At 39.6% G+C, this 138645-nt stretch overlaps 1 protein-coding gene, 1 long non-coding RNA gene and 1 pseudogene across 18 annotated transcripts; 2 read left to right on the top strand and 1 right to left on the bottom strand.

The window, feature by feature from the left end:
- Positions 1-46921: 46921 nt before the first annotated feature.
- Positions 46922-138142, top strand: LOC100337001 (ankyrin repeat domain-containing protein 26). 17 transcript variants are annotated; one of them, XR_009496885.1, is made up of 27 exons: positions 46922-47290; positions 52920-52989; positions 57841-57970; positions 58273-58334; positions 59508-59604; positions 65210-65238; positions 65334-65406; positions 72676-72758; positions 76232-76383; positions 76664-76723; positions 77817-77984; positions 79807-79840; positions 80126-80261; positions 81958-82171; positions 82904-83087; positions 86897-87853; positions 89733-89888; positions 92831-93000; positions 94412-94637; positions 97309-97354; positions 106504-106575; positions 119513-119636; positions 120252-120363; positions 122405-122498; positions 126998-127125; positions 130152-130259; positions 136186-138142. XR_009496885.1 is itself a non-coding variant. In XM_059892932.1 (23 exons), the coding sequence occupies exons 1-22, from the start codon at positions 47283-47285 to the stop codon at positions 119623-119625; spliced, it is 3240 nt and encodes a 1079-aa protein (XP_059748915.1). In that variant the 5' UTR covers positions 46922-47282; the 3' UTR covers positions 119626-119636; positions 120252-120447. The 17 variants fall into 17 exon arrangements, 12 of the variants coding, with proteins under 12 accessions (XP_059748915.1, XP_059748912.1, XP_059748913.1 ...); XR_009496882.1 differs by having other exon boundaries at positions 126998-127171; XR_009496883.1 differs by having other exon boundaries at positions 122387-122498; positions 126998-127171.
- LOC132346898 (patched domain-containing protein 3-like) lies at positions 119813-120943 on the top strand (annotated as a pseudogene).
- LOC132346899 (uncharacterized) lies at positions 128727-133175 on the bottom strand. The gene is made up of 3 exons (XR_009496887.1): positions 131771-133175; positions 130117-130238; positions 128727-130007 (listed from the first exon to the last, which is right to left on the bottom strand). It is a non-coding gene; the product is annotated as an uncharacterized lncRNA (long non-coding RNA).
- Positions 138143-138645: the final 503 nt, after the last annotated feature.

Below are 138645 nucleotides of genomic sequence, written 5' to 3'. Positions count from 1 at the left end.
GATCCTCTACATAGAAAACCCTAAAGATTCTACCAGAAAATTACTAGAAATAATCAATGACTATAGTAAAGTTGCAGGATGTAAAATCAACACACAGAAATCCCTTGCATTCCTATACACTAATAATGAGAAAACAGAAAGAGAAATTAAGGAAACAATTCCATTCACCATTGCAACGGAAAGAATAAAATACTTAGGAATATATCTACCTAAAGAAACTAAAGACCTCTATATAGAAAACTATAAAACACTGGTGAAAGAAATCAAAGAGGACACTAATAGATGGAGAAATATACCATGTTCATGGATTGGAAGAATCAATATAGTGAAAATGAGTATACTACCCAAAGCAATTTATAGATTCAACGCAATCCCTATCAAGCTACCAACAGTATTCTTCACAGAGCTAGAACAAATAATTTCACAATTTGTATGGAAATACAAAAAACCTCGAATAGCCAAAGTGATCTTGAGAAAGAAGAATGGAACTGGAGGAATCAACCTACCTGACTTCAGGCTCTACTACAAAGCCACAGTTATCAAGACAGTATGGTACTGGCACAAAGACAGAAATATTGATCAATGGAATAAAATAGAAAGCCCAGAGATAAATCCACGCACATATGGACACCTTATCTTTGACAAAGGAGGCAAGAATATACAATGGATTAAAGACAATCTCTTTAACAAGTGGTGCTGGGAAATCTGGTCAACCACTTGTAAAAGAATGAAACTGGACCACTTTCTAACACCATACACAAAATAAACTCAAAATGGATTAAAGATCTAAATGTAAGACCAGAAACTATAAAACTCCTAGAGGAGAACATAGGCAAAACACTCTCCAACATACATCACAGCAGGATCCTCTATGACCCACCTCCCAGAATATTGGAAATAAAAGCAAAAATAAACAAATGGGACCTAATTAACCTTAAAAGCTTCTGCACATCAAAGGAAACTATTAGCAAGGTGAAAAGACAGCCTTCAGAATGGGAGAAAATAATAGCAAATGAAGCAACCGACAAACAACTAATCTCAAAAATATACAAGCAACTCCTACAGCTCAACTCCAGAAAAATAAACGACCCAATCAAAAAATGGGCCAAAGAACTAAATAGACATTTCTCCAAAGAAGACATACAGATGGCTAACAAACACATGAAAAGATGCTCAACATCACTCAGTATCAGAGAAATGCAAATCAAAACCACTATGAGGTACCATTTCACACCAGTCAGAATGGCTGCAATCCAAAAGTCTACAAATAATAAATGCTGGAGAGGGTGTGGAGAAAAGGGAACCCTCTTACACTGTTGGTGGGAATGCAAACTAGTACAGCCACTATGGAGAACAGTGTGGAGATTCCTTAAAAAACTGGAAATAGAACTGCCTTATGATCCAGCAACCCCACTGCTGGGCATACACACTGAGGAAACCAGAAGGGAAAGAGACACGTGTACCCCAATGTTCATCGCAGCACTGTTTATAATAGCCAAGATATGGAAGCAACCTAGATGTCCATCAGCAGATGAATGGATAAGAAAGCCGTGGTACATATACACAATGGAGTATTACTCAGCCATTAAAAAGAATAGATTTGAATCAGTTCTAATGAGGTGGATGAAACTGGAGCCTATTATACAGAGTGAAGTAAGCCAGAAGGAAAAACATAAATACAGTATACTAACGCATATATATGGAATTTAGAAAGATGGTAACAATAACCCTGTGTACGAGACAGCAAAAGAGACACTGATGTATAGAACAGTCTTATGGACTCTGTGGGAGAGGGAGAGGGTGGGAAGATTTGGGAGAATGGCAATGAAACATGTAAAATATCATGTAGGAAACAAGTTGCCAGTCCAGGTTCGATGCACGATGCTGGATGCTTGGGGCTGGTGCACTGGGAAGGCCCAGAGGGATGGTATGGGGAGGGAGGAGGGAGGAGGGTTCGGGATGGGGAACACATGTATACCTGTGGCGGATTCATTTTGATATTTGGCAAAACTAATACAAGTATGTAAAGTTTAAAAATAAAATAAAATTAGAAAAAAAAAAGAAGCATCACTACGAACAAAGCTAGTGGAGGTGATGGAATTCCAGTTGAGTTATTTCAAATCCTAAAAGATGATGCTGTGAAAGTGCTGCACTCAATATGGCAGCAAATTTGGAAAACTCAGCAGTGGCCACAGGACTGGAAAAGGTCAGTTTTCATTCCAATCCCAAAGAAAGGCAATGCCAAAGAATGCTCAAACTACCGCACAATTGCACTCATCTCACACGCTAGTCAAGTAATGCTCAAAATTCTCCAAGCCAGGCTTCAGCTATACATGAACTATGAACTTCCAGATATTCAAGCTGGTTTTAGAAAAGGCAGAGTAACCAGAGATCAAATTGCCAACATCCGCTGGATCATCGAAAAAGCAAGAGAGTTCTAGAAAAACATCTATTTCTGCTTCATTGACTACTCCAAAGCCTTTGACTGTGTGGATCACAATAAACTGTGGAAAATTATGAAAGAGATGGGAATACCAGACCACTTGACCTGCCTCTTGAGAAATCTGTATGCAGGTTAGGAACCAACAGTTAGAACTGGACATGAAACAACAGACTGGTTTCAAATAGGAAAAGAAGTATGTCAAGGCTGTATATTGTCACCTTGCTTATTTAACTTATATGCAAAGTACATCATGAGAAGCTCTGGACTGGATAAAGCACAAGCTGGAATCAAGATTGCTGGGAGAAATATCAATAACCTCAGATATGCAGATGACACCACCCTTATGGCAGAAAGTGAAGAAGAACTAAAAAGCCCCTTGATGAAAGTAAAAGAGGAGAGTGAAAAAGTTGGCTTAAAACTCAACATTCAGAAAACTAAGATCATGGCATCTGGTCCCATCATTTCATGGCAAATACATGGGGAAACAGTGGAAACAGTGAGAGACTTTATTTTTTTTTGACTCAAAAATCACTGCAGATGGTGACTGCAGCCATAAAGTTAAAAGATGCTTGCTCCTTGGAAGAAAAAGAAAAATTAATTTGTCTTACATTAAAATATCTTTACTAAATTAGGAAGTGTTGTCATCTTTATTATGGTCTATACAATCAAGCATAACTTTCCAATTATTTGCCCTTTCATTTCATCAATAGTAGTTTATGCCTGGAATTCAAATATTTTATGTATTGTACTCAAAATAGAATATTATTTTCATTGTACTTCTCATATGCACTATTATGTAAAAGAGCAACTGACTATTGTTTATTCTCCTAGTCTGGGGCTTTTCTATGCATTATGTTAATGGTGTATTTTGACAAACAGAAGTTTTTAAAGTTTTGGAATCAAATTTATCTTTTTTTTTTTTTTTTTTTACGGTTAGTACTTCCTGAGAAATTTTTGCCTAATCCAAGATTACAAAACATCATCTCTATTTTCTTCTCAAAGCTAATAGTTTTATTGTTAGGTGGCTCAGATGGTAAAGCACCTGTCTGCAATGCAGGAGACCTGGGTTCAATCCCTGGGTCAGGAAGATCCCCTGGAGAAGGAAATGGCAGCCCACTCCAGTGGTCTTGACTGGAAAATCCCATGGACAGAGGACCTTGGTAGGCTACAGTCCATGGGGTCGCAAAGAGTGGGACACCACTGAGCGACTCCACTTTCTTATATCTGTGATTCATAGACCTATGTTTGTTGGGAAGTATGGATAGAGGTTTGTTTTCTTCTCATTATAGTTACCCAGTTGTCCCAGCATTTTTAGTGAAAAGACTGTCCTTTCACCAGATGGGCTAACTTGACACCTCTGTCAGAGAACCAACTGACAGTTTATGTGTGGCTCTATTTTTGTGCATTAATCTGTTTTTCTGTAATACAGTGGATACCATACTGTGCTGATTCCTGAAGCTTTATATTAACTATGGAAATTAGGTTAGGTAAGTTATCCAGCATTTTCCCTCTTTCCCAAATTATTTTGGCTGTTATAGGTTCTTTGCATTTAGATACTAATTTTAGAATCACTTGTCCATTTATCAAAAAAAAAAAAAAAAGGCTTCTGGGATCAGAATTGGGTTATAGTCAGTCTACAGATCAATTTGGGGAAAACAGATGTATTAGCAATATGGAATCTTCCAATCTGTTAACATGGTTTATCTCTTACTTATTATCTTATTTAATGTGTCTCAGAAGTATCTTATAGATATACATGGATTTACTTCAATATTAATTTTTTAGCATTGTAAATATTTTAAACCCCTTTTTAATTTTTTTTCACTAGCATATAAAAATTCAATTGGTTTTGGTATACCTACCTTATACTGTGTAATCTTTTTAGGTTCATTTATTAGTTCATGTGGATTTTTGTATTTTTTTTAGTAGTTTTTATTTATGCAATTATGTAAAGATCACATAAAGACCATTTTATTTCTCCCTACATAAACTTTATCTATTACTTAAGCACTGGCTTAAAACATCCAGGAAAATGTAGGAAAACATAGAGACACCATTGCCTTGTCGACTTTGTAAGGAACAGAATCAATATTTCATCAAATATAATGATTACCTGGAAGTTTTTCACAGCCATTTTCTGTCAGATTGTGAAAGCTCCTTTCTACTTCTAGTTTTCTGGGATGTTTTAAAATGAATGAGTATTAAATTTTGTCAAATTTCTGTCTGTCAACCGAAATTATCGTGTCTATTTTTCTATTTTAGTCTGTGGAATGTGACAACTTATACTGAATGATTTTTTAAATCAAATCAGCTTACATGGCATCACTTTATACTAACCTTGCATTCCTAGAATAATTCACATTGTTATTTTCACATATTGCTGTTTTTGTTAATATTTTATCAGTGATGTTCATGAGGCATATTGGTTACAATTCCCTTTTTTTTTGTAATGCTTTTCTCAGGTCTTGATATCAGGGTTACGCTGCCCTCAGGAAACAAACCAATAAATATTCCTCTTCTTCAGTTTTCTGAAATATATGATCTATGGTTGGCATCATTTTTCATTTCTTATCAAATGTTTGGTAGAGTTCACCAGTAAAGTCTTCGGGCATGGAGTTTTTCTGAGAAGAATTTTTATGTCAGATCCCCTCTCTTTAACAAATAGAAGGCCATTAAGATGTTCTTTTTCTTCTTGGGCCAATTTTGGTATGTTTGTTTTATATGGAATTTGCCCATTCTGCTAATTGGCTAATCGATTATTTTCTTGTTGTTTAGTCATGTCAGACTCTTTGTGACCCCATGGACTGTAGCCCACCAGGCTCCTCTGCCCATGGGATTTCCCAGGCAAGAATTCTGGAGTGGGTTGCTGTTTCCTTCTCCAGAGTATCTTCCTGACCCTGGGATTGAATCTGAGTCTCTCTTTGGCAGGCCAATTCTTTACTGATTCGTCACCAGGGAAGCCCTGGTGACTTAAATGTCTTATCATTTTTAAGTGTCTTGTCATTTAAATGTCTCTAAGGAAGTCCCCAATGCAATTCTTGATACTGGTAATTTGTATTATATACCTTTTATTTCCTAAGGAATTATCAATTTTATTAAATTTCTTCAAGAACCAACTTTTGGCTCTATTTTCTCTTTCGTTTCTCTATTTGCTAATTGTTTGATTTCTACTCTTCAGTCTTTCCAGTTTTCTTTGAGTTTAACTTTCTCTACATTTTCTATTTTTTTAAGGTGGTAGGATAAGTCACATTTATTCTCTTCTAAGAAAACTTTTAATGCTATCAATTTCCTTCTAGCTACTGTTTTAACGGTATCCACAATTTTTTTATGAGGGATGTTCATTATCATTTATTCCAAAATAAGCTCCTATTTCCCTTGTGATTTCGTCTTTGACCATGAATTAAACAATATCTTTATTTTCTCTTCATTTTTGAAGAATAGTTTAAACAGATATAGAACTCTAGGTTGAGAAGAATTTTTTCCTTCAACACTTTAAAAATGTCATTGCACTGTCTTCTTGATGCAATGCTGATTAAAATTCAGTCTTCACTTTCATATTGATCTTTTCTATGGTATATGCCTTTTTTCCCTCTATATTCATTTAACGTTTTTTTAGTACTGGCCTTCAGCAATTTGACTATGATGAGATTATATGTGGTGTTTTTTTTCTATTCAATCTTCTTAGATATCTTTAAGCACTTAGGACCTGTGGCTTGATATTTTCCATCATATTTGGAAATATTTTAGCCTTTATTGCTTCAAATGTTTTTCTGCCATGTTGTCTTTCCCCTTTCATTCAGTGACCTTAATTACAAATATGCTGTCATTATTTTCAGTTGCCATAAAATTGTAATAGTCCCCAAGATTGCATTTTATCATTAATAAATTGAAATTTATTGACACTTTCAAAAAGCTCTTCTCTGTAGCCCATATTTTGTTGAAAAAAATAATTCTTTCTACATATGTTGAGATTCCTGGTAAGCTCAGTAAAATTCTCAGTGAAGGTACATAATTATGTTTTTATGTATGGAAATGTTTAAATACTTTAGTCCAAATATTTTCACCATATTATCATTTTTATTTCATTAAAACTCATTCTTAGACAAATATTTTATAACACAAAACTCCACAACAGTGTTGTCTCTGTTTCTAATTATCTTGAATACTTTGCCAAACAAAATAGAGATGTCACAAAAATAGTGCTTTTCAATTTCATTCTATTCATTATAGAATGTAAATTCACCCTACAAATGGAAGCTCGTTCAAAAATTCTTCTCACAATTTATGCAATTACAAACCACAGTTATAAAAGTTCAGTCAGGTACACTGAACTCCTCTTATTTGATTTTGTCATTTTGTCCCTCACTTTTGAATTGACAAATTCAATTATTTCCTGTTTATGTACCATGTTTTCAAGAATTCCATTTTGCTAAAGTCGTCAAAACTTTATGTTTCTATGGTGTTTCCTTCATTGAACATTTTGATTAAAGAATCACAACTGATTTTGAACAAATTGCAACAAAAAAGAGTAGAGGACTCTATTTAGAAACTGGTCAGTTTTACAAATTAGCTCAATAAGTTTGCAGGGCAGCAGCTTGATTTTCAAAGTAGTTGCACAAAGAATCAGGTATTTGTAAACTCTGCCTAATACTGGGCAGCTAAGAGGAACAACTGTGTGCTATCATGCTTGAATATTTTTAATTCAACCTCAACTTAATTGCTACATATTTGTTGTTCAGTAACTTTAGGTATTTTATTAGCTCATCTCCTCCTTTCATGTATTCCTCCAGATGTAATCTTGGGTTATCCTTTCATATTTACAGATGAAGCCTATTTTGCTTAATAGAGGTAATTGATAAATTTCCAAGCCAAAATTGTTTCCTACTGTCATCCTGGTATACCACCTATTTTAAGTTTGTACTGGATGCCTTGTTTTAAATGAACTATTGGGATGAACCAGAGGGATGGTACAGGGAGGGAGGTGGGCGGAGGTTCAGGATAGGGAACACGTGTACACCTGTGGTGGATTCATGTTGATGTATGGCAAAACCAATACAATATTGTAAAGTAATTAGCCTCCAATTAAAATAAATAAATTTATATTTAAAAAATAAATAAATAAATGCAATGTTATTTTAAAAAAAGAGAGAGATAAATGAAAATAAGCCTGGATTGGTTTGATGTACCTCTGGTTTTTACGTTCAGATTTTTCCACGGTCTAGTTTAGTGATGTGGATGACACAGGTGCACTGAATAGAATTTTCACTTTAACATGTAGTTAATTGTGAAAGTCACCCACTGATAAACCACCCCACCCCTTTCCCAGATCCTTTACAAATATTATGTAACTAACATTTCCTGTTCATTGACAGTGGGCAGAGTGCTCACTGGACACAATGAGGTGTGCTCAGACACAAGTGCTCAGGAAATGTTAGCTCTCTGGATTCTGTATTGGTGAAGCCATACTGGCCAGTTCAATAAATAAACCCCAATTTTGTAGTGGCTCACCACAATGAGAGTCTAATTCTCACTTGTGTAACAGTCACTGTTGATGTTCCTGGTCAGTGAGTGGCTATCTTGACCCAGGTAATTCAGGCACCCAGGTTCCTGTCAAACTTCTGGTGTCAGAATCCAATTGCCTCTTCCATTGCCTGTGTTTAGATGGCAAATGGGACAGCGAACTTCTTAAAAGTCTTGGCCTACAGGTGACACACATCACTCTCGTGTACATCTTCTAGTGACTACTGGTCACATGGCCACACATGTAAGTTAAAGGACTTAGAAGATGAGGTCCTTGACTGGGCAGCCATATTTCAATTAAATTCCATATTATGAAAAGGGGGCACAATTTTTGTTTGAAGCAAGCATTCAATATCATTGATTCTCAACCTCTTTACATTACTTTAAAATAAGTTTCCAGATGGCTCAATATTTAAGTGTAAAAAAGTAGATAATTATAATCTCAGAAAGAAAAAAGTATGTCTACTGTGACACAAAATCCCAAACTCATTAAGAAAAAAAAAAAAAACAGTTGATTCAATTACAAACTTATCCATAACAATCAGAAAAAAGAGGTTAAGGAAGGGAGTCCTCATGACTCAAAACAAAAGAAAAAGTCAAGAAGAAAATTCTAACTGTCCAAAAAGGAAGCCAGGAAAATATGTAGGACGGTAGTTCACCCAACGAGATGTATGGTTAGTCTAAGCAACAAGTTAAAAAAATAAAATCAGAATGAAGTGCCGATGGCATGAATCACTTCAGAAAGACCTGAACGCAGCAAAATATACTGGATGAAAGAAAACAAAGGTGACCCAAGTGCAGAGACATACCATGTTCGTGGACTGGAAGAATCAGTGTTGTGGAAATGACTACACCACCCAAAGCAATATACCAAATCCAGAAATACATCAAACAAAATGAGAGAAGACTAAACTAGGAAAGCAAGGACGTTTCAGTATAAAAAGGTCTGTCAGCCATCAGTCAGTGCCAAAAAGCACACGAAAAAAAAAAAAAAAATCACAACCTTTCCTAATAAAGCCTCTAAGTAGAATGGAAAAAAAAGAAACTATATATGATGAACACCATTTGCCATTATTCTAATTAAAGAAATGTCAGAACCATACTTATAGCTTTACTCCATTTAAAATGTTTACCTGAATGAAATTATATGAAATAGAATAGTTCTATTTTTCTTTTAGGTTATCTCACATTTCCAGGTATTTTAACAAGGTTATGTTATGGCATTAAACAGGATGTATTAGCTGCTTTCGATTTTCATTAAGTTATCTTTCTATTATGTAAGCCCAAATGATAAAGCAACATATGGATGGAGGAGATCTTGTATCTTCCCTTAGAAGCCAAAATTGGTATCTTTAAAAACTTACTCAGGGAGTGATAAGAATCATTGACCTAAGTCCACCAACAACAACCAAAATTTGTCTAACTTAAGCTGAAATGCATCAACCCCCCCCCAAAATACTTCTGCATTTGTAACAATTATGTCTTGCAAATTAAGAAATAGCTTGTGAACCTGTCTTAAGTAGAGAACCAGTTCTAAATTTTCTCTTTATTTGTAAAGTTTTACTTAAAGCACTCTTTTTGCATTCAAAGGTTTCTTTAGAAAGAGTAAACTTAAAAAAACACAAACAGAATACATGAAGAAAATTTTGGCTATTTACTCAGACTAGATCTAATATCCATGCTCAAATTCAACCAACTGTATCTAATGCAGCTGATTAAATACTTCAGTAAAGACGTGATTAGCATCACCTTATGGCCTGGCTATGGAAAAAAGAAAAACCTAATTTTTTCCCCCCAAAACACTCCCATGTTACAAACAAAAACATGGTCAAAATATTCTTACAGTTTTGTCTGTGTGTGTGTTTATTTTTATGTCAGAAATGTTACCTTGTATTATGTCATTGAATATTGGCTGTTTCATTATGTTTCTTCTTTAAGATGAAAACAGACTATATAACAATCTTCTTTTGTGATTCCCATGTTTTCTCACTCTAATTTAACATTCTTATTCATTTGGGTAAATTCTACCACTCATCCATTTCTAGCTTATTGTTCTTTACTGTGTTTTCCACAGTCTCTACTGTCCCTTGTGAGCCCTCCAATTTCATCTTCACTTCAGCCATAGTTTTATTTTATCTTATTTTTCTTTCCACTCAGTCAGCTTACACTGTACTTTCTCATGTGGTCACATTGTCTCTTCCCTGACCTCATACCACTGTTTTGTGTTCTCACTGATAAATATTTCCCTTAAGGGTCTTAAATTCATGGCAAGATGTTGGGTCATTATTTTTATCTTCTTTACAGCAATATTTTCCTCTGATGAATATTCTTCACCTGTCCTTTGTTTTTCCATTCCTTTCTCCTTTTTCAATTCTTGAATGGCAGTAGCGGCCTTGAGCTGGATTCTTTCTGCCAAGTCATCACTGAAAGTGGTGACGTTTTCCTGGACAAGCTGTCCACAGGAAGCTAATGCAGAAGGCCATAGTGGGATGAGTTCTGCACCAGCAAAATTCTGTTTTGATTCAGGGTTTTACATGAGAATCAGTTAGCTATTTACTTCTCAGCATCCAGAGGAGACAGAAGGTATTGACATTTGTCAAAGGCATCTCCTTCCCTTGGTGGTGTGACTCCCTGTTTGGTTTCACTTCCCAACTTCTCAAAATCCAACCAGAGGCAGGGAAAGTCCTGCCATTGGCTTGAGAAGCCATCCTGCTTTTACAAACAAAGGCTAACAGGTTTTGCACCTCAAGGTGGGCCTCTCAACTTCATTAAGCATCGCCTGCTGGCTCCCAGCTCTGCAGCCATGGCATCGTCCACTTTCTCCCGCAGGCGGCCTGCCTGGTCTCCACTGCTTCAGGCAGCCATTCCTCTGTTTTGTGGCCTAGTAGACTATGGGGTTTGTATTTTAGTTTTTCTCTGTCTTCGTCATTATTAGCCAATTGCCAGAAAGCAGAATAAAATGCCAACTTAATAGTACCATCTTCAAACCCAAAATCCAATAATTAACCTTAATACAGTATTTTACATACGATTGAAACTTGAATGTCTCATTGTACTACTGAAAGACAAAGGTGTGCTTTACTTACCATCACACTGTGAGGTAAAACACTAATTTTCCATAAAATACTAATTTTCATATGGCCATTAACAATTGAGATAATTATTTTTATTTCAAAACCTCTTGTGTGTATTGGTTATAACCTAGGGCAGAAAATTATCTGATGCTAAAATGTAAAAGGTTCTTTTCAAGACCCAGGGTTGACTGGGGGAACAAATTATGAATGTTCTTTCAGTATGCTACAATCTTAGTATTTGTTTTTAAAGCAGAACCTTTTTAGTAATAAAGACAACAAGTCATCTGTCAATCTGCAATATCCCAATGACATTTGCATTTGAAATGAAGACAGTTTGTATTATGAGCTTCCCTGTTGGCTCAGCAGTAAAGAATCTGCCTGCCAATGCAGGAGACAAGGGTTGATCCCTGGGTCAGGAAGATCCCCTGGAGAAGGAACGGCAACATACTCCAGTATTCTTGCCTGGGGAATTCCATGCATAGAGGAGCATGACGGGCTACATCCATGGGGTCTCAAAGAGTAAGACACAACTTAGAGACTAAGCAACAAGTTTATATTATATGTAGGATCATTCCCTTAGTAAAAATTTAACTCTAAGCAAGTTTGTTTACCTGATACTTACTATTTGCTACTCTTTACTTATCCAACACCAGGGATGTTCTGAGTAAAATCAAGTTTTACTAATAGTTCATTTTTTAAAGAAGCAAATAATATACCAAAACCAAATCAAACAGATTTTGAACTAGTAGTGTTTTAAATGATTCCATTTTCATACGTAACAGTATATCTGTCAATGCTAACATGTCATACAAAAGAGAAGTAATGCCTGATATAATGTATTAAATTCAGAGGCACCATGAGATCATGTTGATAGAAACGAAGAAGAGCCTTTCCTCTGTTGTTGTTGTTTAGTCCCTAAGTCCTGTCCGATTCTTTGTGACCTCGAGGACTGTAGCCCGTCAGGCTTCACTGTCCTCCACCATCTCTCGGAGTTTGCTCAGACTCACGTCCAAAGCTCTTCCTTACAGAATTCTAAGTAAGAAATGGAAATGGAAAGATGGGATTTGAAAAACCACAGTTCAACAACCACCGGAGCTGGAATGACAGTGGACATGAAGAGACATGGTGCACTTCATCCAAGTAACGGAGGCCAGTCACCACTAAGGGCACCAATACTCACCACGCTCTGAGAAGCACCGCTGAGAATCTGCCCAAATGCACAACCTGAAGCTAACCATGAGGACACATGGACAGCTGCAGTGGAAGGATAGTCTACAGAACGACTGGCCTGCACACGCTCTTCAAAAATGCCAAGGCCACAAAGAGACAGAGAAAGAATGAAGAACTGCTCAGATTAAAAGAGACTAAGGAAAAATGACAGCAAAGTTCAATGTAGGATCCTGGACTGGACTCTGGACCAGAAACAATTCTTTCCTTTGGTATATACGATATTAGCGGGACAACTGATAAAAATCTATCTGTATACAGGAGAACCGTATCCATGCTCATCAAGGAAATATACGTTAAAGTACTTAGAGTTAAAGACACTGAAGATACTGAATGCAATTTTCTCTCAATTCGAAAAGAGCAAGAATACTGTGCATGTGTATGTGGAGAGAATGCTAAAGCATATGTGATAAATGTGAACATTTTGGGAATCTGATTAAGATGCTTTCCCTAATTGTAATACAAGATCAGATCTTTACTATATTCTCCTCATCAGATCATGAAATTTTAGAGCTGGAAGAAAAACATATTCTGACACAAATTACTCCCAACTTACAGATGAAGGAAGTTAATGACTTGCTCAAAGTGACAACATTCAAGGCAGAGCTGAGATGCTTATACTGCTCTGACTCAGCTCTTTCTACTACTGCAAGTTGTCTCTTGTACCTTTACATTGTCATCTACTCCCTAAACATGTGATACCAAATTATCTAGCTCTATCTTCTCATATATTCTAGTAAGCTGCTGTGGCAAACCACTTTCAGGCAATCTAAACTTCAATTTTTTTTTTTTTTTTTTTCTGTTCCTACCAGTTGGCAGGAGATCTCCCTGGAAGATGTTCATATGAAGTTCAGCTTCTTAGCACGTTTGGCTGACGACTTGGGCCATGCAGTGCCTAACTCCAGGCTTCACCAGATGTGCAGGGTTAGAGATGCTCTTGATTTCTATACTGTGCCTGTTCAGGATAGATCTAAATTTGATGAACTTATTGCCAGTAATCTGCCTCCCAATTTAAAAATCACCAGGGGTTACTGAACAGTTCAAAGGAAGAACACATTGACATCTTTTTTTTTCCCTTAAAAGGGGGCTCTTTATCAGACTTTTTGATACTTTACCATGTGAAATGCTGTAAGAACTGGTTTCTACACTCACTTTTCTCTGTGGAAGAATATGATTAATTTTTTTTTTTTTTTTGTCATGAATTGACAAGATTTTTTCACATTTGCAGAATCAGGTCATTCATAATTTATGAAAATATATATTACATATACAGATAAAATGACATTTGTAAAAGAAATAAAAATCTGTGTAGTATATTAAAAAATTTTTAAACTTTTAAAAGGCATTTATGTGCACAGTCTTTAATAACTAATATCAAAAAATACATTGCCAGAATACATGTCAGATACTATACAAAATGCTAAAACTATAAAACCAACACACTCTACTGTGGGTGACACTGCTAGGTCCATTATGACAGACACCAAGTTTGTATTATTGATCACCATAACCGACCTCTTAGGACAGTGCCCCACTGCTTCCACATCTGTCAAAATCTTACTTGTCTTTCAAGTGTTACCTTTGGTAGTTATTCAGTTTCCGAAGACTTTGTAGATCTCACCAAGCAAAAATATACCTTCCTTTGCTGTTGTCTCATGGTCCTATGTTAACACTGAAGATGTTATGATTATCTGTCATGATTATCTGTATACACATTCCTGCGCTGTGGGATGTCTTTTATTTGGCAGCATGCAAAGACTTTGGAAACTGAATGACTACCAAAGGTAACCCTTGAAAGACAAGTAAGATTTTGACAGACATGGAAGCAGTGGGGTAGTGAGAGGATGGGTAGGGGGAGTTAGATAAAACAGCCTGAAGGCAAGAAAGTATTTGGCATTTCTACTAAATGTTTAAACACAGGCTTACCTATTGTTGCTACAAGTTCTGGATCAAAAGTATCATCTGTGAACTCAAGAGCAGGCTAAAAGAGATGTCAAGAAGGCAGATTAGTAATTTTGACTTTTCTTTCTAAACATTTGGTAAATCTTCCTGATTGTTGTATTTTGTCACAAGTTAGACACAACTTAAGAAGAGCTAATGTAGTCAGCTTCTAGAAATATGGCCTCATTGCAGGTATATTCCGAGGAATGAAGTTATTGGAAAGGCAATTAAAGAATCCCCAAAGGAAAGTAGTTTACTAGCAAATATATTTCCCATGCTCCATTTCCCAAGTGTGAAACGCTTTTTTTTTTTTTTTTAATATAACTGAACTGGTATGCCCTTCTGAGAAAATGGTATTAGCAAACATGTAATGCTTTAACTGACATGGACAAAAGGGGGAAAGGAAGTCTCTTGGAATGCAACAAATTAATTTTTTAAGAAATCTACTGTGTCATCCACTCAGAATTCAGGTAAAAACAGAAAGGTGTGAAGTTGAGCATTTTGAAACAAGTAATCTGACTATTACTGAAGTGCAAAGAAGGGATACAATAAAAAGTGAAGGCTGAAGGTCACACGCTGGCCAGAGTAGGTATCCTGTGCCAATGCTGGGTAAGGTCCATGAAATCTAGTCGGCAATATGCAGCTACCAAAGGCTGCCAAAGAAAGGAATGGGAAGAACTGCTCTATATATTGAAAAGTTAATGCCAGAAAAAAAAAAAATCTAAGAAAATCAACAGAAGACAACTGCCATGATTATAATAAGGGATAATGAAGGACTACACTAAGAAATGGTAAAGAAAGGAAGGCATGAAATGAAAGGAAAAGATAATCACAAAGTATTATAAGATTTTGTCTTCCAGAATTATTTTATTTAATATAAGGCATAAATGTCAGTTATTAGAAGCTCTTCAAAAAGCTTTCATTAAAGCTCTTTAGATTTATGAAATTAATAAATCTCCCCTCACATTATCTCCTAAGTAGGATGAGACCATTCTATTGACTTACTTGCATTGATAAAATCAAAGCAATAACTATTTCATGTCTGAATTGCAGGGGACAAAAAATATATGACTATTTCTATAGACTGTAATTATTGCTGCTAAAGATATTTTTGGTCCACAGGGCATATTGCAAAACATAATGGCCTCTTGGTACTTTCCAAACCCAGTGTCATTAATTCTGTTGAAGTCTAACTCTCCCTTTCCCAGTTTTGCTTTCTGGTGATCATAAAACCAGCATGACAAAAGCAAAGTAAAACAAAAGAATCAAATTGGAGATTTTTCTGCTTAACATTGAACTATAACTAATTTTATTTAATTCCAACATGAATTAGGTGACAGCACTAATAAGAATCTTAAAAGACTACTCATAAAAATTTTCTTCTCTCTGCAACATTAAGCTTCAAATTAGGGAAGCCCAAAATTTCAATTACTCTTAAGAATAGAAAAGTTGTATATTTATACTCAAGTCACCAAAGACAATATTACAAAAATGTAGACCCTTACTGAGCAGTAGTAGTAATGATACCACAACAATAACATAAATGATAACAACAGTATGGGCTATTATTTATTGAACTTTGAAAACAAGCCAGATACTAAGCCAGAGGGTTTTCTTACATAATTACTAATCCTTAAAATATCACTTGTCATTAATGGTATTTTGTCAGGAAAGGCAAGAATGTAAAACAACAAATTTTAATACAGGCACTGAGGATAAGGCAGCAGATTTTAGCTATGGGTACACTGTCAGATTAAAATGTATTCTAAATTCTACGTGTGCATTTTTCTAGGTAGGGAGTCTAAACTTCTCTATTAGATTTTGAAAGGAATTCACAACCCCAAAATGATTAAGCAATACTGTTCTAAAGGACGTATGGTTAAGCCTTCGTTTTCAATGTTTAAGGAGTAAAATACTGAGCTGTAGATGGAAGGAGTAACTCCTGCCATTCCGCTTGGAAGAGACCAAATGTATATTTAATCAGTGCAGTTATAACTAAGGTGCATTTCTCAGTTTACAGATGAAACTGGTCAAAAAAAAAACAGGGATGTAAGAGGCACAGGAGGGACAGCAAATTAAATAATAGCAGGTCTCTATAATACCTTCCAGTTCTGGAATACCTTGCTACTTCTTTACTTCACCACAGTTAGCCATGATTTCAAAGAATATTACACATCCAACACAAGATAGGTTTGAGAGATTTCTACTCCAACCTCACTTCTGAAACAAAGAGATGAAGGCCTAGAGTGTCTGAGTGTCACACACAAGGTCACACAAGTGGCAGCACCAGTCTCATCATTCTGGTCTCCCGGCTGCTCTCATACATGTTCATTAACTCCAAGTATAAAATAAACTGGAAAAATAACCCACTAGTTTGAATGAGTTAAGATCTCCTTTGTTGTGCAATGATTTCTCAACAACATATGTGATGCCTCACTTTCATTAATTCTAGATTTACAGAGAAATAGAAACTATTGGTTAGAACAATCTTGTAAAATTATATCCCTGTCAAATGTTTTTGTACTAACTCACCTTAAAAAGCATGCTACATGCCAAATCGCTTCAGTCATGTCCAACTCTTTTGCAACACATGGGCTGTAGCCCACCAGGCTCCTCTGTCCATGGAATTCCTCAGGCAAGAATACTAGAGTGGGTTGCCATTTCCTACTCCAGGGGATCTTCCCAACCAAGGGATTGAACCCAAGTCTCCTGCATGTCCTGTATTGGCAGGCAGATTCTTCACCACTCTGCCACCTAGGAAGTTCATTTAAATCGATAAATGTCTCTGAAATTTTCTATTTTCTTTTCCTCTAAAGGTTTTATATATTCTTAGTCAGATTTATTCATGGATGATTGACTTTGTTTGATGCTATTGTAAATCATAATTTTAAGAATTTGCTACTTTGCAGAAATATAATTGGAGTTTGTGTACTGATTTTATGTAGAGCTACCTGGCTAAACTCTCTTAATTACATTGTTTCATGTACAAACACAACCATCTGTACAAACACAACCATCATATGTGAATTATGCCAGTTTTATTTCTTCCTTTCCAGTCATCAAACTTTTGTGCCTTTCTCTTGCTTTAATCCTCTGCCTAGGAACACTACTAAAATGCTGAACTGAAAAAGTAGTAATGAACATTCCATTTATTGGTTTTCTAATGTTAAATCTGCATGTTTGGGCTTCCCTGGTGGCTCAGTGGGAAAGAAACTGCTTGCCAATGCAGAAGGCATGGGTTTGATCCCTAGTCTGGGAAGATTCCACATACTGTGGAGCAACCAAGCCCATGTGCCACAACTATTGAGCCTGTGCTCTAGAGCCCGGGAAATACAACAACTAAGCCCAGGAGCCACAGCTACTGAAACCCATGCATCCTACAGTCCATGCTCTGCAACAAGAGGAGCCACAGCAATGAGAAGCCCATGCACTGCCAGAAGAGTAGCCCCTGCTCGCCGCAACTAGAGAAAGCCTGCATGCAGCAATGAAGACCCAGTATAGCCAAAAATAAATACATAAATAACTCTAAGACATATCTTCATCTTTTATATAAACCCTTCTTGGTGATGATGGATGATCCTTTTTACATGTTACTCACTTTGATTTGCATGTGAGTGTCCTTTCTTGTGTTACCCGTGTCAGACTTTAGTATCAAAGTTAAGCTACTCTCAGAAAGTAAGTCTTCCCTCTTCTTACTCCATTATCTCCTATTATCTGGAAGAGTCTGTGCAGTATTTTCTTGAAGGCGACTTTAGTTGTATCCCATTATATTAATGCATCACATGGGTTATCATGACGGCTTAGAATCCCAAGAAGCCTTATCCATAGATCAAGTCTTCACAGTCCTGTCAACTCTATCCCATGGGCTTTCACTGAATACACACTGGTTCTGAGCCAAGGCCTGGGAGCAGGCAAGGAGAGCTGAGAGAAACTTCTGAAGGTTTCATTCAGTGCAAGGCACTGGCTGCCAGCTTCCTATGGCTAAGGGATGTCAGAGTACTAAGACCAGTCCCTCACTGAGAGCACTGCATAGGCTTCCAAAGCCTGAGGGTAGGCTGCAGAGAGACCTCCTGAGGCCCTGATTGGGAATCATAGATGAAAAGCAAAGAGAACTTCCCATGGACCCCAAGCAGCTAGCCTATAGAGCAGAGAGAGATCTCCCATGATTTAGCAAGCTGGGTAACTTGGCTACAGAACAAGAGAACTGTAGGGTCCCATGCCCTGCTGAAGGGAAAGTGCTAGTTCTTCTCTCTAAACATTTAAAACTAGTAACCTGAATCTAGCAAACCTGAAACAAAGTCCATACTCAGCTCAACTACAGATTAGACAGTAGTGCAGACGGTAAAGAATCTGCCTGCAACGCAAGAGACCCAGGTTCAATCCCTGAGTCAGGAAGATCCCCTGGAGAAGTGAATGGCAACCCACACAAGTATTCTTGCCTGGAGAATTCCATGGATAGAAGAGCCTGGCAGCTTATAGTCCATGGGGTCACAAAGAGTCAGACACTCCTGAGCGACTAACTCACACACAGGTTAGAAGAATTCAGGCCTCTAACCTTAGAGCCATGTTGAATAATTGAAATGCACTTTTCTGGAAACAAATATTATTAACTTCCCTTTTCATTTATCTTTTATGTACAATGTCTTGTCTAATATCGAAAGTTAAGACACATTCAAAGAAGTAAGAAAATATGAGCTAGGGTTGAAAAAAGAAACAGTCAATAACAGCAAACCCAGAGATGGCCTAGATGCTGGGCTTATCAGACAGGGACTTTACATAACTATAATAAATAATGAATGTTAAGGGCTCTAGTGGGTAGAAAATGAACATTGCACAAGTAGATGGGCAAAATCCACAGAAAACTGGAGGTTTTAGAAATGTTAAAATATATATTACAGATATGAGAATCATTCGTGAAGCCTGTAGACAAGTCAATTGAAATGATTGAAAATTAAATAAAGGGAGGGAAGGAGGTTTAAAAGCCATGGAATCTGAATTCTGCAAAGCAGTAGCAACAGTAGTCGAACACTGTACGTGTAATTAAAATCCAAGGAGGGGACAGTGGAGCACAGGAAAAATTTGAAGAAATAATGGTTGAGAAATCTCTTCAGTTGATTAGTGATACCATCCCACAAAGTCAAGAATCTCAGTGGACTCCAAGCAGGATAAACACAAAGAAAACAGCTGGGGTGGGACTGTTGGACAGTCATGTGCAACTCTTTGTGGCCTCATGGACTGTAGCCCACCAGGCTCCTCTGTCCATGGAGGTTTCCAGGCAAGAATCCTTAAATAGGTTGCCATTTCCTACTCCAGGGGATCTTCCTGACCCAGGGATTGAACCTGAATCCCTTGCATCTCCTGCAGGCAGATTCTTCACTGCTGATGTCACCTGGGAAACCCTGACATTTGAGAGTCAAAATGTGCTAAAAAGCAAAGACCAAGAACAGATCTTAAGAGCACCCAGATAGTGAAAAATCTTTACTTTCAGGGAAACAATGTTAAGAATGAAGGCTAAATTCTCTCAGAAATCATGAAGGCCAGAAAACACTAGAACCATATCTTTAGTCTTGAAAGGACAATTAGGGGGTAAAAAGCTGTCAAGATAAACTATTATATCCATTGAAAACCTCCTTTAAAAATGAAGGTAAAGACATTACAGAGTACCACTGGGAGAACTCTTTGCCAACAGATAGTAACTGCAAAAATAAAATAAAATAAAAAAGTAACAGGTTTTAGGTTGAAGGGAAATGATACCAAGTGAAAGCAAGACTCTTAAGACAAAATGAAGGGATCATAAGGATAATAAATATGTAGCTTTAGACTTGTTTGGCATAAAATCTTGGATTTAAAACCCAAGCCATGATTACCAATCCTTTGCCCTAAGGGAACCAGAGCCTTTTCCTCTCAGAGTGCAGGCTCTCCAGCTGCAACAAAGAGTTGGCCCCTGTCTGCAGCTCTTTGGTGACCTTGGGAAGGTGGCACAGTGGTAAAGAATCTGCCAGAAGCAGGAAATGCGGGTTCAATTCCTGGGTTAGGAAGATCCTTTGGAATCGAAAATGGCAACCTACTCCAGTATCCTTGCCTGGAAAATTCCATGGACAGAGGAGCCTGGCCGGCTACAGTCCATGGGGGTCACAAAGAATCAAGGCTGTGTCAACTGAGCACACCCCCTACAGATGTTATCCTTGGGACTCTTTCTTTCTTTCTTCTTGACTATATTCTTTAAAAAATCATTTTACATTGAAACAGATTACTACCTGCCTGCACTGTGGCAGAAGTTTTACCTTCTAGGTAAATATGGAAAGAAAGGAGCAGTTGGTGGGGCTGGGAGTGGGTCAGTGGGAAAGCTCTGTCCAGCTCCCAACAGAGCTCATATGCAGAAGTCAATGGCTGAATGCTTCTTTGGTGTTTTAGTCCAAGAGAGTTCCTTGTTCTGGGCAGGCAGATGAGGTGAATCGATGCCTTTTGCTTTATTGCTGTTACTGCTGCTCTTTAGTTTAAAATTCACAGCACGCAGAGCCCCAGAGTGTGTCGCTCAGCCCACCCCCAGGGACACAACAGTGCACTTGTCTTTCAATGCTGCAAACAGCCTTTTCTTTCCCCTGAGGTTCCAGCACTGTTTCCAGTTGTTGGTCTTTTGTGTATCTTCTCAGGTATTTTAATGAAAAAGTTAGAGAGGTTACATAAGGTAAGTCTAGTTTTTTGACAACTTTTTACTACTTAAATTCATATATATAGGAAAGTTGAAAGAATTTTACAGGAAATATCCATACACCTTCCACCTAGATTCAAAAGTGTTGATTTTGCTTATTAATGACAAATTTTAAGATGCACAAAAAATAGTTTAATTTAAGCAGATTGTTATTATACACACTCTTAGGACTTATGAGCATTAAATATGCTTTATAATGTTAATAATAAAAATATTTAGCCAGACAAAAACTGGAGTATAAATAATTTTTCTATAAATGATATGTCAGCATTACATTAATAAATGGAGAACTGAAGTAATCATTTTAACAATTCATGTTTTATAAAATTTTAATGAGACTTACTTGGATAATTTTTTACAATGATCCACCTCATTTTATAGATTAAAATTGGTTAAATGATGGGAAAGGAGAAATAAATGACCTTGATATCAATTTGGGCCTATGCTGTCTCAAGTAAAAATTTACCTAAACTATAAATCAATTTCGGCTTTCCAGGTGGCTCAGACAGTAAGGAATCCTCTTGCAGCGTGGGAGACCTGGGTTCAGTCTTTGGATTGGCACTATCTCCTGGAGGAGGGCATGGCAACCTCTCCAATATTCTTGCCTGGAGAATCCTCATGGATAGAGGAGTCTGGTGGGCTACAGTCTATGGGATCGAAGTCGGACATGACTAAGAGACTAAGCACAGCATATAAATAAATTTAGAGCTCAAGACATGTCCTTTTATACCTAATTTCTTTTAAAGGATATTATTTATATTATTATATTATATTATATAATGATATGGGCTTCTCTGATGACTCAGATGGTAAAGAGTCTGCCTGCAATAGTTTCTCACCAGAGGATGAGAACAAGAATGAGAAGATTCTTCTTGGCTTTATAATTCATCACCCTCCAACAAGCTCACGATTTGGGAGAAACTAACATCAACCATCCTCAGTGATCAATGCAAAGAAATAGACGAAAACAACAGAATGGGAAAGACTAGAGACCTCTTCAAGAAAATTAGAGATACCAAGGGAATATTTCATGCAAAGACGAGCTCGATAAAGGACAGAAATGGTATGGACCTAACAGAAGCAGAAGATATTAAGAAGACGTGGCAAGAATACACAGAAGAACTGTACAAAAAAGATCTTCATGACCCAGATAATCACGATGGTGTGATCACTGACTTAGAGCCAGACATCCTGAAATGTGAGGTCAAGTGGGCCTTCGGAAGCATCACTACGAACAAAGCTCATGGAGGTGATGGAATTCCAGTTGAGCTTTTTCAAATCCTGAAAGATGATGCTGTGAAAGTACTGCACTCAATATGCCAGCAAATTTGGAAAACTCAGCAGTGGCCACAGGACTGGAAAAGGTCAGTTTTCATTCCAATCCCAAAGAAAGGCAATACCAAAGAATGCTCAAACTACCGCACAATTGCACTCATCTCACATGCTAGTAAAGTAATGCTCAAAATTCTCCAAGCCAGGCTTCAGCAATATGTGAACCATGAACTTCCAGATGTTCAAGCTGGTTTTAGAAAAGGCAGAGGAACCAGAGATCAAATTACCAACATCCGCTGGATCATGGAAAAAGCAAAAGAGTTCCAGAAAAGCATCTATTTCTGCTTTATTGATTATGCCAAAGCCTTTGACTGTATGGATCACAATAAACTGTGGAAAATTCTGAAAGAGATGGAAATACCAGACCACCTGATCTGCCTCTTGAGAAATCTGTATGCAGGTCAGGGAGCAACAGTTAGAACTGGACATGGGACAACAGACTGATTCCAAATAGGAAAAGGAGTACATCAAGGCTGTATATTGTCACGCTGCTTATTTAACTTATATGCAGAGTACATCATGAAAAACGCTGGACTGGAAGAAACACAAGCTGGAATTAAGATTGCCGGGAGAAGTATCAATAACTTCAGATATGCAGAGGACACCACCCTTATGGCAGAAAGTGAAGAGGAACTCAAAAGCCTCTTGATGAAAGTGAAAGTGGAGAGTGAAAAAGTTGGCTTAAAGCTCAACATTCAGAAAATGAAGATCATGGCCCAGATCATGAAGATCTGGTCCCATCAGTTCATGGGAAATAGATGGGGAAACAGTGGAAACAGTGTCAGACTTTCTTTTTCTGGGCTCCAAAATCACTGCAGATGGTGACTGCAGCCATGAAATTAAAAGACGCTTACTCCTTGGAAGGAAAGTTATGACCAATCTAGATAGCATATTCAAAAGCAGAGACATTACTTTGCCAACAAAGGTTTGTCTAGTCAAGGCTATGGTTTTTCCTGTGGTCATGTATGGATGTGAGAGTTGGACTGTGATGAAGGCTGAGCGCCAAAGAATTGGTGCTTTTGAACTGTGGTGTTGGAGAAGACTCTTGAGAGTCCCTTGGACTGCAAGGAGATCCAACCAGTCCATTCTGAAGATCAGCCCTGGGATTTCTTTGGAAGGAATGATGCTAAAGCTGAAACTCCAGTACTCTGGCCACCTCATGCGAAGAGTTGACTCATTGGAAAAGATTCTGATGCTGGGAGGGATTGGGGGCAAGAGGAGAAGGGGACGACAGAAGATGAGATGGCTGGATGGCATCACCGACTCGATGGACGTGAGTCTGAGTGAACTCCGGGAGTTGGTGATGGACAGGGAAGCCTGGCGTGCTTCGATTCATGGGGTTGCAAAGAGTCAGACACGACTGAGTGACTGATCTCTGATCTGAACGTCAGCCATTGGGCTGAATTCTTGAGAAGCTGAAGGATGATGGCCTCAAAGTCATTCACAAGGAGCACTTCAACTCCAACTTCCTTTAAAAGGTTATGTTTTTATACCAAAACTTAGTTGTAATATTCCTCCACTTTACATTTTTCTTCTCACAATATAGCATTTTAAACAGCCGAGCCAAGGGACCCTAAAGCAGTCTTAGGTCTTATGTAACAATTCCCTGCATATTATTACTATTATTTAAATTGCTTTTCCCTGGCACACATTACAAAGTTTTCCTGCAGATCAAAACCAAAGGCTTGGACTGAGCCCATGTTTGTTTCAACTTGAATCACCACCCACCTGGGTCTGAGTCAGGCTGGCAGTCCAAAGGGAAAATACTGCCTAAGTGTATTACTGCCTCTGGATCTGTCCCCCTGCTCAGGAGCACAGAAGCAGATCAACTGGGAGAGGCCACAAGGCAAATTTGCATGGAGATGAATTCTGGGAGGCAGCAGGGTTGAGAGTAGCCCAGCCATTTGGCAGAGAGTAAACAGAAATGACTTTTGAGTGGAACCATTTGAGAAAGAGCAAGGTTGCTCATGATTCCTAAGTAAGGGCTTGCTGAAGCATTGTTTTAAGCTAGAAACGCTTTCAAGGCAAGCCTTTTCCTTTTGGACAAGTTTAAGACCTGAAAACCAGCCACCTTTGGTTATTATAAAACTTCAAAATGTATATAACATTTTAAAACAAATACTGACGTTCAAGAATTCACTTAAAATAAAAAGTAACTAGAATTGATCTGTTCTTTGCTTCTAGAGGTCCTTTTCGATTCTAGATTTTACATATTCTAAAAGTAGAATCCTTTTGCAATATAACTTTCAGGAAAAGGAAAGGTGGTTTTTATTCACTAATTGTGGCTCTTTCCTTTTTCCCATTGACCAGATTCTGCCAGGTGAGCAAACTGCCAGTTGGCTGAGTCCAGCTGTCAAGTATCTTTAACTCTCTAAGCCTCTAGGACATTGCTCATCAAGGACAGGCATTAATTCCTCTCTGTCAGAGTCTAGCAATATGCTAGGTCTCCTGAGAAGCTGGTGAGGAGGAGGTATTCTATGCCTTATTTTGGGTTAGCTAAGATGGCTTCCCTGGTGGCTCAGAGGTTAAAGCGTCTGCCCACAATGCAGGAGATCTGGGTTCGATCCCTGGGTCGGGAAGATACTCTGGAGAGGGAAATGGCAACCCACTCCAGTATTCTTGCCTGGAGAATCCCATGGACAGAGGAGCCTGGTGGGCTACAGTCCACGGGGTCGCAAAGAGTCGGACACTACTGAGCGACTTCACTTTCACTTTCAAGAACCTGGAAGTCTGGGAGACCATACCGGCTGCTCTAGGAGGTTTTATGGCTGTGACTGGAGAGCATCATTTCCAGCTGCCCCACTGAGTGGCTCGATAGATGCTGGATAAATTGGGACACATTCAGTTCAGTTCAGTCGCTCAGTCATGTCCGACTCTTTGCGACCCCATGAATAGCAGCACACCAGGCCTTCCTGTCCATCACCAGCTCCCGGAGTTCACTCAAACTCACGTCCATCGAGTCGGTGATGCCATCCAGCCATCTCATCTTCTGTCATCCAGCCATCTCATCTTCTGTCGTCCCCTTTTCCTCCTGCCCCCAATCCCTCCCAGAATCAGTCTTTTCCAATGAGTCAACTCTTCTCATGAGGTGGCCAAAGTACTGGAGTTTCAGCTTTAGCATCATTCCTTCCAAAGAAATCCCAGGGCTGATCTCCTTCAGAATGGACTGGTTGGATCTCCTTGCAGTCCAAGGGACTCTCAAGAGTCTTCTCCAACACCACAGTTCAAAAGCCTCAGTTCTTCAGCACTCAGCTTTCTTCACAGTCCAACTCTCACATCCATACATGACCACAGGAAAAACCATAGCCTTGACTAGACAAACCTTTGTTGGCAAAGTAATGTCTCTGCTTTTGAATATGCTATCTAGGTTGGTCATAACTTTTCTTCCAAGGAGTAAGCGTCTTTTAATTTCATGGCTGCAGTCACCATCTGCAGTGATTTTGGAGCCCAGAAAAAGAAAGTCTGACACTGTTTCCACTGTTTCCCCATCTATTTCCCATAAAGTGATGGGATCAGATGCCATGATCTTCATTTTCTGAATGTTGAGCTTTAAGCCAACTTTTTCACTCTCCTCTTTCACTCTCATCAAGAGGCTCTTTAGTTCCTCTTCACTTTCTGCCATAAGGGTGGTGTCATCTGCATATCTGAGGTTATTGATACTTCTCCCGGCAATCTTGATTCCAGCTTGTGCTTCTTCCAGCCCAGCATTTCTCACGCTGTACTCTGCATATAAGTTTAATAAGCAGGGTGACAATATACAGCCTTGACGTACTCCTTTTCCTATTTTAAACCAGTCTATGGTTTAAAATGGTTCCATGTCCAGTTCTAACTGTTGCTTCCTGACCTCAAAAAACAAACAAAAGAAAAATCACCAGAGTTGCAGAATTTCTTTTGCAAAAAAGAGGATTAAAAAAAATCAAGAGGCAAAGTAGAAATAACAGCTTGCAATCAACATGAATAAGCCATTTAAATTCTGTGCAAATGCATCAGTTTGGTGTAAAATACAAGGTGTGGACCAGATAACTGCCTGCCTCATTACTAGCTCTAAAATTCTTTAGTTCTGATGTTAAAAACATCAAAGGTAATTTATAACATTTTTAAAATCCTCAAACAATGACAAAGATTAAAAATGGAGGTCTTAGCTAACTTAGTACCGATGATAGAATTGGACCAACTGGTCCAGAATCTGCTTTATCAACTAGTTATCAAGTTTGCATTGATGAAAAATTGTCACTAGTTCTCAGATTTGTGAAGTGATTTGTGAAGTATCAGATTTGGCCCAGGCTGTGTAGATGCTAAAAATACATAGAAATGTTGTATAAGGACACAAGAAAGCAAAATTCAATCTGTATCACTTTTATTTCTCATGGTTTTTAATTTGAAATTACTACTCAAGATCCAGCTCATATTTATTTTCCTTTTAAAGTCTAGTTTATTTTTCCTTTCACATCAGTGGTCCACTTTATCATGAATATTTTCTCTATTGTGATTTAGTACAATAAGTATATATAGAGTAATGATTACAAAATATTTTTGACAAGTATGGAAAATAGTAGTTAATGTTTTCCATCTGTTTGCTGCATGCTATGTCATGAAAAGAACCATTGATCCTATAGAATCAGGAAACACCTATGCAAGGACATGACAGAAATACAAATACTTAATGAATTAATTTTAATCAGTTACACATTTTTGTAAATGTTACCACATGTTGTTTAAATTACCCATTATCAAAACTAGTATCCAAATGCTATCACTTCCCAGAGCTTCACTCTGGAAAGTTTTAAACCTTGTAATTTAAATTTATTTGTGGAAAATGAGATGTCATTTCTTTCTCAATATCTGATTTCTAAAGCTGAAGTTCAAGTTCTGAAATCTTTCTTCTAAGAGCTTTCATGGAGCTGTCACAAAGGATTTTGTTTGATAGACTTAAATTCTGCAAAAAGTCAAAACTAAGAACTCTATCTAACGATTTCAAATTCAAACTACAGATTGCAAAGGGGAATGCAGAATGTGTCACAATTTCGATCTGCAGGCTTGGAAGGCACTCCAGACAGTCCATGTTCTAGGAAGTCAGGTGATGCTAGTGGTGAAGAATCCTGTCAATGCAGGAGACGCAGTACATGCAAGTTTGATCCCTGGGTTAGAGAGATTCCCCTGGAGAAAGAAATGGCAACCCACTCCAGTATTCTTGCCTGGGAAATGCCATGGACAGAGAAGCATGGTGGGCTACTCTTCTCTTTCACCCTCATCAAGAGGCTCTAGTTTCTACTCACTTTCTGCCATTAGAGTGGTATCATTTTCTACATTCACCTTTATGGCAGAATGTGAAGCAGAACTAAAGAGCCTCTTGATGAAAGTGAAGGAGGAGAGTGAAAAAGCTAGCTTAAAACTCAACATTAAAAAAACTAACATCATGGCATCTGGTCCCATCACTTCATGGCAAATAGATAGTGAAACAATGGAGACAGTGAGAGACTTTATTTTCTTGGGCTCCCAAAATCACTGCAGATGGAGACTGTAGCCATGAAATTAAAAGACACTTGCTCCTTGGAAGAAAGTTATGATCAACCTAGACAACATTTTAAGAAACAGAGATATTACTTTTCTGACAAAGGTTCATCTAAGGTGAATCTAATGAATCTGAAGGTTCATCTGTCAAAGCTATGGTTTTTCCAGTAGTCATGTATGAATGTGACACTTGGACCATAAAGAAAGCTGACCACCAGAGAACTGATGGTTTTGAACTGCAGTGTTGGAGAAGACTCTTCAGAGTCCCTTGGATTGCAACGAGATCAAACCTGTCAATCTTAAAGGAAATCAGTCCTGAATATTCATTGGAAGGACTGCTGCTGAAGCCGCAGCTCCAACACTTTAGCCACTTGATGGGAAGTACTGGGTCATTAAAAAAAACCCTGATGCTGGGAAAGGTTGAAGGCAAGAGGAGAAGGGGCAACAGAGGGTGAGATGGTTGGAAGGCATTACTGACTCCATGGACATGAGTTTGAGTAAGCTCCGGGAGATGGTGAAGGACAGGGAAGCCTGGAGTGCTGCAGTCGCAGAGTCAGATACAACTGAGTGACTAAACAACAACACATCTGCATATCTGAGGTTGTTGATATTTCTTGCGGAAATCTTGATTCCAGCTTGTGATTCATCCAGCCTGGCATTTCAAATGACATACTCTGCACATAAGTTAAATCAACAAGTTGACCATATGTAGCCTTGTCATACTCCTTTCCCAATTTTCAATCAGTCTGTTGTTGCATGTTTGATTCTAACTGTTGCTTCTTGACCCAGATACAGGTTTCTCAGGAGATGGAGAATTTATAATAATTTTATGATAAATATAATAATTTGCTAATTATTTAGTTCAGTTCAGTTGCTCAGTCATATCCAACTCTTTGCAACCCCATGGACTTGCAGCATGCCAGTCCATCCCCAACTCCCAGAGTTTACCCAGACTCATGTCCATTGAGTCAGTGATACCATCCAACAATCTCATCCTTCATTATTGCCTTCTCCTCCTGCCCTCAATCTTTCCCAGCATCAGGGTCTTTTCAAATGAGTCAGCTCTTTGCATCAGGTGGCCAAAGTATTGGAGTTTCAGCTTCAACATCAGTCCTTCCAATGAACACCCAGGACTGATCTCTTTTAGGATGGACTGGTTGGATGTCCTTGCAGTCCAAGGGACTCTCAAGAGTCTTCTCCAACACCACAGTTCAAAAGCATCAATTCTTGGGTGCTCAGCTTTCTTTATAGTCCAACTCTCACATCTATACATGACTACTGGAAAAACTATAGCCTTAACTAATCAGACCTTTGTTGACAAAGTAATGTCTCTGCTTTTTAATATGCTGTCTAAGTTGGTCATAACTTTCCTTTCAAGGAGTAAGCTTCTTTTAATTTCATGGATGCAGTCACCATCTGCAGTGATTCTGGAGCCCAAAAAAACAAAGTTAGCCATTGTTTCCACTGTTTCCCCATCTATTTCCCATGAAGTGATGGGACTGGATGCCATGATCTTCATTTTCTGAATGTTGAGCTTTAAGCCAACTTTTTCACTCTCTTCTTTCACTTTCATCAAGAGGTTCTTTTGTTCTTCACTTTCTGCCATAAGGGTGGTGTCATCTGCATATCTGAAGTTATTGATTTTTCTCCCAGCAATCTTGATTCCAGCTTGTGCTTCATCCAGCTAATTATTAGAAAAATGCAAATCAAAACTATAATGAGATATCACCTCACACTGGTCAGAATGGCCATCATCAAAAAATCTACAAACAATACATTATGGAGAGGATGTAGAGATCAGGCAACCGTCCTGCACAGTTGGTGGGAATGCAAAATTATACAGCCACCATGTAGAATAGTATGGAGATTCCTTAACAAACTAGGCATAAAACTACCATATGACTCAGCAATCCCAGTACTGTGCATATACCCTGAGAAAAACAACAATTCAAAGACACATGTACCCCAATGTTCACTGCAGTACTATTTACAATAGCCAGGACATGGAAACAACCTTGATGTTCATGGACAGATGAATGGATAAAGAAGTTGTAGTATGTATATACAATGGAATATTATTACTCAGCCATAAAAGGGAATGGATTTAAGTCAGTTGTAGTGAGGGGGATGAACCTAGAGCCTGTTACACAGAGCCAAGTTAGTCCAAAAGAGAAAAATATTGTATATTAACACATATGTTCAATCTAGAAAATTGTACTGATAATGCTATCTGTAGGGAAGGAATGGAGATGCAGACATAGAGGACTTATGAACACAGTGGGGGAAGAAGAGGGTGGGATAAATTGAGAAAGTAACATTGACCTATAAACAGTACCATGTATGAAATAGATAGCTAGTGGGAAGCTGCTATATAACACAGGGAAACCAGCTTGATGCTCTACAATGACCTAGAGGGGTAGGTTGGGTGAGGTGGGAGAGAGGCTCAAGATGGAGGGATATATATATATATATATATATATATATATATATAGTTATGCTTGATTCACATTGCTATAAGCAGAAAGTGTTGTGGAATCTGGAGTTGCAAAACATACCTCAGAGGACACTCAAGACAGTGGAGTAGAGTTTATTACACCAGCAGGGTACAAGGGGAATCAGTTCCCAACAAGGAACCCTGATGTTTCTTAGAGGCCCAGTTTTATACCCCCTGTTGTTGCAGGAAGGGAGACCCCTTCCAGGGCCCGAAACTGAGCTCTTGTCTAACACTCAGAAATGAATTGTCCGAGGAGACACGTGTGCTGACAAAGCAAGAGATTTAATGGGAAAGGGCACCCAGGTGGAGAGCAGTAAGGGAAGGGAAGCCAGGAGAACAGCTCTGCCAGGCTCACAGTTTCAGGTTCTTATGGTGACGGGATTAGCTTCAGGGTTGTCTTTAGCCAATCACTCTGACTCAGATTCCTTCCTGGTGGTGCACACCTTGTTCAGCCAAGATGGATGCTAGAGATTCTGGGAGGTAGTCAGACATGTGGTGTCTCCTTTTGATCTTTCCTAAACTCTTCCAGCTGGTGGTGGCTTATTAGTTCTGTGTTCCTTACCAGAACCTCCTGTCTTAAAACAACTCATGCAAATGGTTACTATGGCGCCTGGCCAGGGTGGGTGGTTTCAGTCAGTGTGCTTCCCCTAAAACTGCTATGTGACTGGTTATGTGTTAGCAATTTCTTTGTTGTATATGACTGAGTTTTACAACAAGTAGGTGCTAGGAGAACAATTAAGGTGAAAGCGGGTAAACACTGATTATACATCACAGGGGGATGTCTCCATGGTTAATGTAACAGGGGCAGCCTGACCTCAACTACAGTCTTGTTTGCCATCTGTAGGGAGTGTCCAGGAGACCTGGTTTTCATTAGCAATGGTTTCCTCACTCTTGGGCAGGGTTTAGGCCCAGTTTATATCCTGTCTTTAAGTTGGATAACAGGCTTCAAGATGGAGTCTCTCCTGCTTTCCTCACACTGACCCCAACAAAAGTAATACAACATTGTAAAGCAATTATCCTCCAAGTAAACAAATAAATAGAAACCTTCTGAAAGGTTGTTGCTGAGCTGTGAAAGATGCCAGGATTCTTGGCTTCCAGAGGAGTAGAATTGAATCCAGGACCAGTGACAAGGCTTGATCACTCGGAGCTTTTGTGTGATAAAGTGTTATTAAAGTATAAAAGAGATAGACAAAGCTTCTGACATAGACATCAGAACGGGGCAGAAAGAGTGTCCTCCTGCTAGCCTTCAGCAGTATGTATATTCCTATCAGCAGGCTACTAATTAGAAAAAGGAAGTGTCTCAAAACTTGGAGTAGCACCAGGCCCCTCACCCACAACATGCATTTTGAGATAACATTGGCACAAGGTGAGTTGTCCTGGGCCATAAAACGATTGACATGAATCTTGAAGAAAGGCAGGTTTCCAAGCAAACACATAGTCTCATTAACATAGCTTAAGAGAGCATTTGCATGAGTAAAACATACTGGCTTGTCAAGTTCGTTCTAGGTCTTAGGCAGAACAGACTTGAAGAAAGACAGTTCAGTTCAGTTCAGTCACTCAGTAGGGTCTGACTCTGCAACCGCATGAATTGCAGCACGCCAGGCCTCCCTGTCCATCACCAACTCCCAGAGTTCACTCAGACTCATGTCCATCGAGTCGGTGATGCCATCCAGCCATCTTATCTTCTGTCGTCCCCTTCTCCTCCTGCCCTCAACCCCTCCTAGCATCAGAGTCTTTTCCAATGAGTCAACTCTTCACATGAGGTGCCCAAAGTACTGGAGTTTCAGCTTTAGCATCATTCCTTCCAAGGAACACCCAGGGCTGATCTCCTTCAGAATGGACTGGTTGGATCTCCTTGCAGTCCATGGGACTCTCAAGAGTCCTCTCCAACACCACAGTTCAAAAGCATCAATTCTTCTGTGTTCAGCTTTCTTCACAGTCCAACTCTCACATCCATACATGACCACTGGAAAAACCATAGCCTTGACTAGACAGACCTTTGTTGGCAAAGTAATGTCTCTGCTTTTCAATATGCTATCTAGGTTGGTCATAACTTTTCTTCCAAGGAGTAAGCGTCTTTTAATTTCATGGCTGCAGTCACCATCTGCAGTGATTTTGGAGCCCCCCAAAATAAAGTCTGACACTGTTTCCACTGTTTCCCCATCTATTTCCCATAAAGTGATGGGACCAGATGCCATGATCTTAGTTTTCAGAATGTTGAGCTTTAAGCCAACTTTTTCACTCTTCTCTTTCACTTTCATCAAGAGGCTTTTTAGTTCCTCTTCACTTTCTGCCATAAGGGTGGTGTCACCTGCATATCTGAGGTTACTGATATTTCTCCCGGCAATTTTGATTCCAGCTTGTGCTTCCTCCAGCCCAGTGTTTCTCATGATGTACTCTGCATAGAAGTTAAATAAGCAGCGCGACAATATACAGCCTTGACGTACTCCTTTTCCTATTTGGAACCAGTCTGTTGTTGCATGTCCAGTTCTAACTGTTGCTTCCTGACCTGCATACAGATTTCTCAAGAGGCAGGTCAGGTGGTCTGGTATTCCTATCTCTTTCAGAATTTTCCACAGTTTATTGTGATCCACAAAGGCTTTGGCATAGTCAATAAAACAGAAATAGATGCTTTTCTGGAACTTTCTTGCTTTTTCCATGATCCAGTGGATGTTGGCAATTTGATCTCTGGTTCCTCTGCCTTTTCTAAAACCAGCTTGAACATCTGGAAGTTCATGGTTCACATATTGCTGAAGCCTGGCTTGGAGAATTTTGAACATTACTTTACTAGCATGTGAGATGAGTGCAATTCTGTGGTAGTTCGAGCATTCTTTGGCATTGCCTTTCTTTGGGATTGGAATGAAAACTGACCTTTTCCAGTCCTGTGGCCACTGCTGAGTTTTCCAAATTTGCTGGCATATTGAGTGCAGCACTTTCACAGCATCATCTTTCAGGATTTGGAATAGCTCAACTGGAATTCCATCACCTCCTCGAGCTTTGTTCGTAGTGATGCTTTCTAAGGCCCACTTGACTTCACATTCCAGGATGTCTGGCTCTAGGTGAGTAATCATACCATTGTGATTATCTTGGTCGTGAAGCTCTTTTTTGTACAGTTCTTCTGTGTATTCTTTCCACCTCTTCTTAATATCTTTTGCTTCTGTTAGGTCCATACCATTTCTGTCCTTTATCGAGCCCATCTTTGCATGAAATGTTCCCTTGGTATCTCTAATTTTCTTGAAAAGATCTCTAGTCTTTCCTATTCTGTTGTTTCCTCTATTTCTTTGCATTGATTGCTGAGGAAAGCTTTCTTATCTCTTCTTGCTATTCCTTGAAACTCTGCATTCAGATGCTTATATCTTTCCTTTTCTCCTTTGCTTTTTGCTTCTCTTCTTTTGTAAGGCCTCCCCAGATAGCCATTTTGCTGTCTGAGGAGAACTTAGATAGATAATATTTATTTATCTGGCTGTGCTGGCCTTAGTTTCAGCATGCAGGATCTAGTTTCCTGACCAGGGGTCGAAGCCAGGCCCCTTTACTGAAACCACTGAGACCCAGCCACTGAACCACCATGGAAGTCTCGAGGTTTTAGGTTTTGCTTTTTATTCCCTTCAGTTTAACTGAAAACCTTTGCTTTCAGTAAAGGGGGCCTGGCTTCGACCCCTGGTCAGGAGACTAGATCCTGCATGCTGAAACTAAGGCCAGCACAGCCAGATAAATAAATATTAAAATAAATAAATCCTCTTCTTGGCATTTCTCAACTGCCATAATTCCAACTTGACTTGCATTTTTCACTTGTTCGCTCCTTTTCCTTTTACCCTTTTAAGAATTGGGCAATGAGAGAGAAATCTTGTTTATATAAATCATTTTTCATAAAATGAAAATGGGAATTTGTGAACAGCAGCAAGATTTATATTATGTTGTAAAATGCTTTTGTTATGTTTGAATTTTAAGACAAAGTCTACTTCCGAGGCAAATTTTGCTTTCCTGTGTTATTTTAGATTGGTTAGGAAAATAAAAGAAACTTAAGTGGGGGAAAATATTTGGAAAATGTTTTACCTTTAACAAGTGCAGCATTATTACAAATATCTTCTATGAACACATACAGGAACGTTTTACTCTCTAACGCTTGAGAAAAATCATGATTTAAAGTGAAATCTTAGACAATTTGGTACTTTCACTCAGGAAAGACTGGAGCTTCCAAATATGGAAAACTGAGCCCACCTGTGAGAATGGAGGGAGTTCCTGGCGGGGCTGCAGAGGTAGGACTTCATGTGCTTCCTGAAGAAAGAGCAGGAAAGGCAGCTTTGCCATCACCAGCTCCCCAGGTACAGCTGCAACCCTGACGAGCAGCTCCCCGGGGATGAGCGTGGAAGACCCCGAAGTGTACCTGGTGAACCAAGTGGTCACCAGCACAAGTGAATGCCCTTGCTGGGTGTCAAACATGACCTGACTCACCTAGCTGGATCTCAGAACCTGGGGTCCTGGAGGGCTCAGGGCTCCAGGCCTGCTGCCTCCCAGGCTCACTTGCACTCACCTAGCTCTCCGTGCTGAGCACTGGGTCTCCTTCCTCCTCTGCCCACTCCCAGTGGGGTACATTCCCTGAGCCCCTGTAAACAACCAGCCCACACATCACTTCACTCCCCGCAGGTCTTTATTTTTTGTGGGCTCTGAGCCGACTGCCCACTCCCAGGCATGTTCTAATGGGAAAATCTACCTTCTGGGGTAGAAGGGTGGCTGGGAGACAGAGCTTTGCTCTTTCTGTGGGTATCAACTTTTTTTACCCCACCCCCAGCCCCCGACTTGGGTTTGGAGTTGTTTCCATGGTAACAGGGCCTGATGGACACTATTCGGTTTACCTGTTTACATACTATTATAAATAAAACACTTGTAGGTTAAAAAAAATGTTTTGCAAATATTTTGTAAATAAAGTTAGTTGACTGATACCTTGTTCCTGGCTTCTATATTAGCATCATAGGAAAGGAGCTTTGCTGTGAGTGATAAATTCTGGCAAAAGACAGCATAGTGGAGAGCGATGTTGCCACTGACATCCATGACATTTGGGTCTGCACCATGCTCCAGCAGAAGAGTCGCACACTCCTCCTCTTGGCATTCTACAGCCTGTCAGAGATGTGCCAAGAAACAGAGTGTGAATTCTAGAAATTTAAAGTAAACAGTCCACAAGCTTCACCAGTTTGCTATATGTCAATGAGATAAATTCACTTTTAGTCTCAGGAATTAAATCACACCCATCTCATGTGGATATGGTTCGCTGTCCCATACCTTCATCAGCGCTGTCCTCTTTTCATTGTCACAGAGGTTAAGCAGGCATTTTCTCTCCAGGAGCAGAGTTACCACCACTGAATGGCCATTGGCACAGGCCAAGTGGAAGGCAGCCCTACAAAAGCAAGACCAGTTTTTGGGAAACTGTAGTGTTACTGTTTCAAAACAAACAATTGTTCATATGATTGAAAACATTCAATAGCATGCTATTCCTATCACTCTAAAACAAATATTTTGTTTTCTTCTGGAGAAATAACAGTATATATTAGCTTTAGCTCTTCTTACCACGGTAATGAAAGAACAGTTTACTTCAATAGAAGGACCTTGATATTTAGCTCATCTTGGGTTTGTATTTGACATTCACTCTGTCACTTATTGGCTGTTGCTCAGCCAGTCTGTGCCTCAATTTCCTCATCAACAAAATGGAGAGGGAGTAGTAGTTATCTCACAGGACACCACTATGATGCTTAAATGAGACCCATGCAAAGGATGGATCCAAGCAAACCATTCCTGGCACAGGTTAGCAGCTCAGTAATTGTTAGGTAATATGATCGTATTTATTACTATTCTACTATTTTACAAGGACAACATCTCAGTGAAGTCAAAGGATATGACACCTCTTTTGCAGATATATTTTGAGGATTAGAGACAACATTGTACTTCGATGATGCTAATATCCTCACTTTCTCACATTTTAATATCTCTGACATTGGAATGTAATTTATAATTCACAACATCTGTACAACTATAATTGGTATCAATTTTGTTTGTTCCTTGCTCATTTTTCCTATTGGTCTGAGTACCATAAGGTCTTTTTTGTCTAAGGTTGCTTTTTTCAAAGTATAGATGATGCATATTATATATTACAGGCACACAACATAGTGATTCTCAATTTTTACAGATTATACTCCATTTAAAGTTATTATAAGATATTGGCTATATTCTCCATTGTGTACAATATATCCTGGTAGCTTGCAGGATTTTAGTTCCGCCACCAGGGATTGAACTCTGGGCCCAGAGCAGTGAGTCTTAACCATTGGACAGCCAAGCAATTCCCAATATTCCCTTGACTTCTGAAAAGGCTGAAAGAAGTCAGAAGATATCAATCCTCAAAAAAAATTCTAAAAAAATTGTGAGTGACAAATTATTTTTATCTGTGCCTCATTCCTATTGGTGCCAAAAAGACAAGCCCTGTCTGCTAATCTGACTTGCCTATAGACAGCTTGATCTACAGAGAGTTTTAAATTTTATGTGTTGTTAAAATGTTAATTCAACCTCCATATTTCTTTTCCTTTTTTGTGCTGAAATCCAGGAAATTCCAGAATTCTTGCCTTTGAAACCATTCTTAGAAAGGTCTTTGGGGTGTTAGGGAGGCTCACAAGGAAGGGGATATATGTATACTTAGAACTGATCTATGATGTTATACGGAGAAGGCAATGGCACCCAACTCCAGCACTCTTGCCTGGAAAATTCCATGGACGGAGGAGCCTGGTGGGCTGCAGTCCATGGGGTTGCACAGAATCAGACATGACTGAAGCGACTTAGCAGCAGCAGCAGCAGCAGCATGATGTTATACAGCAGAAAACAACACAACATTGTAAAGCAATTATTCTCCAATTAAAAAAAATAATTAAGGTTAAGAAAGGGTAGAAAGAGAAAAAAGAGAAGGTCTCAGTCAGCAGAAAAAAAAATGTATAAATAGGAATTTGAATTTTCTTCTGGCACTTTTCTCACTGTGCATATTTAAAATGTTTGATCCATATTCCATCTGAAATTTTTGGTGAAATAAAAATTCAGTTACTTTTCATTTTACAAGGTTATTTATACACTGTCTACACATAATTTATCTTTTCTAACAGAAAATATCATCAGTATCAAGTTCTAAAGTATTACATACATTTGGGTGTTTGGGCATTTTCTATTCTGTTCCATTCATTTATCAATTCCCTTTTCTGTTGTCAGTAAATGAATACTTTGTGGCCACTTAAGGCATATTTTGACATCAAGAGGGCAAGTCTTAGTCTACTATGTACAATTTTAATTTCATCACAACAATTAAAGACAGCGTATGTAACCCAAAACGTTTTAAACTATGATATGTTGATTTTGTTTAAATATAGAAAGACCATGCATCCTAAGAAAATGTCTTCCTATTCAAGGACATAGCCAGCTTCCCTACTTCAAAGCTGTCTTCTAAGGTCCTTCAGCAAAGAACATATATACCTAAGTGTACACTAATATAAAATGGATATTGAATTGTATCTGAGGAATTTTTAATCCAGAAGTTGACCTCTCATGGGAATTATTTTGCTCACTATGCAGTTTTCTGTAACATATAACCTTATGGTATAAAAACGTGTACATTAAAAATAAGATGCTGACACCATCAGAAATCTGTCCACTGCCATGATCCATGGATTGGCGATCCATGAAGAAGTGTTTTCATAAATCACATGAGAAAAAATGTGAGAGCCAGGAGGTTCCAGAAGATTTCTTGAAGCCTATAGAACTTGGGAGCTCTTACTCATGAGTACATCATGCTAACCCATGCAAATAAAAAGTAGGAGGAAGACAGAAAAAACAGATGCTATTCATGTTTCATTTTATTTCTGTGATTACTGACATTCAGTTAAATGACTTCAAAACCATCAGCAAAGTGCCCTATAAGGGGAATTACAAGTGGGTCTGAAACCAGCTAAGGCTTTCTGCCGACCATAAATTCTGTGGGGTGCTGGATCCCAGGAAGGTGTCGAAGAGCCTTGGAGGGGAAACTCACAGGAGGGACCCCTGCCAGCCCCTTCCACCTTGCTTACCTGTTCATCTTCTCCCTGTCATTCAGGCCATTCTTCCCGAGCAACAGAACCTGCTGCACTTTGACTACGTTGCCTGCACTGGCAGCTTTGTGGATCTCTCCGAGGTCCTTGTCTTGGATGCCGTACCCGGGCTGGAAGTTGATTCTATAACTGCTGTCTCTCACCTGGTTGATGGAGGAGCCAAAGGGCAAGATGCCCTTCTTACTCCTGAAGCCAAAATTCTTCATCCCAGAGCGTACAAGCTCCAAACACACCTCACCTCCCCTCAACTCTACACAGTCTCCTAAACCCAACATGAGCACTAGAGTTAAGCCAGAGCAGTCCCACCACAACCTCCCAGCTGGGAAGCTCAATGGTTTGGAATCTTTCATCCCAGAATGATCGTTGCTAAGCGACACCTAGAAACACATTGCCCATGTGCACAGAGGCTTGGCATGCCATACTGCCCAACGTGCATGTGTAAGAACTGGAAGTTCATTTTCTGAAAGGAACAAACGATATCAATAAACCCTTACCTAAACTAAGAAGGAAAGACAGGAAACTGAAATAAACACAGAAATCAAAGCAACATTATAACTATGTAACTGTCAAAATAACCAGACTACCCAAAGCAATCTACAAATTCAGTGCAACTTCTATCAAATTACCAATGGCATTTTTCACAGAACTAGAACAAAAAAATTGTACAGTGTATATGGAAACAAAAGGCCCCAAATAGCCAAAGCAATCTTGAGAAAGAAAAGCAACAGCTGACAGAATCAGGTACCCTGACTTCAGCCTACTCTGCAAGCTTCAGTAATTAAAACATTGGTCCTATCACAAAAACAGAAATGATCAATGGAATAAGACAGAAAGTCCAGAGAGAAACCTATGCACCTATGGTCAATTAATCTATGATAAAGGAGGCAAAACTATACAAAGGAGAATATAGCCTCTTCAATAGGTGGTGCTGAGAAAACTCAACAGCTACATGTGTAAGAAGGATATTAGAACACTCCTTTACATCATACACAAAAATAAACTCATGATGGACTAAAGACCTAAATATAAGGAAAAGCCCTATAATACTCTAGGAGGAGAATATAGGCAGAACACTCTCTGGCATAAATTACACAGTATCTTCTTTCATCCACCTCTTAGAATAATGAAAATAAAAATGGAAATCAGCAAATGGGATCTAATTAAACTTAAAAGCTTTGGCACAATGCAGGAAATCATAAACAAGATAGACTACAACCCACACAATGGACAACAATATTTGCAAATGATGCAGCTGACAAGGGATTAATCTCCAACATATTCAAACACCTCAAAGAGCTCAATATTAAAAACCAAACAACCCAATCACAAAATGAGTATAAGATCTAAATATACTTTTCTCTAAAGAACACCTACAGACGACCAAAAACCACATGAAATGATGCTCAGAAAGGATGCTCCACATCACTAATTATTAGAGAAATGCAGAAATACTACAATGAAGTACCATTTCACACCAATCAGAATAGCCACCATCAAAAAGTCTACAAACAATAAATGCTGGAGAGAGTGTGGATAAAAGGGAACCCTCCTACACTGCATATGGATGTAACTAGGTACACTCACTGTGGAGAGCTCTATGGAGGTTTCTTCAAAAACTAACTGTAGACTTGCCATATGATTCCGCAATTTCAGTCCTGGGCATATATCTGGAGAAAACCATAATTCAAATAGACACATGCACCCCAATATTCACTGCAGAACTATTGACAATAGACAAGACATGGAAGCAACCTAAGTGTCCATCAACAGAAGAATGGATAAAGAAGATGCAGTATATACACACACAAACATACCACACACACCACACACACACACACACACACACACAATGGAGTATTTCTCAGCTATAAAAAGAAGGAAATAATGCCATTTGAGGCAACACAGATGGATCTCGAAATTACAATACTAAGTGAAGTAACTCAGAGAAAAACAAATATCATCACTTACATGTGGAATCTAATCAAAATAAGCTCATTTACAAAACAGAAACCAACTCACAGATCTCAAAATCAAATTATGGTTATGAAAGAGAAACATGAGGGGAGGGAAAAATTAGGAGATTGCAGTTAATATACAGACACTATTTTCCAATAGTCAGATATGGATATGAGAGTTGGACCATAAAGAAGGCTGAGTGCCAAAGAACTGATGCTTTTGAACTGTGGTGTTGGAGTAGACTCATGAGAGTCCTTGGACTGCAAAGAGATTAATCCAGTCAATCCTAAAGGAAATCAAACCTGAATATTCCTCAGAAGGACTGAGGCTGAAGCTCCAATACTTCGGCCACCTGATGTGAGAGCTGACTCATCAGAGAAGATCCTGACACTGGAAAAGATTGAAGGCAGGAGGAGAAAGGGGATGAGATGGTTGGATAGCATCACTGACTCAATAGATAAGAATTTGAGCTAACTCCACAAGATAGTGGAGGACAGAGGAGTCTGGCGGGCAGACTTTCTGGTCGCAGAAAGTCAGACATGACTGAGTGACCAACACTTTCATTCTGAATATGGAAAACTTCACAGTGCTGGTTTTAAAATCTGCTTAAAATTAAGTTAGGTGGAGAGAAAATACTTAGTATCACAAGTACTTAGATACTACTGCTTAAAAGTAATATTAATACTACTTAAAAGTAGCATTTTTAAAATACCATATAAATTTTCATCATACACACAAAAATATTTCCCTTTAATAAAGACTTTCTCATCATGTTTAATGGGAAACAACTAAAATTTCATGAAAACAGTCCAGAAGGGAAATTTTTACTATTTATCTTTCAGATCATATATTTTTTCTTCAAAACCTGTACATGTTCTTGTGATGTTTTCAAAAGTAGGTCCTGATACAGGTTTGACGCATCTGTAGATCCTAAAGGAGACACGCCATAGGATTCAGATTCAAATTCAGCACCATCTGGAAAGAAAAAGGATTACATTCTTTACCTAAAATACTTGAGTTAACTAAGTATTAGTTTAAAAAAAAACTGAGATATTTCTAAGTGTTCTGAAAAATGGAACATATTTAGAGAAACAAAATACAAGATTACAATTACATAATCTGCCCTTGGTCCCACATGTGGCTGTCAGAGCTTCTGGTTTTCTCATTCTTCATTCATTTATTCAATAACTATATACAAAGGTGCTGTGACAAACACTGGCATTACAAGATGAAGGTGATCCAGTCCACTCTGAAAAATGATATCCCATAAACTGGAAAAACAGACAATTTCCATGCAGAGTCATAAATACTAAGATATAAAAGACGGCACAAGGGACAGCCAGCTTTGTGTCAATACTGTCAGCTTTTTGGTGGAGGTGCTGAGGAAGTAGATACATGAAGGACAGGAAAAAAGTACAGGCGATAGAGGGGAGAAGCATGCACAAAGACCAGAGGTGAGGAAGCACACCTGTGGGATCCTACAGTCTGTCTGGTTAGATGCAGAGCTAAGGGGCAGAAGAGGGTGGTAAAGAGATAAGGCCAAATACTTTGGCAGGACCCATATGGATGTGGTTGGTTGGTTTTTTCCTGAGGATAAACTAGTGACAAAATCAATGTCTGGGAAACTTTAAGGTCACCCACCAAGTGACAGCGACACAGACTTGATTGCTTGAGTCTGGGTTTCCTAGCCTTAAGGACTACAGAAACTTGACAATTTGATGAACTCCATGTTTTCTGAGAATACTGTTAGGGTGCAGGCAGATAGTTCTACAGAGATGGCAGAAGTAGAGGCAAGATATAGCCGGGAAGAAAAAGAAATATATATTGTCTTGATGACTACAGCTTTGTGGTAGAGTCTGAAGTCAGGCAGGTTGATTCCTCCAGTTCCATTCTTCTTTCTCAAGATTGTTTTGGTTATTTAAGATTTTTGGGGTTTCCATACAAATTGTGAAATTATATGTTCTAAGTCTGTGAAAAATCCATTGGCATCTTAATAGGGATTTCACTGAATCTATAGATTGCTTTGGGTAGTATACTCATTTTCACTATATTGATTCTTTCAATCCATAAACAACATATATTTCTCCATCTATTTATGTCATCTTTGATTTCTTTCGTAAGTGTTTTATAGTTTTTATTTTATTTTTATTTTATTTTTAAACTTTAAAATATTATATTGGTTTTGCCAAATATCGAAATGAATCCGCCACAGGTATACATGTGTTCCCCATCCTGAACCCTCCTCCCTCCTCCCTCCGCATACCATCCCTCTGGGTCATCCCAGTGCACCCAGCCCCAACTTATTTAAAATTAAATTTATTTCTAAGTATTTCATTTTCATTGCAATGGTGAATGGGATTGTTTTCTTCATTTCTCAGTTTTCTCATTGTTAACGTATAGGAGTGCAAGGGATTCAGTTCAATTCAGTTCAGTCGCTCAGTCGTGTCCGACTCTTTGCGACCCCATGAATCGCAGCATGCCAGGCCTCCCTGTCCATCACCAACTCCGGGAGTTCACTCAGACTCATGTCCATCGAGTCAGTGATGCCATCCAGCCATCTCATCCTCTGTCATCCCCTTCTCCTCCTGCCCCCAATCCCTCCCAGCATCAGAGTCTTTTCCAATGAGTCAACTCTTCGCATGAGGTGGCCAAAGTACTGGAGTTTCAGCTTCAGCATCATTCCCTCCAAAGAAATCCCAGGGCTGATCTCCTTCAGAATGGACTGGTTGGATCTCCTTGCAGTCCAAGGGACCCTCAAGAGTCTTCTCCAACACCACAGTTCAAAAGCATCAATTCTTTGGCCCTCAGCTTTCTTCACAGTCCAACTCTCACATCCATACATGACCACTGGAAAATAGACCATAGCCCTGACTAGACGGACCTTTGTTGGTAAAGTAATGTCTCTGCTTTTCAATATGCTATCTAGGTTGGTCATAACTTTCCTTCCAAGGAGTAAGCGTCTTTTAATTTCATGGCTGCAATCACCATCTGCAGTGATTTTGGAGCCCCCCAAAATAAAGTCTGACACTGTTTCCACTGTTTCCCCATCTATTTCCCATGAAGTGATGGGACCAGATGCCATGATCTTCGTTTTCAGAATGTTGAGCTTTAAGCCAACTTTTTCACTCTCCACTTTCACTTTCATCAAGAGGCTTTTTAGTTCCTCTTCACTTTCTGCCATAAGGGTGGTGTCATCTGCATATCTGAGGTTATTGATACTTCTCCCAGCAATCCTGATTCCAGCTTGTGCTTCTTCCAGCCCAGCGTTTCTCATGATGTACTCTGCATATAAGTTTAATAAGCAGGGTGACAATATACAACCTTGACGTACTCCTTTTCCTATTTGGAACCAGTCTGTTGTTCCATGTCCAGTTCTAACTGTTGCTTCCTGACATGCATATAGGTTTCTCAAAAGGCAGGTCAGGTGGTCTGGTATTCCCATCTCTTTCAGAATTTTCCACAGTTTATTGTGATACACACAGTCAAAGGCTTTGACATAGTCAATAAAGCAGAAATAAATGTTTTTCTGGAACTCTTTTGCTTTTTCCATGATCCAGTGGATGTTGTCAATTTGATCTCTGGTTCCTCCGCATTTTCTAAAACCAGCTTGAACATCTGGAAGTTCATGGTTCACATGGCTTGGAGAATTTTGAGCATTACTTTACTAGCGTGTGAGATGAGTGCAATTGTGCGGTAGTTTGAGCATTCTTTGGTATTGCCTTTCTTTGGGATTGGAATGAAAACTGACCTTTTCCAGTCCTGTGGCCACTGCTGAGTTTTCCAAATTTGCTGGCATATTGAGTGCAGCACTTTCACAGCATCATTTTTCAGGATTTGAAAAAGCTCAACTGGAATTCCATCACCTCCACTAGCTTTGTTCGTAGTGATGCTTTCTAAGACCCACTTGACTTCTCATTCCAGGATGTCTGGCTCTAGGTGAGTGATCACACCATCATGATTATCTTGGTTGTGAAGCTCTTTTTTGTACAGTTCTTCTGTGTATTCTAGCCACCTCTTCTTAATATCTTCTGCTTCTGTTAGGTGCATACCATTTCTGTCCTTTATCGAGCCCATCTTTGCATGAAATGTTCCCTTGGTATCTCTAATTTTCTTGAAGAGATTTCTAGTCTTTCCCATTCTGTTGTTTTCCTCTATTTCTTTGCATTGATTGCTGAGAAAGGCTTTCTTATCTCTCCTTGCTCTTCTTTGGAACTCTGCATTTAGATGCTTATATCTTTCCTTTTCTCCTTTGCTTTTTGCTTCTCTTCTTTTCACAGCTATTTGTAAGGCCTCCTCAGACAGCCATTTTGCTTTTTTGCATTTCTTTTCCATGGGGATGGTCTTGATCCCTGTCTCCTGTACAGTGTCACGAATGTTACTTTTAGGCATATTTAAAACCCAGCACTGTTAAGTTTTCCAATTTCAAATTCAAAGTGTTAGTCACTCAGTCATGTCTGACTCTGTGACCAATGGACTGCAGCCTGCCAGACTCCTCTGTCCTCCACTATCTTGTGGAGTTAGCTCAAATTCATATCTATCGAGTCAGTGATGCTGTCCAACCATCTCATCCTCTGTTGTCCCTTTTCTCCTCCTGCCTTCAATCTTTCTCAGCATCAGGGTCTTCTCTGATAAGTGAGCTCTTCACATCAAGTGGCTGAAGTACTGGAGCTTCAGCCTCAGCATCAGTCCTTCTGATGAATATTCAGAATTGATTTCCTTTAGGATTGACTGGTTTAATCCCTTTGCAGTCCAAGGACTCTCACGAGTCTACTCCAACACCACAGTTTAAAAGCATCAATCCTTCAGCACTCAGCCTTCTTTATGGTTCAACTCTCATATAGCTATACATCACTACTGGAAAAATAGTATCTATGTTTTAACCCCAATCTCCTAATTTATCCCTCCCCTCATGTTTCCCCTTTCATAAACATAATTTGATTTTGAGATCTGTGAGTTGGTTTTGTTTTGTAAATAAACTTATTTTGATTAGATTCCACAAGTAAGTGATGTGATATTTGTTTTTCTCTGAGTTACTTCACTTAGTATTGTAATTTTGAGATCCTTCTGTGTTGCTGCAAATGGCATTATTTCATTCTTTTTATAGCAGAGTTGTATTCCATTGTGTGTGTGTGTGTGTGTGTACACTGCATCTTCTTCATCCATTCTTCTGTTGGTGGACACTTAGATTGCTTCTGTGTCTTGGCTATTGTCAATAGCTCTGCAGTGAACTTTGGGGTGCATGTACCTAATTGAATTATGGTTTTCTCCAGATATATGCCAAGGACTGGGATTGCTGAATCATATGGCAAGTTTATAGTTAGTTTTTAAAGAAACCTCATAGAGTTCTCCACAGTGGGTGTACCTACTTATATTCCATAAACAGTGTAGGAGGGTTCCCTTTTCTCCACACTCACTCAAGAATTTATTGTTCGTAGATTTTTTGGTGATGGTTATTCTGATTGGTGTGAAATGATACCTCATTGTAGTATTTCTGCATTTCTCTAATAATTAGTGATGCAGAGCATCCTTTCTGAACATCTTTTCACGTGCTTTTTGGTCGTTGTAGGTGTTCTTTACAGAAATGTATATTTAGATCCTACACTCATTTTGTGATCAGGTTGTTTGTTTTTTGATATTGAGCTCTTTGAGCTGTTTGAAAATGTCGGAGATTAATCTCTTGTTAGTTGCATCGTTTGCAAATATTGTTGCCCATTATGTGGGTTGTGGTCTGTCTTGTTTATGATTTCCTACACTGTGCCAAAGCATTTAAGTTTGATTAAATCCCATTTGCTTATTTCTATTTTTATTTTCATTTTTCTAAGAGGTGGATGAAAAAAGATACTGCTGTAATTTAGGTCAGAGAGTATTGTGCCTATATTTTCCTCTAAGAGTTTTATAGGGCCTGTCCTTATATTTAAGTCTTTAGTCCATTTCGAGTTTGTTTCTGTGTATGATGTTAGGGAGTGTTCTAATTTCCTTATTATACCTGTAGCTGTTGAGTTTTTTTATCACCACTTGTTGAAGAGGCTGTCTTTGCGTCTTTGTATAGTCTTGCCTCCTTTATCATAGATTAATTGACCATTGGGCATAGGTTTCTCTCTGGACTTTCTGTTTTGTTTCATTGATCATTCAGTATATTTCTGTTTTTGTACTAGGACCAGTGTTTTGATTACTGAAGCTTGCAGAGTAGGCTCAAGTCAGGGTACCTGATTCTGTCAACTCTTGCTTCTCTTTCTCAAGGTTGCTTTGGCTATTTGGGGCCTTCTGTTTCCATATACACTGTAAAATTTTTTTTGTTCTGGTTCTGTGGAAAATTCCATTGGTAATTTGATAGAAATTGCAATGAATCTGTAGATTGTTTTGGGTAGTATAGTTATTTTGACAGTTATATAGTTTTAATGTCACTTTGATTTCTGTGTTTATTTCAGTTTCCTGTCTTTCCCTCTTAGTTTAGGTAAGGGGTTATTGATACTGTTTGTTTCTTTCAGAAAATGAACTTATAGTTCTTGCACATGCACCCTTGTCAGTCTGGCACGCCAAGCCTCTGTGCACATGGGCAATGTGTTTCTAGGTGTCGCTTAGCAACGATCATTCTGGGATAAAAGATTCTAAACTGTTGAGCTTCCCAGTTGGGAGGTTGTGGCAGGACTGCTCTGGCTTACCTCTTAGTGTTTGTGTGGGTTTAGAGGACTCTGAAGAGCTGAGGGGGAGGTGAGGTGTGTTGGAGTTTGTAGACTCTGCGATGAAGAAGAGTTTTGGCTTCAGGAGTTAAGAAGGGCATCTCGCCCTTTGGCTCCTCCGTCAACCCAGTGAGAGACAGCTGTCATAGAATCAACTTCCAGCCCGGGTACTGCATCCGAGACAAGGACCTCGGAAAGATCCACAAAGCTGCCAGTGCAGGCAACGTAGCCAAAGTGCAGCAGGTTCTGTTGCCCAGGAGGAATGGCCTGAATGACAGAAGATGAATAGGTAAGCGGGGTGGAAGGGCCTGGCAGGGGTCCCTCCTGTGAGTTTCCCCTCCAAGGCTCTTCGACACCTTCCTGGGATCCAGCACCCCACAGAATTTATGATCAGCAGAAAGCCTTAGCTGGTTTCAGACCCACTTGTAATTCCCCTTATAGGGCACTTTGCTGATGGTTTTGAAGTCATTTAACTGAATGTCAGTAATCACAGAAATGAAATGAAACATGAATAGCATCTGTTTTTTCTGTCTTCCTCCTACTTTTTATTTGCATGGGTTAGCATGATGTACTCATGAGTAAGAGCTCTCAAGTTCTATAGCCTTCAAGAAATCTTCTGGAACCTCCTGGCTCTCACATTTTTTCTCATGTGATTTATGAAAACACTTCTTCATGGATCGCCAATCCATGGATCATGGCAGTGGACAGATTTCTGATGGTGTCAGCATCTTATTTTTAATTTACATAGTTTTATACCATAAGGTTATATGTTACAGAAAACTGCATAGTGAGCAAAATAATTCCCATGAGAGGTCAACTTCTGGATTAAAAATTCCTCAGATACAATTCAATATCCGTTTTATATCAGTGTACACTTAGGTGTATATGTTCTTTGTTGAAGGACCTTAGAAGACAGCTTTGAAGTAGGAAGCTTGCTGTGTCCTTGAATAGGAAGACATTTTCTTAGGATATATGGTTTTTCTATACTTAAACCAAATCAATATATCATGATTTTAAACATTTTGGATTACATATGCTGTCTTTAATTATTGTGATGAAATTAAAATTGTACATAGTAGACTAAGACTTGCTCTTCATGATATAAAAATGTGCCGTAAGTGCCCACAAAATATTCATTCACTAACAACTGTAAAGGGCATAGATAAATGAATGGAACAGAATAGAAAATGCCCAAACACCCAAATGTAGGTAAAACTTTAGAACTTGATACTGATGATATTTTCTATTAGGAAAGATAAATTGTATATAGATGGTGGAGAAATAACCTGATAAAAGAGAAAAGTAACTAGATTTTTATCTCATCAAAAAGTTTCAGATGGAGTGTGGATCAAACATTTTAAATATGCACAGTGAGAAAAGTACCAGAAGAAATCTCAAATTCTTATTTATATATTTTTTTTCCTGCTGACAGAGACCTTATTTTTCCCTTTACTATTGTTTCTTAACTTTAATTTTTTAAATTGGAGAATAATTGCTTTACAATGTTGTGTTGTTTTCTGCTGTATAACATCATAGATCAGTTCTAAGTATACATATTTCCCCTTCCTTGTGAGCCTCCTTCCCACCCCAAAGACCTCACTAAGAATTATTTCAAAAGCAAGAATTCTTGAGTTTCCTGGATTTTGGCACACACAAAAAAAGGAAAAGAAATCTGGAGATTGAATTAACATTTTAACAACTCAAAAAAATGTAAAACTCTGTGTCAATCAAGCTGTCTATAGGCAAGTCGGATTAGCAGACAGGGTTGATCTTTTTGGCAGTAATAGGAATGTAGTACAGATAAAAATAATTTGTTGCTTTCAATTTTTTTTAGAATTTTTTTTGAAGATTTATATCTTCTGACAACCTTATCTGAAATGATCTAAGAATTTGGTAGTTGTTTTTCATATTAGTGTTAAAATATTATTTATCACAATTTTAATACATAGCATTCGCCAACTGATTTCTGAATATAAAGAAAAGAGACCTGAAACTTCTCCTGAAAATAGCAACCCAGGTACATCATCTGATACCTAATTACTCTTGGTGATTCTACCATAGATAAAGTAGGAGTGAGGAAGTTTCAATAATGAAAGAACTATGAAAAAATTGGTGTAAATTGCATATGTGTTTTATTTTCTAAATTACTTTTTTAATACTCTAGTATTCATAATTATTTAAGAGGTTAATTATAGGTGATTTAACATCAAAGACAGTATTGTCTGAAAAGAAATCCATGTATTTAATATGGCCCCTAAAGTCCTATATTAGATCTTTGTGTAAATAAGAAAAAAATTTTTTAACTTAGTATGATGTATATTTCATCTATAGTCCTATATCAAATTGGACTTCTTATGAAACTGAACATTCATTTTTAGAAATAGTTTGCATTTAGTGAATGAATAGTTAGTAGTTACTGTGTAGTGATTAGTCTCACTAAAATAGTTACCATCATTAAAACTGAGAACCTGAATAATCCCTTCCTGGTAGGATAAGAAATGATAAACAAAAGAACTGCAAAGCAGAGCCAGTGTGCAGCATAATAGTGAGAGATTATTTCTGAAAGATACCTACCAACAGTACAGAAGGCGGAAAAGCAACGCCTGGTTGAGAGCCAGTTGTTTTGCCTATTGCGTACCAAGCAGGTCTCTATTAGCAACTTCATTCCTTACAGATCCAAAGAGAGTGAGGTAGGTTGACGTCATTAGGACCAGATGTTTTCTTCTGTGTGTTAGATAATTGTCATGACAGTATAGTTTTGTAAGAACAAGATGTTCTCTTGCCATCAGTTAAAAGATTATCATAATAGATATTCAAATAGATCAACTTGGGACTCTGCAGGTTCTACTAAAAGCACAAAAAATACTTCGGATTAACAAAAACAGCATTAGGCCTGCTCAATGTGGCACATTGCACAGGGTGTCTGAGGACACCTTTAACTGAGTAGACCTCTGTCTAATCAAAGGGGGCTTCCCAGATGGCTCACTAGTAAAGAATCCACCTGCCAATGCAGGAGATATGGTTTGATCCCTGTGTCGGTAAGATCCCCTGGAGAAGGAAACAGCAATCCACTCCAGTACTTTTGCCTGGGAAATCCCATTGGCAGAAGAGCCTGGTGAGATGCAGTCCATGGGGTTGCAAGAGTCAGACACGACTTGGTAACTGAACAACAAAAACATCTATCAAAGAACTGTAGGTTGGTTTAATACATTAGTCAGAGGTAATACAGAGATGACAGAGTCTTGGTCTTCAATACATTCAAAATAGAAAAGAGTTGTCTCTGGTTAATTTCTGTATTTTTCTAAACAACATTTTCAAAGAAAACATGCCTATTTAGTTGTTCACTTGTTCACTAAACAGATAACTTTCAAGAGTCTCTTATGTACTAAGCATTGTTCTGATGTCACAGGGTGCAAACATTTAAAAATCACTGCCCCTGCTCTCCAGGCTCAAGCTTGCAGTGCTCTTCTCCCCTGGAGTCACTGAATGTGAGTCACCCCTCCAGCATCAGATCATGACGACCCCTGGGAAATGTTGTCCAAAGGCACCAGAGTCCATGGCTCCCTCCATCCTTTCCTCCCTCCCCTTGTTCATCAGCTTAAAATGTGATGATGTATGACTTCCAAGCTGAAAAAGCATGATTTCTATAAACATTTGCCATATAATGGGGAGGATTGATATAATGATATCCCTCACTAGTACACAGCACTCTTTGGACCATCCTGCTCTATGTGGTCCAGATACTCTTGAGCAATGGAAGGAGAGAATCTCAAGAGATTCTTTTTAAGCATATTAGTGTGTGTGTGTGTATGTATGTATATATATATATATATATATATATATATATGTAAGTATTTAGACGTTTTTTAAAAGTTCAGCTTCTATGTACCCTACTGCATGCTCACCACTACAATTCCAGTCCCCATTCTCACAACCGAGTTGACTTCCTTTACCCGTTTGCCCTCCCCCACCTCCCTTTCAAGAGATTATCCTTTCTAAACCTGGAATCACTACATCTTTCATACTTCTCTTGCCCTTGGAAAGAGGGCCAAGAAGAGAAGACTTTGCTTCCTATGTTTTACCATGCTCTGAAGTTCAATGCCTGTAGACCAAGCTTCCCTGTGATCAGGCGTTTTCATTGTGAACTGAAGAGTCAGAGAAGTTGTCATGTCCCCAAAAGACACCTATAGTCTCTGTTCACTGCTCCAGGCAATGGAAGTCCAGAAATACTGTGCTGTTTAAGTGTGCTACTGTCAGTTTATAATACTGATTCTATCAATGGTCTAATATCATTTTCTGTCAGTCTCCTGGAGTTTGGTTAGGATTATGGTCATTGTAAATAGCAGTTCTTTCTTTGTGTTTTTGTTTTGCATTTGATGACTATAAAGGGGAGGAGTGGTTCTTAGGCATTAGTAACCTACGAGTATAGTACAATCACTGTTCCCTCTAGTGTGGCCTCCAGGTGTGGTTTGAAAGGAATACTTTTAAATCAAGCATCAGTCTTGAGGTTTTAATATTCTGTATTTTTCTTTTGTTGATTTAAAATGCATCTTGCTTTTTTCTTTAATATTGGATGAGAGTTCTGAAGAAGACTCTTTAAGCAGGTAGGATTTTTAGGGTGTTTTAAATTATATGTTTAACTAAGGGAACATGGAGAAGAGAAACTAATGTTTGTTGAGCATTCTACTCTGGGTTAGACACTGCATTACGTGCTTATTTATGACCTCAGATTCATCACAGCAGCTTTGTAAAGTAGCTGTGTCCTGCTGCTGCTGCTACTAACTTGCTTCAGTCATGCCCGACTCTGTGCAACCCCATAGATGGCAGCCAACCAGGCTCCCCCGTCCCTGGGATTCTCCAGGCAAGAACACTGGAATGGGTTGCCATTTCCTTCTCCAATGCATGAAAGTGAAAACTGAAAGTGAAGTCGCTCAGTCGTGTCCGACTCTAGCTACCCCATGGACTGCAGCCCACCAGGCTCCTCCGTCCATGTTAGGCAACTCTGGTTTCAGGAGGTTAATGAATTGACCTGTGATTCCGCCGTTAAAATGAGTTGACCTGTGGTTTGACAGTTGGCATTCCTGGCTCCCACGTCTAATCCTATGTCCCTCAGCAGAGACTGAGAAGTACCCATATAGCACATAAGTTAAAGATAGATATAAATTAGTTCTTTGACTTGTCTACATTTTAAGTTTTGACATTGTAGGGAAACTCCATGTACTCTCTTTTAGAGTAAAGGAGAGAACTGGTGCCTTCTCAATAAGTGGTTTCCCTGCTGACGGACCTAGACTCCCCTTTTGGACAGACTCAGATTAGTCTCTGAACTGGGAACAGACAATGGAGGAGGAAAAGCCTATTCTTCCACTTTGTTTTAAGTCATCAGGTTTATTCCAATTTGGGCAAAAAAAATTATTTCAATCCATCAATTGGATTTTCTGTTCAGCTATTAGAACTTTTGGTGAAAACAGATTATTTTTAGGCTGTCACCCTCTGTTATGGAAACTAAGAATGAGTGTTAACTGGATATTTCATAGGTTGGGAGAGACGGAAGCAGAAATAGGTAATAAAAAACTTTTTTGGAGACTTGCCTGGGGCTGCAGTGGTTAAGATGGTTAATAAGACTTCTTTCAGTGTAGGCAGTGTGGGTTTGATATTCATTCAGGGAAGCCAAGATCTCACATGCCTCGGGGACAGACAGCCAAAAGAGAACATAGAAGCACCATTGGAACAAATTCAATAAAGACTTTAAAACTGGTCCACATCAAAAAATCTTTTTTTAAAAAAAAAGCTGTTTTAAAACAGGCCAAATTTTATTCATGTCAAGAAAGTTCATTTAATATATAAAAAACTTTCACTTGTTTTGTTGTTGTTCAAAGAAATGAACTCACTCATTTTTATTGTATGTTTTTGCTTTAAAGGTTTCCCAATAAACCTGGCGTTGATTTAGGGCCTACAGCAGATGATGAAGTCTTAGATTTTAAAACCAAGGTAAAGTGTTCCATTGTGAAATTAGTTTTCCTGCTCTGAATTTAGTTTCATATAGTATTTACCCTTATGATTAGACAATGAAAGTGAAAAATAGATTCAAGGGATTAGATCTGATTAACAGAGTGCATGAAGAACTATGGACGGATATTCGTGACATTGTACAGGAGGCAGTGATCAAGACCATCCCTAAGAAAAAGAAATGCAAAAAGGCAAAATGGTTGTCTGAGGAGGCTTTACAAATAGCTGAGAAAAGAAGAGAGCAAAAGGCAAAGTAGAAAAGGAAAGATATACCCATTTGAATGCAGAGTTCCAAAGAATAGCAAGGAGAGATAAGAAAGCCTTTCTTAGTGATGAAAGAAATAGAGGGAATCAATAGAATGGGAAAGACTAGAGATCTCTTCAAGAAAATTAGAGATACCATGGGAACATTTCATGCAAAGATGGGCACAATAAAGGACAGAAATGGTATGGACCTAACAGAAGCAGAATATATTAAGATGAGGTGGTAAGAATAAACAGAAGAACTATACAAAAAAGAGCTTCATGACCCAGATAACCAGGATGTTGTGATCACTCAGCTAGAGCCAGACATCCTGGAATGCGAAGTCAAGTGGGCCTTAGGAAGCATCACCAGGAACAAAGCGGGTGGAGGTGATGGAATTGCAGCTTAGCTATGTCTAATCCTAAAAGATGATGCTGTGAAAGTGCTGCACTCAATATGCCAGAAAATCTGGAAACCTGAGCAGTGGCCACAGGACTGGAAAAGTCTGTTTTCATTCCAATCCCAAAGAAAGGCAATGCCAAAGAATGTTAAAACTACCACATAATTGCATTCATCTCACATGCTAGCAAAGTGATGCTCAAAATTCTTCAAGCCAGGCTTCAGTAGTACGTGAACCATGAACTTCCAGATGCTCAAGCTGGATTTAGAAAAGGCAGAGGAACCAGACATCAAATTGTCAATATCATCTAGATCATTAAAAAAGCAACAGATTTCCAGAAAAGCATCTACTTCTGCTTTATTGACTGTGCCAAACCATTTGACTCTGTGGATCACAACAAAGTGTAGAAAATTCTTCAAGAGATGGGAATACCAGACCACCTGACCTGCTTCTTGAGAAATCTGATTACAGGACAAGAAGCAACAGTTAGAACTGGATATGGAACAACACACTGGTTCCAAATCGGGAAAGGAGTACACATCTTTTGGTTTCCATTTGAATGGAATATCTTTTTCCACCCTTACTTTTCAGTGTGTATGTGTCTCTAGGTCTGAAGTGGGTCTCTTGTAGACAACATATATATGGCTCTTGTTATCGTTATCTATTCAGTTACTCTGTGTCTTTTGGTTGGTGCATTTGATCCATTTACATTTATAGTAATTATCGATATGTATGTTCCTATAGGTATTTTCTTAATTGTTTTGGGTTTGTTTTTGTAGGTCTTTTCCTTTCTCTTGTGTTTACTGGCTATGTAAGTCCCTTGAGTATTTGTTGCAAGGCTGGTTTGGTGGTGCTAAATTCTCTTAACTTCTGCTTGTCTGTAAAGCTTTTGATTTCTCTACCAATTTTGTATGAGTTCTTTTCAAATAGGATTTTCTATTTCCCTCTTATAGCATAATAGTACTTTAAAATGATTCATAATTACATCCTCACATAAACATTTCTCTTCTACAATTTCAAACTTGTCGTTTAAGATCAATTTTAAAAAGGAGTCTTCTTGTCACATCTTGAATTGGTGTTTTACAATTAAATTTTTTCACTAAACTTAAAAATGCTTATTATTGTAATATCCCACAAGTGAATATTTCATATATTTATGAAACTACAGCTTTATATCTTTGAAACAGATGTTGAAATATATAATTGACAACTTTAATCTCATAGTTTCTTCCCCTGGTATTGTTTTATTTTCAAAAGTTCAGAATTCTGCCTATGTTTATACTAATTATACCAGTTTAGTATATTTTACAAATAATTATCCTAAGGGTATACGCTTTTCCTGAAAAAGTTTCTCTATTTCTAACCCAATGGTATTTATCCAAATCTTTTCGAGCCCCTTGCATGCCTCAAATTCATTTAATACACCCCAAACTGAAGCCATTGTCCTTGATGCATCCCTCCTTCCTGCCTTTTTGTAAGCAACCCTGTCATCTGTCCTCCCCATCATAGCAGACAGAATCACTGAAATGCTACAGCGGGAAAAACTCTGGACTCCACCTTCCTTGAAATTACTGTATCCAGTCACTTACCAAGTTCAGTGTTTTCTACCTGTTTAACATTTTTCATATCTTATTACACTAATTCATTTCTCACCTATGATCTTGAAATATTCTTTTCTAGTTTTGCTCTCCTGATGTTCATCTTTATGTTGCTGCCAGAGTAATCATTCTAAAATATACTTGCCAATCTTTTCTTTCCTCTTGACTCTGCAGTTTGTTTTAGAATGACTCTTACCGTCTTTATTTGGCTGTTTTTACAGCCAAATTTGCTTTTTAATTACACTTTCATACATATATGTACAGTGTGTAGGGTGCTTAATGTTCTCTGTGGAGCATTGCTTATAGGTTTTTGTTTTTTCCATGATGCTGTCTTTAAAATCCTGTCATATTTACTACTTCCTGGTGTAAATACGAATATATTTGAATAAAGCATGGCACCAAATAAAATAAAATATATTTGTGATGACTGCAAGGAGATCCAACCAGTCCATTCTGAAGGAGATCAGCCCTGGGATTTCTTTGGAAGGAATGATGCTAAAGCTGAAACTCCAGTACTTTGGCCACCTCATGCGAAGAGTTGACTCATTGGAAAAGACTCTGATGCTGGGAGGGATTGGGGGCAGGAGGAGAAGGGAACGACAGAGGATGAGATGGCTGGATGGCATCATTGACTCGATGGACGTGAGTCTGGGTGAATTCCGGGAGTTGGTGTTGGACAGGGAGGCCTAGCGTGCTGCGATTCATGGGGTTGCAAAAAGTCGGACACGACTGAGCGACTGATCTGATCTGATCTGAACACCTTTACTCATCTCACATGCTAGTAAAGTGATGCTTTAAATTCTCCAAGCCAGCTTCAGCAATACGTGAACTGTGAACTTCCAAATGTTCAAGAAGGTTTTAGAAAAGGCAGAGGAACCAGAGATCAAACTGGCAACATCTGCTGGATCATCAAAAAAGCAAGAGAGTTCCAGAAAAACATCTACTTCTGCTTTATTGACTATGCCAAAGGCTTTGACTGTGTGGATCACACTAAACTGTTGGAAAATTCTGAAAGAGATGAGAATAGAGCACCTGATCTGCCTCTTGAGAAATCTGTATGCAGGTCAGGAAGCAACAGTTAGAATTGGACATGGAACAACAGACTGGTTTCAAATAGGAAAAGGAGTACATCAAAGCTGTATATTCTCACCTTGCTTATTTAACTTATATGCAGAGTACATCATGAGAAACGCTGGGCTGGAGGAAGCACAAGCTGGAATCAAGATTGCTGGGAGAAATATCAGTAATCTCAGATATGCAGATGACACCATCTTTATGGCAGAAAGTGAAGAGGAACTATAGAGCCTTTTGATGAAAGTGAAAGAGGAGAGTGAAAAAGTTGGTTTAAAGCACAACATTCATAAAACTAAGATCATGGCATCTGGTCCCATCACTTCATGGCAAATAGATGGGGAAACAGTGGAAACAGTGGCTGACTTTATTTTTCTGGGCTCCAAAATCACTGCAGGTTGTGATTGCAGCCATAAAATTAAAAGACGCTTACTCCTTGGAAGGAAAGTTATGACCAACCTAGACAGCATATTAAAAAGCAGAGACATTACTTTGCCAACAAAGCTCCATCTAGTCAAGGCTATGGTTTTCCCAGTGGTCATGTATGGATGTGACAGTTGGACTATAAAGAAAGCTGAACATAGAAGAATTGATGCTTTTGAAGTGTGGTGTTGGAGAAGACTCTTGAGAGTCCCTTGGACTGCAAGGAGCTCCAACCAGTCCATCCTAAAGGAGATCAATCCTGGGTGTTCATTGAAAGGACTGATGTTGAAGCTGAAACTCCAATATTTTGGCCACCTGATATGAAAAGCTAACTCATTTGAAAAGACCCTGATGCTAGGAAAGATTGAGGGCAGGAGGAGAAGGGGACGACAGAGGATGAGATGGTTTGATGGCATCACCAACTCAATGGACGTGGTTTGGGTGGACTCTGGGAGTTGGTGATGGACAGGGAGGCCTGACATGCTGTGGTTCATGGGGTAGCAAAGAGTCAGACACGACGGAGCGACTGAACTGAACTGAACACCTTTACTTGTGTAGTAGATCCCCAACATGTGAAGGAAAAAGATGACACTTCCTTTCTCCCATTTGAACCTGGTTCTCCAGTTTTGTCTCTCTATATGGTTCCCAGTGACTCTATTCTAGTTTTCTACATGACTTGTGAACATTGTTTCACACCTCACCCATTTGCTCGGGCTGCCCTTCCTAGAATCCCCCTCACATCCTGGCTCTGCACTCTCTGTCTTCTGAGACACAGCCCTTTATCACAGCGTTCCTTGAGCTTCACAGGTACACCTGCCTCCTTTCTCCTTTGTGCCTTTCCTGTGCTCTGTGTGCTTCAGTTGCAGACCTGTTGAAGGATACTTTTCTGCTCTTGTTTGTTTTCATGTGTCTCTGCCTCACCTAGAACACAACGCAGAATCACTCTTTTCTTTACATTTCTAACTTCTTCCAGGACAGTGTCTATGATTTCCTAGACAGAGTGAATGTTTATCATCTTACTGATTGAGTGAATGACCAAATGAATGAATATGTTTTCTAAAGTTGGGTTTTTGTTTTATTTTGTCTTGTTTTTATAGGAAGGGGCCACAAAGTCAGAACTTGTTGCAGAAGAAAGTGATACTGATATTATTGACAGGGCTCCCCAAGAGCAAACAAATCATGACCGTTCGACTTCTGTTGATGGAGCATACAAAAATGATAGACGTGGTAAGTCAGTGAACTTCTTTGAATTTTTTCTATGCTTAAAAGCTAATATAAAACCATCTAAAGAGTATGCATCCAAATATTATATGAATTTCTTTTTAAGTAAGTTTCTTTTGCTCTCTTTCTTCATAACTGTCCCACCTACTACCAACCTTTTCTTCCTGAGAATGCTTCAACCCTCTGAAATTCTTTTCCACTACTTTATTTTATTGAAATATTCATGGATAGAGATAGGCTTATATATGTCTTTAAAATTCATAGTTAGTAAATGTTCTCATTAATGTATCTGTGACACCATTTTCCAGATATGCTGTCAGCCTTAGGATTGGGAGAAGAGGAAGATATAGAATCACCTTGGGATTCTAAGGTATTGTCTTCTATTATTATTTTGAAATGTAAGCACTGAGTGATGTAAGAACATAAAAGCAAGAGATGCTATGACTTTCTCACCTTTGCATTTCAGCATCAAAACTTGGTTCTTTTTTTAAACCTGTATTGAATAAAATAATTCTGTGCTAAATACTACCAAATAGTACACTTTTGTTCATTTGCAAGATTCACCTAATGAAATCAGTGTTGTACAGAAACCAAGGCTTAGAAGTCCTAAGGAATCCGTTTGGGTTCTGAAGTTACATTTATCTAAAAACTGTAGCATTATTCCAGGTCAGTCTATGATCAAATGTTTCTTTCTTTCTTCCTCTGTTCCTTCCTTTCTTCTTTCAAATTTTATTGCAGTACAGTTGATATACAGTATTGCGTCAGTTTCTTGTGTGCATCAAAGTGAATCAGTTACATATATATATATACATATATATATATATAAATCAACTCTTTTTTATATTCGTTTTCCATATGGGCTTTTACCGAATACTGAGTAGAGCTCCTGGTGCTATACAGTAGGGCCTTATTATTTATCTATTTTACTCACAGTGGTGTGTATGTGTCAATCCCAATCTCCGAACCAAATGTATGTTTCTTTGGTACATATGCATGTGTGAAACTGTTAGGGTCAGAGAGAAACAGGTTGAATTTTGGTTTTTTGCCACACTGACGTTGAAAAGTAAGTGCGTGAAACTTGAACGTATTACTACATTTGGATTGTCAGGTTGATTTGCAAAGAACATTTCAAGAGAAGCAAAAGCATGGGAAATAGTAATAAATATGTGGGGTTATAATAACAGCAGTTAGCTTTAGTGATGTTTTAGTAAGTGCAAACCATTTTTGATTGCTTAAGTAGCATGTGCAGAGTACATTTATGGCATCCGTACTTGAAGTAACATAAAGTAACGATGCCCTGTTTGAAGGTGGGAGCTATGGAAGGAGATAAGAAGGGCCTGATCTCTTAGATGCAGGCAGCCACTGCCTGGTGATCCAGCACCATGTTTGAATTCAGCATCCTGGTTCTGTCACATAGCAACTGTGGGATCTTGGCAAAACCTGTCTTAACCGGGTTAAAAGTAGGCAGTTTTTAAAAGTACGGTATTTCCTTCAAAAGGGATTAGGAACTTTTTGTGCAACTCATTATTATCATTAATTGTAGCAGAGTATCTCTGAGAGCCTTCCACAGAAGTATGTGGATCATTTATCTAGAACTGCTGGTGAAAGAGGAAAAAAGACATTAAACGGACAAGTAGAAGGTAAGAACTGTATTTTACGGAAAAGCCATTTGACAGAACGTTGATTGAAAATGGAAATGCTAATATATTCTAATAAGCAAAGAAAATCACCTGTCGGATGGGTAGTGAGAAAAAAAGATGAGAAAAGCAGGGCAACTGTATATCTTATCAGGTGTCAACCACAGATTACATTGAGAATCCAGTTTAAGAAGCTAAATTATTAGTTATTAGATTTACTTCACGGTTCAATGTTTAAGACTTTGTCTGGTTAAGGCTCTCCAATGCAGGGGGTGCAGGTTCTATCCCTGGTCAGGGAACTAAGATTCCATGTGACACATGACCAAAAAAAAGAAAAAATTTATTATTAGTTCTGTTTCAAGATATTCTACACCCTAAGGAAGGTCAAGAAATAAGAAACAAGAGGGAATGAAGGATGAGAGAGGCAGAGGGGGCACAGGGAGGAAATGAAGAAAAGGAAGCACGGGTTTGTGGGGGAAGGTGGCAATAAGTAATAAAGGTCTTTATATAAACAGAGAGTATTTGACATGGACGATGAATTTGAAGTGAGCTTCCGGCACCAAAACTTGTCTGAAGAACAGCAAAGTTCTCCCCCTCTTCCTGTTTTACTAGTTATTAGGAAGACATTGAGAACTGAGGTCTTGGCAGGCAGAGCTGTAGGAAGACATTCAGATCTGAGGTCTCGGCAGCAGAGCTGTGCTTTATCCTCTGTGGAGGAGCACAGGCATAGGTGCTCAGCTGTAGATGTTTCAAACTGATGTCATACGAAATGCTGCTTTCTAGGATGGTGTCGCAAAGGCCACAATAAGAGAACTGGAAAGAAGGAGAGAGCAGGGGGCGTGATGGGGAGACAAGGAACACACAGCATAAAAGCGAGTTCGCTGGAAAGTTTCCAACTTCTAATGCAGTTTCAGTATCTAATGCAGTATTACTTCAACTTAATTCACTTTCCTGAAAACTTAGCCTCTGTTTCCTCACTCTAACACTTCCCCGCAAACTGAAACTGCATTAGAAGTTGGAAACTTTCCAGTGGACTCGCTTTCATGCGTGTAGAAGCACTCCGGGAGTTGGTGATTGACAGGGAGGCCTGGCATGCTGCAATTCATGGGGTTGCAAAGAGTCGAACACGACTGAGCAACTGAACTGAACTGAACTGAACGTAGAAGCAGACTCCTTATAGACCAGAGTTCCTCGAATTTTAATTAGTAACTTGGGGGCCACGTGTGAAGTACACATGCTGAGCAGGAGGCCTGAGAATCTGCGTTTCTAACAAGCTCTCAGAGTAGCAAGGGTGTAGCCTTGCATTTAGAGAAATCTGGAAGAAGAGCTTTGGATAGTGGAGGACATAACAGGATCAAGGAAAAGCATTATTCTGTTTTTCTTGTCCACATGTCCACAACCAGAGGGAAACAAAGAGTTGAAGTAGCAGTTAATAGGTGTAAAATACCATTGCTAAGCAAAAAGGGAGAAAGAAATGGTAGGGATGATCCATAGAAAGGATGTAAAGGGGGAAGATTTAAGACCACAGATCCAGAGATTACCGTTTGGAGAGGAGAGAATCTAGTGAAAGGACAAAGGGAGGAAAGTAAGGCCTTAGGGAGGTGAGTTTGGAGTTGATGAGGACACTCGAGAGAACTCCTTCTAGATGGCTTCAGTGTATTTACAGGGAAAAGAGATAAGATCATTGTTGCTCCAGAGAATCCTGGAGGTTGGAGGGGGTGTTCGAAGTGGGAGAAATCGCAGCCACTCAGGCATCAAAGACAAATGTTGTACCAGTATTTGTTATTCAAATTAGATTAATTTGAAAAAGGAACCATAGATTCTTTTTTTTTAAACATAGCTGATTTTTTGAAAGTTGTTTCATAGAAATCCTTTGAAGCATTAGCATGTAGTACCAAACCAAACTAAGTTTTGAAGCCAGATTAATCGGGTTCATTCCCTAAATGCTAGAAATACTTTTAATAAATACTACACTGATTTTGAAACATGCAAATTTTTAATTTCTAATAATTCTTTGGCAATTAAATGTATTATTTCCTTTTTGATAATTGTGTTTCAATATTGAGAATTTATTATACATTATTTCCTAGATGTGTCTTATATACCTTCTTGTATGAGTGGATCGAGAAACTTTAAGATGGCTAAACTAGAGGAGCCAAGACATTGTGGGCAAACCAGTAGCCCACATGGATGTGGAAAAAAAAAATGAATATTTTTATGAGTCATTTTCTACAAGTGTATATCCAGACTAATCTGTTCATTATTCTGTCTCTGATGAGAAATGAATTATACATTTTAGTGAACTGTCACCCCAACTGTGCACTTCTTAAATGACTGGACAGATCGAAGAACATGACAAATACTTGTAATATAATGGTGCAAATGATAACTGCTGTGTTGCATTCAAGATATGCTGTTGCATTTTACCATCAGCTTTAACATTTATCTTCTTGGGTTCATGATTTGCTCCTCTGATTAAGATCCATTTTCTCCTCACCAGTCAATATGTTCACATTGGTCTATGTGCACTTCAACATTTTATAAAGCCATTGAAAACGTAATGTTATTAACTGCATGTTTTGGTAAACCTGTATTCCTATTTTTTTTTCTTTTTTGCATTTCTTTTCCATGGGGTTCGTCTTGATCCCTGTCTTCTGTACAATGTCACGAACCTCATTCCATAGTTCATCAGGCACTCTATCTATCAGATCTAGGCCCTTAAATCTATTTCTCACTTCCACTGTATAATCATAAGGGATTTGATTTAGGTCATACCTGAATGGTCTAGTGGTTTTCCCTACTTTCTTCAATTTCAGTCTGAATTTGGCAATAAGGAGTTCATGATCTGAGCCACAGTCAGCTCCTGGTCTTGTTTTTGCTGACTGTATAGAGCTTCTCCATCTTTGGCTGCAAAGAATATAATTAATCTGATTTCAGTGTTGACCATCTGGTGATGTCCATGTGTAGAGTCTTCTCTTGTGTTGTTGGAAGACCAGTGCATTTTCTTGGCAAAACTCTATTAGTCTTTGCCCTGCTTCATTCTGTATTCCAAGGCCAAATTTGCCTGTTACTCCAGGTGTTTCTTGACTTCCTACTTTTGCATTCCAGTCCCCTATAATGAAAAGGACATCTTTTTTGGGTGTTAGTTCTAAAAGGCCTTGTAGGTCTTCATAGAACTGTTCAATTTCAGCTTCTTCAGCATTACTAGTTGGGGCATAGACTTGGATTACTGTGATATTGAATGGTTTGCCTTGGAAACGAACAGAGATCATTCTGTCATTTTTGAGATTGCATCCAAGTACTGCATTTCGGACTCTTTTGTTGACCATGATGGCTACTCCATTTCTTCTGAGGGATTCCTGTCCGCAGTAGTAGATATTATGGTCGTCTGAGTTAAATTCACCCATTCCAGTCCATTTGAGTTCGCTGATTCCTAGAATGTCGACATTCACTCTTGCCATCTCTTGTTTGACCACTTCCAATTTGCCTTGATTCATGGACCTGACATTCCAGGTTCCTATGCAATATTGCTCTTTATCTCCAGTAGCATATGGGGTACCTACTGACCTGGGGACATCCTCTTTCAGTATCCTATCATTTTGCCTTTTCATACTGTTCATGGGGTTCTCAAGGCAAGAATACTGAAGTGGTTTGCCATTCCCTTCTCCAGTGGACCACATTCTGTCAGATCTCTCCACCATGACCCGCCCATCTTGGGTTGCCCCACAGGCATGGCTTAGTTTCATTGAGTTAGACAAGGCTGTGGTCCTAGTGTGATTAGATTGACTAGTTTTCTATGAGTATAGTTTCAGTGTGTCTGCCCTCTCACGCCCTCTTACAACACCTACCATCTTACTTGGGTTTCTCTTACCTTGGGTGTGGGGTATCTCTTCACGGCTGTTCCAGCAAAGTGCAGCCGCTGCTCCTTACCTTGGATGAGGGGTATCTCCTCAATGCCGCCCTTCCTGACCTTCAGCGTGGGATAGCTCCTCTAGGCCCTCCTGCGCCCACACAGCCAGTGCTCCTTGGACATCGGGTTGGTCTTCCCACAGGACTGGAAAAGATCAATTTTCATTCCAATCCCAAAGAAAGGCAATGCCAAAGAATGCTCAAACTACCGCACAATTGCACTCATCTCACATGCGAGTAAAGTAATGCTGAAAATTCTCCAAGCCAGGCTTCAGCAATGTGTGAACTGTGAACTTCCTGATGTTCAAGCTGGTTTTAGAAAAGGCAGAGGAACCAGAGATCAAATTGCCAACATCCGCTGGATCTTCAAAAAAGCAAGAGAGTTCCAGAAAAACATCTATTTCTGCTTTATTGACTATGCCAAAGCCTTTAACTGTGTGGATCACAATAAACTGTGGAAAATTCTGAAAGAGATGAGAATACCAGACCACCTGACCTGCCTCTTGAGAAATCTGTATGCAGGTCAGGAAGCAACAGTTAGAACTGAACATGGAACAACAGACTGGTTCCAAATAGGAAAAGGAATTCGTCAAGGCTGTATATTCTCATCCTGCTTATTTAACTTATATGCAGAGTACATCATGAGAAATGCTGGACTGGAAGAAACACAAGCTGGAATCAAGATTGCCAGGAGAAATATCAATAACCTCAGATATGCAGATGACACCACCCTTATGGCAGAAAGTGAAGAGGAACTAAAAAGCCTCTTGTTGAAAGTGAAAGAGGAGAGTGAAAAAGTTGGCTTAAAGCTCAACGTTCAGAAAACGAAGATCATGGTATCCAGTCCCATCAGTTCATGGAAAATAGATGGGGAAACAGTGGAAACAGTGTCAGACTTTATTTTGGGGGGCTCCAAAATCACTGCAGATGGTGACTGCAGCCATGAAATTAAAAGATGCTTACTCCTTGGAAGGAAAGTTATGACCAACCTAGATAGCATATTCAAAAGTGGAGACATTACTTTGCCAACAAAGATTCATCTAGTCAAGGCTATGGTATTTCCTGTGATCATGTATGGATGTGAAAGTTGGACTGTGAAGAAGGCTGAGCACCGAAGAATTGATGCTTTTGAAGTGTGGTGTTGGAGAAGACTCTTGAGAGTCCCTTGGACTGCAAGGAGATCCAACCAGTCCATTCTGAAGGAGATCAGCCCTGGGATTTCTTTGGAAGGAATGATGCTAAAGCTGAAACTCCAGTACCTGGCCACCCCATTCGAAGAGTTGACTCATTGGAAAAGACTCTGATGCTGGGAGGGATTGGGGGCAGGAGGAGAAGGGGATGACAGAGGATGAGATGGCTGGATGGCATCACTGACTCGATGGACGTGAGTCTGGGTGAACTCCGGGAGTTGGTGTTGGACAGGGAGGCCTGGCGTGCTGCGATTCATGGAGTCGCAAAGAGTCAGACACAACTGAGCAACTGAACTGAACTGAACTGATTCCTATTTTTTCTTCACTATCTTTAGCAGATTCATAAGTCTGTCTTACCAGTGTCCTAAGATTCCCCCTAAAAACAAGACACTAAAACCGAATGTATTCAGTGCAAAGGCAAGGATTCTGCTCAGTACTAACTCTGCATGAATATGCAGCTGGCTTTCATATTTACGTGTAATTAACTCTATGTCCCTTTTCCCTTTTAGATTCTCCTGAGAAATATTATAACATGAAGGTAAAAATGTTTATGATTTTATCTTGAATTATGAACTGTGGATTGATTCATATGTGCATTATTTAGTAATTAACTTGTTTCCAAACCCCATTCAGCCTGCAGTCAGAATGAAAGATTATGTTCCTAATAAAACAGTCAGAATGAAGGATTTACAAACATCCGGTTCAGGTAAATTTTTCAGTACACAATTAACTCTGGAAAGAGGGACACTGAAATATTTGAAATGCTCAGTCTTCAAAGTTCTAACTTATTTTTGCAAATTTAATTTAAGAATTTAACATAAATAAGGCAAATGTTATTATTGATACCTGTGCTTTGAAACAAAAGATATTTACAAGCATAAGAAAAAGAAATTTTTAAAATGTAAGCTTGAACATAAGATGTTGCTGTATATGTTGTAATACCCTGAAGTTCTCAGTTTGGAATCTCTATACTTCTCAGGAATTCTCAGAGATTAAATATTAGACTTTTAAGATTTTTTCAATGTCCAAAAATGCTTGTTTGAACTCTGAACTTTCCCTAGAGTAAAAAACTTCACTAGCTACTATGTCAGTTATATTTCAGCTTATAATTATTTCATTATAGTGCTGTTACACAGATAAAAGTAGGCCAATCAGATGTTTTGATTAGCAGACTGTGTGTGTGTGTGTTTGTGTATGTGTGTGTGAGTTTGTGGTGTCTTTGATTATTAGAAGTAAGGGAAGTAATCATACTTTAATAAATATTTGATAGACATAATCTTTTAAAACAGTGATTCTGAAAACTGTTTGCTTTAGGATCCTTTTATACTTTTATAAATTATTGAGAATTCCAAGGAACTTTTGTTTATGTGTACTGATGTTTACTATATTGGAGTTCAGTTCAGTTTAGTCAGAGTCATGTCTGACTCTGCAACCCCATGGACTGCTGCACACCAGGCTTCCCTGTCCATCACCAACTCCCGGAGTTTACTCAGACTCACGTCCATCGAATTAGTGATGCCATCCAACCATCTCATCCTCTGTCATCCCCTTCTCCTTCTGCCTTCAGTTTTTCCCAGCATCAGGGTCTTTTCCAGTGAGTCAGCTCTTCGCATCAGGTGGCCATAGTATTGGAGTTTCAGCTTCAGCATCAGTCCTTTCAATGAATGTTCAGGACTGATTTCCCTTAGGATGGACTGGTTGGATCTCTTTGCAGTCCAAGGGATTCTCAAGAGTCTTCTCCAACACCACATTTCAAAAGCATCATTCCTCAGTGTGCAGGTTTCTGTATACAGTCCAACTCTCACATCCAACAGGACTACTGGAAAAACCATAGCTTTGACGAGACAGACCGATATTGGCAAAGTAATGCCTTTGCTCTTTAATATGCTGTCAAGGTTGGTCATAGCTTTTCTTCCAAGGAGCAAGCGTCTTTTAATTTCATGGGTGCAGTCCCCTTCTGCAGTGATTTTGGAGATCCCCAAAATAAAATCTGTCACTGTTTCCACTATTTCCCCATCTATTTCCCATGAAGAGATGGGACCAGATGCCATGATCTTAGTTTTCTGAATGTTGAGATTTAAGCCAACTTTTTCACTCTCTTCTTTCACTTTCATCAAAAGGCTCTTAAGTTCTTCTTTGATTTCTACCATAAGGGTGGTGTCATCTGCTTATTTATGGTTATTGATATTTCTCCTGGCTATCTTGATTTTAGCTTGTGCTTCATCTAGCCTGGCATTTCGCATGATGTACTCTGCATATAAGCTAAATAAGCAGGGTGACAATATACAGCCTTGACATACTCCTTTCCCTATTTGGAATCAGTCTGTTGTTCCATGTCCAGTTCTAACTGTTGCTTCTTGACCTGCATACAGATTTCTCAGGAGGCCAGTCAGGTGGTCTGGTATTCCCATCTCTTTAAGAATTTTCCAGTTTGTTGTGATCCACACAATTAAAAGCTTTGGGGTGATCAATAAAGCAGAAGTAGATGTTTTTCTGGAACTCTCTTGCTTTTGTGATGATAATGGATGTTGGTAATTTGATCTTGGTTCCTTTGCCTTTTCTAAATCTGGCTTGAATATCTGGAAGTTCATGTTTCACGTACTGTTGAAGCCCAGCCTGGAGAATTTTGAGTATTACTTTGCTAACGTGTAAAATGAGTGCAATTGTGTGGTAGTTTGAACAGTCTTAGGCATTGCCTTTCATTGGGATTGAAATGAATACTGACCATTTCCAGTCCTGTGGCCACTACTGAGTTTTCCAGATTTGCTGGCATATTGAGTGCAGCACTTTCACAGCATCATCATTTAGGATTTGAAAATAGCTCAACTGGAATTCCATCACCTCTACTAGCTTTGTTCGTAGTGATGCTTCCTAAGGCCCACTTGACTTCACATCCCAGGATATCTGGCTCTAAGTGAAGGATCACACCATCATGCTTATCTGGGTCATGAAGATCTTTTCTGTACAGTTCTTTTGTGTGTTCTTACCACCTCTTCTGAATATCTTATGCATCTGTTAGGTCCATACCATTTCTGTTCTTTATTGTGCCCATTTTTGCATGAAATGTTCCCTTGGTATATCTTACTTTCTTGAGGAGATCTCTATTCTTTCCCATTCTATTGTTTTCCTCTATTTCTTTGCATTGATCACTGAAGAAGACTTTCTTATCTCTCCTTGCTATTCTTTGGAACTCTGCATTCAAATGGGTATTTCTTTCTTTTTCTCCTTTGCCTTTAGCTTCTCTTCTTTTCTCAGATATTTGTAAGGTCTCCTCAGACAACCATTTTGCATTTTTGCATTTCTTATTCCTGGAAATGTGCTTGATCAATGTCACAAATCTCTGCCCATAGTTCTTCAGGCACTCTATCAAATCTACTCCCTTGAATCTATTTGTCAGTTCCACTGTATCATCCTAAGGGATTTGATTTAGGTCATACCTGAATGGTCTAGTGGTTTTCCCTACTTTTCTTCAATTTAAGTCTGAAGTTGGCAATAAGAAGTTCAGGATCTGAGCTGCAGTCAGCTTCCAGTCTTGTTTTTGCTGACTGTATAGAGCTTCTGCATCTTTGACTGCAAAAAATAGAATCAATCTGATTTCATCATTGACCATCTGGTGATATCCATGTGTAGAGTCTTCTCTTGTGTTGTTGGAAGAGGGTGTTTGCTATGACCAGTATGTTCTCTTGGCAAAGCTCTGTTCACCTTTGTCCTGCTTCATTCTGTACTCCAAGGCCAAATTTGCCTGTTATTCCAGGTATCTCGTGACTTCCTACATTTGCATTCCAGTCCTCTATAATGAAAAGAACATCTTTTTTGGGTGTTAGTTCTAGAAAGTCTTGTAGGTCATCATAGAACCGTTCAACTTCAGCCTCTTCAACATAACTGGTTGGGGCATAGACTTGGATTACCGTGATATTGAATGGTTTGCCGTGGAAACGAACATTTTTGAGATTGCATCCAAGTACTGTTTCAGACTCTTGTTGACTGTGATGGCTACACCATTTCTTCTAATGGATTCTTGCCCACAGTACTAGATACAATGGTCATCTGAGTTAAATTCACCCATTCCAGTCCCATTTGGGTGCTTCGCTGGTAGCTCAGTCGGCAAAGAATCTGCCTGTAGTGCAGGAGATTGAGATTTGACGCCTGGGTCAGGAATATCTCCTGAAGAGGGAAATGGCAACCCACTCCAGCACTCTTGCTTGGAAAATCCTATCGCCAGAGGAGCCTGGCGAGCTACAGTCCGTGGGGTCACGAGAGTCAGACCCAACTTAGGACTAAACCACAAACCAGTCCATTTTACTTCACTGAGTCTTAAAATATCTCTGAAGAACTCCACTGTGCACTCAGAAAGAATGAGAATGGAAGTAATGTTTAGAGTTGTGAAAATAGTTTTGACCTCTTGGACCCCCTGGCCCAGTGGATCTCTGGACTTCAGGGATTCTTAGGTCACACTTCAGAACCACCATTTTAAACCATTGACCTGGTTGGATGTGAAATGATAAAGGGGCCCTTGTGTTGACACGGAGTTTAAAGTTTCACTTTTACATATCTTGCTTGTTTCTTTGATTTCTCTTAAGTAATTTAGACCTGACAATTCCTTTTTCTAAAGCAAATATTTCTGTGTTGTATTCATTCTTGCCTCATGGCACTCTGTGCTGTTTGGATCCAGTGTGGTCCTAGACTTATCCTATTTTCACATGGAAACAATTAGTCACCCACAAGACTCATTTCTTATGTAAGTTTATGATGTCTATCTAAGGCTTAAAAAATAAGTTCTAAAGATATTGATAATTTGAGGAAAGACTGTCTCATTGTAATTAAAGAAGTTGTTGTCGGTGGTGGTGTTCAGTCACTAAATCAGGTCCAACTCTTTGTGACCCATTGCACGGCAGCACTCTAGGCCTCCTTGTGCCTCACCATCTCCCGGAGTTTGCCCGAGTTCATATCCATTGAATCAGCGATGCTATTCAGCTGATGCTATCAGCTGAATATCAGCTATGCTATTTCTGGGACTAGTTGGGAAACTAGGTAGACATCTAGAGATTGCCTTCTCAAAATGCGACTTCATAGCAATATTTTTATATAGCTGTCAATTCATTAGTTATGATTATATCAGTATAACTGCAAAAGCAACTCTGATACCAAATACTAAAATATTTCTCGTGTCTTCTCTGACTTCATATATTCTGGAATTGGCTTTGCCAGTGGTAATGGGGTCATGGGAAATTTGCAACATAGTACCTCCTTCTCAGCTGTGTCCACATAGTATATCAACTTGTTTTATTATTGTAAATTATTGTAATGAATTAAGAGTTCACAAGGGATGCTGGTATAAAGGAGTGCTGTTTTATTTAAAAGCAGTATATATAAAGTCAATTCTGACTCTACTAGAATGCCAAATCTATTGAGTAACCACATCTAATAATGTGTTGTCCATAAATACTAATTAATTTAGCACCTTTAAACAGTCATATGGTCAGGGCTATAGTAAGAAATCATACAGTTTCTTTTTTCACTCCTGTACTTTTTTCTTTTCTATCCTCACCTTTGCATTTACAGAAGATTCTCAGTTATCTCCTAGAATAGTGACTACAAGCTCTAAACTCAAAGTGTTTGCTTTTTCTTCTTTTAATCTATACAACTGAGTCATTTGCTCCTGTTTCTCCATGAGCTTGGTAGGTCAGGAAAAGCAAATTCAAATAAAACACCTACACGAGTCCCTTCAACACTGGACAATGTGAAATAGGAAAACTACAAAATAAATAGAAGCAAATTCAGTCAGTTCATGTTGATCATTTCCCTTCTCACTCGATACCTTTTATAAAATAACAAGCAGAATCTACTCTTTTGGAGTCCCTGGATTTGTACATTTATTGGTTTCTTAAAAATTTATCTATACTGTACCCTGAAAGTTTTATATCCTAAAATATTTCTGTAAACACTCCCTCAGTTCAGGCCTGCATCACCTTTTTTTCCTCAGTATTAATGCCTTCAGATTTGTCTTTCTCCAGTTATTTGTATACCCTTCAAATTCATCCCTCCCATAGCATTTAGAGTCACCAATCTCAAAAGCACAGGTGACCATGAAGCACTCTAAATCATATTGGTGTCTAGACCTCTTAAAGCACCACTGATGCCCATCAACTGCTGTTGATGCCCTCCTCACCTCTCCCTGTTGTTGTTGGTCAGTTGCTCAGTCGTGTCTGATTCTATGCAACCCCGTGGACTACGGCACACCAGGCTTCTGTGTCCTTCACCATCTCCCAGAGCTTGCTCAACTCACGTTCATGGAGTCAGTGATGTCATGCAACCATCTCATCCTCTGTCATTCCTTTTTCCACCCGACTTCAATCTTTCCCATCATCAGGGTCTTTTCTAATGAGTCAGTTCTTTGAATCTGGTGGCCAAAGTACTGGAGCTTCAGCATCAGCGTCAGTCCTTCCAATGAATAGTCAGAACTGATTTTGTTTAGGATTGACTGGTTTGATCTCCTTACAGAGAGACCCTTGGACTCTCAAGAGCCTTTTCCAACACTGCAGTTGAAAAACATCCGTTCTTCGGTGCTCAGTCTTCTTTTTGGTCCAACTCTCACATCCATACATGACTACCAGAAAAGTAGTCCATACAGGACTACTAGCTTTAACTAGACGGGCCTTTGTCAGGAAAGTAATGTCTCTTTTTTAATACTCTGTCTAAGTTTGTCATATCTTTTCTTCAAAGAAGCAGGCATCCTCTAATTTCATGACTGCAGTCATCATCTGCATTGATTTTGGAGCCCAGGAAAATAAAGTCTGTCCCTGTTTCTGTTGTTTCCCAATCTCTTTGCCACGAAGTAATGGGACCGGATGCCAAGACCTCCATCAGCCCCTGTCCTTTTACTTTGGACAAGTATCTACCCTGTCCTGCGTGTGCTTCTCTTCCCGTCTTGCTCCGGCCTTAAGTGCTCTCCCCCTCCTGCCCTCTGTGCCCTTGAACTGTGTAAGTCTGTGCTCAGGCATTATCTCTAGAAAAGCCATCCCTGACACCTTTTATCTACATTTTCCCTTAAACTCTAGGGTCTAGTACTGAGCAGAAACCTGAGAAATAATTACTGAATAAGAAACACAGGGACTCTGTATCAACCTAGAGGGGTGGGGTGGGGAGGGAGATGGGAAGGAGGTTCAAAAGGGAGGGGATACATGTATACCTACGGCTGATTCATGTTGAGGTTTGACAGAAAACAAAAAAATTCTTTGACACAATTATCCTTAAGTAAAATAACAAGTGGGAAAAAAGGAAAATCTATACCCACATGATTTTTAAGAGCTTCTCCTGTGTAGTCTAGGAGCCAAGGGGATAGACATGTGAAGAAATAATTTACAGTTCAGATGTTTATCTATCACTAGGAAAATCTAGAAAGATACAATAGAAAAATCTTTAAAGTAAGGTAGCTACAAGGAAAGAGATACCTGTTTATCAGGGGAAAGATAGCAGTAACCAAAGACAACTTCACAAAGCAGGTTGAGCTTTAAAAAATGAAAAGTAATTTGTTGGAAGAGCACAGGGAAGCATTTTGGATTAAGGAACTGATAAAAGCATAAAAAATAAGAGGAATTTTATAAACCATGAATAATGTTACAGTTGAAGCTTGGTGTATTGTTAAAAAGGTCCTGTTATGAAGTAGAGACGAGAATATATGGTGACTTTATATGTCTGTCCTGTATTTTGACATTTCGTTTTGTTCACTGATATTTGGATGAATCTGTGAATGAATCTTTGAGCTGTTTGCCTGTAACCAGGTGACATCTGGTATATCCCAAATGGTTTGTTGAAGTTTTTAGATCATTGGAAGTAGTTCTTAAAGAAGTAAATATTCAGCTGAAGATTAAGATTGACTTAATCTGTCATTTGATACAATGTTGTAGATCTATGTTTTAAATGAACATTATGTCTTTTATCTAAATATTCTAAGTAATTTTAACTAAACATGCAGCTTTGTCAACAGAACTAGACTTGGAAATGATAACAGAGGAAAAACAAGAAAAATTTGATGGAGATGAAAATAACCTTTCACGGGTATGTAAAACTGTAAATTTCAATTTCTGGTTTAATACTGTATGAGAAAATGTGTATCAAACAAGGCAAATTAGAATGGAAAGATAAGTTAAAACCCATCACAAATGAGTTAAAGCAGAAGTTCGGTGAAATTTGTGAGGAATATCAAATTATCGTTTGTCCTGAGGAAGATCCACTATGTGATAACCCTAAAGAAGAAGCAAACCAAAAGGAAATATCTCCTAATCTCACAAATAATATACCTGATTGTGAGGAAGAAGATGCATTTGGAGTATCTGTCTCTCTAGTATTCCAAGCATTTTCTGAACAAAAAGAACTCAGTCTCAAAAATGTTTTCCCATCATCTGTAAATTCTGGGTCCCTGGGATAAACTTGTCGGTCATCTTCAAAGCTTTGTTTCTCTGAAAATAAAGTAGACTTTGAAAATGATCAACTAGACATTGAACATGTGTTTATCAAAATTGAGGAGAGTTTTTATAATGATATAGAAAATAAAAATGTAAGGGACCCGGTAATTACATTTAAAGTGAAAGAAGACCAATAGTTTGATACGCAAATGTCACAAAATCTGAGGCAAGATCCCACTAATCGAAAATTAGACATGGGACAGGCATGTCATTGTAGTCTGCAGCTTGTCTGCTCGGTAAGATGAAACACATAATTCAAATAAAAATTCACAGTCCTCCTACTGTTAAAAACATACCGATCTGAAAAATAAAACAATACAGGGCTAGTTCCAGAAGCCACTGCATGCAGATAATTGCAGTGCTAGTGACAACAAAAGCGTGGAACCCAAATTAGAAAATGGGAATTCTTCTCCACCTAACAGTCACCGCGCATCTGAAGTGTATGTAAATGAAGAATTAGAGAAGGCTATTCCGAGGTTTCGGAGAAGGTGATGGCGCCCCACTCCAGTACTCTTGCCTGGAAAATCCCATGGACGGAGGAGCCTGGTAGGCTGCAGTCCATGGGGTCGCGAAGAGTCGGACACAACTGAGCGACTTCCCTTGCACTTTTCACTTTCATGCGTTGGAGAAGGAAATGGCAACCCACTCCAGTGTTCTTACCTGGAGAATCCCAGGGACGGCGGAGCCTGGTGGGCTGCTGTCTATGGGGCCGCACAGAGTCGGACACGACTGAGGCGACTTAGCAGCAGCAGCATTTAGAGGTTTAAGAATGAAATAGACATGTTACAAGTAGAGTTGCTGCCTCTGGAAAGAGAAAATTCAACTTCCAAAAGAGGGAGAGGTTCATTTACTCTTGCTTTGGTTTTTCTCTTTCTTGATGATCTGGTCCATTTTGATTTTCCACTTATGAATAAAGTGGGGTCATCTAAATAGGTAATTGTGTAGAAATCAATTGTTATCTCAATAATAGGAATTCAGGAAACTATTTTCATGGCTTTTGTCCTTCAATCAATCTAATATCTAATTCTGTCTCTATCAGTCTTTCCTATGGACTGGGAAACTCATTTAACTATCTACCATGTGATCTTCTGAGCCAGAATAAGCACCAAGGAAATTGCTTCAGAAGTATAATCAGCTAGGGTTTTGTGTTTTTTTTTTTTTTCCTTTAGCTTGTATTTCCATAGAATGGGAAGTTGTATTTCCATAGAATGGGAAGAAAGCAGTGACTGAGAGAAGGGACATGAACACATGTTCCCTCTAATCTCTTCATTGTGGTTGATTATGTGTGATCTCTGCTTTCCACTGTCCCTGGGCACTTAGATTTCCAGCATGGCCACTTTAGGATCTTTTTAATAACAAATACATGTGCTCCCACATATGTTTTCATTACCACTCTCAGATGTTTCTTTTTAGACAGACCATTCCATTATGTTGTTTACTAAAATGTAGAAAGTTTTGACATGTATGATTTTGTCATATAGGTAGTATGTGTGTATGTGTGTGAAAGTTGCTCACTCACGTCCAACTCTTTGCGAACCCTTGGACTGTAGCCTGCCAGGCTCCTCTGTCCATGGAATTCTCCAGGCCAGAAAGAATACCACAGTGGGTAGCTGTTCCCATCTCCAGGGGAACTTCCCAACCCAAGGATCAAACACAGGTCTCCCACATTGAAGGTAGATTCTTTAACATTTGAGCCACCAGGGAAGCTCATAGGTAGTATAAACCCTGAGCAAAAAAAGAAAAATTTAAAAAATTTAAGTGTTTATCTCCAAAGGAGAAAACAGTTTTGAGATAATGTGAGATTTTTCTTTCTTCAGTAATAGGTTTTTAAAATTGTTTGCTCTTTTGTGTAAGAGGTGCTTTGACTGACTTTGAACAATATAAAAAAAAAATCTATGTATTCTCCTGTTAAAAAAAAAAAAAAAAAGGAGATGAGCCCTACCCTCCAACTAAGGCATTGAATTACTGTGTCAAAGTCATGCTTTTAACTTATCTGATTAATCTGATGAATTCATTTGGTAATTTATCACATTCAATGTCACAGAATTGTATCATCTCTTTTTGCTAAGGAGTACTGCTTTAGGGGCTTTGAACAAAACCTTGAACATTTTTTAATTTTATTGCTGTTTTTGTTAAATAGTGGGGCTGCTGCTGCTGCTAAGTCACTTCAGTCGTGTCCGACTCTGTGTGACCCCATAGACGGCAGCCCACCAGGCTCCCCCGTCCCTGGGATTCTCCAGGCAAGGATACTGGAGTGGGTTGCCATTTCCTTCTCCAATGCATGAAAGTGAAAAGTCAAAGTGAAGTCACTCAGTTGTGTCTGACTCTTAGCGACCTCATGGACTACAGCCTACCAGGCTCCTCTGTCCATGGGATTTTCCAGGCAAGAGTACTGGAGTGGGGTGCCAAATAGTGGGGCAGTAATAGGTAATTATTTCTATACCTTCTAGCTGTAAGGTTTGATGGTTATTGAATGTGGAATTGGGAAGCATTACTTATTTTCCAGAATTCCACACTAACTAAACTCCTCAGTTTCTTTCTGCTCCTTGTGTTTTGGTAAACTTTGTTTCATTATTTTAGTGAACACCATCACCTTTTTGCTATCTCCCAGATCCAAGTGAGAAAAGAATTGTAAAAGGCAGTGGGGAAAGAATAGCTTTAGTGCAGAAAGAATGTTTCCTTTCTGAGGCACTACGGTGTCACATCCTCTACATCTGGCTGTTTAATGGAAAATCCAGGTAGTAAAGACCAAAGAGGACAGATTTTGTGTCTTTGTCTTTTTATTTCTCTGTCTCTGCCAGTCATATGGGGAAGACTGAATGTGAATAATTGCATCTTGTTAAGAAAGCCATTTTTGAAAGTTTGGGAATTTTGTTTCTTTTCCTCAAACAGAAAGGAGCAGATTTTACAAAAATTCCAGTGACTTGTAAGTGATAAAATAAATAGAAAAATATATTTTTATCAGTTAAATTCAGGGCAAACACTGAGTCAAATAATAAAATTGAAAACAAAGGTCTTTATAATAAAGAAGTAGCAAATATTCTTAGTGTCAAACTTTCATTAAAGGTTGAAGAAGAAAAGAAGCACAAAAGTAGTGAAGTGGAAATATCAGACAACGTATGCGACGCTGCTGATGAGAGTGGATTGATTCAGCAGAGAAAGAGTGGAGGAAACAGCAACCAGGAGTTTCCTGCTATGGAGAATGAAGATTCTGATAGGTAATTCTATATCAATATTTAACAGCAGGTCACTTGTTATTTTCCTATAAAATAATTTCTAACTTGAGCTAATGTTTGTGATTTACAGATTTTCTATTTTACTAGAGATATAGTTATTTTTAATACTCTTGTTCTTTAGCCTTAATACTAGAGTTCCTTTGTTAACATACCACCATGTTACATGTTAGAGTATTCTGGATTTGACTGCATATTTGCCTTAACCAGTGTGTTGTATATTTAAATTTATTTTATGTCACTAATGAACATCCTTTCATTTCAGTTTGAGGACTTCTTTCAGCATTTATTATGAGGCGAGACTAGTGGTGATGAACTCCATCAGGTTTGCTTTGTCTGGGAAAGTTTTTATTTATCCTTCATTCCTGAAAGACTTTTCTGGATAGAGTACCCTTGGTTGGCAGGGTTTTTCCTCCTTTGAGTATGTCCATGGATGGAGGCCAAAGTGTTGTTAGTGGCGAGAAAAATGATGAGGCACCTGTCTTTCAGCCATGTTGCTGATGTCACCCCATCATGTTTAAAAGTAAACTCCCCTCCCCTGGCCAAATATTTCCTTGATTTCTTCTTTCATGGTATATATGCCTCATGTCATTTAAAATATCATCTAAATTAATTAGTTTTTTCTTTGAATTCTTTTTAATTTATTTTTGGCTGCACTGATTCTTTGCTGCTGTAGTGTGGTGGCTTCTCTTGATACTGAGCGTGGGCTCTAGGGTGCTGACTTCAGTAGTTGCAGAGCATGGGTTTAGTTGCACCATGGCATGTGGGATCTTCCCTGACCAGGAATCGAACCCATGCCCCCTGTATTGGCAGGGGGACTCCTAAGCACTGGACCACCAGGGAAATCCCTAAATTCACCATTATTATATTCAGAAGCAAAATAACAAATATAGTGTAAATCTAATTATGACTGCCATGTCTAAGAGTCAAGGTGCTTAGCCAGTGGACTCCATCCAGGTTTTCAGTGTAGCTCTTGAGGTTCTTCTCAATGTCCTTCCAGATGCATCTCTTTACTTTCTTCCATGTATTTTATACTCTTCCTTCCAGGTTCCTAGGAAACGGCCTAGGTGCCATGTGCCTGATGTTTGTGCTCATATTTGAATCTCCAAGTAGAATCATTTTCTTCCTTTTCTGTTTCTCACGACCTCCTGTCTTCACTTCTGCAAATCCTTCCTTATTTCACTTATCACTTTCATATGTCAACTTTTACATATCATATTGTATCAGAATTGTATATCTGTGTTTGAGGGAAGAATTTGTTTCCTTGCATATGGTTGGTACTTCGTAACTGTTTTGTGAATTAATCAATGACTTTAGATGGGTAAGAGTTGGAATTTTATAAAAATTGGTTTTTTTTTAATTCTTTATCAGTCAAATTATTAGAAAACATTGGCTTTTTTGTGGATTTTTTAACGTAGCAATCCTGGTGTGCACAGGAAGAAAGTAAAGAAAAAGAACAATGACAAACGGACACCAGAAGAATGTATGATTGCACCAGTATTTGAAAAGACCGAGTCACTGACTGGTGGTCTGCTGCACGTGAATGATGACAGCATTTTAAGCGAAGTGGATCAGGATGATGACAGGTACATTCTACAGATTCTTTGTAGGGGAAGAAATATTAGCATTAAATACTTCTTCTGGAAATAGAGCAGCATAATACAGTGCTCAGGCCAAAACAAGAGGTTCCTCAACTATAGTGGATGAACACTGCTGAAAGGTTAAGGTGAGGGCCAGTGCCTTTGGCCAGAAGTCATTTCAGTAAATAGTCCATTTGGAAGCTGGACTGTAGTGAATACACATAAACATTCCCTAGGGAATATTATTGGGGCAGGCAATGAAGAACTGGATGGTAACTCAAGAGGAATGTGGAGTTCAAAGGTGTTTCTCGTTTTATGTTAAGAAGGAAGCTTTTAGAGTGTGTATGCTATTGGAAATGAGCCAGCAGAGGATGTGCTTATTTAGTTTCATCGTGTTTGCATTTCCAGTACCAGAAAGCTTACTGATTGTATGACATTATCTTTAAACTATTACAGTAAACTAATTGTACATAATAGTTCTGTTCATGTATTAGTTTTATGATAAGGGCTTGCTCATTGGTTCTGAAGAGTAATATTCTTGTGTAACAGAATATGCAAATGATTACTTAAGTTAGTTCTATCATATATAGATTTTCAAAAATTACATAATTGTGAATTTACAAACATTTAGGCTATACTGAATAGGATTTGATCATTCCTTGATGATTCAGTTGATAGTAACATTGTGAGTAGCTTTGATTTTGTAAGATGCTCTGAAACGTCACATCATATTAACTTCATAGTTGTTTATAGATTCCAACCAAAAGGGGAAGATTTTGTTTATATTCAATAGAAAAAAATTACTAACAGTCTTTCACAAATTATTTCTTTTGGATTATATAGATCTAAATGACAAAAACTGTGCTTCCTGTACTAAGAGTGTCATTAACACATATTGTGTGCTCAATAAGTGTATGTCAGATGAATGAAGAAACAGCAGAATGGTTGAATGAATGCCTACTGATGAATTTCTTTACAAAAAACAAAACTTTATTAAAGTAGGTCTCCAGTCTTGCCTACCCCTAAAGTCTTTATAATTTTTGAGAAATATGTTTTAAGATTCAGAAATTATTATTTATAGCTATAGCTAGACATGGAATAATACTATAGATTCATTTGCTCTCATATTACTTAAAAAAACTTTTCAATATTCCTTTCTCAGCGTATTTTGGAAGAGCAGTGTTGAAGCCAGATTTCTGGGCTTGAATTCTGGGTCTGTTTGATGACATGTTGAGTGAGCTTGGGCAAGTTCCTCAGCCTTTGTGCGCTCCACTTCTTCCTATACCTATCTCCCAGAATGACTGTGAGGATGAAAATGCCTTTAAGACATGTCAAGTGGTTCTAATAATGCATAACCGATGCCTAGGAAGTCCTCAAAAAGTCTTGGTTATTCAAATGGGTTTCTTTCTTAGAAGGACTGAAGGAATACCTCCCAGATACGTTTTATTGCCATGAAGGTTAGTTCTTATTGAAAACTGAAGTGAAGTCGCTCAGTCGTGTCCAACTCTTAGCAACCCCATGGACTGCAGCCTACCAGGCTCCTCCATCCATGGGATTAAAGGACAGGTGCAAAAAACACTGGTATACTGTTTCCTATCACATAACGCAAGTAATATGTTTTTCCTTTTCTTGGATCTAACTTTAATACTTTATTAATATTACTGACATATTTTTTTGTCCTTTAATGCTCCTCTTGTTTATTGTTGCATCCTTTTATAGAAAATTATTTGCCAATGCAAAGAGTTTATATAAAAAAAGAAAAGTTTAGGTATTGTTTGTATTTTTGAATATTTACTATTAGCCTGAAGAGAATCATTTGTTCTTTTAGGCCTGCAAGGAAAACACCGTGTGAAAAGAAGAAGGTATAGTAAAAAAAAAAATGAACTTTCAAAAATATTATTATCCTTGTCAAAAATACTTTGTAAAAGGAATAGTGGTAAAGTAAAAAATCTTCCTTTGTTGTAGAGAAGTTTACTTTGAACACATCATTTAGAAACACTGTTGGTAAATTTACCCTTTTGATAAAACTCTCTTCTTTTAAGAAATATCTGTTTTTGCTTTGATAAAGAGATATTTATCACCTCTGTACACTTAGTATATTTTATACATATTTTAAGGACATTGTGAAACAGTATTATTTATATTAGGTCAAAGAACAAATGAATTATGTGAACGACCTGGATGACTTAACTCAGTCGTCTGAGATGGTTTCTGAGGATGGCAACGCACTTCACTCTGCAAATTCCACATTGCAAGTAGAACCTCTTGACTTGGGGTGTAAAGGTAGGACCACAGTGTAAATGTTAACAGAAAGCCTGTCTGTGTTTAGAGTAGTAATATATGCACACCTTGTCAATACTGCTCTAGAGCCAGGGATGTGTTACAGTGCTGTGCATCTCAGAATTTTGTTTTGCATTAAAGGAACATGAAAGTGAGTGTATACTCTGAGCCACAGGCCTATGATCCTCTCACTCACTGTACCTTCTGTTGACTTTTATTCTTTCTTGTGCCTTCACCCACGGTCAGGTCAGCATCATTTTCCTCCTAGAATAACTGAAATAATCTCAGGAATTCTTGCCCTGCCACTCCACCTCACGGAACCTCGGCCTGCACAGCAAATGTAATTATTACCTATTTTTTAAAATTCAGGTCTCATCATGTTACCCCCTTGTTTAAAGCCCAACTGTTGATTCTTTTTGCTGCATGCTTAAAGGTCACAATTGTCTAGCTTCATCTGGTTTTATTTTTTACCCTTCTTTCTACATGAATTTTAGAATCAGCTTGTCAGTTTCCTAAAATGTCTGCTGGTCTTAACGTTTTCATTTTCCTTCAGTTCAAAATACTTTGTACTTTCTCTTTTCATTACCTCTTTGATAAGGGTTATTTAGATCCATATGATTTAGTTTCCAAATATTGAGAGTTTTCCAGAGATCCTTCTGTGCTCTTGCTTCTCATGATGCGTTAGGTGCATCCAGAGGGGCCCTGGGGCTAGGGCTGATTATTTCCTGCCCTGGAGGCCAGACCTTGCTGACTACCCTGTTCATGCTGCTGGTAGGTAGGAGTGTTTCCTGCCTGGCTCAGGAGGCTAGATAGAATCCCTGGGAGCGCGTGAGCTCCAGGCACGGCTTCCTGTAGTCTTTCCACGTGGTTTCTCCCTGATCTCAGGTGGTTTCTCACTTAAGTGCACTGTCTGTTCCTCTGTTGAATACCTGAGGGGCTCCTCCTCAGTTCTCCTGGGTCCTTTTTCTCTGTCCCACTCTCTCCTCTCCAGGGTTTTGTCCTGTGATCTCTGCCCACATTGGTTTCACCAGACTCTCAGCTTCATCACCTCCACGTGGGGAGTCCAGTGGACTGTGCTTCTGTTCCTTCTCCCCATGTTGGGGCTTGGAAATTCTCTCAAGGCAGTGAGCTGGGGCGTTCCTTAGGCTAACCTCGTGTGTTTCCGGGATCATTGTCCTTCATTCCCTTAAGTTCTTGTCATGAAAATCATTGTTTAATGTATTTTGTGCGTGTAGTTTTTGCTTGCTCCACTCAGGAAGGTAAATCGGTAGCTGTTAACTCTGTCTTGGTTAGAAACATATGGTAGCTGGAGACTGTCCACAGGGTTGTTCCTCCTACTCTGCTTACTACTTCCTGCTCATCCTCCATTTCTCAGTGTGACATCTCTTCCCCAGGGAAATTTTTCCAGGACCCAGTCTATTTCAAGTTCTGTTATCATAGAACTCTCTTTTCTTGTAGTATCTATCTGAGATCATAATTATTTGATTTCTCTTTCTCTTGTACTAGACTTCAAGCTAAACAAGAGCCAGGGGTGTCTGTTTTATCTTCAGGGCTTAGAATAATGTCTTCCGCACTATAGACACTTAATATTTGTTCAGTACATGAATGAGTGACCATGAAAGGCACAGTCCTTTATATTCAAAACTTATTCACATTAATTTTTTTTGTTTGTTTCTATCTTTGTTTTCTCATCATGAAGATTCTGGTAGCTTGTTGAAAATTCAGGATGCAATTTTTTCACATGACAGATTAGTAAATTTTCAAAGAAAACACTGTGAACTACTTAGAGGAGAAATTCACAAAATGAAAAGCAAGTTTTGTGGGCTACAAAAAGAGCTGTCAGAAACCAAAGAAGTGAAATCACAGTTAGAGCATCAGAAAGTGGAGTGGGAACGAGAGCACAGAAGCTTGAGGTACCGTACATCTTGCTTTTAAAGAAATATTTGAACTGTTAAAGAAATATTTGAACTGTTGTTTCCTTTAATACTGCAGAGATGTAGATGTATTATAAGGACTAACTTACCTTCTCAGATTTTACAGGGAAGAAAACATCATTAGTATTGTGGAGTGTGAAATTCTTGGAAATAATATAATAGGTTCTTAACAGTGAATGCTTCTAATAACTTAATGTATATTTTTTCCAAATCATCATTTTGATGACCATACAGAAATCCACCATAATGGAAACCCCATTAATTATTTACCAAAGTGACTTTCGCTTGTTTTCCACTTTTGTGTATTCTATTTAATACTGCAAGGAGCATCTTTTCTATAAATTCATTTCTACCTTTCTAATTATTTTGAATACATTTTCTTTAATAATATTGTATTATTTGGTTAAAGTAGAGAAATTTTAAAAAGATCTGTGATCTATATTTCTAAACTATTCTTAGGAAAGCTTATATTGCTTTACATTCCGACCCCCAGAGGTATGAAGTAGCCATTTTTCTCAAGACAAAATAAAAACAAAATTTTATGCAGTTTTATTCTTAGCCCTCTGTATGAAAACAGTGATCATTAAGTGTTTTTCAGTGTATTCCCCCCATTTTTACTATTTTAAACATTGTGAAGAGGGAACAAAAGTTATTGCAGCAGCAGCAAATAAATCTCATAATTTTCTAAGAAGAGATCTCTAAAATTTGCAGATTCACCTTAAATCAAGAAGAAGAGAATAGAAGAAATTCCAATATGTTATATGAAAAAATTAGGGAGCAGTTAAGAAGAAAAGAAGATGAATATAGTAAAGAAGTTGAAAAGAAGCAGCAACTTGAACTCACTCTCCGAGCACTAGAAATGGAACTGAAGACTGTGACAAATAATCAGAATCAGGTAGAGTTAACCTTTGGTGAAAATTTCAAATTTCTAACACTACTTCATCAATACTATATCTAATATCCCTCTTTTTTTGAAAAATACCATTTTATTTTGTGTTGTACCAGTTATTTAGTGTCATTTTATTTACTGTTATAGGAAATTTTAGGTTACTTCTTAAAAACAAAAGCAAAAGAAATTAAAAATTCCCAAAGTAACAGGGCCAGAAATAAGAATTCTATAATCCTAAAATGCTGGGTGCACTTTTATGATCAGAGGGACAAAGAGGTCATGGTCAGTAGATCACACAATAGATACTGAAAAACCGCAGGGTTGAGATTGGTGTAGAAACTAGAGGTTAAGCTCTCTGCCCACCTCATGCAACAGATCCTTCTGCCTTGAGGGACCATTTGTGAGCGAATAGGTCTAGAAGAGAAGGGGAACTGGGAGGGAAAATGGTACCTAATTTTACATCAAGTTACCTCTTGGCTTCAATCTGGCAGGTGGCTGAGGGTCGTGGACCCCCCTCCCTCTGTGCCCGTCAGCCCTCCAGTCCACCTTCCCCATGAACAGCTCAGAGCTGGCTCCAGCTTTCCCAGCTGAGTTCTCCCTCACAGTAGAGTCCTCAAGGACAGGTGCTAAGTGGCATCCTCAAGAGGTGCAAGAATGTTCCCTGTGGAATTTTTTTCCAGCAGTTGGTAGAAACCAGACACTATTGAAGTTGATTGTCCTTCATTCTGAAGAGTTGTCGAGTGGCATCTCAGAGCAGAGGAATTCACTCCCCTGCCCGATATCCCTCTCAAATACAGACTGGGTCTCATCCCCAAGGTCCTACCAGCAGATCTCCTGCAACAGAAAGCTCTCAGGGAGAGCTCAGGAAAGTACTATTTGTAATTCAAATCCATTTGTCTACAGCAGTCAGGTAGGGACATACAATGGCCTCATCCAAGGAGAGGCCTTTATTATTTTCCATAGGAATTGATCTCAAATCTTTTGCAACTGTCTCTAAGGACCCGGAACCCTGATTGTGGTTTAGGCCATGAAGACCGCGTGTGCTCCCCCATCGACCGCACCACCCAACAAAGTCACTCTGCTTTGGGGTGAGCATCGCTCCATGCACGTCATCGCCGTCAGTGTCTGAATCAGAGTCCGTTCTTGGCTCCACTGTCATTTCTTTAAACAACACCCTGTCAACGACCTTTTCACATCATTTATTGTTTTTCAATTTGTAAAAAGTGCAACATCCATTGTAAGAACAGTTTCGAACACTTTAAAAAGTTGTTTCTTTAGAATAAACTTATAAAAGTGCCTCTCCCCCACCAAGGGGGGAAAAAAAAGCACTTGCTACTAATAATAGATATTCTGGGGTTTGGTAGTGAATTCACTTCCTTGGCCCATCATTAGGGTAGTTTATCACTTCCACTGATGGTAAGAAGGAAACTATAGGCAGTTCAGAGATCATATTTTGGAAGTCATTCTTCTACTTGTAAGAAAATGAACACTCTGCTCTGTGTAGTGTCTTATTTCAGTACAAGGAACTTTTGAAAACAGTGATAGATATGCCGTAATATATATTTAGTGATAGCTATTAAGTGTTTTTCATTATATTTCCCCCATCTTACTATATTAAACATTATGGAAAGATAATGAAATTTATTGCAGCAGCAAATAATCTCATGGTTTCCTAAGAAGAGCTTTCTAAATTTCACCTTATTTCCCATTAGTGTATGTGCCATGAATGAAATAGGAGGCTTATTTTGTATTTATATGTTTGTACTAGAGAAGTAACTGTGGTTTGATGTAAGAGAACTAGTAGAGTCAAAAGACCTGGTGAAACACCTGCAGCTTACTTATATTTTTAACTTCTCCCTTTCCAGAATCATTATAGCTAATGAGTTAATTGATGTTTGTAGAAGTACTTAGTACAGTTGTCAATAGGTATAATTCTTATAATTGCTTATGAAAATGTTAGAAGGTAGCATATTCTCAAGGAAAATCTTTATATGAAATTTAATCTATTTAAATCTATAAAATTTAAATATTAAATTTAATCTATTTAAATCTATAAAATTTAAATATTAAATTTAATATATTTAGTATATTTAAATAAATTTAAATATATACACAGTAATCACTCTTACTGTGAAGTGGCTGTATAGGAGGTATCAGATGCAGTATTTATAAAGCCAGCAAGTGGTGTTGTTTATTGAATTATAGTTGATTTACAATATTGCATTAGTTTCAGGTATACAGCACAGTGATTCAGATATATTTGTATGTGTGTGTGTATAAATGAGGCTTCCCTGCTGGCACAGACTGTAAAGAATCTGCCTGCAATGCAGGAGACCTGGGTTCAATCCCTGGGTTGGGAAGATCCCCTGGAGAAGGAAATGGCTACCCACTCCCGTATCCTTGCCTGGGAAATTTCATGGACAGAGGAGCCTGGTGGGCTACAGTCCATGGGGTCGCAAAGAGTCAAACATGACTGAGTGATTAACACACATACACACTCACTCACACACACACACACTCACACATACACACATTTTCCTTTTCAGATTCTTCTTACAGAATATTAAGTGTAGTTCCTTATGTTGTACAGTAGATCCTTGCTGGTTATTTTACATCTACTAGTATGTATATGTTCGGAGAAGGCAATGGCACCCCACTCCAGTACTCTTGCCTGGAGAATCGCATGGACAGGGGATCCTGATGGGCTGCAGTCCATGGGGTCGCACAGAGTCAGACTTGACTGAGCGACTTCACTTTCACTTTTCACTTTCACGCATTGGAGAAGGAAATGGCAACCCACTCCAGTATTCTTGCCTGGAGAGTCCCAGGGACGGGGGAGCCTGGTGGGCTGCCGTCTAAGGGTTAAACAGAGTCAGACACGACTGAAGCGACTTAGCAGCAGCAGCAGTATGTATATGTTAATCCCAACCTCCTAACTTATCCCTTCCCCTACCCCCTCATCCCGTATGAGGACCATAAATTTTTTTTCTATGTCTTTCCGTTTTTTGAATAAGTTCATTTTAGATTCCATATATAAGCTGCTGCTGCTGCTGCTAAGTCGCTTCTGTCGTGTCCGACTCTGTGCGACCCCATAGACGGCAGCCCATCAGGCTCCCTCATCCCTGGGATTCTCCAGGCAAGAACACTGGAGTCGGTTGCCATTTCCTCCTCCAATGCATGAAAGTAAAAAGTGAAAGTGAAGTCGCTCAGTCGCGTCCCACTCTTAGCGACCCCATGGACTGCAGCCTACCAGGCTCCTCCATCCATGGGTTTTCCAGGCAAGAGTACTGGAGTGGGGTGCCATTGCCTTCTCCGCCACATATAAGCAGTATGATATAATACTTGTCTTTGTCTGACTTTCTTCACTTAGGGTGATAATGTCTAGGTCCATCCCTGTTGCTGCAAATAGCATTATTTCATTCTTTTTTATGACTTAGTAGTTTTCCATTGTATAAATATTCACATCAGATGCCATTTTTAAGTGCAGTCAGGTCTATAAATCTTATATTTTAAGCCTTCTGGGTTTATTGTAGTTCAGAGAAAAGCCTCTCCAGGTCTGAGCTTCTTGAAAAGTCTCCTGGGATTTCTTTTTGACTTTCATGGATTCATTGTCTTCAATTAAATTTTTGAACGTTTGAAAATTTCTGCTTTTATAAAGTCTGAGGTTTGTATTGAGCCTTATTTTTTCTGTTTTGGAGACACACTTGGTACAGCCTTTCATTGTATAAGCATACAAGATAGTCTTTCATTTCAGAGGAAATTATGAAATGTTACTTTATTGTGTACTAGCTAAAAATCTCCTTTGTTTCACTTAGGCTTCTGCTGGTCCTGAAGAACCAAAAGACCTGTTGTGCAAAAACCACATGTTGCAGGATGAAATTGCCATGCTAAGACTGGAAATAGAGGCAATGAAAAACCAGAATCTGGAAAAGGAAAAGAACTATTTTGAGGACATTGAAACTGTCAAAGTAAAGAATGATGATGCTCAAAACACAATAAAACTGAATGAGGAAAGGTTAACAAAAACTATATCCCAGTATATAGACCAGCTTAATGTTCTGACAGCTGAGAATACAATGCTAAAGTCTAAGCTGGAGAACGAAAAAGAAAACAAACAAAGACTGGAAACAGAAGCGGAATCCTACCATTCTAGACTGGCTGCTGCCTTTCACGATCATGATCAAGGTCAGACATCACAAAGAGACCTGGAGCTTGCCTTCCAGAAAGCAGAAGATGAGTGGTTATGCTTGCAGGACAAAATGAAGTCTGATGTGGCTAACCTAAAAGATAAGAATGAGGCGCTTTCCCAGCAACTTTCTACAGCAGAAAGTAAACTCCATCAGGTAAAAATCAAGTTGCAGCACACGAGAGATAATCTTAGAGAAACGATTTTGATGTTAGAACGTGTCCAGAGAGACCTTTGCCAAGCAGAGTGTCAAAAGCAGGAAATTGAACACCTGTATCTGAATGAACAAGGAAAAGTGAATAAATACCTTGGAAAGCAGGACTCCTTAGAGGAAACATTATCTCAACTCCGGAGTGAAAACATGTTGCTCCGGCAGCAACTGGATGATGCACAAAACAAAGCCAACAGTAAGGAGAAGACAGTCATTAGCATCCAAGACCAGTATCTGCAGATCATGAGAAAACTTCAGGCTGAAAGTGAGAAACAAGGTCTGATGCTGGAGGAAAGAAACAAGGAGTTAATCCAGGAACGTAATCATTTAAAAGAGAGAATGTATCAGTACAAAAATGAAAAAGCAGAAAGAGAAGTAAGTATCCAGAAGGAGAAATAATTCTCAGACTTCCTGAAAGAAAATTCAAAGTTTTGATTTTGGCTTGATTCTGGCTAAATGTTGAATCTAGTTGAATATAAAAATACATAGGCTGTGAATCTATAGTCTCTAAACCAGCCTAAAAACACAACTTGTATCCAGCAAATCAAAATTAGACCCAGGAAATGCTTTACTTTGAGTAGAGACATCATGTCTTATGAAATGTTAAGAGATTCGGTTCTAAATTGTTAATACAGATAGATATTAGTAATTTACTCTTTTACTATTAAGGTAATAATTTTAATCTTTATGTTACCACATGTCAGTATCGTGATGAAGCAGATAAATGAAATGCTCAAACCTAAAATGAACATTTCAAAATTAAGCTTCAGTTACATGGATTACCTTGACAGTTAATTCCAGGTTTCCCAGAGGCTATATCATATTTTGGCTTTGGTAGCTTGTCATAGCTTTGTGTCATATTTGTTGGTATAATTTTATGTTTATTCACATCAATTTGAGTTAATATGGGAAACATTTTAGCCTTGAATCATTTATTCTTAAAGCCACTCAACTCTTTAAATGCATCTACTTATCATTAAAACATAATTTGGGACTCAAGTGGTGAGCTTTAGCAAAATTCTTCTTGATTTAATCTTCCCACTGCTATTTATGATTTACTTTTGGAGAAGGCAATGGCACTCCACTCCAGTACTCTTGCCTGGAAAATCCCATGGGCGGAGGAGCCTAGTCCATGAGGTCGCTACAAGTTGGACACAACTGAGCGACTTCACTTTCACTTTTCACTTTCATGCACTGGAGAAGGAAATGGCAACCCACTCCAGTGTTCTTGCCTGGAGAATCCCAGGGACGGGGGAGCCTGGTGGGGTGCCGTCCATGGGGTCGCACAGAGTCGGACATGACTGAAGCGACTTAGCAGCAGCAGCAGCAGTAGAATATTTTTACAACAATTTGCTCATAATTCTCATTTTCAGTATCAATTAATATCATTTAGATACAAGCTTGTCCACTAAAAATGAAGGGTGTCAGGATTCATGATCAGCAGGAATGGAGTGAGTCAGGGAGAGGATTGTAGGGCCTGCGGTCTGGAGACAGGTAGAAGAGGCCACTTTAATAAGGCTCCTTGAAGGCCATGGGCGCAACCTCATCTTTTAAATTTTATTTTTCTGTTATATTGGAGTATAGTTGCTTTACAATTTTGTGTTAGTTTCAGATGTACAGGAAATTGATTCAGTTATCCTTATACATATATCCATTCTTTTTCAGTTCCTTTTCCCATGTAGGTGACTACAGAATATTGAGTAGAGTTCACCATGCTCTACAGTAGGTCCTTATGGTTAGCCAAGGGCAAAGGTGGGGAGGAGGGATAAATTAGGAGTTTGGGATTAACATAGACATACTACTAGACAGAAAATAGATAAGCCACAAGGGAATGGCCTCATTTTTCTGCTGAGCTAGGAATCTGTTGGAAAGATCTGAGCACTGGTTGGAATATGTGAAGATCTCTGAAGGTAATAGAAGCCTCTAATAAAGAAAGAGGGAAAATGTTCCACAGAGTGGAATTTTCCACCACTTGTCCCACATTCAAATCTATTTCTCTCTGGTTGTGAGGTGGTGAAGCTCTGCAGATCTAGTGGGAGGAGCAGGGCGTGGACAGCGGGTCTGCATCTTTTGTCTGAATAACTTAATATCAGAAAGGCCGGAAGGTGGCCCCTTCCATGTCTGTAACCAAATTCATTGAGGAGGGAGAAGAAGGTGGTGATAGTTTTCAAAGTACGTATGTTGGAGTTATCTATTCTTAACATAACAGAAAGTAAAGTGATTTGTTAAACTCAGTGACAGAGTGTCTTATTAGGCAGTTGTGAGACAACTTCAACAAGAACTGGCTGAAAAAGATGCCCTGAAAAAGAAGTCTATGTCAGAGGCTTTGCTGGAGAGCATGTCTAATTGTGCTAAATTAGAAGCTGAGACACAGGATTTAAAGAACAACATACATCAACCCACAAGTCAGGTATGTATGAAATTGAACGTGTCAACAGTTAATATGTAGGATGAAGTGTTTTAGGACGCTCATTTTCATGGTCAGCTTTCTTTTGTATTTTTGTTACAAGTAATTTACTATAAGTTTCTTATCTTTATAATGCACTCATTTCTTAACCTCTGACTTTCATTCTGCCATTTGCATTATATATATTTTTTCTTATATTATTTGCCCTTAGGAAAGTTGAGAATTGCGCCTCACTGTTCACACAAGTTGAGAGACTTTTTTCTCTTTGAAACAATACTTTTTTTTAGTGATAGCTGTATTACATAAGGAGGCTAGCCAGATAAAATCAAAGGATAATGTTTAATGGAAGATTCCAGAAAATTATCATTGCTCATCTTTCTTTTTATGACTGGCTGTAGAGTTCTGTATTTATTTATTTCATGGATTTCAGAATAACTTGTGCAGAAAGGGTATTATAAAAACCAGATGAAATATAGGCATTGCCTTCTTTCCTTTTCATTTTAAGTATATTGCAAAAGCATGGAGGTACTCAGATGATGTATAGTACATACATCCAAACTAGAGAATTAAGAAGATTATCTAGATCCTACCATTGGATTTTTTTAAAGCTATTGAGATATAATTCACATATCATAGAATTCACCCACTCAACATGTGTAGTTCAGTATCTCTTAGTCTAGAGATGTGTCACCTGTGACCACAGTCAATTTTAGAGCCTTTCCATCACCCCGCAAAAGAAACCCTGCATCCCTTAGCCACCACCTGTGGCCTTCCATCCCTTAGCCCCAGGCAACCCCTAGTCTAATATCTGTCTCTGTAGACATGCCTGTTCTGGGTATTTTATATAAATGGGATCATACAATACGTGCTTCTTTGGGATTAGCTTTTCTCACCTGATGTCATGTTTTCGAGGTTCATCTGTGTGATTGCAACGTATCAGTTCTTCTGTTAGTTGGTTGTCAATCAGTCAATAGTATTTGACTAAGCCATGTATCCATCATCAGTTGGTGGAGCTTTGGGTTGTTTCCACCTTGGGGCAATTAATGATGCTGCTGTGAACACTGATTTACACATTTCTGTGTGGACATGTTTTTGTTTCCCTGTGGTTGAATTTTTATCCTCAGACGTAACTGGCTGATTTCAGCTTTCTTGGCCCTTGCTCAGGCTATCCTTTCTGTCTTTACAGTTTCTTTTCCTTTTGACTAGGCCTCCATTATTTGAGACCTGGTGTCCAGTCTCTCCTCCTTCATGGGGCTTTCCTGAATGTCCACCTCTCATGGAGCCTTTTCACTTTAGCCATTGTTATCTAGTCTCTGAGGAAGAGTTTAGCCCCTAATTTTACACTGTTGCCATTTTTTTCCATGAGGGGGAATCTTATCTAAGAATATATTGGTATTACAGGGAATATTTTTAGATATGCACAGCACTTGTCTTGCATAAAAGGACAGTAACAAAGGATTACAAGAATGAGGCTTTTTTTGTTGTTGTTGCTGTTCAGAAAAATGTATGGATCATCTCTGTAAACTGTTAGGAGATGGGATTTCTTTATCTTTGCAAATCATTTCTCTTTGGACTGCAATTCAAATTAGCAAAAGTCTTTGTAGTTCAGGAAAAGGCTTATGGGATTAGACTCTGTATTTATAAGATTTATTAATTAGAGTCTTATTCTCACAGATTTCTTTTGAGAGGCATTTATTAACTTAGCCCCAGATAACTCAATATAGTATCCCTTAAACTACTTTAAAACCCTGGGACATTAAGATGAGGGAAGGATTAAGAGACGTTCTACTAAGAGGGGACTTGTAGTCATTTTATGGAAGAAAGATAGAAAAATATTATTGTAGAACAATAAAAGAGTATAAAATCAAGTGCAAATGTTGTTTGACAAAGATGACAGTGAAGAATATATTTTGTGAATCTTGGTGGTGTGAACATCTTTCTTGATTCTCTGAGTAATCCCTGGTCCTACATTCTACAATACACATACCATCCTTTTAATTTGATCCTGGGTTTGAATTAGGCTGTGCTTAATCCACATTCCTCATTACCAAATGGTCTCATTTTCTTCTTGAAGACTGATGATTTTCCAGCAGAGCTGGAAACTGCATCTTCAAAATGTCTGCACGTGGATGCAGAAAAATCAAGTATTTCAACAGGAGTTATTATCTATGGAATGAATGCAAAAGAAATGTGAAAAAACTAGAGAGAAGAAAAAGAAGTTGGAGCAAGATGTAGTGACCCTCAAAAGTCATATAGAAATGAATATGATAGAACGCAGTCAAGTAGAGCAGTATCAACAGGCTACTGAAGAAAGAGCAAGACAGAATCTTATAGAGAAATGAAAAGAAGTCAACCTATTTTTGTAGGTTAATTTGTTGATCTGTCATGTGCTTGAAATCATTTTCACTGTATAGTACATTTCAGACATATACAACTTGTGTGTTTCCTCTACCTCCCTTAGAGCAGTATGTTTTGTAGATTTCTGGAATGGGGGGGCACTTGTTTTCCCTTTAAATATTTCAGTTTCCCCCACAGTTTTCACTAAATTGTCCTATCAGAATGATTCTCACTTGAGAATCCTCTTACTTATAAGACCAGTTGGTATAAAATAAGACCATTATGAAGAAAAGAAAATATTGTGGTTTAGAACTGATACCATCCTCTTGAATTATTCTTGTCTCATTCAATTTTTAAAATTTTAAGTTGATCCTCTTATTCTTTGAATTATCAGATTATATAAGTACTACTATAACAGTCATTCCACTTTAATTTTATAATTTCGATTTAACTCACTTCACATTGATGATAATTTTTTAAACTTCTGCTCTTTTTGTTTTCACCTTTGTAATCACTCTGTGAATCACTGACTCAAAACTAAAGGAAACAAATATAATTTTCCTGGTTATATTTATTTTTAAAATGTTATCTATTTCAACTTGCCTTAGATACAAGCAAGATCTCAACAGATGGAACTCAGAATTAAAGACTTAGAATCTGAACTCTCTAAGATGAAAACTTTGCAAGAAGATTCTAATAAAGACGAGTTGGAAAAATATAAGCATCTCTACCTAGTAAAACTTGAAGTTAGAAAGTCATTGAAAGATAAACTAGACAAGTAAGTCAAAACACAGAATCACAGAAAATAAATTTACTTCATTAATTTGTCTCTAAAGCCTAATATTTTTATAGAGCACAGTTCCTGAGATTACTAGGAAGTGAAAGCTAAGTGGATAGTCACTGCTAAGGGGGCGCCCTTAGACAAACTATTAGTACTGTATCAAGTTTTTCCACACTATGTAGAGGCATGCTTGTGAAAAGGGGGGAAATTAACACAGGGGTGAAAGGCAGGATAATTCACAAAGTGGCTAGAAATAATATAGTGACCTGGCCGAGGGAGTGTGTGGAGAATGGAAAGGGCAGATCCCACCTCCAGAGCCTAGTCCAGCTTTCCCCACTATCTGAAAGCAGAGCATTCCTAGGATGCCTTTCATAAGCCAAAACAGCATAAAGCAAAGAAGCAGGTACCCAAGGACACATTCTGCTAGTCGATGCTAAAATATGCTTTCAAGTGCTTCCTTTCACCACCCTTGTATATACATTTCACTCATGACCTTGGAGAAATTAAGCATTTGGTTCTGAGGTATCATCTAGAGCCACAATCTCAAGGGGAGGATGAGAAAGTCAGTGGGTGAGAAAGTCAGTGGGTCATATGCTAGTCGAATATGCCCAAGTGAAGTACAGGTGATCCCAGACAAGGTCAAGGCTATGGCGACTTGATGCTGAGATGTGGGGTATGGCTCCCAGGGAAGGAGCACGGTGGGGCCGGTTTCCCTGCTTGGGGAGCGCGATGCCTCTCGCTCTAAAACGTACACTACTGTTTAGAGTTTTGGCTTTTTAAATGAGACCAAAATTTGTCTTCAGATTTTTTTTTTTTTTTTTTGGACCATCAGGAACAGGTGCTGACATAGGCCCATAGTAGAAGTGAAGTAACATAAAGTGAACTTTGGGAAAGCAGGGGATACTTGTAATTATTCCTGGGGCTGTTTTAGCTCTTTTCAGTCTCACCCACTGACTTTCTCATCCTCCTCTTGAGATTGTGGCTCTAGATGATACCTCAAAGCCAAATGCTTAATTTCTCTGAGGTCATGAGTGAAACGTATATACAAGGGTGGTGAAAGGAAACACTTGAAAGGAACTTTGTGGGATGGTGTGTTTCTTCATCCCTGAACTGTTTCCTGGAGGCAGGTGTGTCCCAGAGGGCAGCAGGTGTCACTGTGAGGCCACCTCCCTTTCTCTCTGATGCCCTTTCTCTCCTCTCCCAACTGTAGCTTGTTACTTGTGGAGCCCTAGATACATGTGTACTTCTTCAGAACAAGGTTACAACTGTCATTGTTTACAGTAGGTCTGCTCTGTCTTTTCGGTGTTCAAATAGTTCAATAGGAATTCCATTTACTCTGTGGCAACTTTAAAAAATGTCAGTCATTTAGAGAAACATGAACGAAATTGGTGTTTTCCATCTTCCCCAGGACTGATGAGAGGCTGACAGAGATCAGCACTGAACTTGAGGTGGAGAAACAGAACAGATCTATACACAGCAGTCTCAGCACAAGGCCAGTCCTGGAGTCCTCTTCTGTTGGAAACTTCAATCCTGCTTCAGGGTTCAACACAAATGTTATTTCAAGAGCAAACAGAGGGTTTTCTACCTCAATTCCATGCCGTTCAAATGACAGTATAGAGACTTACTTGACCAAGGTTAGTTCTATTCTATTTTTTTCATTGGGTTTCAGATTTCTGATATGAATGATCCTTGTTTTTAATTTGGTGAACTTCTGCGTTGTTTTTTTGACTTATGCACACTAAGTAAAACCATACTTAACTATGATAATCAAGGAGACATTTAATGATTTTTTTTGTCCTAGATCTCTCATTTTTAAGAGATATTTATTAAAATCTTAAATTTCTTGAAAAGCTGCATTTAAATTCAACTTTAGAAATGAAATCTTATTGTCTAGTAACCAAAAGTATACTTTCAGCTGTTTGATTTACTTTCTAAATTATTTCACTTTGGCAGTGGTTCATAATCATTTCCAGGCTCTGCTGCACCCACTGCAGTTTTTCTACCCCTAAGCATAAGTGAATGACTGGCATCTAAACACTAACCACATATGGATGCTTTTATTTGAAGGAATCCTAGATAAATCTTTTTTATGAATTAAACAAACTTGTAATACCTAATCAAAGATTAATTTCTGGTTTTAGGTTAACATTTTTTGTTATTTTCTTATACAAGAGTACATCTTTAACTGCTATTTTACTTACAGAATTTTGATTTAAATTTCTAAAAAAACCTTGCTAAGCAGTTTTAGAATGTTTCTAAGTTGCTCACTTTTGTTCTCTGTTTGTTTTGTCTCTGTTTTGACATCACCTGAATGAATGATGACTGAGATAGCAATGATGGGGAGTCTTTAAACTGCAACTAGTTTTCATTGTATAGTCATTATTATTAAAATATCCATTTCAGTCAGTGCACACGGGTTTATGGTTTTGATGGTGTTTTCATGATGTTGATGATGCAGAGAAAAATAGCCTTTGTTAAATGCAGTCTCAACCTGTTTTCTCATTTGGCTTCTTGCCATCATAGAAGAGCAGTCTAAGGTTTCTTTGAAAGCACTGCAGCTACGTTGGGTCTTAGTACTTGAGAGCCATGAACCTGGAGGATGTGCTTTAGCTGTGCAGTCACAGCGGGCCTCCAAACATTTCATCCTAAGTCAGACACTTCCCCACGTAGGCCTAAGAGGAGGAAGCAAATGCTTGACCCCTCCCAGGGGAAGGCTGCCTACTGTAGACCCAAGTTCATGGTGCTGTGGAAACATACACCTTTTCAAAGAAGAGATTCAGAACCAAGCAAGCACTTCGTAGTTTCTTCTCCCAGACTCACCTGTTAGGTAAATCTCCTCGCTTCTCATAAGGAGGGTAGGAGTATAAGTCCTCCCCTTGAAACTTCAGGCTGAGGAAATGAAGTTCAACTGCAATTTCTGATCAGATTTAGATTATAAATGAGCTTATATGCATACTTTTTGTATATATTAACTGATGATGAGAGCTTGGATAGAGAAGTATGCTAAACAGTAAAGAGAGATCTGTTGTGTATTTTAAATTTTGTCCTCAATAACCCAAAATGTGGATAATTCACTGTTGACTCATTTTAGCAAGCCAGGTTTTATCTAGAGGGAATGAACAAACATCCTTTTAAGGTTGAATCTCTTCAGTTTTGGCCTGCTTGATCAACTAAAGATTCCTTCAAGTTCCCTGTCCTGTGTCTAAAAAATATTTATGCTTTCTAAATTAACTATATCGATTGCTACAAATAGGAATTTGATATTGATTTTATTCTTGTTCATGCATTTAAAACACATTTACTTAGAAAGTCATGTCACGCCACAAGCATTATTGAACTATATAGCATGGTTTTACATATTCATTTTATCTATGTTATAGTTTAAAATCTATGTGTTTTTTCCTTAATCTGAGGAAGTAGCTGGTATAGAACTCTGGGCTCAGTAAGAAGGACATTGCCTTTGTTACTTCTTTTGTAGAATTAGGAACTTTGACTAAATCAATGACTCTTATGCCTTAAAAAAAGGTTTTTGTTTTTTTTTTTTTTCAAAGAAAACAACCTTTCTTTGAAAAAAAAAAACTTCTGCGTGGAACCGTGTTATATAAAACAGAGCCAAGTATAGAGGCTTTTAGCTAAAGAGTGGCCAGAGGCACTGCTGCTGTGACTTCTCTGTTCCTCAACCCTGCAGTAACCCCTGTGGGACCTTCCCATTCTAAGGGGACATAGTTCGTAAACTAACACTTAAAAGAGAATCCTTCTCCCTAAACATCTTCAGAATTGAAACTTGCTGGTACGTTGTTTCTTGTGTGTAATTTTCTCACCTTTCTGTCTTTTCATTAAATGGAGAAGTGTAAAGAAAATCACAGATGTGTTCTCCTTATTAGCATTTGACTTAGATTCCTCCATTTGAACACGATCCTTACCTAGAAATCAAAGGTCTCAGAAGTACATATTTAGGGCAGGAGCTGTTGGGGGAGAAGATAGTAATCTTGTGGGTCATTCCTAGGATTATGGGTCGTTCCCTAATTCTCTGAAATTATGTGTACTATAGACTGATATTTATTGTACTTTTTATCAGATTAATCTAAATAGGATTCCATATATATGGTTCTGTTATCTATAAGCAGAATAAGTAGAAATTCATTTTCTTTTATTTATGTGATTTTTTTTCTACTGAAGTAATCTTGAAGTTAGGTCTGGTCTCTAAAAGTATTATTTAAAAGTCGCATTTAGTAAGTTTTATGTCACTCCTATGATAATATCTCTTGTTTATCTTAAACATAAATAATATTTGACTTATTTCAGATGCAGCAGGAGTTGGACAGGAGTATAACTAGAGAAATAAGAAAAGGTATGTTGCCAAAATGTATGAATTAAATTTAGACATTGATTTCTGAAATACTCTGTAAGAAGTAAGTGGGATCTCTTTCCACTGTTCGGATAACAGATGCCATGTTAAGTATTTTTTCTTATACATAGCTAATGAAAAATGTGAAAGTATGAGTGGTCATAGTGAAAAATATCCTTCTTCCTCATTTATTCATCATGTTCCATAGCTTGAAAAACAATCTCTGAAGGTCTGTGTATTTCTTTTTATTTCTGGTTATATCCTTCTTCTACTTCCTCCATCCCTGTGGAACTATCCACCTACACCTGACACTATTCTCAGAAAACGTGGAGTTCATCAACTTCTCAAGTGTTGGTAGTGGTTAAGGCTAAGAAACCCAGATTCAAGCAGTCACGTTTGTGTAGCTGTCACTTGGTGGGTGACTTTAAAATTTCTCTGTCACTGACTTTGTCACCAGTTTATCTTTTATTCTCAGGAAAAGCTCCAAACACCCACATCAATTTGGGTCCCGCCAAAGAAGTTGGCCTTATCTCTCTACCACCCTCCTCTGCCCCTCAGCTCTGCATCTAAGCAGCCAGACTGTGTAGGATCCCACAGGTGCGCTTCCTCATCTCTAGTCTTTGTATGTGCTTCTCCCCTCTCTATCTCTTGTACTTTTTCCTGTCCTTCAGGTAGCTACATATATACCAGTTCAGTTCAGTCGCTCAGTCATGTCCAACTCTTTGCGACCCCACGAGTTGCAGCACACCAGGCCTCCCTGTCCATCACCAACTCCCAGAGTTCACTCAGACTCACGTCCATCGAGTCGGTGATGCCATCCAGCCATCTCATCCTCTGTTGTCCCCTTCTCCTCCTGCCCCCAATCCCTCCCAGCATCAGAGTCTTTTCCAATGAGTCAACTCTTCCCATGAGGTGGCCAAAGTACTGTAGTTTCAGCTTTAGCATCATTCCTTCCAAAGAAATCCCAGGGCTGATCTCCTTCAGAATGGACTGGTTGGATCTCCTTGCAGTCCAAGGGACTCTCAAGAGTCTTCTCCAACACCACAGTTCAAAAGCATCAATTCTTTGGCACTCAGCCTTCTTCACAGTCCAACTCTCACATCCATACATGACCACAGGAAAAACCATAGCCTGACTAGACGGACCTTTGTTGGCAAAGTAATGTCTCTGCTTTTCAACATATATATCACTTCTACCAAAAAGCTGGCAGTATTGACACAAAGCTGGCTGTCCCTTCTGAATGTTCCTTGTGCCATCTTTTATAGCTGTCTTTGTATTTATGACTCTGTAAGGAAATTGCCTGTTTGTCTATTTTTCCAGTTTGCATTTCATTTTTCATGGTGGACTGGGTCACCTTCATCTTATAATTCCAGTGCTTGTCACTATGCACACCTTTGCACATAGTTACTTAGTAAATGAATGAAGGATGAGAAAACCAGAAACTCTGATACTCAGTCACACGTGCGACCATAAGCAGATTATAAAATTGTAATCTTGTATTTTATGTGGTGCCATCTAGAGATATTTTTCATTCTTCGAAACACTAGGAAAGGTCTCAGGCTTTTGGCAGTTTTTTTGTTTTTTGTTTTTACTAATGCTTAGTTAACTCAAGTATTTTAGGTAAAGAATATAATTCTTTCCTTTTCTTTCCAGTTGATGCTGAATTTGCATCTGATGCCTTTACAGTGTCTCATGTATCTGCAGATGGGTCAAATGTGTATGATGACCAAATTTTGAAAACAAAAGCACAGTATACACAGATTTTGAAGGAAAAATATATGATTTAGAATGATAAATCATAAAAGTTTCCCTACTGGACTGTTTCCATGACATTTCATTGTTTTCCATTAAAGATGATGAGAAAATCTTTATTAAAGGAAAGTATTTTTGTATTACATCTGTATGATGAAAATTTATATAGCGTTTTAAGTGATGTTTCTCTGCATCTAACTTACTTTTAAGCATATTTAAAAACCAGCACTGTTGAGTTTTCCATATTCTAAGCAATAGTGTAGTCATTCAATCATGTCTGACTGTTTGCGACCCCATGAACTGTAGCCCACCAGGCTCCTCTGTCCATGGAATTCTCCAGGCAGGAATACTGGAGCAGGGAGCCATTCCCTCTCCAGGAGGATTTTCCAGACCCTGGGATCAAACTCGGGTCATGTGCATTGAAGGTGGATTCTTTACCATTTGAGCCACCAGGAACACCCTTTACAAACTCAGACTGAGCCCTAATACCTGCTGTTTAAACAGCACCCAAAAAGCCAGACTTGTCATTAATATTTAGTGGTGTTGATTGATAGCTTTTTTGTATGTTCCACTTTTTATCACTATATATAGACCCAAAGATTTAGATACTGATGTTATGGCTACCGTCAATGTTTTGATGTATTACAATTGTTAATAGAAGCATAAAGCTTACTATATGTAACTTTATTTTTTTTTCTTTAATAGAAAATTATTTAATTAGTATACATGTGTTCCCCATCCTGAACCCTCAAACACAGATTCACAGGTCCTTCCTCATGGAGAAATAAAGTTTGCCTGAGTTTTTGCCTTTTAAATGAATGAACTTTAAAAATGTTTTCATTTTTAATTAGAGAATAATTACTTTACAATATTGTGATGGTTTCTGCCATACACTGACTTGAATCGGCCATAGGTATGCATATGTCCCCTCCCTCTTGAACCTCCCTCCCACCTCCCTCCCCTTTCCACCCCTCTAGGTTGTCACAAAGCACCAGCTTTGAGTTCCCTGCATCATACAGCAAATTCCAAAAAGACACATGTACCCTAGTGTTCATTGCAGCGCTATTTACAATAGCTAGGACATGGAAGTAACCTAGATGACCATCAACAGATGAATAGATAAAGAAGCTGTGTATTATTCAACTATAAAAAGGAATGCATTTTTGAGTCAGTTTTAGTTGACTTTTGATTTACTTTTGGAGACAGTATTAAAATTAGAGAAAGTTCCTCATGGATAAATAAGATTTGCCCAAGACGTTTCACCTTTTCTTTACCTATCTACCTATCTATCTATTTTTGCTTTGCTTTTTGGAAAAAGTCTTGGAAAAAGACTTTTTATTTTGGAAAAAGCACCAGACAAACAAACATTTTCACAAAACTCCCTTATCTCCCGTATATCCACCTGAGGTACCATTTATCTTTCCTAAATGTTATTTGTTCTCCTGTAAGTATCCCTCCTCACCCAAGTCACCTGTTTTTTACAAGATGCCTTATTCTCCTACTCCCTGTCATTTATTAAGTAGTATATCAACTCCCAGTAATTGCAGTAATGCTGAAGAAGCTGAAGTTGAACAGTTCTATGAAGACCTACAGGACCTTCTAGATAATTCTAGGTAATTTGGATGTTAATACAAACACCCAAAAAAGATATCCTTTGCAGTATAGGGGACTGGAATGCAAAAGTAGAAAGTTACGAGATGCCTGGAGTAACAGGCAAATTTGGCCTTGGAGTACAAAATGAAGCAGGGCAAAGGCTAACAGAGTTTAGCCAAGAGAACGCAGTGGTCATAGCAAACACCCTCTTCCAACAACACAAGAGAAGACTCTACACATGGACATCACCAGATGGTCACTACCAAAATCAGATTGATTACATTTTTTGCAGCCATTCAGGTATGATCAAAATCAAATACCTTATGATTATACAGTAGAAGTGTCTAATAGATATAAGGGATTAGATCTGATAGACAGAGTGCCTGAAGATTATGAATGGAGGTTTGTGACATTGTACAGCCCCCAAAAAAAGAAATGCAAAAAGGCAAAATGGTTGTCTGAGGAGGCCTTACGAATAGCTGAGAAAAGACAAGAAGCTAAAGGCAAAGGAGAAAAGGAAAGATACACCTATTTGAATGCAGAGTTCCAAAGAATAGCAAGGAGAGATAAGAAAACCTTCCTTAGTGATCAATGCAAAGAAATAGAGGAAAACAATAGAATGGGAAAGACTAGAGACGTCTCAAGAAAATTAGAGATATAAAAGGAACATCTCATGCAAAAATGAGCACAATAAAGGACAGAAATGGTATGGACCTAAGAGAAGCAGAAGATACTAAGAAGAGGTGGCAAGAACACACAGGAGAACTATACAAAAAAGATCTTCATGACCCAGATAAGTGTGATGGTGTGATCACTCACCTAGAGCCAGACATCCCGGATGCGAAGTCAAATGGGCCTTAGGAAGCATCACTATGAACAAAGCTAGTGGAGGTGATGGAATTGCAGTTGAGCTATTTCAAATCCTAACAGATGATTCTGTTAAAGTGCTGCACTCAATATACCAGCAAATTTGGACAACTCGGCAGTAGCCACAGGACTGGAAAAGATCAGTTTTCATTCCAACCCCAGTGAAAGGCAATGCCAAAGAATGTTCAAACTACTGCACAATTGCATTCATCTCACACACTAGCAAGTAATGCTCAAAATTCTCCAAGCCAGGCTTCAACAGTACTTGAACCATGAACTTCCAGATATTCAAGCTGGATTTAGAAAAGGCAGAGGAACCAGAGATCAAATTGCCAACATCCACTGGATTATCGAAAAAGCAAGCAGGTTCCAGAAATACATCTACTTCTGCTTTATTGCCTATGCCAAAGCCTTTGACTGTGGGAATCACAACAAACTGTGGAAAAATCCTAAAGACATGGGAATACCAGACCACCTGACCTACCTCCTAAAAATCTGTATGCAGGTCAAGAAGCAACAGTTAGAACTGGATGTGGAACAACAGACTGCTTCCAAATCGGGAAAGGAGTATATCAAGGCTGTATATTGTCACCTTGCTAATTTAACTTATATACAGAATACATCATGTGAAATGCCAGGCTGGATGAAGCACAAGCTGGAATCAAGATTGCCAGGAGAAATATCAATAATCACAGGTATGCAGATGACACCACCCTTATGGCAGAAAATGAAGAAAAACTAAAGAGCCTCTTGATGAAAGTGAAAGAGGAGAGTGACAATATTGGCTTAAAACTCAACATTCAGAAAACTAAAATCACAACATCCGGTCCCATAACTTCATGGCAAATAAATGGGGAGACAATGGAAATAGTAAGAGACTTTATCTTTTGGGGCTCCCAAATGTCTGTAGATGTTGACTGCAGCCATAAAATTAAAAGATGCTTACTCCTTGGAAGAAAAGCTAGACCAACCTAGATATCATATTAAAAAGCAGAGAGATTACTTTGCCAACAAAGGGCCATCTAGTCAAAGCTATGGTTTTTCCAGTAGTCATGTATGGGTGTGAGAGTTGGACTATAAAGAAAGCTGAGCGCTGAAGAATTGAAGCTTTTGAACTGTGGTGTTGGAGACAACTCTTGAGAGTCCATTGGACTACAAGGAGATCCAACCAGTCAATCCTAAAGAAATCATCCCTGAATATTCATTGGCACGACTGATGCTGAAACTCTAATACTTTGGACACTTGATGCGAAGAGCCTACTTACTGGAAAAGACCCTGATGCTTCGAAAGACTGAGGGACAGAGGAGAAGGGGACGACAGAGGATGAGATGGTTGGATGGCATCACTGACTCAATGAACATGAATTTGAGTAAGCTCCAGGAGTTGGTGATGGACAGGGTGGCCTGGCATGCTGCAGCCCATGGGGTCACAAAGAGTCTGACAGGATTGAGCGACTGAACTGAGCTGACTGATATCAACTCCCAGTTGTAGTCACCCCTTCCAGTCACATTTCTTTGTGAACCTCTGCATGTTATTGTTATTGTTACCTTGCTCAGTCATGTCCAACTCTTTGCGACCCCCATGGATTGCAACACACCCTGCTTCCTGTCCTTCACCATGTCCCGGAGTTTGCTCAAACTCACAGCCATCGAGTTGAAGATGCTGTCTAACCATCTCATCCTCTTCGCCCCCTTCTCCTCTGTCCTTTAGTCTTTCGCAGCATCAGGGTCTTTTCCAGTAAGTAGGCTCTTTGCATCAAGTGTCCAAAGTATTAGAGCTTCAGCATCAGTCATGCCAATGAATATTCAGGGTTGATTTCTTTTAAGATTCACTGGTTCGTTCTCATTGCTGTCCAAGGGACTCTCAAGAGTCTTCTCCAGCACCACAGTATGAAAACATCAATTCTTCAGCACTCAGTCTAGTTTATAGTCCAGCTCTCACATATGTACATGACTCCTGGAAAGCCTGAATATTTTGGAGAGTAATCTCTTGTCAGTTGCATCATTTGGAAATATTGTCCCCCTTTCTGTTGTCTTCTGTCTTGTTTATGATATCTTGTGCAAAAGCCTTTAAGTTTAATGAGGTCCCATTTGCTTATTTTTGTTTTTATATTCATTAAGAGGTGGTTCAAAAAAGATATTGCTGTGATTTGTGGCAGAGAGTGTTCTGCCTATGTTCTTTTCCTCCAAGAAGTTTATAGTGTCTGTTCTTACATTTAAGTCTTTAATCCATTTGGAGTTTATATTTTGTGGATGGTGTTATGGAGTGTTCTGATTTCATTCTTATACATGTAGCTGTCCAGCTTTCTCTGCTCAGCTTATTAAGGAGGCTGTCTTTTCTCCATTGCATCATCTTGCCTCCTTTGTCCTAGATTAATTGACCATAAGTGTGTGGGTTTCTTTCTGAACTTTCTATCCTGTTCTATTGAACTATGCCATATATTTTGGGTTTTGTGTCAGTACCAGTGTTTTGATTACTGTAGCTTGTAGTATAGTCTGAATTCAGGGAGCATGATTCTGTCAGTTCCTGCTTTTCTTTCTCAAGATTGCTTTGGCTCTTCAGGGTGTTTTGTATTTCCATACACACTGTAAAATTTTTTGTTCTAGTTCTATGAAAAACACCATTGGTAATTTAATAGAAATTGCATCAAATCTGTAGATTGCTTTAGGTAGTATAGTTATTTTGACTGCAGGAAACAGTTTATTCAGAGTGGTTCTAGGAATGTGGTGGCCACCTTGATGTTCATTAAATCAGATCTAATTTTCCCAGCTTGTGGCTCTTTGTGTCCTGCAGAAGGCGCCAAATGACTGGCCATACCTCTGATGCACGGGCTCGTCTTTGGAAAGTATGAAATGTAATTATAAAAGGCCAGCATCTTAAATAAAGCATTCAATGGTCTGTCTGCAACCCTTTCTTTTGCTTCATTTTAGCGTGACATGGGTCAAAATGAGAAGCAGACAGGAAAATGTTTGCCTCGCCTGGCATGTGGTAATATTGTGAAATATGAAAATGTAAGTCAAACACAGAGACAAAGTCAAACAGCTCCTAAACACACAGATGGTGTGAGGATAGGAGTGTGTACTTTGTCTTCTGAGAAACATTATACAGCAAAGAATGGAAGTTATGAAACATACTTCAAAATAAAAAGGTAAAGAGAAAATATTGTACAAAAACCTATAAAAATAATAAAAAGTTGGAGATGAAAGAGAGAGGGGAACTCAAGGGAGCATGAGACCAGGGAACGTGGACTCTGACGTGGGACCTCTAGGAAGTAAGATCCTATTCTTCTATTTCTTGCAGTTCTAATAATAATTGAATTTCAGATGAATATCATACAAGCAGAGGACAAGAAAAAATACACCAAGTCATCTGAAACCAATTCAATAGAATTCTTTATTTCAAGGGGCTCTATATAATTTTTATATATTTTACATATATCTTACATACTGCATTTTATATATTATGTCTATATATATAAATGACAATGTCAGGTGGTAAGTTTTGAATTTTCAGTGATACCAAAGAGAGTGTTGCAGGAATTTAGGAGGAAGTTGGGTGAATGTGCACTAGTGTGGTCAGGAGAGGACAACTCTAGGAGGGCCTGGGACATGGCTTGGGCCCTGATTGATGGGCAGTGAACCGAATATTTGGAGAAGGCAATGGCAACCCACTCCAGTACTCTTGCCTGGAAAATCCCAAGGACAGAGGAGCCTGGTAGGCTGCAGTCCATGGGGTTGCAAAGAATTGGACACGGCTGAAGCGACTTGACTTCAGAAGAGTTGGACATGACTGAGAGACTTCACTTTCACTTTTCACTTTCATCATTGGAGAAGGAAATGGCAACCCACTCCGGTGTTCTTGCCTGGAGAATCCCAGGGACGGCGGAGCCTGGTGGGCTGCCGTCTATGGGGTCGCAAAGAATCGGACACGACTGAAGCGACTTAGCAGCAGCAGCAGCAGCAGAACCGGATATTTGAGATGAATGAACAGAATTTGCTTCCTATGACAGTTGTTGAACAAGAACATTATGAACATCCATAAACCTACACTAAAGACGGCAGAGTGGCAAAGCATGGCCAGGGATTAAAAGAAGAATCTTGCTAACTACCTTCAGAGGTGTTATAAAGGATGAGAAGCCAGAAGTTTCTGATTCAGCAACATATCTCCTTGTTTTTTCAGTGTTCTGGTGCTAATTGTACCATTTTTTTTTTAACTTTACATTTTTATAAAAAATTTAATAGGTTGGTAAATGATAGGAAAGCTTGACATATTTATTGTGTATATATACATATATGTATATAGTACCAAGTATATATTCTGCTTTTCACAGATCCATATTTACATCATCCAGCTGCTTTAAAAAGTTAAAATTACGGTCATAAGACACATGAAGGGTGTAGACAATTAGCATCTTCAGAGAATCAGGACTATTTGAAACCAAAGGAGGAACATTAGTCTAATTAAAAGTTACTTCTTATTTAATAAAAAGAGCTGTATTCCTCAAGACTTACACTTAGACATATTATTATTTTTAGCTATATTTTGCGTATCTCATTACATGAAAGAAATTTTAATCTAGCTACTTTGTTTTCCTCACCCCACTCTCCTTCCCCAGCCGTTCTACAAAGCATTAAAGATAAAATATTTAAGCCGAATTTGTCTAGGAGTTTTCACTGAGCATGTAGAGTATCCTGCTCATGGCCTCGCTGTGTGGTGTTTATTTCCTGGCCCTTCACTGGCACGTTTCCCTGAACCTTAACATCTAGAACTCATGACCTGACGTGCTGAGAGCTCTCCCCCGTCACCTGTAACCAAACCATTTGATTTCTGCTCTTCTTGTCTTCCCATCAATGGGAGTTTGGGAGGGTAATGTCCCAGGAAACCTCCAGTGGTTTTAAGATCAAAAACTAATTTTAATGCCTTATCTTGTTTCTTCCAGCTGTTTTGATTTCTGTTCTCCTTGGTTTGCAGAGGCTTATAAAAATGCATCGGTTACTTTGCAGCTTCACAGGTGAGAACACAGGCTTCCCAAGGGCCACGCCAGTTCCAGTTGAGGCTGGACCAGTCATTCATGTGGTTGGCCTCTGGCTCTCACCAGCACTCGTTCTGGGTAGAGTGAAGGTGGTGTGCAGAATGAAGGTACAGGCAGACACGCTTCACGGTTCCTGTGTTCCAAGAACAGAGATGCCCCACCAGCTTGCTCTCCAGCCTTCTTTCCCAGCAGATATGACTGATTTGTTTGAGTTCTGAGCTGCAGTCAGAGTGGAGAATCTGACTGGATCTCCATGCAAACCAAAATGTTCAGCACTGGTGCATCGCATATTGACTGATTTCTAACTTGAAGTCCTGGGGTCTTCCTGGTGGAAAGGCTAGCAGGGACTTGTTCTTGTGTACTGTCAGTGGTGTCTTAGATCATATGCCTGCGGTGTTCCAAAATGTGACTCAAGTCAGGGAACCCGGCCCTCTTTCCAGGTAGTGAACAGCTTTGGGGACATCTCTCCCTAGAGGTGGTACTTGAACTGTGTTTTCTCATCTTCACCATGATAATGTAGCCAACTCTTTGTGCTTGGCAATGAAAAGATGGACAATTCAAACCGGATGATTACAATCCACATGGCTCTGGGTGTAATAAAAAGCAGTCATTTGATGAGACACAGTCTCTTTCTCACATACACATACCACTCATGTATGTTTGGATTTTAATTGTACTCTGCCTCTAATCATAGTCCTTCTTGACTTGGCCCACATCATCATGGACCACGGGGCCCAGAAAGACAGATAGGGAGGCACCAAACTGACCATCCACTGGTGGTTATTTGAGAGCTGATCATAAGGCTTCAAGTTCATGGCTGCAGTGGGTGTTGCCCCCACATCAGTAGCACAGACACCTTCCTGTTGTAGCAAAACATCCATCTAAAAATGGATAATGTGAGTAGGAAGGCTGGGGCAGAGATTAACACTGCCCTAGCAGGTAACAGTCCATGAAAACCAACCAGTCTCAGGTCCCCTGAAGACTAGAGAGGCCTGTAGTTGTCATGAACAGGTCAGGCCACATATGAACTCACAGGAGACTCAGTTTGGAGCTCTGGGGACCAGAGCAGCGGACTTAAAGTCTCTTTCTATACAACTGTGTATTCTTTGGGAGAAAAGATTGGGGTGGGGGAGCAAACTGGTTTCAAAAATTCTGTGATAAAGAAAGTGAAACAGCTTTCTTTAGATTTTAATATTCTGGTTTGATTGCAAATCTCTAGGAGGGAGAAATAAAAAGGAGCTTTTCCTAAATGTTTTTCAAGTGGGTAACCTTACAATTGGGCCCCCACATGCTTAGTGCTATGTGAATGCTTGTTAAGGTTACATCAGTATATGGATTAAAAAGAAATTGAAGATCCCCAGCCTGCCTGTGCCGACTTTCCAGAGGTTGCTTTGCCAAGGGCTGAGAGGTGGTGAGCGGTCCCAGTGGGGTGGAGGGTCTCGCTTTCTACAAAGACCTCTCCATAAAGGTGAGACCTGCCTCTCTCCCTCTGCTTACTGTGATGAGTTTCTCCAGGGCCCACAGATTTCTCAGGTGCCAGACAGAGTGCTGTTTTTGAGAAAATGAATGAGTCTATTCATTTAGTATTAAATCTTTTTGCAACTCAGATGATTTCTAATACTTTGCTTTCATGAAAATTGATGGACAGCCTAATTGAGCCTCAGAAATTAGATCATTAAAAATCATGTTGATGATAAATCACCCTATCAGAGGAAGCTCAGTAACGGACATTGCTATGATAGAGTTCCTTTCATTTTCATGTTCATTTTTATGAAAAAGATTTCATAGTGTATACAATAACTGTAACAACAATAAATATAAAATGAAAATAATGTTGGTGAGGATTGAAATCTATTTTAGGAAATAGATGCATATTAATTTAGTAAGTCTAATAAAAAGTGGTTCACATTCTGTTGAAGGCTGGCTTGGAGAATTTTGAGCATTACTTTGCCAGCGTGTGAGATGAGTGCAATTGTGTGGTAGTTTGAGCATTCTTTGGCATTGCCTTTCTTTGGGATTGGAAAGAAAACTGACCTTTTCCAGTCCTGAGTTTTCCAAATTTGCTGGCACATTGAGTGTAGCACTTTCACAGCATCATCTTTAGGATTTGAAAGAGCTCACCTGGAACTCCATCAACTCCATTAGCTTTGGTCGTAATGAGGCTTCCTAAGGCCCACTTGACTTCACACTCCAGGAGGCCTGGCTCTAGGTGAGTGATTATACCATTGTGATTATCTGGGTTATGAGGATCTTTTTTGTATAGTTCTTCTGTGTATTCTTGCTACCTCTTCTTAATATATTCTCCTTCTGTTAGGTCCATACCATTTCCATCCTTTATTGTGCCCATCTTTGCATGAAATGTTCCTTTGCTATCTCTAATTTTCTCGAAGAGATCTAGGCTTTCCCATTCTGTTGTTTTCCTCTATTTCTTTGCATTGATTGGTGAGGAAGGCTTTCTTATTTCTCCTTGTTATTCTTTGGAACTCTGCACTCAAATGGAGAGTTTTCTCTTTTCTCTTTTTCTCATTTGTTTTCTCTTTTTCTTTTCACTTCTCTTCTTTTCACAGCTATTTGTAAGGCTTCCTCAGACAGCCATTTTGCTTTTCTGCATTTCTTTTTCTTGGGGATGGTCTTGATCCCTGTCTCCTGTACAATGTCACAAACCTCTGTCCATAGTTCTTCAGGTACTCTATCAGATCTAATCCCTTCAATCTATTTCTCACTTCCACTTATAATCATAAGGGATTTGATTTAGGTCATACCTGAATGGTCTAGTGGTTTTCCTACTTTCTTCAATTTAAGTCTAAATTTTCAATAAGGAATTCATGATCTGAGCCACAGTCAGCTCCCAGTCTTGTTTTTGCTGACTGTATACAGAAAAACTCTATTGGCAAAGGCTAATTGTCCAGAGAATGCAGTGGTCATAGCAAATGCCCTTTTCCAACAACACAAGAGAAGACTCTACACATTGACATCACATCTTTGAATATCACTGATGAAAGTGGGCATTCTTATCTTGCTCCTGATGTTAGAGAGAAAGCTCTCTTTTTTTTCACCATTGAGTATAACATCAGCCATGCAGTTTTCGTAATTGCCTTTATAATTTTGAGGAACTTTCCTTCCATTCATTGTTTTTGAGAGTTTTTATTATGAAGAGACATTGAGTTTTGTCAAGTGCCTTTTCTGTACCTTTTGAGAGATTCATATGGTTTTTATCCTTTGTTCTGTTAGTGTGCTGTATTACATTGATTGATGCTCTCGTGTTGAACCACTCTTCCACTCCTGGGGTAAATCCCATATGGTCATGACATATACTCCTTTTAATATGCTTATTGAATTGTGTTTGCTAGAATTTTGTTGAGGATTTTTGTATCTATGTTAATAAGAGGTATTATCTGTAGCTTCCTTATGATGTCTTAGTCTGGCATTGCTATCAGTGTAATCATGGCCTCATCAAAAGTTAGGAAGTGTTCCCTTCCTTTCAGTTTTTTGGAAGGGTTTGAAAAGAATTGATGTTAATTCTTCTTTACATATTTGACAAAATTCACTAGTGAAGCCATCAATCCTGGACTTTATTTTGAAGGTGGGGGGAGGTTTTTGACTATGGATCAATCCTTTACCTGTTACATGTTCTATTGAGAGTTTCACCTTGATTCAGTGTGTATGTCTTTGTGTATTTCTAGGAATTTGTGTGTTTCATCTATGTTATCCAGTTTCTTGGCATAGGTTGCTTATGGTAATCTCTTAAATCCTTTCTATTTCTGTAAATTCAGTAGGGAAGTCCCCATTCATCATGTCTAATTTAGTTATTTGTATCTTTTTTTCCCCTTTATCACTCTAGATAAATGTCTTTCAATTTTGTTGGTATTTTAGATAACCAACTTTTGGCTTCATTGGTTTTCTCTATTGTTTTTCTAGTTTCAATTTTATTTATCCCTGTTCTTGTTTTATTCCTTCCATTAGTTTTGTGTTTGGCCTTCTCTTCTTTTTCTGGTTCCACAAGGTGTCTAAATCCACAAGGTGGTTTGAGATCTTTTCTGTTTTTTGTAATGTAGTATAAATTTACCTCTGGGCACTGATGTCACCACATCTCATAAGTTTTATGATATTTTGTATGTTTTCCTTTTCCTTATAGATTATCTGCCTAGATGTTTTATCCATTATTGAAAGTGATGTATTGAATTTCCCAACTATTATTGTAGAGCTATATATTTCTCTCTATAATACTGTTAATATTTGCTTCATCTATATTGGATCTCTGTTATGAAGTCCATTTATGTTTGTAATTGTTATATCTTCTGGATTAATTGGCCCTTTTATAAATATGTAACGCCCTTGTGTCTCAAAACTTCTAACAGTTTTTGAAATAGTCTGTGTTGTTTGTTACCAATATAGGCACTCCAAGTCTCTTTTGGTTACTATTTGTATGGAGTATCTTTTTCAGTCCTCTTAACTTTCAGTCTTTTTATGTCTTTGGATCTAAAAGGAATCTCTTGTAAATAGCATATAGTTGAATCATGCTGTTTTATCCATTCTGACAATATATCCTTTTGATTGGAAAATTTAATCTGTTTAGATTTAAAATAATTGCTGACAAGGAAGGACTTACTTCTATTGTTTGGGTATTTAATATTCTGTATAAATTACAGCTTATTATCCTTCATTTCATCCACTGATGCCTTTTTGGGGGGTAAACCCAGGCCCCAGAAGTGAAAGCACTGAGATATCCTAACCATTAGACCACCCGGGAACTCCTGATTTACGCTTTCTTTAATGTGTAGTTTCTGCTTTTAATAGTGAGTTGTTTGGATTGGTCATTTTGCTGCCAGTGATGTCCAAGTCAGCCTGAGCACTGGAATCACATGAAGACATTTTTAGACACACGGATTCTGCAACTTCTCTATAAACCGTAGTTCAGAGTCTGCAGAGCTGTGTTCCAGCACTGCAGGAATCTAAAGTTCTAAGACTCTCTGAAGTCATTCTGATAAACTGTTTAACCAAAGTCCTTCTTGGGGACTAGAAAATCTGCAAGTGTGGTCACTAGTGTTCTACATTCATATATTTCCTTCCATTGCCTATTGATTATTAAAATAAAGGTCATTTAGGGAGAATCAACACAGCAGCTAGTCAAAGTCAAATATCTCTAGCCAATAATATACTTCACTCTCCCCATCCTCTGAAAAATTTATACCACCAATCCAGAAACCTGAAAGACATAATAGGGCTTAACATGTCATATGTAGCTTTTATCCTGTTAATCTTTCTGATTTTAAGGTTTATCTGTGTTACTTTTATCTTAAACTCCTGTAAACCAATATTGTTGCTTTAAGGAAGTATTGTGTGTGTGTGTGTTAGTCACTTAATCATGTCCGATTCTTTGTGACCCCATGGTCTGTACCCGCCAGGCCTCTCTGTCCATAGGATTCTCCAGGCAAGAATCCTGGAGTGGATTGCCATTTCTTTTTCCAGGGGATCTTCCTGACCCAGGGATCAAACCCAGATCTCTTCCATTGAAGGCAGATTCTTTACCATCTTAGCTATAGGGAAGTCCACAGAAAGTATTGGTTGTAATCAAATTTTTTTCTGTAATAAAAAAAAAATCCTTTTGTTTTGGTGTGTGTGTGTGTGTGTGTGTGTATGCTGATTTGGGGCCCTGAGTTTAACTAATAGCACCAGCAGTTTGAGAAAAAGTGAAATACAGACACACATAGCTGTTTTAATAAGAAGAAAGTTTAGTTATTTTAATGTGGCCTGCATGTATAAGGTCTTTAGTTATATTCTTCCTCTATGGGAATCAGTAGCTCCTTTTCCATAATTGACTTTGCTAGTCTTCAAATCGAGTTTCCCTATCCTACTAAAAGTTTCTAGAGGCAGTTATCTGTCATTTGCTTTGAAGCAGTTAGCAATGAAGTAAAACAGAAACCTAGAGATTGTCATCAATGTTTTAAGATGTAAAGTTGTGGTTGTTGGGGAGTTAAAGTATTAAATCCAGTCTTTTTAAAATGTTGTATATATATTCCCACTTTTGTTGGTCCAACCAAGAAACAGGCATAAGACGTGTTATATACAAAATGGAACACATGTTACTTTTTTTTTTTTTTTGCAGTTAGTAGCCACCTTTCTTGGGCTTCCCTGGTGGCTCAACAGTAAAGAATCCACCTGCAATGCACTGCAGGAGACTTGGGTTTGATCCCTGGGTGGGGAAGATCCACTAGAGGGAGGGCATGGCAACCTACTCCACTATTTGTGCCTGGAGACTCCCATGGACAGAGGAACCTAGTGGGCTACAGTCCATAGGGTCACAAACAGTTGGACATGACTGAATCGACTGAGCACACACACACACACACACACACAACCTCTTTTCTAGAGCACACGTCTCTAGCAGAGGAGAACCATGAAAATCTTCTAGAAGGAGGCTTTCACTCTTTTTGTTAGCCACAATATATAGTAAACAAGCTTTGACATACAGGAGATATTTAGGATTGTGTTTATGGCTAAGTGGACTCATAGGTTGGTGAGAGGATACCTAGACGTGGGCACTTTCATATTGCTTGCTTCCATTTACACTCCTTTGAAGATCAGAGTGGAAGTAGCTATTTGCAACGCTTTAGTATATCTTTCGGAGAAGGCAATGGCACCACACTCCAGTACTCTTGCCTGGAAAATCCCATGGATGGAGGAGCCTGGTAGGCTGCAGTCCATGGGGTGGCTAAGAGTCGGACACGACTGAGCGACTTCACTTTCACTTTTCACTTTCATGCATTGGAGAAGGAAATGGCACCCCGCTCCAGTGTTCTTGCCTGGAGAATCCCAAGGATGGGGGAGCCTGGTGGGCTGCCATCAGTGGGGTCGCACAGAGTCGGACACAACTGAAGTGACTTAGCAGCAGCAGCAGTATATCTTTGTGGTTCTGAAAGGTCAGTTGGTGGATTCATGCTTGGCTCGCTGCATAAGAATCAACCAGTGTAATTTGGTAACAGCACAGATTCCCAACTTTTCTGTCCCCTCCTCCCCCTCCTTCTTTTGTTCAGATGGTCTGGGCTAGTGCCTGGAAATTAAAGTTCTCCAGCAGACAGGTATGGGAATTATTTCATAAGAGGGCTCTGAGGAGGTGTCTGAGTCAAGATGTTATGAATTCCTAGAATTTCAGTATGGAAGCTACCACCACAAGTTCCATGACTTTTCCCTCGAAATTTACAGGTGAGACTGTATACGAAACAAAATGTGGGTCTCAGCCTTTGGAATCATTTCTGCTGCCTTGGCAGTGGTAAGCGGCTTTGGCCTGATGTTGTATGTTGGGGTACCATATGAGATCATAGTTGCAAATTCACCATTTCTTATTCTAAGTGAATAAAACAAAGGGTGAGGCTGCACACTGTGTATATGGAGATGTGGGGTGGGTAAAGGAAGGGTATTGGGTTAGAGTAAGCAAAATAATTATATATAAGTGACTCTACAGATCCAAAATGAGGAATCAGGAGATAATGAAAATCAAATGGAATTATGTGCCTTTAAGAGTTGGAAAAATCTAGTACCCCAAACGGAAAAACACAGACCAGGGACATGAACAAGCATTTCACACACACACACACAGAATCCAAAACACTAATCATTCAAAATATAAGAAAGAAATATTTGACCTTTTGATTAATGAGGGGATTCAAGTTAAACCAAAAGTGAGACACCTTTTCTTCTTAGATTAATGAATATTATAGTAAGACTGAAGGTTTGGGGAAGGTTGTATGCAAATGAACACATTCTGCTGAGGAAAATTTGTAAATTGGTACAGTTTTAAAATATAACTTTGCAACAAATCAAAAGACTTAACAATTTAAAATGGAGTACCTTTGACCCACCAACTACACTTCTGGGAATTTGTCCTATTTATTGGAAAGGTGTTCACAAAATAGAATAAGTATGTTCATTTCAGTGTGATATAGAATAGGAAAAAAACAAAAACAGGCTAATCCTATGATAGCTTTCAGTGAAAGATGTTGGATTTGTGATCTCTGAAGAAGAAAATTCAACTTATTCTGGACCAGGGACCAGGCTTGATCACTCAAGAGCTTCTGTGTAGCAGAGTTTTATTAAAGTATAAAAAGGGACAGAGAAAGCTTCTGACATAGACATCAGAAGGGGGAAGCAGAGTGCCCCCCTAGCTAGTCTTATCAAGACCTTATATACTTTTTCCAAACCCACTCCCACAATATACATCTTAAATTAACAAGATTAGAATGAACAATGGAAAGATCTTACCAGATCCACTCCCATAATAAACATTTTAAGATGACAGGATTAGTCAGAAGGTTCTTGTTAAGGAGAAACATGTCCTCGAGCAAGATATATTGTTATATTCACTAAGAGAAAGCAGTGTAGAAGAGAACGTTTGTCCTTTTCTCCTTGAGAGCCCCAGACCCCTTCCTCCTCCTCAGGGACCCTGGACTTATCAACCTACCTAGGAATTGACTCTCACACTCCCCCTTTTCTTTTAAGAGAATCATGTTGCCAAGAGAAAGGGCTGTCGTTTTCATTCCATAATTACTTCCTGCTGTTGACGGGCATCATCCCTAAGTTGTTGAGGGAACATATTCTCCTAACCCTCATACTGAGGGTCTTTGATCCCAGGGCCCCAAGTAATAGTTGGAGGAGGCTGTGGCACTCGTAGGAGCCTGGACAACCTTTAGTAACTTAAAAGCTTTCAGATTGTTAGGTAGGTAGAATAGGGAAAAGGAGTCCAAAATGGCGGTGGCTAAAAGACAAGGAAGGTCCGAGGACCAGAGTGAAGACTTCAGGCAGAACAAACAGAACAAACAGCACTCCTGGCTAAGCCCAATTTGCATAGGGCAGGCCCAGGTGGAGGAAAAAACATATAAAAGGAGGAGCCAAAGCGCTTTCTCTGGGACTTTCTCTCCCGCGTGCGTGCGCTCTTTTCTTTCTCTCTCTCCCTCTCACTTTCCTGCTATCTTCTAAATAAAATAGAGCTGTAACACTGATTTGCCTAAGAGCTGTAGCACAGTTTGTCCAAGACCCAAGAGCTGTGACGCGCCAAGGGCTTTAATGTCCGTCGCTCCAAATCTTTGTTGTGACGAGACAAAGAACTGAGGAACATACACTCGCGTGACAAGATGGTTAGAGACAAACCCCATTTTACAGTTACAGATGTAAGGCAAAATAGCCATTAAACCAAGTTAAAACATAATCAAAATTAAAAGTTACATTATGTCCATGGTTACATCAGTCCATTTTAGGATTGTTCGATGGCATCAGATCAAGAAGAGGTGTCATATACGATTGTTGTCAGTGAGGGTATTCACAGAGTTGAAGAAAGTCCTTTCCTTGAAGCAGAGAAACCCTCCACATGAAGCCTTTCCCTGACAAGGAGGTTGAAAAGCTGAAAGCTGAGTCATATAGTTAATTTTAAGTTTTTAGGATCTATTACAATATCTGTGCACAAAAACAGTCTGTCATAGACACAGTCCCTTCTTCTTAGGGGCAGTTCAAGCCTTCTTTAAAGACATGAGTAGAACTTTAAACCAACTGTCTTGTGTTTCCTGAGTTAGCTTACACAGATGTCTTTTAATAACAGCATTGGCCTTTTCAATCTTTCCTGAAGATTGAGATCTCCAGGATCGTGTAAGTGATATTCTATTTCTAGAACTTTTGACACTCCTTGAGTTACAGTAGCTTTAAGATGGATCACTGTTGCTCTGAACTTTAGAGTTTAAGATCCCACTTACTTCATGAGAAGTCAGTACAGTAAGGTTTTGCCCATTCCTTAACCTCAGGCTTTAGTGGATACTGCTTTTGATGTGAAAATAAGTGAGGGTCTTTGATCTTGATAATAACAGGAATGGCATTTTGTGCTCAACCCGCAGTTTTCCATCAACCCACACTCTAGGATTTACATTTTGTTCAATTAAAAGAGCAGGCTCCATATTTGTGAAAACAGAAGCCTGGACCATGTTCAGTATATCCCTCCCTAGAAGGGATGAGGGAGACTCCAGCACAATCAGAAACTCCTGTGAAAACAGCACAGAGTTCCAGTTTCAGCTTAAAGGATGACTGAAATAATAGTGTTTGGCTCATCCCGACAGTCCCATTACAGTAGTGGATCAGGAGGAAAGCAGACAAAGGGCTTCACTGAGCACAGAGAAAGTTGCCCCAGTGTCCAAAAGAAAGTCGACTGATTGGGCCCCCAGTTATTAATACCCAGGCTTTGCAGGTATAATTAGGATGGGAGCTTGTGTGGGGACTCCCAGGCACTTTCAGTCCGAATTGCCTTGAGAGTCCAAACCCTGGGTCCTATGTCTCAGAGGGCAGTCTCTCCTCAGGTGTGGTCATTTTACAGACCAGACAGACAGGGAGCCAGGTGCAGACTAGATGCCTGAGGGCAAGCCTGCTTGAGATGCCTCTCCTTTCCACCATAATAATAAGTCCACCCCTTTTCACCTGGGTTACTCTGGGCACTTCTCCTCAGGCCATTTCGGAGTGGATCTAACAGACATTTTTGGGGCTTCAGTCTTTTGCCAGTTTTTTTTTCTCTTTTCCTCCTCGTATTCTTTACCATAATATACCATCTGAGCCAGCTGTAACAGTTTTTTGAAGACTGATTTGGTCTAAATGCCTGTTTTTGTAACTTATGGCAGATATCTGGAGCTGACTGAGTAAGAAATCTATCTTTAAGATCATTCCTTTCTCTGTACTTTTGGAATCAGCAGAGAGCCTCTTGTAGTCTATCTAGGAATTTATCAGTTTTCTTCTCTCCCTGTTCTATGTCAGCCAACTTAGCATAGTTTAAAGTCTTAGTGTGCATTTCCTGAGTCCTTCAAGATTACACCTGGCAAAGTGGTTCTGATCCTACCTTTTAGTCCCAGTCCGGCTCTGTTGTGGGAACTGCTTGCCTCTCAGTAGGGAGGAGGGCTCTTTTGTTCCCTCTTTCCCCTTGTCTCATGCTCAAGCCATTCATTTCCAAAAGTAGTAGCTTCTCCCAAAACTTGAGTTCTCGGGTCAGGAGTCAGCATCTGTCCCAAGACATACATTATATCTCTCCAAGTAAGATCATAAAGTTAGTCCTATAAAGGCTTCTATGAATTGGGACTATTTGAATTTCTACTGAGACTGAGGCAACCTGTTCTGGAAGGGCACCATGACTCAGCCTGTTTAGTTGGGAGCCCCAGGTACAGGGGCAAAGTAAGAGAACAGGAGGCAGCTGAAGGTTTCACCCAAATCTGAACCCTTAGGACATAAGTCTGGCATGCCCTGCAGACAGATAAGGAGCAACACATATGGCATTTCTACCCATTTCTCTTGTTTTCTGCAGGACTGATCTAATTGTAAAACAGTATTATAATTGAGACCATTCAACTGGCCAGTGTTCCCCATCTTCCAAAGGGTGCCATGGCCATTCAGTATCACAGAAAAAGATCAGGCGTGTCTTTTTTAAACTCTGGGGATCAAACTTGTCCCAGTTTTTAAAATATATTTTAAAGAAGTGATTCTGGAACTGCTAGCTCCCATCTGTAAAAGAGAAAAAGGTGGCATCCACAGCCATGGCTTCTTTCCACCGGAGGCGTCCCTCCCTGCTCTAGATGGGGGTGTAGACAGACTTTCCACCGAAGCTTTCCGTCCATGCTCAGACTTAATCTGTCCCTTACCAACACAGGTGCATTACCCGTACCTCCCAGTTCTACCACTGAGGCAGGGTGGAGATGCACCAGGGGTAGACCTTATGGCACCTCAGACTGATGTCCAGTTCCTCACCATTAAGACCTTTGTCTGATTTTCACTCCTCCTCTGATGCCACCCAGGGTGGAGCAGAGTAGGTTTTCTGGAATGCTTCCCAAGCTAGGACTACTAGGGGAAGCATCAATGTTCCATGTGCCTGCGCACATTCCTGAGTATAGTCCTGATGACAGTATAAGTGCTGAGTTATAAAGAGATGAATAAAAAACCCAAGATGTGTCTTCTGAGTGTTGCCACACCAGTATATGTGATAGCAAAAGAGGGAGTGAAGGGTTGGCCGGCGAGAAAAAAATGATTTTTGTCCTCAAGCTACTCGGGCCAATCCTTCCAGTTCATTCCCAGTGATTTCACAAAAGGAATATCTAGGGAGTTGAGAGACAAGCCATTGGAGAGATTTCTCTGGTCTGCCAAGAGCTAGTCCTACCAAAGGAAGAAACCCACCCTACTTCCAATCTGACGAGATCCTGCAATTACCGATCTGTGTCTTCAAAAACCTCATGGTCACCAGCAATGCTCCTACCCACATAGATCAGAGGCACAGCAATGACAAAGACTTACTTTTAGACCCTGGGCCCTGAGGCAAGCAGCCAAGAGAATGGCCTCTAGTCTGAGAGACGGTCCTGGAACTAGAGCTCCGCCTCACTCCCAAACGTGCTCTTGCAACTTTCAGCTCCTAGCAAGGCTAGGCACTTCCATCCATATAGTTTGAGGTTTAAGTAAAAGTACAGAATAATGGCATGGATCACAAGTCCCTTGAAAGTCTATGATCCGACAGATTAGGTTAGTAGTTCTAATTCCCCATGCAATTATGGAATGGTCAAAGAGACCAGGAAAAGGTGACCAAGAAAAGAAAGTTCAGTCCACACGCTTCGCCCATTTCTGCTCAATGCTCTTGCAGGGATGTTGGGTGTCTCTTGGCATTGGGAGGTTGGTATATAAACCCCAACAAGGCTCCCATTTGGGGGTCTGCCTTCAGTCATTTCAAGGCACTGCAAAACCCCAGAGCAGGGCTCATCACTTGCTTTGCTCAGGACATGTCATTCATTCACACAAGCACACTGCAAAATCAGTGAAATCTTGAGAGACAGGCAAAGAAAATGGTTTGAGTTGATCTTGTTAATTTTTAATGGATGTTAAAAATGTACAGAGACTGTGTTTCTTTCTCTAACAGGTGTTGGAGTTGATGACATGGATAGCATAAGTGAGCAGATGTCCAATGTCTATTCAAAAGTGGCAGTATCCATGACAATCACCACCATCACCAATGTCCTGGCCTCAACATGAATCAGCCATAGGTATACATATATCCCCTCCCTATTGAACCTCTCTCCCATCTCCCTCTACATCCCACCCCTCTAGGTTGATACAGTGCCCCTGTTTGAGTTTCCTGAGCCACACAGCAAATTCCCGTTGGCTATCTATTTTACATATGGAATCCAGTGAGTCTATTCTTTAGAGAATCTATCCTTTTCTCACAAGCACTGAGTCCAAGTTTTTTGTAGTGCTCCTATACATTTTGTACATAATAAGTAGTATAATGGATGCTTCCACGTGCAGGAAGCTTTAGGCCTCCAAAATTCAGCAAGTTACGACTCCTATATCACATCATATTGTAATGTAGAAGAACATTTGTCGAGTTATGGTCTCAGGGTTATGGTTATCATTACTGAGACTCTTGAATACTGGGATAAAGAAACAAGGCAAAAATTGGGAAAATGTCATCTGGCAGATTTTGAAAACAGTGAGTATGTAGATAAAAACCTTACAGAGTTTTGGTTACAAGAATATATAAAATATATGGAAACCCTCCGTCAACATATAAATGATAAGACAGTTTTCTAAGCAATAAACCCACTTTTTACATGGAATTTCCACTTTTTGTGTATAACATTAATATTACATCATCACAGGAAATCATCTGTTCCCAGGCTTTCATTCAAACCATGGATATTTCTTCTTCAATAAGAAACTGATGTTACACCAGTTCCGAGACATGGCCGAGAAGTGTGAAGCTCCCTAAAGGTATACTACCAGGCATTCATATATTTTGGTCAGTATTCTGCAATATTAGAAAACACTGTTCAAAATGTGACTTTTGCATCAACAGTTATGTTGTTTCCTTATTGTTAATTTCTCATCCCCTGTGTTCTTTGTGGGTAACTTTTGCTATTGCTTCTGTGATTATGTGCATCATGGGTTTTATGGCCTTCTGGAATGACAATCTTGATATCATAGCCATGATTAATCTTGTCATTTGTATAGGGTTTTCCTTTGACTTTTCTGCTCACATTTCTTATGCATTTGTTTCCAGTTCAGAGCCCTCAGTAAACTGAAAACCCGTTGAGGCATTGTATCTGCTAGGCCACACTGTGTTACAAAGTGCAGTTTCAGCAATAATAGGGATGTATGTCCTATCTGCAGCTAAAGCGTACATCTTCAGGACATTTTTTCAGATTCTTTCTTGTGATGGTATTTGGAGCTGCTCATGGTCTAATTTTATGTCAGTATTCTTAACCTTTTTTTGAAAGTTAGTTTGAAAAGCCACTAACAAAGACCAATTGCAGTATTCCTGATTGCCCCAATCCAATATGATGAAAACACACTATTAAGAATAGTCAATAGACTAAAACCAAAGGCACGTTTCCTTGGCTTGGAAATACCATTAAAAAAAAATGTTATTTAAAATATCCTGAAAGGGGAGAGAACAAGATGACAGAGGAGTAGGTGGACGTGGAGTACACCTCTCTGCACAGATACATCAGGAATACATCTTCAGACACAGAAGTGCATGCAGAACACCAGCTGAGAGCAGACAGGATTACCTGACCAATGGAAAAGAATATACAGAACCACGCAAAACTCAGTAGGATGAAGGAACTAGGGGGGAAAACAGGAGTCTTAGGAGGACTGGACCTGCCCTCGGCTGGTAGGGGAACTGAAGCAGGGGTCTGATCCCCATATCGGAAAAAACCTGAGTCAGAGGAGAAACATTTAAGGCTGAGAGTGAAACAGATGATCTGTTGCAGCATAAATAGAATGAGAATCAGACAGTCCTTGTGGCAGCCATAAACCCTGGACAAGGATGCAGGTCCCCTGGAAGGTACAGCAGCTGGGAGCTGGAGTTTAGGGATTGTGGAGCAATCCCAGGGCGAGGGCTGCTGTTGACTGCAGAGAGACAGATCGAGGGGATGTGAGGGAGGAGATTGTGGTGGGAAATGCCTGTGGTGAGAAATTCCTGAGCCATACAGCAAATTCCTGTTGGCTATCTATTTTACATATGGGATCCAGTGAATCTATTCTTTAGAGAATATTTTAGTCCTTTTCTCACAAGCATTGAGTCCAAGTTTTTTGTAGTGCTCCTATACATTTTGTACATCATAAGTAGTACATATGGATGTTTCCAAGTGCAGGAAGCTTTCAATTCAGTTCAGTCACTCAGTCGTGTCCGACTCTCTGCAACCCCATGAATCTCAGCACACCAGGCCTCCCTGTCCATCATAAACTCCCGGAGTTTACTCAAATTCATGTCCATTGAGTTGGTGATGCCATCCAGCCATCTCATCCTCTGTCATCCCTTCTCCTCCTGCCCCCAATCCCTCCCAGCATCAGGGTCTTTTCCAATGAGTCAACTCTTCATATGAGGTGGCCAAAGTATTAGAGTTTCAGCTTTAGCCTCAGTCCTTCCAATGAACACCCAGGACTTGGGCCTCCAAAATTTGGCAAGGTACAACTCCTATATCACACCATATTGTAATGTAGAAGAACATTTGTCAAGTTATGGTCCCAGGGTTATGGTTATCATTACTGAGACTCTTGAATACTGGGATAAAGAAACAAGGCAAAAATTGGGAAAATGTCATCTGGCAGATTTTGAAAACAGTGAGTATGTAGATAAAAACCTTACAGAGTTTTGGTTACAAGAATATACAAAACATATGGAAACCCTCCGTCAAGATATAAATGATAAGACAGTTTTCTAAGCAATAAACCCACTTTTTACATGGAATTTCCACTTTTTGTGTATAACAATGTTACATCATCACAGGAAATCATCTGTTTCCAGGCCTTCATTCAAACCATGGATATTTCTTCTTCAATAAGAAACTGATGTTACACCAGTTCCGAGACATGGCCGAGAAGTGTGAAGCTCCCTAAAGGTATACTACCAGGCATTCATATATTTTGGTCAGTATTCTGCAATATTAGAAAACACTGTTCAAAATGTGACTTTTGCATCAACAGTTATGTTCATTGTTTCCTTATTGTTAATTTCTCATCCCCTGTGTTCTTTGTGGGTAACTTTTGCTATTGCTTCTGTGATTATGGGCATCAAAAGGTAGAAATATTTCAAATGCCCATCAAGAGATAGGTAGATAAACAATGTGGTATATACATAAAATAAAATATTATTCAGCCATGTAAAGGAACTCATGCTACAACATAGATAATCCTTGAAAACATTATGATAAGCAAAATAAGTCAATCACAAAAGGACAAATACTGTATGATTCCACTTATATGAAATCTCTAGAATAGGCAAATTCATAGAAACAGAAACTAGATTAAAAATTAGCCGAGACTTGGGGAAGACAATGGGGAAATATTACTTAATGGTTACTGAGTTTGTTTGGAGTGATGGAAAATATTCATAGATAGTGTGATGGTTGCACAACACTGTGAATGTAGTTAATGCCACTGATCTGTCTACTTAAAAATGGTTTTTGAAATGGTACATTTTATGTTAGAAATATTATATGTTAGGTAGTTAGAAGAGGAAAAGGGAGTCCAAAATGGTGGTGGCTAAAAGACAAAGAAAGGAAAACGCCCCCCAAAATGGAACAAAAGTAAATGTGAGGACCAGAGTGAGAATCTCAGGTGAAACAAACAGCCCTCCTGGCTGGCCCAGTTTACATACAGCAGACTCAGAGGGAGGAGACAAATGGATAAAAGCAGGAAGCCAAGAAGGACTGAGGTCTCTCCTTTGGGGTCAGCCCGCCCTCATGCCTTGAGGGTGTACTCTCCTTTGCTTGCTGAATAAAACTCTAAGCTGTAACCAAGCTCTAACACTGGCCCACCGTTTCAAATCTTTGCTGCGGAGAGACAGAACCAAGGAAATTACACACTCCCCAGACATATCTTGTGTTGTGACTTGGATTTCACATGGCTGAAACAACCTCGGCTCAGCCCCTGTGAGGTGGAGGCCAAGCACAGCAGAAACCAACTCTTCAAAAGCTCCCACAGTGGAAGCTGAATGTGAATAAAACCCAGTGCGATGCAAGCGACAAGAAGCCCAGCATGCGGGAAGCCAGGACAGCAAAAACAAATGTGGCAGAAAGCTCACGTGGCTCAGTCTCAGATTACAGAAGACTTCTGGTTAAGGTAGGGGGTCCTCACCCCTATGGCTAGGAGGACATATAGCTCACAAAATCTTAATTCCTAAACAATCTATCATTTCTTGTTTCCTCAAACCCCCTGCAAACAGGCAAGCGGCACTGGGTGCATTGAGGGACTCTGGCCGGTGTGTCCTGAAGGCTCTACTATCTGCTGTGCCTTAGTAGCTGTTGCCCAAGTGGGTGAGGGTTCTTCTGTCCTTAATCTTCTTTGTGCCAAGAATCAGACCAATGAAAACTGTGAGCACAGGTCAGGTATTTAGCAGATTTCCCAGCAGGTTTTGAAGGGGATTCCTCAGCATGTTTTTCCCACTGCTTTTTCCTCCCATCCTTCAGCTCCTCTCTCCATGTATGCCACTGCTTACTAAGTATTGGGCAGGTCATCATCTTTCCTGAAGGGGAAAAGTTGTGTTTGAAACCGTTTACCTAAGACTGGGACTCAAACCCATGTGGCTCTGTGCTATGCTTAGCCACTCGGTCGTGTCTGACTGGGACTTGAGCCTGGCAAAAACCCACAGTGCCTGGTTTCAGGACCTAATGAAGCTCAGGTTCTTGATGTCTCGTTGCAAAAAGAATTCAGTGATAGGTAAGAAGTAGATTTGTTCAGATTTAGAGAGAAGCACACTCCACAGGGCTTGGGCCATCACAGAGTGCAGTGGCCAGGGAATGTGGTGTGGTTAGTTTTTGAAAGCTGGGTGATTTCATATGCTAATGAGTGGGAGGATCATTCCAACAATTGGAGAACCAGCCACTCCTTGGTCTTTTGATAGTGCCTGGAACTATCCTGTTACCTCCGTGTGTGTCATTTAGATTGAGAATCAAGGTTTAGTTGCATTTGACTTGTCTGTCATCTTAATCAGTTTATAATATGCCCTTGGGCTATGTCATTCTTTCCAAAGTTGTGCCTTGCCCTCTTTGCTCCTGTTTCATGCTCTTTTCCTGAGCCCCGTCTGGGCCCACAATGTTGCCTCTACAATCTTCTGGAAGGACAACCAACCAGAAGATAGCTGGCCTTTGGGAGGGAAACACTGTGTAATATCCAATCCCTCTAGATATTCAAGCCTTCATCTTCCACGTTTCCTACAACATGTGCAACAACAGCATCTCTCAGTGAACCTGCTAGGGCAGGTGACAGACACACAATGCCTCCTAGAAGTCCATCTGTTGGTGGCATCCCTTCGAGGGCAATTGCGCAGGCTTCCAGGGATAATGTTTGCCACTTTGGGAGTTAGCCCTGAAGGCTGTTTGGGCCCAAACCATTCCTACCCTTCTCCTAAAGTTACAAACATACCCCCAGATCAAATCTCCACTCCACTTTTACGGAAAATCTGATTTGTTGCCTCTTATCAATATGTTCTTAAGCCACTTACTAATTCCTACAACCAGGACCCTGCCCCCTTGTAGGCAACATCACTCCACCCCACTTATTATTCAAACACTCTTAATGCCCGTAGCAGGACCAGATAACCCACTCCTTTGCCGTTACTTCTGCTATTACCCAAAGTGGGTCTATGACAATGATATGTTTACCATTGGAAACACCCTAAACTGCTCTTATGGAGGACTAGGGGAAGAAATCACTGACTTACATTACTTCAGAGCAATAAGAGATTAAGGCTTATGGCTATTTCACCAGGTTCCCAGTCTCAGGGCACAGGCTTGGATTGCTTTACCTCATGGTATCTATTTCCATCCTCAGTGGACAAACCAGCAATGAGTTAAGATTACAGCCCCTTAATCTTATCCAGCACTAGTCATGCTGGAGACCTCGGAGACACCCAACTCCAGCCTGGGAGTCCCAGGAGGTCGATCTGCCTCGACCTGCCTAGGGATCCAGGCCCTGGGAGGTTGTCATGCCTCATCCTGCATGGGGACCTCCAGTCCAGCAGTCCCAGGAGGTCGACACGCTTCAACCTGCCCAGGGACCCAATTCTCAAGAGGCCGACCTGCCTCAACCTGACCCAGGATTCCATCTCCAGTAGGCTGTCTCCTCAACCTGCCTGGGGATCTGTACCCTGACCTGGGGATGCCCAGCTCTCAGGTTGCAACAGTACTGAGTAGGATAAGCTTCAAAAAGACTTACCCCTAAGGAAGTCCACCCATGGAAATAAAAGGAAGCCTATTAGTTGTGGGACTGTGCCCAGTCTCAGCAATAACTCAGGAGTCCAGTGAGAACCCCATTGCCTTTCTGGAAAGTCTAAAAGAGGCCCTCCAAAAGTTTACCAATCTGGACTTAGACTCTTATGAGGGTGACTTTAAAGGACAAATTACTGTTCCAATGTGCATCAGACATCAGGATAAAGCTACAACATCTACAACTGCAGGGCCTTGCTGACTCTTTAAATAAGATGGTCCAGACAGTCACCAATACTTTTAATAACAGAGAATAGGAGAAGGACGCCAAGGCCCAGGAAAGGGAGAAAAGGAAAGAGACAAGCCATGCCCAGATGCTGGCCCTGCTCCAGGGGAGCCCTATGGCAAACCCCAAGTCCTTAAATGACAAGATATGAGGCAAATGCCTAATCTGTAGACAGGCAGGACATTGGGCCAAAGAGTGTCCAAACCGTGACAAGTCTCCTAAAACAGCTTGCTACAAATGCCATTAGTTGGGACACTGGGCAGCACTCTGCCCTCAGGACCCAAGAGCCTGAAGGTCAAGTGCCAAGCCTTCCCTCACGATGGTTCAACAAGACTGAAGCAGCTCACTCCAGCCAGCCTGCCTATCACAGATAATCATCATGGGACTGGAGCCAAGGGTGCAACAGGATGTGGCAGGTAGGTCCGAGAATTTCTTGGTTGACACAGGGGCTACCTACTCTGTCCTGACCTTCTACTCCAGAGCCTTCTCCTCCCAAACCTGTACCATTTTGGTGCTATAAGAAAAACAACTATAAAAAGATTCACCTGAGCACTTCTTTGTTGCTGGGATGGACAAATATTTTCCCACCAGTTTCTGGTGGTCCCTGAGTATCCTACTCCATTATTGGTAAGAGATCTTTCTCTACCTTCGAAATCTTGCAGCTATTGCAGTCCTGATACAAGATGCTTTAAAACTCTCTCTTGGGGGCAAACTATTTTTACTAGTCACCAGGTGAAACAACTCCTGAATTGGAGAGGCCATTTATGGATGTTTGATCAAAGGATCCTCAGGTATCAAGTAGTGCTGATGGAAAATCCAGGCCTGACTATATCCCCTTGTGAGGTTCTTAACCCTGCCACCTTCCTGCCTACCTCCAAGGGCTTTCTCCCCTTTCATTCTTGCCTAGAAACCTTGGACCACTGGACAAAACCCCGAGAAGGATTGTCAGAAGATCCTCTGACCAATCCTGAGGAAATCTGGTACACTGATGGAAGTAGCTTCACCCTGGGTGGCAAAAGAAGAGCTGGATATGCAGTAAGCTCCAATTTTGAGACCATAGAAGCTAAACCTTTGCCACCAGGTACTTCAGCCCAATTGGCTGAGCTCATAGCCCTGACTCAAGTTTTAAAGCTGGGAAAAGGAAAAAGAGTAGCCATTTACACTGACTCCCAGTATGCCTTTCTGGTGCTACATGCACATGCTGCTATTTGGAAAAAAAAGAGGCCACTTGACCACCCGAGGGTCCCCAGTCAAGTATGGTGATCAAATCCTTAGGCTTTTGGAGGCATCCACCTGCCCACTGAGGTTTCAGTCTCCCATCGTAAAGGACACCAAAAAGGGAGCACGGAAGTGGCACGAGGGAACCAAGCAGCTGATCAAGGAGCTAAGAGAGCAGCATTACAGAACAATGACCTGATAGGGTTGCCACCCTAGTTCCGCAGACTACTTTGCCAGAAATTCCTTCATAAACTGAAGGTGAGACTCTTAAAGCTAAGAGTAAGTGCTTTCAAAAAGATCATATGGGGTGATTCCAAAAGGAGGGACTCCTTTTTCTGCCTGGGAACCTCCAGTGGAAGTTGGTTAACTCCTTACAAGCCCACCACTCATTTAGGGGAGAAGGCCCTCCAAAGATTACTAGAAAGGTCCTTCAGAGGAACAGGCCTCCAAACAACTATAAGGCAAGTGGTCTCCTCTTGTCCCCTTTGCCAATTAAACGACCCCCAAGGAGCTCAAAGACCCCAGCTGACCCAGCCCATCCAATGGTGTGGGACCTACCCAGGAGAGGACTGGCAGATGGACTTCACCCAGACGCCAGTTTCTCAAGGGTATAAATACCTACTAGTCATGATAGATACATTCACAGGATGGATTGAAGGCTTACCACCCAGACTGAGAAAGCTGAGGAGGTGGTAAAAAAAAAAAAAAAATCTGTTCCACAAAATCATTCTGAGATCTGGTCTGCCCAGATCATTACAAAGTGACAAAGGGAAATCATTTACTCCTGAGGTCACCCAAGGGGACTCTAAAGCATTGGGCATTACTTATTATCTCCATTGTGCCTGGAGGCCTCAATCTTTAGGAAAAGTAGGAAGAGCCAACCAATTCTTAAAACTAGAGATAAAAAGGATAACCCCAGGAGATGTCCCTGGGATGGAAGGAGCTTTACCAATAGCTCTCCTATGCACCCATACTGCCCCTAAGGAAAAGGTTGGTCTTAGTCCTTATGAGAGGCTATATGGGAGACCTTTTGTTTATGTCAATGACCCCTTCCTAGATCCAGAGGCTCATGGTATAAGCCTCTGGTCTTATACCATGGCTATTGGGCAATTCCAACAATATACACACTTGTAGGGTGTCAATCAGGACCCAATAGATTCTAAAGAGCCACCACTGTATGCTCCAGTGACTCAAGTCCTATTTAAAGTCTGGAAAGATGTATCCCCAAAGGCTCAACTCCAGCCCACATGGAAGGACTCCTACCTATCCTGTAATACTTTCTACCCCCATAGTAGTCAAGGTACCAGGGCATGACTCTTGAATTCACTACTCATGAGTCAAACCATGGAATGAAAGAGAAGAGGACACTCAATACACATGTGAGATCTCAGATATCTATTCAAGACTACAATCGACTGCATATTCATGAATACCGTAAAAATTAAGTTTCTGGGGATAATATTTCTCAGGATAGATTTAAAGAACCAACAATGCTTGCCAGGGGTTGTATTCCAAAATAGACAAGGGATAGATCTCCTGATCCCTGAACAAGAAGGGACTTGAGCCATCTTGAATAAGATGTGTTGTTTCTGGGTAAATACCTCCAGCTAAGTTAAAGAAAGTCTCACAGTCCTCAAGAAAAACATTCAGATCCTACAGGATCTCAAAGAATGAGCTGCAGAGTTATCAGGGTGGCTACAATCTCTCTTTGGGGGCTCCTTCTCCTGGTGATGGGGAATTTGGAGTTGGCTAATGCCCCTACTCGGAGAAGGCAATGGCACCCCACTCCAGTACTCTTGCTTGGAAAATCCCATGGATGGAAGAGCCTGGTGGGCTGCAGCCCATGGGGTCGCTAAGAGTCAGACATGACTGAGCAACTTCACTTTCACTTTTTACTTTCATGCATTGGAGAAGGAAATGGGAACCCACTCCAGTGTTCTTGCCTGGAGAATCCCAGGGACGGTGGAGCCTGGTGGGCTGCCGTCTCTGGGGTCGCACAGAGTCGGACACGACTGAAGCGACTTAGCAGCAGCAGCAGTGCCCCTACTAATCCCTGTTATCACCATATTGATGCTGCTTATGATTGTTCCATGTATGATCAATTCTTTAACCCATTTTACCTCTGCCCAGGTCAACAAGCTGCAACATGCAGTGCCAGTTCAACAAGGATATATAAAACTACACCCAACCACAGAAAATATCACTCACTCTTAGATGGACACCATTATAAGGACTCTGAGGCTTCAGACTAGCAAGAGGGGGAGGCCCTTTTCCACTCACCATCCCACCTCAGCAAAGTAGCCAGCGAGAGCTTGACGCCCCAATTCCCAAAGAATTGGGCCTCCCGTCTCTTGAGGTGGGAATGTTAGATAGTTAGAATAGGAAAAAGGAGTCCCAAATGGTGGTGGCTAAAAGACAAGAAAGGAAAAAGCATGCAAAAATGGAACGAAAGAAAACCTGAGGGTTGAAGTGAGACCCTCAGGTGAAACAAACAGCCCTCCTGGCTAGCCCAGTTTACATAGGGCAGACTCAGGGCGAGGAGACAAATGTATAAAAACAGGAAGCCAAGATGGATTGAGGCCTCCTCTTTGGGGTCAGCTTGCCCTCATGCCTGGAGGGTATACTTTCCTCTGCTTGCTGAATAAAACTCTGAGCTGTAATCGAGCTGTAACACTGTTCCACTGTGTTTCAAATCTTTGCTGTGGAGAGATAGAACCAAGGAAATTACATACTACTCCAACATATCTAGACATTATATTTATTACACAATAAAATATTTTTTAGAATTTACTAATAAAATTGTTTTACCTTTAACATGATACAATTGCAACTAATATGATTAGAAGGTATGCCAAGTGAAACAAGGGGACCACTGTCATAGAAGTTGCCTCAAATTCCAGTTGTCTAGAAAGTGATGTAAAGTAGAGGACCTGCCACAAAAATATATTCAGGTAAATAACCTTCAATTATGATATTGTGTGTGAGTTACATATGATATTACAACACTACAGTTTATTGATTTAAACATTAAAATTCAGTAAAAAATCAAAATATATGGATTATGATTTTAGAATATAGAAGGTAATAGAGATTTGCTTCTTCCCACAAATCTCTGGCATGCTTTTCAAAGTTTCTTTCACAGTCTAAAGTTTAAAACTCCTGAATACACAAAATCTGAATCTTATACAAACTGTGAAAGCATTAATTACTATAGACATTATGATTTTTTCTAAACTTCTATTAGGTTGTCATCTTTTACTATTTTAACTGCACAAACACCATTTCAGAAACTGAGTATTAAAAGGCTTTTTCCAGAAGGTGTCTTCTCATTTTCACCAGTTTTATTCAGAGTACTAGGTTTGCCGGCACAAAAATTACTGAACAGCTAATATGTGCCTGGAGAAGGCAATGGCACCCCACTCCAGTACTCTTGCCTGGAAAATCCCATGGATGGAGGAGCCTGGTAGGCTGCAGTCCATGGGGTCTCGAAGTGTCGGACACAACTGGATGACTTTACTTTCACTTTTCACTTTCATGCATTGGAGAAGGTAATGGCAACCCACTCCAGTGTTCTTGCCTGGAGAATCCCAGGGATGGGGGACTCTGGTGGGCTGCCGAGTATGGGGTCACACAGAGTCGGACACGACTGAAGAGATTTAGCAGTAGCAGTAGTAATATGTGCCTGGCACTATGCTATAATTTACTTTTTAAATGGTCATCTTTCTTTCTCAAAAACATCATGGAACTTTTGTTTAAAGTTTTGTCTTTTTATTCTAATGAATTCCAAACAAAGTTTAGGGGGCTCCCAGAAACAGCAAAGGCTTAAACTGGAAGTAAGAATTTCAGAGTAATTTGACCAGAAAACCAAATTAAACCTGAAGATCAACATCTGTACTGAACAGAACTACCCTGAGAATGTACAATTTGTGTTTTTAACCAGAATGTTGCTGCTGCTGCTGCCAAGTCGCTTCAGTCGTGTCCGACTCTGTGTGACCCCATAGACAGCAGCCCACCAGACTACCCCGTCCCTGGGATTCTCCAGGCAAGAACACGGGAGTGGGGTGCCATTTCCTTCTCCAATGCATGAAAGTGAAATGTTATCAAGGACTTAAGATTTGAGGCATTCTTCTTTTTTTTTTTTAGGACCTATCTCCTTTTACTTTATTTCAAAAAAAAAATTATTATAGTATAGTTGCTTTACAATGTTGTGTTAGTTTCATGTGTACAGCACAGTGAATAAGTTATACACATATCCACTTTTTTTTAGATTCTTTCCTGGCTCTCTTCAGTGTGCTATTTTAAGAAAGTTGGATTAAGGATCAATTAGAGCAGAGCACACCTAGCTTCCAGTCAAGGACTCTATCTGATAATGTGGGAGTGCTGCTGCTATGGTACTTGGAACAAGTCCTCTTAACCCTCCCACCTTCTCCTGGCCTCCCTATAAACCCCAGCCACTAGGTACCTTGATCTTCTTCAAGGCCAGACTCTTTTCAAGGCTGCCAGCCTTCTTAGGAAATGGATCATCCACACCTTGCTACCTTAGTTTTCCTCTCCTTCATCTGTCTTCAGGTAGTACTGCAGCCACATGGCTTTGGCCTGGAGAAGCAACTGGCTCAGCCCAATCCTCTCCCAGTTCCTCCCAGGATGGTGGCCAAGTAGATGATCTGACAGGCTAGGCTGTAGATGGGGAAGGTGTAGGTTTTCAGATTGAGGCCCTTGTTCCTTTTCCAGGCGAACAAGAGTGAATTGGAGGAGGGACACAGGAGCCCTGGTTCTTAGCACACACCTCGTTGTAGGGGATCTGGGTTCCACTGTCCTGTGTCACAATCAAAACCTGCACCGGGTCATCCATCTTGCAAATTTCTTCTAAGATTTCCAGCTCCAGCAGTGTCTCAAAGTTGGAGACCACTAGGATGGAGGCATAACTGACCTCGGTGCTCTTCCTAGAGACGGAGATGAGAGAGAGTCGTTGGTGAAATGTCCTGCACAAAGCGTAGCGCAGCCTTGGCGGGTCTCCCTACCGGGGTGTACTGCTCCTCAAGGTCGTCTTCTTCAGCCTGGGGCTGGTAAATCAGGCCAGTGCCGAGAAAGGCCTTTAACACCATGGGCAGCAGCAGATCCAGGGATGCGAGCCCACCTTTCAGTCCACCTGCCCGAAGGCCCGGGACAGCGGCGCCTCCAGGCAGTTGGTGTGGCAGCGGGGCCGCTGGGCCAATTGGTTCTCAGACCGCGATGCTGGCCGGAGGTGGTGGAGCCTCAGCCGCGACTCGGGAGGGGGCTCTGCGTTCTGCCCCACCGCCCAGCCAAGCTCGGTTCCGGTCTTGACCAGAGGACGAGGGCGGCTCCGGCTCTAGGCCACGCCCTGCGGGCGGCCAGCTCTCTCTCTCCAGCTCAGGCCCCAGCTCCAACCCAGGCCCCTGGGACTTGGACCCAGGCTCTTGCCCCGCCTCCCGCTTCGGCTCTGGTGCAACCTTCGAGGGATTAAGGCTCATTTCCAGGAAGGAAAGGCCACGTTCTCAAACAGCACGGAAGATCAGAAAGGAGCTGTTGGACCGAGCACTCCTCTCCACCCACCCAACGGTTTCCTGGAGAACTTCTAAGCGAGTCTGTTTGAACCTGGGCTGCTCGTGCCCGAATGCTAGAACGTCGTTGGCGGTCACGTGGTAGCCTCAGTTCAGTTCAGTTCAGTTCAGTCAGTCAGTCATGTCCGACTATTTACGACCCCATGGACTACAGCACGCCAGGCCTCCCTATCCTTCACCAACACCTGGAGCTTGCTCAAACTCATGTCCATGTAGTCGGTGATGCCTTCCAACCATCTCATCCTCTGTCATCCCCTTCTCCTCCTGCCTTCAATCTTTCCGAGCGTCAGGGTCTTTTTCAAGGAATCAGTTCTTCACATCAGGTGGCCGAAGTATTGCAGCTTTCAGCTTCCGCATCAGTCCTTCCAATGAATATTCAGGACTGATTTCCTTTAGGATGGACTAGTTGGATCTGCTTGCAGAGGTAAGATCTCCAAGAGTCTTATTCAACACTACACTTAAAAAACATCAGTTCTTCGGTGATCAGCTTTCTTTATAGTTCAAGTCTCACATCCATACATGACTACTGGAAAAACCATAGCTTTGACTAGACAGACCTTTGATAGCAAAGTAATATCTCTGCTTTTTAATATGTTGTCAAGGTTGGTCATAGCTTTTCTTCCAAGGAGCAAGTGTCTCTTAATTTCACAGCTGCAGTCACCACCTGCAGTGGTTTTGGAGCCCCTCAAAATAAAGTCTGTCACTGTTTCCATTGTTTCCCCATCTATTTGCCATGATGTGATGGGACCAAATGCCATGATCTAACTAGCCCCCAATTTGTCCCTGGCACCCATCCTCTCAGGATTTAGTTAATACAAGAGGCACTTCTTAAGGCGAATGAAATGAGTGCTTACATGACTCACAATTGACTGGGAGAATTTGGCTTGTTCAGGTACACACACACACACGCACACACTCACACACACAAAAGGCATAGACTTTCCCTGTGTTCTAAGTGGTAGATTTTACCTTTGAGGGGATGATCCAGAAGCATGGTTCTCAGGTAAGGCTTTGGTGAACCTGGTCCAGCACAGTTTGTTATTTTTATTCTTTATAGACATAATGTTCTCCTTGTAAAAAGTTAGAAGTAAATGCATAAAATAAAAAGTGGGAAAGGAAGAACCCAAAGCCCAGTTCTAAAACTTCCTTCTATTGCATTCCTCTTCTTAACAGAAGTGTTAAAAAGTGGGTGCTTATCCTTACAAACTGTTTTCTTTGCATTTGCAAGCATATCCAGATATATGCAAGTATATATTTTTCATAAATATTATTGCACTATCTGTGTATGCAAGACCTGGGTTTGATCCCTGGGTTGGGAAGATCCTCTGGAGAATGGAAATGCTATCCACTCCAGTATTCTGGCCTGGAGAATTCCATGGACTGTATATTTCATGGGGTGGCAAAGAGTCAGACAGGGCTGAGCGAAAAAGAAAAAAAATTCTGTATGCAGATTACATTTTTAACCAAACACATCAAAGGATCTTAACATGTAACTGTATGTAGATTTACCTTTTTCTTTTGAATTGCTTTATAATTTTCCATTGTATGGCTGGGACATAAACTAGCCATAACATTATTGATAGATCTGTAGGTTGTTTAGAATGTTTTGCTGATATGAACAGTGCTAAGTGAACAAATCTTTTTCTTAGAGCACAAGAACTGTATTTGTAAGATGATTTTGTAGAATGGGATTTACTGGACCAAAGGCTATCCCATTTTAAATTTCAGAGTTCTTGATAAAATCCATAGAAGTTGGACTTTCCCAATTGCTCAGCAGGTAGAAAATTTGCTTGCAATGCAGGAAACACACCCTGGAGATATGGGTTTGATCCCTGGGCGGGGAAGAGCCCCTGGAGAAGGAAATGGCAACCCACTCCAGTATTCTTGCCTGGAAATTCCCATGGATGGAGGAGCCTGGTGGGCTACAATCCATGGGGTCGCAAAGAATTGGATACGACTGAGCAACTTCACTTTCACCTTTTCCTGGTTTCCCTTTTGGACTATTTACATTTTCTTCTTCACTATAGAAACTATCCGTGTGCTAAGGAAATAATCGCTTGTTCCTGTGCTTCAAGCGATGAAGATCCCCCTGCCCTGTTCTCCCACCCCCATTTTGCTGGTTGCCATGCCTTATGTTTGTAGTTGAATTAACTTAATTTTTTTAATGAGTTCTGGATTTTGTTACATAATAAACGGTCGTTTTCCTTGCACTAGGGCTTCCCTTGTGTCTCAGCTGATAAAGAATCTGCCTGCAATGCGAGAGACCTGGGTTTGATCCCTGGGTTGGGAAGATCCCCTAGAGAAGGGAAAGGCTACCCACTCGAGTATTCTGGCCTGGAGAATTCATGAACTATACAGTTATGGGGTCGAAAAGAGTCACACACCACTGAGCGACTTTCACTTTCACTTTCACTTTTCCTTGCAGTAATTATAATCTAATATAATTATAATTATATAATATATATTATATAATTATAATATAATCTTTAAAATTTCCATATATTCCTTTTTTAAATTGTTGAAGTATAGTTGATTTGTAGTTATGTTAATTTCTGGTGTACAGCAAAGTGATTCAGCTATACATATAAGTATACTTTTTATTTTTTAAGGTGGCCAAACATTTTATTCAGGCTACTGCAGTAGCAGAGAGACTTCAGTGTAAGCTGAGCTCATCTTTGCTGAAACAAAAGATAGGAGTGAGAGGGTAACAGGCAGGAAGGCTAGGGGGTCTCCAAAATGAGAAAATAGACTGCAAGTGTTAGACATTTTTATCTCTCTTAAGCGGCAGGATGGAGATGGCAACCCACTCCAGTACTCTTGCCTGGAAAACCCCATGGACGGAGGAGCCTGGTAGGCTGCAGTCCATGGGGTCACAAAGAGTCGGACACGACTGAGCAACTTCACTTTCACTTTTCACTTTCCTGCATTGGAGAAGGAAATGGCAGCCCACTCCAGTGTTCTTGCCTGGAGAGTCCCAGGGACAGAGGAGCCTGGTGGACTGCCATCTATGGGGTCGCACAGAGTCGGACACGACTGAAGCAACTTAGCAGCAGCAGCAGCAGCAAGGGGCAGGAGGAAACAAACTACAAGTGTCAGATTTTTTTCCTTCTCTATGCAAATTTAAAAGGAGATATCTTTTAAAATTCTGTGTTGCCATGACTACACCTGGTTCCATCTGAACTTAACTTTTCTCAAACCTTGAGCTAAGCAATGCATTTTTCTTATGGAAATGTTTTTCTTAAGCTATGTTAATGAACTATGTACTTACTCTAGACTCTGTCTTTCTTCACAACAGAGATCTTCATGACCCAGATAATCAGGATGGTGTGATCACTCACCTAGAGCCAGACATCCTGGAATGCAAAGTCAAGTGGGTCTTAGGAAGCATCACTATTAACAAAGCTAGTGGAGGTGATGGAATTCCAGTTGAGCTATTTCAGATCCTAAAAGATGATGCAGTGAAAGTGCTACATTCAATATGCCAGCAAATCTGAAAAACTGAGCAAGGGCCACAGGACTGGCAAAGGTCAGTTTTCATTCAAATCCCAAAGAAAGCCAATGCCAAAGAACGCTCAAACTACCACACAATTGCACTCATCTCACACGCTAGCAGAGTAATGCTCAAAATTCTCCAAGCCAGCCTTCAACAGTACATGAATTGTGAACTTCCATATTTTCAAGCTGGATTTAGAAAAGGCAGAGGAACCAGAGATCAAATTCCAACATCCATTGGATCATTGAGAAAGCAAGAGAGTTTCAGAAAAACATCTACTTTTGCTTTATTGACTATGCCAAAGCCTTTGACTGTGTGGATCACAATAAACTGTGGAAAATTCTGAAAGAGACAGGAAACCAGAGCACCTGACCTGCCTCTTGAGAAATCTGTATCCAGGTCAGGAAGCAACAGTTAGAACTGGACATGGAACAACAGACTGGTTCCAAATCAGGAAAGGTGTATGTCAAGGCTGTATATTGTCACCCTGCTTATTTAACTTATATGCAGAGTACATAATGAGAAATATTGGACTGGATGAAGCAGAAGCTGGAATCAAGATAACTGGGGGAAATATCAATAGCCTCAGATATGCAGATGACACCATCCTTATGGCAGAAAGCAAAGAAGAACTAAAGAGCCTCTTGATGAAAGTGACAGAGGAGAGTGAAAAAGTTGGCTTAAAGCTCAACATTCAGAAAACTAAGATCATGGCATCTGGTCCCATCACTTCATGGCAAATAGATGGGGAAACAATGAAAACAGTGATAGACTTTATTTTGGGGGACTCCAAAATCACTGCAGATGGTGACTGCACCCATGAAATTAAAAGACGCTTGCTCCGTGGAAGAAAAGTTATGACCAACCAAGACAGCATATTAAAAAGCAGAGATATTACTTTGCTATCAAAGGTCTGTCTAGTCAAAGCTATGGTTGTTCCAGTAGTCATGTATGGATGTGAGAGTTGGACTATAAAGAAAGCTGGGCGCCAAAGAATTGATGCTTTTGAACTGTGGTATTGGAGGAGACTCTTACAGTCTAAGGGACTGCAAGGAGATCCAACCAGTCCATCATAAAGGAAATCAGTCCTGAATATTCATTGGAAGGACTGATGCTGAAGCTGAAGCTGCAATTATTTGGCCACCTAATGCAAAGCACTGACTCATTTGAAAAGACCCTAATGCTTGGAAAGATTGGGGTGGGAGGAAAAGGGGACAACAGAGGATGAGATGGTTGGATGGCATCACCAACTCAATGGACATGATTTTGAGTAAACTCCGGGAGCTGGTGTTTGGTCCAGGCCTGGCATGCTACAGTCCATGGGGTCACAAAGAGTCAGACACGACTGAGTGACTGAACTGAACTGAACACTCTTTCTTCAAGTTGGTTCCACCTAAGACTCAGAACCCACTTGACAAACCAGTATGTTTTACACTTGCAAATGTTCTCTTAAGTTATGTTAATGAGACTATGTCTTTGCTTGGAAACCTGCCTTTCTTCAAAATTCATGTCAATCATTTTATGGCCTGAGACAACTTACCTTGTGCTAATGTTATCTCAAAATGTATGTTGTGGATGAGGGGCCTGATACCACTCTGAGTTTTGAGACATTTCCTTTCTCTAATTAACAGCCTGCTGATAGGAATATAACATACTGCTGAAGACTAGCAGGGGGGCACTCTTTCTGCCTCCTCTGATTTCTATGTCAGAACCTTTGTCTATCTCTTTTATACTTTAATAAAAACTTTATCACACAAAAGCTCTGAACGATCACTGGCCCCAGATTGAATTCCTCTCCTCTGGAGGCCAAGAATCCCAACCTCTTTCACAGCTCAGCAACAACCTTTCAGGAAGTTTCTATTTATTTATTTACTTGGAGAATAATTGCTTTACAATGTTGTGTTACTTTTGCTGGGGCTTCACTCCAGTACTCTTGCCTGGAAAATCCCATGGACGGAGGAGCCTGGTAGGTGCAGTCCATGGGGTCTCGAAGAGTCGGACTCGACTTCACTTTCACTTTCACTTTTCACTTTCCTGCATTGGAGAAGGAAATGGGAACCCACTCCAGTGTTCTTGCCTGGAGAATCCCAGGGACGGCGGAGCCTGGTGGGCTGCCGTCTATGGGGTTGCACAGAGTTGGACACGACTGAAGTGACTTAGCAGCAGCAGCAGTGTGAGGAAAGCAGGAGAGACTCCATCTTGAAGCCTGTCATCCATCTTAAAGACAGGATGTAAACTAGGCCTGAACCCTGCCCAAGAGTG

This window comes from Bos taurus, chromosome 13, assembly GCF_002263795.3.
Source record: "Bos taurus isolate L1 Dominette 01449 registration number 42190680 breed Hereford chromosome 13, ARS-UCD2.0, whole genome shotgun sequence".
Taxonomy (NCBI): Eukaryota; Metazoa; Chordata; class Mammalia; order Artiodactyla; family Bovidae; genus Bos; species Bos taurus.
This window is presented reverse-complemented; position numbering and strand designations above follow the sequence as displayed.

Coding starts and splice junctions, on each gene's coding strand:
- LOC100337001 (XM_059892928.1), top strand. Junction 57,971..58,272: donor ATACAAAAATGATAGACGTG/GTAAGTCAGTGA, acceptor ACCATTTTCCAG/ATATGCTGTCAGCCTTAGGA. Junction 59,605..65,209: donor ATTAAACGGACAAGTAGAAG/GTAAGAACTGTA, acceptor TTTCCCTTTTAG/ATTCTCCTGAGAAATATTAT.